Source organism: Astatotilapia calliptera, chromosome 16 (assembly GCF_900246225.1).
Source record: "Astatotilapia calliptera chromosome 16, fAstCal1.2, whole genome shotgun sequence".
NCBI lineage: Eukaryota > Metazoa > Chordata > Actinopteri > Cichliformes > Cichlidae > Astatotilapia > Astatotilapia calliptera.
The window spans coordinates 23,917,009-24,061,187 of record NC_039317.1 but is presented as its reverse complement, the minus strand read 5'-3'; the positions used below and the strand labels follow the sequence as shown (position 1 = coordinate 24,061,187).

The 144,179-nt window shown below is 38.5% G+C and overlaps 5 protein-coding genes across 6 annotated transcripts; 2 read left to right on the top strand and 3 right to left on the bottom strand.

Moving 5' to 3' along the window:
- The first annotated feature begins 19,314 nt into the window (after positions 1-19,314).
- On the top strand, positions 19,315-26,858 carry LOC113007942 (uncharacterized). Its single transcript, XM_026145014.1, has 3 exons — positions 19,315-19,639; positions 19,718-19,875; positions 26,225-26,858. Exons 1-3 carry the CDS (start codon positions 19,502-19,504, stop codon positions 26,544-26,546), a joined length of 618 nt encoding a protein of 205 aa, XP_026000799.1. The 5' UTR covers positions 19,315-19,501; the 3' UTR covers positions 26,547-26,858.
- Positions 26,859-49,565: 22,707 nt separating this feature from the next.
- On the bottom strand, positions 49,566-53,454 carry c16h3orf38 (chromosome 16 C3orf38 homolog). The gene is made up of 4 exons (XM_026145750.1): positions 53,211-53,454; positions 52,808-52,983; positions 51,468-51,670; positions 49,566-51,280 (listed from the first exon to the last, which is right to left on the bottom strand). The coding sequence occupies exons 1-4, from the start codon at positions 53,335-53,337 to the stop codon at positions 50,917-50,919; spliced, it is 870 nt and encodes a 289-aa protein (XP_026001535.1). The 5' UTR covers positions 53,338-53,454; the 3' UTR covers positions 49,566-50,916.
- A 425-nt stretch (positions 53,455-53,879) lies between these two features.
- Positions 53,880-65,164, top strand: LOC113007556 (uncharacterized). 2 transcript variants are annotated; one of them, XM_026144232.1, is made up of 11 exons: positions 53,880-54,052; positions 55,473-55,720; positions 55,854-55,971; positions 58,973-59,125; positions 59,247-59,435; positions 60,205-60,278; positions 60,589-60,786; positions 60,879-61,016; positions 61,099-61,188; positions 61,403-61,546; positions 61,679-65,164. In XM_026144232.1, the coding sequence occupies exons 2-11, from the start codon at positions 55,481-55,483 to the stop codon at positions 61,805-61,807; spliced, it is 1,473 nt and encodes a 490-aa protein (XP_026000017.1). In that variant the 5' UTR covers positions 53,880-54,052; positions 55,473-55,480; the 3' UTR covers positions 61,808-65,164. The 2 variants fall into 2 exon arrangements, with proteins under 2 accessions (XP_026000017.1, XP_026000018.1); XM_026144233.1 differs by lacking the exons at positions 58,973-59,125; positions 59,247-59,435 and having other exon boundaries at positions 53,881-54,052.
- Positions 65,162-81,138, bottom strand: LOC113007555 (uncharacterized). The gene is made up of 12 exons (XM_026144231.1): positions 80,861-81,138; positions 78,696-78,841; positions 78,085-78,166; positions 77,738-77,873; positions 76,821-77,023; positions 75,494-75,630; positions 74,482-74,623; positions 73,936-74,220; positions 72,454-73,791; positions 66,750-67,525; positions 65,506-66,581; positions 65,162-65,400 (listed from the first exon to the last, which is right to left on the bottom strand). The coding sequence occupies exons 1-12, from the start codon at positions 80,984-80,986 to the stop codon at positions 65,396-65,398; spliced, it is 4,452 nt and encodes a 1,483-aa protein (XP_026000016.1). The 5' UTR covers positions 80,987-81,138; the 3' UTR covers positions 65,162-65,395.
- A 1,981-nt stretch (positions 81,139-83,119) lies between these two features.
- Positions 83,120-112,558, bottom strand: htr1fa (5-hydroxytryptamine (serotonin) receptor 1Fa). Its single transcript, XM_026145076.1, has 3 exons — positions 112,414-112,558; positions 86,337-86,459; positions 83,120-85,933 (listed from the first exon to the last, which is right to left on the bottom strand). Exon 3 carries the CDS (start codon positions 85,930-85,932, stop codon positions 84,733-84,735), a length of 1,200 nt encoding a protein of 399 aa, XP_026000861.1. The 5' UTR covers position 85,933; positions 86,337-86,459; positions 112,414-112,558; the 3' UTR covers positions 83,120-84,732.
- Between the last annotated feature and the right edge of the window lie 31,621 nt (positions 112,559-144,179).

Below are 144,179 nucleotides of genomic sequence, written 5' to 3'. Positions count from 1 at the left end.
AGGTATAAACAAGTAAATCAAAGACGATAGGGTCTAATGGTCAAACACTCCAAGAGGTAATCATCTGTGTTCTGGTTATACAGATTTTAACCAGGAACAGAAGGATGTCAACAGCAAAAGATTCACAGAAAAGTTGATCAGCCTTAATAGTCTACGTCAGTCACAAAGAGGTATACAGTGCTACACCAAAAAAGTTTCTATAATTGCTTTGTTCATAAAGATTACCCCTAGTTTACACCAACTTGTCAGCAAACACTCACCAAGTACTCGCAGACCATTAATGAAACTGGGAAAGTGTGACGGAAAAACAGATCACCTTTTGAAGTGTGTGGGTTGCAGCAGTATGATCCAAGTTTTACTTTGAAGGAGAAAAGCAAACTCCAGTTCTCCAGTTTGAGCGATTGGTGAGTGTTTGTAGACACATCAGTGTTGCCCAGGCAAACAACGCACAACTGCTGCAATTTACTAGGTACCAAAGGAATTATTTTTTATCCTTTTTTTTATCATTCTCAGTTCTTGGTGAACTCTGCTATTGCTCCCTTCTCTGTACAAGCACGCTTGTCAACCAATAAGCATTCTGCAGTTGCTTTTGGCTACTTCTGCTTCCAGCGTTGCACAGTTAGAATCTTGGGTGACTGCACAGGTGTGCACCTCTCCCCCTTCTGTCCGACCGTTTGAAGTGTACGTCGGCAGAGACACATGCTGGACCATAAATTCTGCTTAAAAAAACATTCTTCCCCTGATCGTCTAGATGAGCCCAACAACCCGCATCTGTCTACCACTTATCAGCACAACACTTTAGTGTTTTCACAGTTGCTCCTCAATGCCCAATAGGTCTCTTTTTAAATGTCTCTCTCTGTGTTTGCCAACATAAAGCAGACAAAGAAAAAAAAACCATGTGGTAGAGCTTCCCTTGTGAGGTAATTTACTTTCCTTATATATCTCCTCAATTCAGTGAATGGCACTCCTCATGTGAGACACAGTAATGAATAGGGCTGCCAGCACAGATGTCTTCATAACCCGCAGCTACAGTCAGTCAAGATATCAAAGGAATACACACGTAAAATACCAGGGCTTGAATAGACTGAAGCATTTTGCAGCTGCTTGATTGCTGAGAAAATTGATATACAAATAAACATACTGGTTGAAAAGAAGTAGAGATATATTTCTATTAAGTGAAATATTCCAGAAGCTTCATATTCAAGTCCACCTGCATGAGAGCACCTTGAAAACTGACAGGATGACACGACAGTGAACTGTGTCACATCCTCTCACTGCTCATAATTGCTCTCCACTTGCCTTTAATTAAAAGACATAATCCCATTAACAAGCAGAAATAGGATTAATACTGCCTCAGACTCCAGCTGCTGCTCTGTAATGAGTGTGACCGTGTGTGTGTGTGTATGTGTGTGAGTGAGTGGAAGTGTCTGGTCCCCTGACTCAGAGATATCACCAATACCACATGGGTGATGTGGGTGAGAGGAAACGAGCGAGAAAGGGATGCTAAAGGATGTTCCAAGAAAAAGAAATGGAGATTGAAGATGGAGGGTCACATATATACAAAGAAATACAAAAGATTATTAAATGAAAACAAATATATGTGCACTATACAGTAGGTGTGTATCTTCTGCTATAAAATTCTATAATATCAGTTAGTGTTTAAAATTCTCAGTGATATGAGAGGAGTTTGGAGAGAAAAAAAGGATTGGAAGAAAAAGAATGAGCGAGAATGATTCAATGACAGAGGTCAGAGTCTTTTCCACTGAGACATCCTCCCTCGTCGCTGAGCTAAGGTGAGAAACAATGACCGTGAAAGGATGACATGCCAGCACAACGCCACTATTGTAGAAATAACAAAGGCTGCTGCTGAGCCACAAGGATAAGAGGACACGGTAACAGGGGAGCGTTCAATGTTTCTGAGTCGATTATGTTGTTGTTACCACACAGCAATGCCTCCCTGCATCTATGTCTTCTAATGTACCTTACACAAGCCGACACCATCCTTATTCCCCTGTCTGTTCTGTAATTGTTGCACTTTTTTTCATCTCTCTACAGCGGTCCCATTGTTGCTGCCAGTTGGAAATATTATATGACTCTTGCTGTGTCGTATTTTGCATTTTTCCTTCTAAACCGGTAGTTTGAAGATCATGTCCAATTTCATAAGCCTCATGTGGCCACATAAAAGCATGAAAAGTGAAGAAATTACAAATTGTGTTGCAAGAACTGTTGCTTAACTGAAGAAAAAGTATTTACTTGAGTGGTGAGCGATTGAGAATGAGCCAAATGTTTTATTTCTCGCCAAAGTGATATAGAGTTATGATGGAAATTATATGACAGCATGCAGCAGTTGATCATTGTGACACCTATGTTAATCAAGATCTGAAAAGAAATAAAAATGTTCTGGTTGTAAAAGCTTTCAGTGTCAAAAATATTTCTGAAAATAACAAATAAGTAAGTGACCTTGTATATCATTTTTTTCATGGACATCTACTGGTCGGTATTCCAGCAGCCAGCTCTGTTAGTTAAGTGTGTGAGTGTGTGTATGTGTGCTTGATGTGTCAGGGTTTGAACCAGCGAGTGGTAGAGTTCAGAGGGCTTGTCTGTGCTCTCTCTGTGGGCTTCTCTCTGACAAGACAGTGACGTGACAGCACCGAAGCACAGACACATTACTGACAACTAAGGTTAGACTGATAAATGAGGTCAAAAGTGGCCTTGTGCTTTAAAATTGGAAATACCTGTCACTGCCATTCTCCAATTATAACACGTATTGAATGAAGTTTCATCAGCTGTGTTGTATTATAGACTCTGTGAATGATACACCAGTCTTTTGGAAATTTAAGGCTTTATTTGCATTATGTAGCAACCACCATAGATAGATAGATAGGGAGAGAGAGAGAGCTATCGCCAGTTTCAGGGCAGGATTTTTTTGTATGAAACCTCAGGATTCAGGACATCAGTGAGCAAGCTGAACCCTGGACATCACAGGGTGATCAAACCTTGGTTACGTCTATCCCCATAGAGTCTTTAAGAAGAGAGATCAGCGGTAGCTGCACAAACTACATCTAATACCACCAAATACTTTATCTGAAGGTGCAGGTATATCAGAGCTGCTTGATGGATAAGTTGTATAACCTCTGAAACCTCCTATTTACAGATTTTTCCTGTGTCAGGTTTTTGGTGGAACATATCTAACTTTTTTTCAAACTTTCTTCAATTTCGATTGACATTTGCACCTACAGTACATCATGCAGTGAATGACCAGGTGTTTAGAGCTTCAAGCTTCTCTTTCTTCTCTCGCCCTCTTTTTTTTCTTATTTTGATGCTTCATGTACAGGACCATTCATATAACAGACACCTTTGTCTTTGCCTTACTTTATTTTTAAATACAAATTTGGTTACTTTCTTGGATGACTGCAAATGCAAGGTATGATTTTGCTAACTTCACATTGCCTTCTTAAACCCACTAAGACTTTCAAAATTCCACTTAGCTTTAAGTAGTTTTTACAATATTTAGAGAGTTTTCCCAGATTCTGAATGGTAAACACCTGTGTCAGTTAAGTCTCAGTACAGGTTGGATTGCCCTTCTTTCATACACTTAAGCTTACCTCTTTGCTGTGAGTGACATGATGGAATATATCAATGTGAATGTCAGTGCAAAGCCTGAAATAAGAAATAGGAAAAATGCCTGTGCTGTCGGAATAGAAATGCAGGCCAACTGTAAGGACTTGACATAGAGATTGCATAACACCTCATACATAAAACATTAAGCTTTGCATATGCAATGCACACACAGCTAGGCAGGCATATGGTGTAACCCCCATTCCCTTTATTTTTGTCCAGCCAAGGAAGCACGAGTTAATTGTGAAACCGCTTGTATGTACTGTTTATGGATTCTTGCCCTTATGTGGACATGTACATGTCTGACTTCTTAGAGAGCTGCTGCTGCTTAATTGTAAAGTTTCTCTCTCTTTCTCATTCCTTTGCTAAGTCTTTTTCCCTCCTCACACTTTCTCTCCTCACCTCATCCTCTCGTCAGACCAAAAGAGAAAACCCGCAGAGTCAGTTCAGCACATGTTCATCAAGCAGAGGTTTGCAGAAGACTCATAGGGGAGGGGATTAGGATTTAGCAGGCTACAGTCCGAAGGCGATGGCAGGCAGCTGAAGACGCAATCAGGATTGTGTTTGATTTTAGCACAGCACATGTGAGCTGATTAATAACGTAGGAGGGAAAGTAGGACATTAAAGACAGCTGCAGTTTCCTTCAAGTGTTTTTTTTTTATAAGTCACTTTGGTATCTTTTTCACAGATAATGATGGCAGACAAAAAGGCCATGAGAGGAGTTTAAAACTTCAGGCCATTTCAGATGAAGTTTATGTTGGGAGGAAGTTGAAAAAGCTTGACAATCGTTAAAAGTGGGGGGAAAAAAAGATCAAAGTGAAACTTTTAAAAAACTGAGTTAGTTTAATGGATAATTACGAAACTTAGAGCGCAAATTTGTCCCTTTTTTCCACGCACCTAAAACCCAGAGTATTTCTCCTCCGCCTCCCTGTCCTCGAGTTCACCTCGCTGCCTTGTTTTTCTCAAGCTGTCCTCCTCGTTACCTGGCTAATCCCAGCCACTGTCGAGATTTAAATGCTGCTTTCAACGTGAGTTATATTTTCAGCATTCAGCATTCAGCATCATTTCCCTGAGCCCGACAGACAAGGAGAGAGGAGAGGGAGGGGGACTGGAAAAAAGATAAAGAGACACACTCCGTGGATTACACACGCAAATACACACATAAATATGCGTATACACATGCAGGAACACATTGTATGACTCTGTTTAATTAGCCTGGCGGTTTATCAGGGTGATCAGGAGTTCAACGCAGTAAAGTTTCCTGCAGATAAAACAGTGTTTGGGGAAGTCGGGTCTAATGAATGCTGAGCAGCACAAAGGAGGAGGAGGAGGAGGGGAAAGAGGAAGTGAAGAAGATGAGAAAAGGATGACAAGAGGGCGCTTCAGTTTAATTGCTTACCTGATACTTTCACTTCCTCTTTATCATCCTTTTCTCATCTACTACAACAGCTTCGAAAATCGCCTCTAACAGATGGAGCTGACACTCTTTTATTTGTTAGAAAAGAGCTGAAAGTTTATGGTGACGGTTTAACTATTACTGAAACTGACAGGCTTTTAAGGACTTTGTTTACTGTGGCGCAATCAACCAATTGTTGTGAACGGAGTAGGACTGTTGAAATGTAATATTAAACGTAATATCTTTAACTTGACCTTATCAGCTAAAAAGTTCATTTTCACAGTCCAACTGGAGAACTTCACAGTATTTTCTCAAGTACTTACTTTCTGACTACATATATTAGTTGGTTTTCTTAACTGACCACTCCACTGTTGCTTTGTTTGCATATGGTGGAGCATATGTGGCAAATGACAAACAAATATAGTCCCTCTATCGAATGTCATATTCAGGAAGATGCACTAGGTGAGAAGAAAAGATAAAATGCAACTAACAAAGAGGATAGCCTATATTACAATTTGAGAATGGTCAAATTTTATCTTCTTTTCAATGTGTGTGTTTCATTCTAGCTCAAGGAAAGACCAAGACTCTCTATTATTGTTAAAACATGGACGAATAAATTGTGATGTTTTATAACCTTGATTTACAAAACAGGAGACGTTAGTGTGAGGCTGCAATCTAAAAAATGCGCTATTCAAAAGGGAACATTATGCCAAAGATTTAGTGATAATGCACTAATTTATGAACAATGCCTTGGCCGGTTCATTTTAATAATGACCAATGCATTTTTGGCATGAACGGCGTAAAATTACAGCACTGAAACATGATGAGGAAGTGAGTATTGTACTAATGAACTAACCAAAACAATTTCATGCAAGCGTAGGATTATATGTGTTTCCCTTGAAAAAAAGCATGGTAATCCAGATCAATGAGAGGGAACTGAAGAGAGTCGATATGTTATTGATATGAGGTTGATGTCTTGAAGGTGTTATGTATTGCTGTAAGAGGGCTGTAGGAGGTCTTGAAGGTCTTCAAGGTTGAGACAGCCATTTTTGGATAAATATGACAGGAAAGGTGAATCTGAAGACTTTCCAAGAGCAAAGCTGTTAATTACAAACTATCTTATAAATCTTAAGTCTGTGTGTTACAGCTGCCCTGGATGATGTGCTGAAAAAGAACATTATCTAAAAAAAAGTAAAAAAAAAAAATTCACCCAGCTACATGTTATTGAGCTTAGTGTTACAGTGTCAAAAGTACATAATGCAACAGAGGTTAACCTAGCACACCATATGTTTGTTTTGGACAGATAGTTTTATATGGCATATAAGCCATCCTTATACAGTATCTGGCTTGTGTTGGGTTTCCCAATCCCTTTGACGTTCAACATTAAGTTCAGTTGTGTTTTGTTTCATCACAATACCACTGGGGACTAGAAATATGTGAGACTTGGCTCTAAACACTTTGTGTGAGCAGTAACTGAGGAGCTACAGGACTCCTAGCTTTGAGCAATCCAGCCTTGCCAATTATGCAATTGTTCTAATAACACCTTCCACTGGATTTCTAAATAAATCAAAACTCCAGGTAGTAACTATCACAGCCACATCAGGCACAAAATGTTAAGTTAGCTTAAATATAGCACAGATTACCTCTCTCAAACCTGAGTAAATCACGTTTGTGTGATTATTTCAAATACGCTTCTCCCAAAGTTTTGTGCTTTAGAAGTTAAACTTGCGATGCAGCAAGGCCGGCTGCAAAAATAGCTGTGTTCATGCCTTTCAGTCACAACATTGATAATGCACTAAACTTGCTCAGACTAAATAAATTCAGCTGTTGGTCTGGCATCTTGGCTGTCACAATCATCTTTTTTAGAAGCCAGAATGATCATACTTGGTGCTAAATGATAACTTAACACACATCTGTCACTTAAATAGGCTATCCCCTTAATAATGCAGCTTGAACCCTCAATTCCTCAAAAGATTTCTATTAGAAGGTTACTGAGAACTTCAAAAGACTCTCCCATCTATGGACAGCTGGCAATGAGTTGGTATAAGCTATAAACGAAGCTATAATCAGGTAATGTTGGGTTCAAGTGTCCTAAAAATCACACTTTCCCTCTGATATAAAGATTACCTGCTCACATTGTATGAGAGTTTATTTGCTAATTTCCAGAAAAATGAAAACTTTAGTCTCACTGGCTAACACCAGCAAAAACGACAGAAGCTAGCTACAATAAAGGTCAAGATATCCTCAAAAACTCACCTCAGACACCAGACTCCTTACACAAAGGATTACAACCTCCTCAAGAGTATTTACATGTAGGTGCTTCACACTGGGACTTTTGACAGCTGAGATGAACAGCAGTTTGACAACAAACTGGGCAGAGCTTTTAGAGGTGACTTGGGGAAATGTAAAATGGTAAACTACTTAATTAACATATATATTTTTTTCTTTATACTTGATTTACTGTCAAGTGTTGATATTATTCAAATATGTTAAAATATACTCCATCCATTCTCTTCTCTTCCTATTCCAGCTACCATATCAGGAGAGGCAGGGTACTCCCTGGACAGGTCGCCAGTCTGTCAAAAATATAGTATGTACAAAAAATGTTTTTACGAACATCCAGTAGTAGAAACTTGCCAGCCCATCTATAGCTATTATGGGAAGATGCAAAGCAAGCCATGACCTTTATGGCTCATACACTGTTAACAGACATTAAACAGAAGAGAAAAAATTTCCTCCTGTACAGTTTACGTTTTTTGCAATGCAAAGCAATGGCTTTGCTTTTTGTAGCCAGCCTCAAATGGCCATTGGCATGAGTGCAATTTTTAGCACTTAGTGTTGGCTTCATTTTTCATCCTTAGAAGTCACAGTTTACTCATCACCATAAGCTAAAGTCTAAGGTGAAGGTAAGAACAATCAAAATCTGGAAACAACTAATGCAATATGTGTTATAGAAATAAGCTAGTCTTAAAAAAAAAAACAATCAGGTCTGACAATATTAGGCTTGACAATAGCTTATAGCTTTATTAGCTTATTTTACCTCTTAATGACTTTGTTATGCAGTTTTTCAGGAATTACTAATGACAACAGTCATTTTTACATTAATCTCAGAATACATGTTTGTTGTTTGTTGTTTTCATTGTCTGTATAGGTTCTGTACAGGCCCGTATGAAAATGTTTGGAAAATATTAGATGATTTAAAAAAAAAAAAGTTGCATCTTGGACATTTGTAATGGTATCAGTCTTTTTAGTGTTTGACATTTTTCAAAACATTTTCGACAGTCTCTATTGTTATGGAGCCTGACAGGACAACACGCTGCAGTAACTGGTATTATTTTCACCTTGTGGGTCTGCCTGTCATTGCGTGTTTGATCATAGCAGAATGTGGTCCTGGACACTTGTACGATTGTGGGAAATACCACAAAGGTCACTTTGAGTGATACAGCAGGTGTTTGTATGTTCAGATGTCTGTAAAGACATATTGTTAAAGCAGTAGTGTCACAACTGTGCAAGTAAACATCAGAATATATGACAGGTTCAAAGATGGTCATGGTCCAAGTATTCACTGAGTATTTATGGGTCAGAATCACAACACGATGACATCCATTGTAGTCGGTGTACATTTACAAATATGAAGAAACAGCAAGTCTGCCTATAGGCTCAGAGAGGCAAATACTGTGTACGGAGGGATGCTTCTTCCTTTAAAGTACAGCTACGCTTTTTTTTTTTGTTATATTCTGTTTGTGAGCAATGAATTATCCCACCCACTGTCACAGTTGTGTCCAAACAATGATGTGATGCTCTTTGATGATACATGGATTCTCTGCCAACTTTCAGTCAAAGAAAATTAATTCAATAAGAGGTAATTTGTGGTAGAACAAGCACCCAGATTCACCCCTGCCAGTGAGTGGAATCATTCCCTCCCAGTTATATTGTAATCACATCCAATTAGCGGAATGACAAAGCAGTCTTCATTGTTTCGGGGGGGAGGAGATGTGTCATCTTACCTTCTGTATGTTTTCTGGGGATAAGCTAGCTCCATCATCCCTATCGTCTTGCCAGTGTTTTCCTTTTCACCCCACCCCCTTTCCAAAATTTCTCTTTCCAGTTTTCCTCTGGCTGTCTGGCCAAATCTTCAGAGAGCAAAGCATGGGAGGAAAAACTCAACCATATTGACTACCCTCTCCTGGCAGGGATTGTGATCCAATAAAGGGTATACACAGTCATATTTTGGGGGATGGGGTGGTAGTAGAGGGTCTGCGGTTACGTCTTAATTTTTTTTATAGATTATGAATGTTACACAGTCACCAATGCACTGTATAAAAATATAGCCAACATTTATGTTTACTGGAATTTTGTCTTCCTTTATGAAACTATTTCTGGATTTTATGAGCTATAGCTTTTATGTTACAATTTCTAACCATCTTTAATGGGTCATGAAGATGACGCCAATTTTTACAAGAAGGTTTTTAGCGTAACTGAAAGGTAATGTGCAGATTTTAAAAACACTGGATGATGGGAGAGTATAAACATCAGGCTAAATTCTGTATAAACAATTTAAATCAATATTTCTTAGAAAAACAATGGACAAATTTACATATAACAAAACAAAATGAGGAGAGAGAACCACAGAACCTCAACAAACCAAGGTCTCATCTATGGTAAAAATGGCATATTGACTTCAAAACCAGCAGCATATCATTTTCAGGGTCTTTGATGAGCAGTTCACACACAAAAAAAAGCCTTGAAAGCTTGAGATTCCTTTCAGAAGAAGAACTGGCGCACGGAGAACGGAGCGAGAGCCAGCCAATATGCACTGTCTGGTTCCAGCATCGGGTAGGCAATGACACACGCACATGCATACACACCTACAATAACCCGCATACATGTCAGGCACACAAACTGAAAGGAATGTGGATATTTCACAAGTCCTACAGTATTACTGAACAGCTGTATTGAAATATATCGACTAGAACGCATACACACACTGCATTGGCCTGCTGTATTATTGATGTAAGTCATTGTTCTCCTCTCAGCACCGTTACTCCATAGACAACCCTGGCCAATAGGGGTGCTGTTGGTGAGACTTTAGTGACCCCATCTGGCAGAGGATTGGTTCAAACGTTCAACCAAAGAGAACAGAGTATAAAAACAGATAGACCACCCACCAACGACAACAGTTACGATTGGATAATCCACCCCTATGTCCAATTGTTAGTTATCTTCCTCACTCAAACAAGTTTGCCTTTGTTGTTGAAGGGTTTCTTGGTAGTGTGTGGGCTCAAGTGTGGAGCAAAGAGGAAATTGGAAACTGCTGATCTCTGTCTGGCAAATAAAGAGCAGCAGTCTACATCGGGCTGTCAGCTTGGTTATGCCACCCACTCTGATAGCACTGCCTCTTCAGTTAAGAGCAGACTTTCACTGAGACTGAATTTGAGGCCTTCGGCTGGATCAAATGTAAGATTTCTGAATGGTTTTTGTGTATACACGTGGTTGTGGATATTTATGAAGAAGACTGAAGTGTACACCATGTGCTTGTTTACATTCATATGCATATGGAAATGTGTGCTTATGTAAATTCATCATCTTCAGTGGTTCTTTGTTTAGGGTAGTGTCTTGATGACTTGCAAAATAAATTCAAATCAGAGCAACTCCAAATTAAGTAGTTGCCTTCCTGGAAAAGTTGGTAAAACTAATTTAAAACAATTCATACAAATCCTGCACTCCTTAAAGCCTACATAGTAACGTCTGAATTAGGACTCATCAAAATGTGACAAGATAAATGTTAAGATGAATAAAATAACAGGAAGGAAATGGAAAAATCTTTTTACTGCATTTCATGGTTAAAAAATAATACTGTATTCTGTTATTAAGATACAAATGAAATAGAATATAATATAGGCAAATGACTTGTACCAAAACAGAATTTTTCCATGAATATTGTCAAAGTACTTTTTAGTTTAAATACATACATTGGGGGGGGGGGGAAATAGACTAATCTCTGTGTTTGCATGGCTATGTGCTGTTCCATGCATTTTTCTTCTTGTGTATTTAGGAATTACAAGTACATTTAAAGAATACGCCTACTTTTATGAATGCACATATATCTGAGGGTAAATGCTATGGACAATCCTGCCAGTGCAGTTAGCTGGCACTGTGACTCTGCTGTGGATCAGGAAAGGTTGTCTGAAGGTAGAGGAAGGATTAGAGCACTTCAAAGCAATGCTCACTTCTAAGCTGGCTGATGCAAAATCCGCTTTGTGCAAATGGACAGCCGGCACTCCAAAAAGAAAAAAAAAAAATCCAAGCCCGAAGGAGTTGAGGACAACTCGGCTATATTCTCAATATAGCGTAATGCTGACGTTACTTGAAACAGATACTATTTGAAAACTTATGTGTGAGTATAAATTATTATTATTTTTTTTTTAATCATGAACTCAATAAGTTTTTTGGTTGGATATAATTTTGTACTACTATTAAAATGTTTCTGCAATTAAGGTTTAAAATGACCAAAATAATTTTGCAAGAATTTTAAATATCCTTAAAAATCAAAGTTTTTGTGTTTTTTATTTGGCAGCATTGGAGCACCACGTAAGAGTAACCAGACATTGTGCAATACAGTTTCAGCAGGTGATAGAAAGATCCTGGTCAGAATACAGTGGCCAGCAAGGCCGCTTCGGTAAGTCTTAAATCACTGGGAAACAAGACCGCCGCTCTGATGGATGTGCACAGCACACCCCGAATCAAAAAAACTCTTATCTGTCTCTAAGAAGAGATGCTTAAAAACAGACATGTGGGCTGAGTCATGCATACAAGAAGTGCACGTTTGCATGCATGCAAATAAACATTTGCACAAAACTACACAAAGAGTCACACGTGTAGTAAAAAGAGGAACAAAGCATAAGCAAAACAGTCCAGCAGATTTATGTGACTAAAGGTGCTGTGGTCAGGTGAATAAATTGGTTAGCTGGCAAAGTGGGTGGGTTCAGTAGCTTCAGTGGCCAAGACAAACCTTCTAATCATTCCAATAGACTGGCAGATTTATGCTGATAAATTATATCTGGGAATAAAATGCATGTGCAATAAGAGTCCTGCACAACTAGGCGAGATCAACAGTAAGGGTCCAAAGAAAAGCAGGAGGACGATGGTTCCAATGAAAGAAGCAGTTTACTCTTCTCCCAATAGAAATGCAATTAAAGCAAAGGTCTCTCAGCAAACTTTACCACATTCAGCAATTCCTGTTTTTCCCCTCTCTGTGTCTTTGTGAGTGCTAACAGAAATATTAATGTTGGGGACATAAAGATGAGAACGGTGGTGTTTAAGTTTTATGTTTTTTTGTATATTCACTGAATTTTTGTGGCTGTATCAGAAAATGCTTGGATACAAAATTAGATAATTGGTAATGATGTACAGAGGCTATAAAGTCAAATGTTGATTTACTCGTACACTTCAGCTGTAACACCCTGTATTAACCAAACCTTCAGTTCTGGTCCCAGTCAAATCCTGTAGGTAAATGGTATGTCACTAAAAACAAAATCAGTGACCAATTTACTTACGAGTTTTCCTTTTTCCCCACTATCCCCAAATCTGAGCACCTGCAATAACAAATAAGCAATATGTTAAACTATCTAGTGTTGGAGTACCTCATTCACATAACAGAATTACACTGTAAATGACTGAAAGTGAACTGTATCACAATAACTGTATTAAGTTTAAAGCGAAAATGTCAAAAAAAGAAGAAAAGTAATAGAAAAGTGCTAAAGTTCCATTTTTTAAAAAAAGAAAGAAAATATCAAAAACAAAAGGACTTTAAAACAAGCCAGGCCTGGGTTTTGTTTTTTGGTGTTTTTTTTCCAGGTGAAGATTTTTTTTCCTGTGCTTTTTTCCAGTGTGAACAAGCTGGATCCTTGCCAGGCCTTTACAGTGCTGTGGTATTTTGGACGAAGTCAATATGGAGTAGCGCTTATGCATGTTGTGTTTATCCAAACAGATCTGATTTCTGCCAGATTTTCCCTGCCAGCTCCTCTCTTTTTATTCTGTACTTTGTTTTTTCAGTCAGAATAAGTTAAAGCTTCTTTGTGGAGCAAACTATCCCATGCAGACCCAGGAAGCGTCTTATAATGAGCATAGAGCCACAACAAAAACCTTTTATTTAAAACAAATATTTCAGTCTGTTAATAATTATAGTAAACCTTTTAGTGTTTCTCCATAGTCCCAATTAAGTGTGTTTTATGATTAAAACATTCATGACTTTTCTGAAGTTGGATATTTATTATACTTTCAAACCCTTCCATGATTTGTTATTGTGGTGAACCCTGTGTATATTCCCTGTGGAACCATAATGGCTCGGTAACCCATTGATTAATTGTTAAAAAGGAGTATCTATAACACAATTTATTTATGTTTTTGTACTCACGTAAATCAAGCAGGGCAGAACCCAATAATTGGGTGAAATAATGTTGACGCTGCTGAGTTAACCCAAAACTCAGAAATAGCATCACATCAATAGAAATGGGCACACTAACTTACACAAACAGTAGACGTAGATTAAAAATGGTTCATGCATCGTTGTGATCTGCATGTTATATGTAATGGCACAGTTTAAATGAAAATTGACATTTTAGATATATATGCAAAACTATAACAGTAAAATTCTTCTGTATTCCATTAAGGCATATTTATTGACAGATCAATCTACAATCAAAGATGTAATAGCAACGAGTAAACCATTAAAGAGACAAATTATTTTATGCTGAAATATTTCATATAGGTTTTCACTCAGGATTCATAGACTTTGCATTAAAATACAACTGATTTTAGGTTCTTTAGTTTTCTTGAGTTTTTCTACTGATCAGTACCGAAAGCGTCTTAGATTAATTACATGTTAATTTTCCTCTGAACTCATGTGTGTATAGGAATACGATTTTTTTTTTCTCTGATTTGCTTTTCTAAAAATGTGCGTTGTGTTACAAAGCCTGACCAGTTTGAACTGTCTGAGACAGCTGGCCGCACCAAAGCAATCTCAGCGATCACTGGACATGTCGTCATCATTCTCCTTATGTCAGGCCCCAGAACGAAGAATCCGTGGGATTAGCGTGGTTTGTATTTGTTGACAGACCAACGACAGGCCAGATCAAGAGGCAGGGTTTTATACTCTTCCACACCCAACACTGCACTATATTTGGTCTTTGAAGGGTGAGTGATTCCATATTGACTGAATATACTATATTTTCTTGCCAAAAGTGAGTGGAAATCCCCAAATATTCTCAGTTACTGTGAGCTATTCATGGCTAGATGGGAACTACAGGCTGTTATGAGGAGTCAGTTGTTCATCCAACAAAGAAAAAAAAAGTTTTTTTTCAACTGTCCATCAATAAATTTTTTCTTTTTCATCCATTTCTTTTCTAAAATTATTATTTTTTGGCATTTTGGCCTTGACAAGGGATCATACTTATAGTTTGTGTCTTGTATTTTTTAGGGCACATAAATAGTGCTGCGACATGTAACAAAACCAGCATCCAGTTTAACCCTTAAGACTACAGAATATGACACGGAAAAATAAGTGGCTACACAATAAGCAGGGCTGTAAATATACAGTAACTACAGCACGCACTGCATTGTATGCAATAAAGACATATAACACACTTTCCCCGTGATTTATTTTGTCACTTTCAAAATCTTTAATGGAATTGGAACCACTTAAAATTTTTCAAATGCCACATGTCATGTTCATGACAACACATCAAAGAGCAATTATAGTAAATGTGATTTTAAACAGTTGCAGATGTCACTTTGTATGACACTGATCTATAGTCCTGCTCTGTGCTACCAGCAGGTAGGCAGCACCAACCTTTAACTGAGTCACCGTGTGCATGGCTGCATTGATTAGGTGTGACTACTCCGGTCAGGGGCCAATTTGGGGTCGCCAGAGGGTCAAGCGTGTTGTCCAATATAACAGCGGGATCTCTGGACTGGAATGGGCCAGTATCCTGGCAACAGGCACCTCCTCCCCACCCCGAACCACGAGAGTACCCATCCCGTGGTGATTGAGAATGCAGGGCTCCATTCTCTTTTCATCAGCTTCAGTTCATCTGTTCCTATAACTTGGCCCAGATGAATTAACCTGAACAATGGAGGCAGAGGGTCAGTAAAGTGTTCGACATTGTCAAAGAGCGCAATTAAAGTGAATGTTCAGTTTGTACCGTTTTTGTGTGAAAACACGTTTAATGCTTTCCCTTTGTAGTTGTACTGTGCAGAACAATGAAACAAAATCAAACTGACATTCATTTTTTTAATCAATGACTGTCTCCAAAAAAATCCGTTGTACAGATGCCTTGTGCCTAAACTCTATACAAAATGTACAGAATACTTTGATGCCATGTTTTCTTATTCCACAAAGAAATATAAACCTGACCTAGAATAAATCGTTCCACCATACATGTGTGTTTTGTTTGTGTCTGCTTTGTAAATTGTAACTCAAATCTCAGCGAACCAAACAGCCACATTGCATCACAGGCCTGTGCACTTATAGACAATCGCTAAGTAAACTCAATGCAGTGCCATCAAAATGTCCCACTGATTTGTTTTCAAGCTACTCAAATAAGTCATTATATTAGAATAACATATGTCTTGCTATCTAATAATGTCAAGTGAATTACAAAGTGATTTGAAATGAAGAGGAGTCAGCAATTCCAGGATTACATGCTCAGTTGAATTCAATAAGCCAGTGTGTACTGTAATAGGAAACCACAGAAAAATCCATACTTACCGCATCATCTGATAAAAATGTCTGCTTGCTGCTCTGCAGGCTTCTGTTAAAGCCATTAAATACCTTGGTTTTCCTGCTAATTCCAAAATAATATTCTGAATACAAAAGAGCATTAACAGACAACAGACGTAAATGATCTTGCAATAATCAAATATTTATTAAAAATGCAATTAACTACAGATCATTAACACTGTCTGCCTAGCTGGACAACAATATGAGAAACAGGAGGATAAAATGCATTCGTTTCAGTGATCTTTCCACACAAAAGGCTGTAAAAGTCAGAGGGAGAGAAATATGGGACTTCAAGGAAAACTCTATATAACCAGTATAACACCTATGACTATTTTTTAGCTTATTACTGTTAAACTAACAAAACTAAACCTTTTCCATTCTCTAAATTTGTTCTGTGAGGCACAACTTTTAATTTGAAAGTCTCCAATTCCAAAGTGCATTGTTTGGCTAGTAGTTAGCAAGTATTTGCAGACAAATCCAATGGGCAATTACTTCCATCCACTTCCATCCAAACGATGGACAATTATGGCACCCAGAATTAACAACAAAAGGACTCACAAGGAGGTTTTTGGCACAGCACTTTGTTTGCGACCAATTTCAACTGGTCACTAGCAGCAACCTCCAGAACCTGCTTAGCAACATTTCAAAGAATACATGTTTTCTTTCCTAGAGAGGATGATAAGATATCCTTGTGATAGAGTAGAAACTCCCACAACACGTACATGGACCCCTAGTGAGGGACTACACCAAGCACAAAGCCTGACCTCTTGGAACACTTGACCAGGAACAACCAGTCCCTAGTTCATGATACTAATAAAGCTAATGTCTGTCAGCTGGTTTACACAACCATAAGTGCAACCTATCTAGGCAACCCCTTGTTTCCAAACGTCTTTACAGCTGTACGGCTCTTTCTTTGGCATCCCCTTGAAGTCTGTGTATGAGTGTGTGTGTGCGTGCGCAGATAGACGAGTTGCTACATCTGTATAAAGACTGTGATTTGCACTTCTTTATTCCAAATATTTGCTCTCCCTGTATCTGATAATAATGACTATTTTCTCCCAGTTCCCTCAGATTGAAATCGGGTGTGTTTGACCGAGTGTGTAACTTGAATATGTGCGAGTGTGTGTCCAAGTTAGTCTCAGTAATTGGGCCGGCTCTGCTCTCCCGGGGAGCTCCCGAAGGTAGAAAAACTCAACGTTCCATTACATCCTCCTGTTCGCTCCTTTCATTCAATTCGTCACACACCTCCTCTTCACCCTGCAAGTGTTTGCACCTGCGGGTATGTAGTGTTTGTGTACGTGTGCCTGGTTATTGAGTGTGTGTATGGTTATGAGTTTGCTGAGAGTGGTATGTCCTTGTTTGTGCGTGTTTTTTGGGGGTTGGGGTGTCTCATAATGAAGCCATATGGCCTGTCTGTTAGCATGCGAGCTGCCAGCACTCAGAGCTGAGATGCTGGCAAAAAGCACTAAGATCAGACGTGAGTGGCATACTCCTGTCTTCTTCTCTTTCCCATCCCTGCTCTTCTTCTTTACCCTCCCCTCCCTTCTTCTTCTCCTCTCTGTGCTCCTCCTCTTTCCTTCTGTTGTTTGCTACCCATCTTTCTGTCCCTATCTCGTCTCGTGCCTACTCCCATCATTCTTCTCATCATCTCATATGTACTTTATTCATTTGTGCATATCCCCAGTTTTTTCCCCCCTCTATTTCCATTTACTCGCATCTTCCCTTATCTTTTTTGTGCTAACACCCACTACTTAGTTCTCCTCTTCCCTCCTTTGTTCTTCACATTAGACCCTGTTGTTTTCGCGTCTCCCTCTCTCTCTTCCAATCAGATTAACTGGTGTGAAACGATCCATTTCCACATTTTCCTCTGAAGCCTGGAGAGGAGACTGTGGTCTGACCTAAATTTACATGTAAGGGAGGGAATCTAGATGACAGCACATGAAGGAGGGAGAGAGAGAAAGACCAAGAGATGAGGAGTGGGTGTCTCTGTCCGTCAGGGACTTTCTCTGGACAGTAAGAAAAGTTTTATACTTCTGTTGAATACCTTCAATCAAAATGTCAAAATAATGAGTCAAAATAATGAGTCCAACACCTGCCAGTTGTTCTATTTTAATATGAGCTCGTTAACTGAGCCTAATGAATGTATCACATTTTAATTGTAGTAGGAGAAGAAATATGATTAGAAATTATTTTAAAAATAGGGTAGTATTATTTTAACTTTTTATGTCTAACTATGTCTAACTAAATGAAAGCATTAATATACTGTAACCTAAGTTAGAATCATTTTTTATTATTATTAAAATATGTATTTAGTACGTTTGGGATCAAAGGTGAGAAACAGCTTACATTTATTTACCTTTTGTAAATAAGAATCAGAAAATAATAATCCATAAAAACCCTCAATAATATTTATCATTACTTATTGTTACTTGTTGTAGGGTTTTACCTTACAAGATAAATCCCGTAAAACGACCGATGTTCTGATTTGACACTAAAAAAAATTGAAATTAATTAAATTGAATTGAACGGAATAATTTTCAGCCTGCATTTTCACATAAGTGGTCGTATTTATTTGCACAGAGTAGTTGTTTTAACTTAAATTAGAACTTTCATTTGAATATTTTTTTTCTTTTGATTTGACACGTTTAAATTGTGGCATGGAGGTGAAAAAAGAGAGAAGCAATTAAAAGAAATGTTACATCAAACAAGAATGAGGACCCTTAAGTTTAATTTTGAAGGAGGGCAACCTCTTTACAACCAAAATTGTTTGTGCATAAAGAATTTAAAAGAACAGAAGATATCGATTTAGGTTTTATACTTTAATAATCTTTTACCTGTAAATATTTTACTTTTTCTTCTGGGGGATGTAGTTTAGATTAATTATTATTAATTATTATTATATTAAGTGGTATAACTGTTATCAGTGTACATTGTGACCAACACATAACATTAAAAAGTTTGCAGTTTATTACTATTAAGATATAACTTTATTGTTATAAAATTTATTTTGACTGTACGGGTTAAGCTTCACTTTTGAATCCAAATTGCAGAAGAGCAACTGAACAGTTTTAGAAATGTATACGATATTTTTTGGTGGAGAGAAAATTTAACTCGTATAGTTAATTTAATTGTTTGCTTGTTTTTTCTAAGTCTGTACCAAACCTGTTGCAGTTGAACACTGCCTATAATTATGTTTAATATTAGTCAGGTAAATATCAGTTGATTGAATCACATAAATGTGAGTTGATCTGTTGAAAATATCTTTGAGTAAAGCTTTTAGTAAAAGAAAATACATATTTATGTATTTATTGGTGTAAGCTAGAATAACAGGATTTAATTCAATTCTTACTGACAGAAAAAATGTGAAAGTTAACCTAAACATCCATCCCATAAGACTGGAAAATATGTCCTGTCAATCCACAATGTATTTACAATAAAACACTTAAAATGTATGAGGTGTGATAAATGTATATGTTATGTACAGTGCAAGTTTTTTTGTGTTTGTGTGTTAGTGTGTGTTTTTAAGTGATGTACCTTGTGTGAAGTACTGTTGTACAAAGCAAGAGAGTTATTCAGAAGAAGAACTTTATCCAGGAACTATCTCTGTGTTTTCTTAATCTGTTCATCTCGGGCTCTCCCTCTTTCTCTATTTTTGTCTGCCATGTGTTCTCCACAGGGAGCAGGGGAGGTAGACTGCTTTCGCATGCATGGGTGTGAGAGGAAGATTCAACACCCCTTCACTTGCTGAGACACACATGGATGACTTAGTTTGTGTGAAAAACCCTCACGCAATGGAACGAGACAGTCTGTCCCAGAGTCAGAGGAGAGAGTGGGCCTTCCTCTCTGTACGTATGTTGACTATTTGTTAGCATAAGACTGCTACTGTATGTATGCATGTATGCGCCTGTGTGTTTCCTTTTCAGCTTCCTGGCACGAGCAAGGCCCGTGTTTGCCAGTGTTCCTGTATGTGGGATGACTGCAGCTTGCGTGATCAGAACAAAGCAAGAGAGCATGACAGAAAATCCCTCAATACCCGGCCTTTAAAAAATGCAGGAGGCCAACGCACGCAGAAGCAAGTAAGGTAAATGTATAAATTATGGACCAAAAAAGTCTGCTTCAAAAAGAGGGAGAGATCCCCCACATGAGGCAACAAACTTTATTGCATGTGAAGACAGAGCACCGACAGCTGCGGAGTGCTTGCTAGAGTTCCTTCACTCCGTCTTGCTAAATAATGAGCCAGCACCTTTCTAATAAATGGACCGTGTAGAGCTCCTCTTGCATATTGTTGGCATTCAGCCAGTACAGTTCACATACACACTGGCCTGCGAGAAAAAGTTGAAATTTTGAATGTAGTTTCACTTTTGGCTATTTATCTGCAAACTTATAAAAATATGTTGTTTATAGTATTAATAAATATAACTTTACATACAGAAATGAATCTAAACGGAATATTTTTTAAAGCTTTGAACTAAAAGAAAAGTACATTAAAAATATATATAAACCGATTAGAAAAATCAAAGCAAACGTTATAAATATATATGTGGGGCTCGGATGTTTTTTAAGCAAAAAATAAAAAGGTTCCTATTTTAGTCTTTTAATATTGGAGTTTTTAACAATAGTATATAACATTATATTGTGGTGTGTCAAAGAAAAGTGCTTTTGAGTATTTTGCTGGTAATTTGCTGCCTTACCAGTTTTTTTAGGTAAGTATTTAAGTATTTTATTTTTTTAAATTCTGTTTTTTTAATCTTAAAAAAAAGAAATATAAAAAAAAACACTGTTAGACCTGAAGAGAAGGATTACTAAAAATCTACCGATAAGAAAATTGTTGTTAATGTTAATTTTCTTTTTAAGACATTATAAGAAAATAACATCTATTTCTGTATTTTAGAGTAGTTGTTAGTAGTTGTTTGACTTTTTAACTGTTTCTCGCAGTGATGGTCGACTTCTACATTGCAGAGTTTCATATTAGAAGAGAAGAGACTGGCTTGTTGAAATCAAATTAAAAGTCATTTTGTTATAAAATATATTTCTAACTAAAATATCGTTTTCTGATGGTAAAAAGGTCCTTTGCTGTTACTGATCAATGTTCCTGTCTTTCCTTTAACAACTAATTATCCAAGAAATTATGATTGCTGTAAACCTTTTTTACTACATGCGCTGGACAATTTATTTTAGTAATTTTACCTTAGATGAAGAATTCTTAAATGTACATAAAACTGAAATGTGATCTTTAAAAAACGAACAATTTTGAAAAGCATTTTAGGGGAAGCCCTTAACTACATCACACACTATGTTGTAGCTTACACAGGGACTTACATTTACCCATTTCATTTGTACAGAAATGAATAAGGGGACTGCAGTATAATAAATGTATAACTATTATTATATTCGCTTTTATTAGCTTTTATTAAGAGCCCATAATTTTTCTTTTCTTTTGGGAGAAATTGTTTTTTGGGGCATTTCTTTTAAAAATTGTAAAATGACTATGTTTATGAATCAGTACACAAAAAACTGTTCTGAAATCACCTCATGAAAGCACATAACCAATGCTTCATGTCAGACTAGCAAATGATGCAGCCACTTTCCCTTTATGCTCTCAGAGTCTGTGTGTTATTTTGTGCAAACGTGCAGAAAATGTGGGTTTGTCCGTGTATGCGTAACGTGCACATGCGCATTGGACAGGCTTCCTGGAGTCCTCTTTAAACTGTGCATCAAAGCATGACTAACAAGTCAGCACACAAGTCGGTCCTTGCCTGCCATGACATTGTGGCGTCATCGCTGGGATTTAGATGTCACCTATCATCGTTCAGGCAGGGTCGGAAAATCTTCACCATACATTTGCATGGCAACATACTGTAGCAACTCACTTTACCATTATTACTTGTGGTAAAGAGATTCATCTCAAATAACATTCATCAACACAGTAAGTCAACCCAAATCTAACTGTATTTGTCTCATCCTCCATCACAACCTAACAAATAAAGAGCACATGAAACAAGAGAAGAAGAAAAAACCTATATGTATTGTAGGGATATAACTGAATTAAATAGACATTATTAACATAAATGATTGTAATGTGTATGCAAACCATTTATTAGGATATTTAGGAAATTTAACAGTAAAAACAGGGTATTTACAGTAAAGTGTTGCTTGGAGCTGGACACAGGGGTAAGGTTATAAACAATAACAATAACGATTTCACTCCTATGGTACTTAACATTGTGCAGAAGTTCTCTACTCACCTTTCTGAAGGTGCAAGTTGCAAAAATATTTGTTTGATACGTAGGGCTGTGAATTATTCAGGAATTATTTAATAATGCAGAGAAGTGAGGAGGAGACTCAAAACCATGGCAGTAAAAACTGCTCAGGCTGGCTGCCTGTAAGCTCTTGCCACAGATACAAAATGTATTGCCCTATCTCTTTCTAATTGGCAGCAATACCTACTCTTTGCAGACATGCAATTTTCACTCACACTTCATTTTGCACTTAAATAGTCTCTTACACATGCTCCATTACTAAGCAAAGTAGAAAAAATGCAAATTTGCTCATTTGCTTTTCCCATAAACTGGATGTCCCCTGAATGCACCAGGAATAACACATAACTCAGTAGCACTAAGTGCACAAATTGCATTTAAGTGTGTGTGTGCACTTGTGCGTGCGCGCGTGTGGGCATCTGCATTAATCTGGGGATCCTGCAGATACCGCTTTGCCGACAAGCGCTATCATTATACAACAGCTGTACTTGTCACCAAACAGAAAAGGCCCAAGAAAAGTAAAGCTAAGATGATAAAACATCCCCTCCCACATATACACACACGCATCACACATATATACACACGTACACACACACACACACACACACAACTGGGTTGATCTGTTTAGGTGAGTCACCACTTCTTAAAGCAGCAGTAGGTGGTTATGGCAGCAGCTTTAAATAGACAGCATAAAGCCCTGAGTCAATTGGTAAAGTAACAGAGAGTGACAGAGAGAGGGAGAGGGAAAGAGAGAGAGAGAGAATTAGACAGTGAACACAGGAAAATGAGAGATTGGGAGTGTATTTGAGTTGTGCTGAGTGTGTCGTGCTGAGCTCGAGGGCTAGGAATCATCTCACATCCGTCATGGAGGCTGGTTGTAGGGTCAAACTCAGTACTGTGGCGAATGGCCCTGTTATCACACAGCTTTACATTCGCTGCGCTGCCTTTTCTCAAAGGCAGCAAAACAGGGCTGGAAGAAAACCAAAAATAGAGACGCCCAATTAGAACTGTTCCCAAAGCTTTGATGGAATTAGCAGTGAAAGGAGGCTTGCATAACCCACCCTCCCAAAATGTGCAGACAGCATATGCAACACTTGTCCTATTTACTGGAAATGAGTCCTGGGTCAATTTTATGGTTCTGTGAAAAAAAATTACATAAACAAAATGTGCAGCAGGTAATGCCACGTTGTTGTCGTTTAGTTTTGTGAGACATATTTTGTCTATTGTAGCATTACCTTTGGCCTCATAAAATGCTGACCAGGAACTGGTGTAGCTTACAAATATAAAGATGTGAATCCTGGTGTAGATCCTGCTCATCAGCAGCAGCTTGCCTGGTTGCCTCAGGCAATATAGCCTCAGACTGCTGAAGAAAGAGGCTCACAGATATTTCATCAGATTCATTTATATATATAGCACTTTTAGCCAAGGACTAACACAAGTCTAGGCCCAGGCAGCAACACTTTATTCTACAGGGAAAAGCAGGAATCAGATTTATTAATATAAAAATGAATACTGAAATAGCATATTTGAAATCTGTGCATAACACCTTATAAATAAGCTTTCGCACACCGAAAAAATCTTTCAATTGAATGAAAATTTGCAGAATTAAATTTGTGATTATAAGGCATTTTTGAATGCAACATAAGTTGATGAATATTGAATGGCTGTTTACATTTTACAAGGTTCAACAAAAGATGTTCATCCACAAAGTGACACATTGTGCACAAGCACACAGACACCAATGCAAAGACCTTAGGGATTTGATCATAACTCAGAGGGCAGCAGATTGTATGATATATATATATTCCAGTGGGAGTTGTAAAAGAAATACTTTTTCAATCTATAATAAATAAAACTGATGATAATGATCAGCTGGAAGATGAAGGTTTTTCCCATGATGTATCGTTTTTATAGATTTTCAGTGGCTTGTATAGTTAAAAAACATGTAAATGTACATTTTTCTTTTTTTACAAGTGTAAGAAGTAACATGTATGTATCATGAAATGTATTAGTAATCAATGGGTGACCGCTGACAGGAAAATAAACACGACCATTTACAGTTGTGGTCAACAGTTTATCAATATCTGTTGACCTTTGGGAGTTTTAATTATTTCTTTGAACTCTTATTTTTCTGTGGTGGAATGATTGTACAACATGTTTATCTTTTAAAAACAGAGAATTGGATGTGCAGGTTTGAATTTATTCAGGATTTTTATAAGCTCAGAGTTCAGGTAATGTAATCTTTTTTTTTCTTTATTAAATGTTTCAGTTACTTGTATTTATTTTTTTATTTGAGACCATCCCCAACTTTCATGACAAGCTGGTAATAAAGGTAACGTGAAAGGGGCCAACTTGCTGGTGTAAAGATTGGACTTGATTAGCCCAGCAGAGGCCAAATATGGAGACATATAAAAATGGAAGGGTGAGGAAAAAATAGGGAAATATTACAGCAAATAACGGGTTAAGTTTGAAGGGGCAACTCCCCTCCTCTTCCCTACCCAAGCAGACAAAAAGAGCGTGAGGGAGCAAGAAAATGAAGATTTTTGGGGGGCATCCTCCTCCTTTTTCCAAGCAAGGAGTTGGATGTGGGTGGTGGAGGTGGAGCAAGTCAGGGGGTGGCGAAGAGTGCCGCCGAGCATGCCTAATCGGACAGGACAGTTCCTGCTTATTATAGAACCAAGCACAGATAATAAAATCTGAATCAAACTGCTAGCTGAGAGCCGCGAGAGAACCGCCTCCTCTTCAATTTTTAAAGTTATGGCAGCGCTTGACACTGGGGTGGATCGTATAACACCAGTTTGCGTGCAAATACTTACTTAGCGAGCCAACACGGCCCAAATCTGCAAGGCCGACATGCAGGTGAGCGGCACTACAGCTCTCTAATTACACCACAGCCCCAACAGCTCTCTTCTTCGTAGTTTGTCCCATCACTCCCCTGCCTCACCAACTCACCAACAGTCACGATTTGAGTGTTGACAGTTTATTACCTTCTATTACTTTTAGTGAGAGTAGTGAATCTGAGGATGAATTCATGTTTCGGTTGCTGGGAACTGGTAGCACTCGAATAAACACTGAAGTGCCCAAATATACAAGCAGACAGGGCAGAGGAGAGCAAGTAAGAACAGAGGCACAAACAGTCAAGAGGAAGCTGGCAGCTCTGTGTGAGTTGCAAGCCAACCTTTATCTTTTTTAAATTATGCTCATATGCAGCTGATTTAAATTAGCAAAACACATTTTCCGAAAAAATGTAAAGACGCCCGGATGAAGTTGTTCATCTGCATATCAAACCCAGCTAAATCTGCACTGCCAAAGCTTTTGAATAGTTTTTTTTTTTTGTATAAATTGGTTGTGGCAACTCTAGTATGTTAAAGATTAGTTTATACTGTAGGAAACCAGACACAAATTTGGATTGCTATGTAATGCAGACAAACAATTTGTACAGTCATCTACAGGCGCAATTTACACCCATCTCTTTTACTCCTTACTGCTTACGGGACAGTTAACATGCATATGCTCTGACTGTTATATATTGAAGAGTAAAAAAGCAACTGAATACATGAAGGGACGTTATAATTGGACTGTCCTGCAGAACTGATTTACTTCAGGGAATTTTATACATGACGAGTTAGGCATCATAACATCTTTAAGCTTAATAGTTCTGAAGTAATGTCTTATGTACATGAGTATGGGTTATGTAAATCCCTATAAATAGTAGTCTTTGCTAACCTGGACTAGATCCACTTTTTCCTTTGCTGTAGTGCTAAGTGTTATTACAGGTCTAATTTATGACATAACTCATCAGTGAAGCTCAGTGTATAGTTTAGAGGTATAGTAATTGTTTCCAGTTTGTGAATAGAATTTGCATAAAAATCAGACCTTTTATTTCAGTCTGTCCTTTATTCAAGGCAGTTAAGCCCAAACCTATGGAATATATTTTGTTTTTCTGTAAATGCACGTCTCATCAAAATCCTCATGCTGCAGCTCTCTTTGGTCTTCAGCTGGTGACTCATTCAAACTTCTCTTGCTTGTAGTGAATTAAATTTAAAAAGTAGATACCTTGTATTATTGTTCTGAGTGATGTTTAAGTGTTAACTTGAAATACAATAGAATGAAATAGAAAACGTGTCTATGAATTTATTATGAATCTTCTTTTTTTTTTCATTCCCATTACAGCTGCTATCATCCATTGTATTCAACAACGGCCAACTTTTTGCTCTCCTGGTGGTGGGTGGGTGTACCAACTGTGGATCTGCCATCAGCTGCAGTGCTTAGCCAGTCCCAAACTATACATTTTGTTTTTCATCATCTCTCTTCTGCATATCCGACTGTGTGTCTGTTGGTATATTGTACATTTAATGCCAGTAATAACTGCCAGAATCCACAGAAACTTTTGTTTTTGGTGCCAGATCTGAAGATGTGCCCCCATGCAGGGCTGTATGCATCTGGTGGTATAATAAAAGTTAGCTACAGTGAGGGTCGGAAGAACATTCAGTGACTCTTAGTGTGGCATCATAAAGGATACTTTGGATGTTTATAATTAAAATAATGACAAACTCCCGCTCATTTTCTTGTGCCATAGAAAAATCAATATCTGGTACGCGCTTCAAAGCACTCAAGGGTGGGGATTTGCAAGGGGTGAAAACTGGCAAACAAACACGGCATTTAAACTGGGTTGTGAAGATTAATCATGTGTTCAGTATGTATTGCACTGAAGACAAAAACTCTATTCATGAGTTACTGAAGAGACGGAAATTTCGGAGAGTACTTATTTCATAGTGGCCCAACTGGAAGTGTTATTGCTGTAAATTAGGACAATGTAGTCGAATACATATGCAAATAAAAGCTGTTTATTTGTTTGTTTGTTTTTCTTTGCAAACATAATAAAAAAAATGATGTATACACGATAAAGACACAGCTGAAAAATTCTATGCTAATACGTTACATCGATAATTTGTTGGACAAACTTTTGCAGTTTTGTAGTTTTCCTTCTGTACATCACCACAGCAGATTGCTGTCCCCCACAAAATTAATTGTATAATTGAGTGAAGGCCTGTTGCCTCAATATATTACTACTATATTACAGATATAACTTCTGGAGTTGATATCTGATGTCTTGAATTTGTATTTTATAGTTTTTTCCACTGTAATTTTTAAAAAGACACCCAAAGAGATGGCAGTGCAAGTGATTAGGCTAAAACAAAATAAACCTTACAGAGAGAGAGAGAAAACAATAATGAAAAACTGAATGCAGAAACACCCACAAATAAGCAGCCACTGAAGGTGGCTACAGTAAAGGTCTGGCAGTGCATTTGATGATAAATATCAATGGCTGCCTAACTAGGAATCATTGATTGCAATGATTCTCATCCAGGTATTAGAAACAATCCTTATATATACAATTATGTTAGTTTGAGTCTGAAAATATAAAAATTAAAGGTGAAAGCCTGCACTTCAGTTACACATTGATTGTCAGGTCTTAAAATCCATTGTGGTGGTATACAGAGGCAAAACTATAAACATCTGTCTTTGAGCAACAAATGGGCCCAACTTTCTGCAGACTTTGGAATTAATCAGCATTTACATAATACAGCTATTAGATTTAACAGAGCTTGAGATGAAATGCTACATATTCAAATTTAATTGAATCTGCTCTCAGCAGATTGCTACACAATGCACTACCATAACAATCCATGTAAGTCCCATGCATGCCAGTGCAATAATACACAAAAGCACCAAGGTATGTTATTTTACTTGCTCTATGATGAGATCAAATGGTCAAAATGTCAGGATAATGACAAGTATGAGCTGTACAAAACCCAGAGATGGATAAAAAAAAAGGAACTAAGATATAAGGAAATGAAAGAAACACACACTCCTTTTAGTGTCTTTTTCCATGTGCAAAGTGGCCAGGTTTTTGATTGCTATGATAAAAAAGTTACAATGACTTTTACAACAACATTGCATTGGGAACACTACTCTCACACTCTGGAAGACCTATAACACAAAATTCAGTTCACACAGACAAAAATGAGCATCCTCCGAGCTCGCAATTTTGAATTTCAAACTAAGTTTACATTTGCAAAATAAACATTTTTTAAAATGGTACTCTGAGCTGTTCTTTTTCACTGAAACTTACTCATCCGTGCAGATCCCAATCACTGCCACTTCCCAAACTAAATGAAGCACTTCACACTAATATAGCATTGCTGACAGATTACTTTGAAATGCCAAGAAAAGCCAGTGAGAGCAGAGGTGGCAAAAGCACAGTCATTTTTCACTTACATTAAGTAGAAGTACAGATCCTTGTTTTAGAAAAGCTCAAGTACTTATTTGACTTCTTTACATAAATAAAAGTCAAAGAGTACTACACTACACAAAACTTAAATTCTAATTCTGTTGAATGTACTCAACTTAAACATCTGTTATGTAGAACAAAAGCAAAGAAAAATAAAGTAAATTTTAAAAAATGCTCTATTTCTTGTTGCCTGCATTGTAACTGTTTAGGTGTCAGGGTTTACAGTTGGATTCAGCAGGTGTGGGAACCCTACATTTGGCTATAGTGGTGCAGCCTCTGGGTCACATTAATTTCTACTATGATCAGGTAAGCTGTGGATTTAGTCAGCTGGTTTAACAGATATTACAAGAGCATTACATGAGCTATCATGGCTGCTTTCTCTCCCCTAGACCATATAAATCTAATATAAATGTGAGTGAATCTAATCAGAATCATTACCTTAAATTTAATTTGATGTCTGCTACCCTTCACAAACACCATATCTGATCGGCACCAGTCCAACATACCACATTATTGTAAACTTTACAACAGTACTGTAAACTAACCAGCATAACCTACATTGAACTTCCTGGTTTCATCCAGTCCTTGAATAGCACAGAGTTAATATACTTAAGTTTGTTTTGCAAGACACAAAAGAAAACATAGTTCAATAACACATCATGTATAGTTCCAGTACCTGTTCAAAATAACTCTAAAGTAATTGAGGGGATTATATGTAGGCTTTATCTAACTTCCAGTATTAAATGTCACCGAGCAGTCCTAAACTTTAACAATAATCTCTCTTCTTCTTCTCCTGTACTGACTTTCTTACATTTTTCTGTATCACTGAGTGAAGTTATCTCTTGCTTATTTCTCCCTGGGAAATTCAGCAGCAGTACCTTTAGCTTGCAGACTCACTCTGTGACAAAGTGCACAAAAAACCCCTGCTTGCTGATATTTTTTGAGTTGTTTGAAAGGCTGCGTTTGAAATTATCTGACACTTAAAGTACGTTATTCCCTTTATGCTTGCTCCCTTTTTGTACCACTAGCTATACCCAAGTACTGTGACCACAACTTATGGACATATGTAGGAAAAAAGCCATTCTGGAAATTCTTGTGTTTAGTGCAACGTGATGCATGAATCATATATTTTTGCCTATTTCATCTTGTTGTTTGTGATAAGCTCTGGTGTTGGATACATCAATAGGATTGTCTTTTATGTTATTGTCCTTCTATTTAGGTTCAAATATTTCAAGGTACACAGTGACAGGATAAAAGTCATATCAGATGTCTTAAATATAACACAACAAGCCTATTCTGGAAAAAAAGGAGTAGCAAGTGTAGGTGTTTGTGTAAAGAGATTTTTTTTTTTTTAAAAAGTTGTCAGAAAAATAAGTGAGTATAAAAATCGTGATTCTCAGATTTCAGATAATCAAATCTCAATTCAGGTCATTAGTCCTGAAATGAATCAATAAGACAAAATAAATGTAAAACACAGGTTTATATAATAAGCACAAAGGAGTAGAAATTAAATGGGGATAATTAAAATGAGAAAGGAAATTTACTTGGCTTGGTTGGATAACGTGCCTAGAGTGTCTTACTATTTGCAAAATAAAACTAAATGAGGCAAAATGAGATGGGACAAAATTAAACACGGAGGCTGCAGCCCTGTTAAATTTTTTTTTTTTTTTTAAAGCTCACCGACAACTTGTAATCACATATACAAAATTGAGGAGTCAAAAAAAGGAATGAAGTCAGAATTAGACTAGATGAGAGGCGACAAATCAAGAAGAGTCAGAACAAGATGAAATGAGAGCAGATGAAAGAGCAAAAGAGGATGTAATCTCCTGCAGGCTCACTGATCCCTTAATAAGCGAGATGACAATAAATAAAACAAGATTAACCAAGGTGACATGAAAAGAGAGAGACACCAAAATGAGGACATGGCTCTGAGTGCCTTTGCAGTTACCTAATGACAGAAAACAGTCTCCAAGAAGCCAGCAGATCCTTATCAGTAAACTGCGTCCTGTCCCCCTAATCACCGCAGATGTGATAACTGAATTATCCGTCTCCTCTGATCTTTCCATCTGATAGAAAAACTACACTTCCTTCTCTCCGGGGCACAATTCAATTCAAGTGAACTGCCACCATTTCCCAGCCTCACATCTGCACCCCATCTCTGATCATATCTTCAGAGTTCAGCAGGAGGAAAAGAGAGATCACATAGAGTCAATTGCCTGTCATGATACATTGGTTAAGAGCCAGCTGTGAAGACCAATGGTTTAATGTATGTCATGGCTCATAAGCAGCACACATCTGAATCAGAGCGTCACAGTGGTAAGTGGTCAGAGGAGATCAAAGTAGTGAGCACGAAAGGCATAAATATGCCTCCAAGAAGAAACAGAAACAGATTTTACAAACGAGCTGAGGTTATCAGGTTAGCCAATAAGCACATTATTATCAAAAAATTCATCAGTGAGTAAATATATAATACATAGAATTAGAGGGCAGCACCTCTTCATTTTCTTAGGTTTTTATTGTACATAGACATCAGAGCAACTAGTGTTCATGTCTACTATTTTGACACCATGAGTGGTGTCAAACTTAATATCTGACCTCCATGATTGTCTGCTGGAGAAGCTACACAATCTTAGTGCATACAAGACTTCCAGGCCTCCAGATGTTGGAATCAGCTAATGCTGGAGGTCAGCAAATAGGACATCAGAATTGATGTTTAAGGGAATATAAATGCAATGAGCAGGTCAAGTTGGATTTACTGGATTTACTATTTCACTCACTGACTGTTTAAACTGTTTTTTTAAAGTAACAATTATGGATGCTTTCCCTTTAAAGCTCATTGAGCTGAGATTAAAACCAGATATAATCTATATAGCATTCTCTGTTGTCTAGTAGTGCTTTGCCTTTTAATCCAATTCACAGTCACAAGGTAACGCTGTCTGACACCCCTTAGTTGTCTAGGGCTTTTTGTGATTGAGAGTAAGCTATGCTCTGCGATGGATACATATTTGCCTAAATAAGCTCTAAGCCCTCATTTTTTGATCATCTTCACTTTTAAAACTAACAAAGGCTTCTTGAAAACACTATTAATAAGGCATTGATATTTGTTTGGCTTACTGTCAAAAAAATTTATTTTCTATCCCAGAAAACATCCAAGATTGTTGACAATAGGGCTGCCACAATTAGTCAACTAGTCACGATTACGTCGACTATCAAAATTATCGACGACTAATAGTCAACGCGTCATTTGAAGCTTTAAAAGAACCCAAAAGACGCAGGAATAAGTAGCAGGATTTAAGAGTGTAATAACGGACTGAAACAGAAGATGGCAGCACTGCATGTACAAGGATGCCAACTGCCATTAAACCCCGAAGAAGAAGAAGCAGTGTCGTAGCTGTGTCCAAATTCAGGAATCACATCCTCCTGTGCCCGCATCTGTAGCCCGATTACGTTACAGCAACACGACAAAGACTAACCAAATTCGAAGACTCCGATTTGAAGGATGGGTTGGGTGTATACTTCGGGGCCCAAACTATCCCAGAATTCATAGCGCAGCCCTGCTCAGTCGCCAACAATGGCGGCAGCTAGTTAGTTTTAATATTACTCTTATTATTCTTTCTGGGTCACAAAATAAACGTTTAACATATTTTCAGCTGTGTAAATTTCAAATATCTGCTCAGTTTATCAAAACACCACATATTTTCAAAAGTGCTCCGATGTTTTCAGAGACGTCTGTTACCCACCAGCTCGATAGCTAGCCGGGGTTCAAGGCTCAATAGAGCCAGTGAGAACACCGGACTCCCGGCACATCGTTTTCAAACCCACCGCCGTCTTTCGATACTCAGGTTAAACATGATATATAAGTCACTTAGATAACTTGAAAATGTTATTTTTGGCTTTTTTCAGTATTTTATTTGTTCCTGAGTAAATCGGTTTGGCTGAGATTAAAGTTATAGTTTTTACACCGCTGAAAAAACGTCGAGCAGACAACTGATTATCAGAAGTGTGAGATGCTCGAGAATATACTCCGGTGTCCTGTTATATTTTAGATAGCAAGGAGCAGACGGCTGAGTTTATTAAACTCCACTGAAACAATCTGCAAATTTCATTATCATCTTGTCTTTCTTTTTAGTTAGCACATACCTTAAACACTTCAAGCTGTTAGCTAATGATAGTTATATAAGAGCAGATACATGCTGGTACAATAAGCTGTACGTTTTATGTCCAATGGATGCATGATCTGATTAGTCGACTAATCGCAAAAATAATCGGTGACTAGTCGACTATCAAAATAATCGTTTGTGGCAGCCCTAGTTGACAATAAAGCACGATGAGGAATAGGGATGGTAAATGATAAGAATTTAGCAATTCCAATTGCATTATCTATATCAATTATTGATTTGATTCATAATCGATTCTCATTGGGTTTTTATTGGATCCGCTTTGAGAGTTACCATCATTGCTAAGGAGCATTTCAAAAACATTATATTCTGCAAATTAACTGCATGCTGTGTGGTCAACCATTTGTGCATGTTGGAGGTATTACCCCTCCTTGTTGTCATCAGTGTTGGGGTTGTTACTCAAAAAAAGTAATGTATTATAAATATTACACAGAACACTTTTCTTAAAAGCAATGCAGTAAGTTACTTAATTACTCCAAGCAGAAATTAATCTGTTAAACTACTGGTAACATTACTTTTTTCTGTACGCTTGACCTGAACGCTTTGTCTCACAATAACCATTTAACAGTATAAACCTATAGGCTACAGTCCCATACATCAATACATATTCCTATCCTAATGAGGACATATATATGATCTTTCCCTTAGTTTTAGGTATGAACATAAACCGAACAGCACAAAGCAAAGATGAAAACTAACAAACAGAGACTTCAAAGTAATTGCCACACTGATTCTATTTTAGAAACATAAACAGGTACAAAAGGAGGCGGCAAGCCTGACTGCTCATCAGTTTGTTACCTGTTGTTCAGGGTCTGGCTGCTGGGCTGTGGTCGACATTCACTCGGCTTTAACGTCACACTGGGTTCTTGGCTAACTTAGCGTTAGCATGGGTTAGCATGCCTGCAAAGAGTCAACATTGTTTCTGTTCTGGACGCAGTTTGTAGTTTACTATTGCGCTCTTGTCCTTTATGCAACATTAATAAACGTAATCTTCATATCCACGCTGTAGACTGTGCAACTATTTTCCTCCTGAAAACTAAAATCACGTGATTGTAACGCAAGTGCAAATGGAACTGAAAAGCTGAATCGACAGGCAAGGAGACTAACAATTCCAACTCCTGGGAACTGGTTCAAGAACCCACTCTCCATTCCCAGCCCTAGTGAGGACACAGAGGCAACAACTGCAGAGAAAACAAACTCTGTTGCAGTATGATGCTTTCCAGCTGCTAATTGAGCATCTAATCAGAAATTAGTTTACATTCACTGCAACTATGACTGTGGGGCCATTTCCAAATTATTTCTTTGTAAGTAACATCAGTAAAATGTGCTTATGTAATAAATTATATGTTATAATTAATTAGTGAGATACAGTAGTTACATGGCAAACTGTTCTGCATATTTAGTAGGTCACTTTCAAGAATTAAGACCACAAATATAACCTGCATAATTTTTACTTTTTGAATTTCTATTCATAATATATACATCATACCAACTAGCGTTATTAATTTTTACTACTCAAAATAATATCTGCAGATATCTCGGACTTCATTATGACTTGTCTGATTTGTTGTGTATGGTGGTCTTCTTGTGAAGCTTTCAATTGAATCTAAAGCAACGAGTCATTTGAACAGTGGTGTTATTAACAGAAGCAGCTGGGCCAAAGAAAGATCATTAGAAAATGCCATGAAATACAAAGAGCCTATTATTAAGGAATCTGTTGTGAGGGGGAACCTCATTCTGTTAAAAGCTTTTCCCCATTTGCTCCAGCTATGTCATTTAAATTCATCTAAACTCTAAATCATAATGTCTGTAATCACATTTAGACCAGGCAGGAGTACACTTAAACGGTAACACTCTATAACAGATAGCTTTGATTAGTCATAATTAAATCCAGGATATCTGTCTACATCACAATGACTTGTCAAAACTTAGCATGTGCTATCTAATTACTGCAGTGACAATATTACAAATTCACATCAGTTCAAGAGATCTTGAAGTAGAAGTGTGAGCAGTTAGAATTAAACTGAATGTAGCAAAACGACGAACTCCATGAACAGATATGGCAAAGGTGACGCCATTTCTCCTACAAAGGACGAAGCTCTGCGTGAAATCAGAGTGGTGGTTTCAATGACAATAATTAATCAGATCTAAAAATTCCACAATACATGTTTAAAAAGCTTCATAAACAGCTCAAGGATTGCTACGTTCTGACACGATATGGGCATTGTCACTAATGAAAACCTCCTTGGTTCAAGCGAAACATCACAATGATTTTTACTCTATAGTTTGAATTCTGTAATCAAAATCTAAAAACATGTTATTCAACTTGCTTATTTCTGAGCAACTTATTGCTAACAAACCTCAAAATCTTAGTAGAAATAAAAAATAATAATGACCATATAATTATTGACATCACTACCAATTATCTGCTTATGGATTTGCATCATAGCATAAAATAAATAAGTTAAAAGACCCAAAGATAGGGACCGTTGTCCGATCCTATCTTTGTCAACTTTACTTGCATGTGTAGAATGAACTGTGTTCCATCGAGCAGGCATAGCTAGTCCACCATCAAATATCACTGAATTATCTGCAACGTGCATGCCAGCAGAGCCAAGAAAAAACAGTTTCCCTCTCTGCTTGACAAGTTCCCTTATAGGGTTTGTCACAACATCTTCCTCCATCTCACCCAATCTCTGGCATCTTCTTCTGTCACAAAATTTTTCTGCATGTCCTCCTTCACTACATCCATGAATCATGGGAAAGAACTAAAGTAGATCTCTAAAGTGAAGCATGGCGTGAACTTTCTAGAAGCATTATTATTATTAAAGATCGTGTGTCTGTGAATGACAGGCATCCTTTAAAGTACTGGGACCCACTGACCTGCTTTGAAATCCAGAAGTTTGCCTTATTGAACCTCATTCTGCTTTGCTTGATAAAAATGCCACTGCTGTGGTACAGAAAATTGATTATTGCCACATAGCCCTCCACCTCTCTCATCCCCTTCAAAAGAAAGATGCAAAATGATAACAGATAGGCAGTTAATGAAGCATGAATGATTAAAGAGCCCCACAGGGAGAGGTTGTCAAACACTGCAGACAGTAAACCTTTTTTTTTTTTTTTTTTGAGTCATCCTCTGTTCACTTTCACTTTCAGCTGGGGGGCATCAGATACACAGAAAATACTAATACAAAAACAGAAAAGCAGGGTGCCACAGGGTGAACTTCAAGAATAGCAATCAAATTTGCAAAACAAGATGAATTAAAAGAATAAGAGGCAACATAAAATATTTTTTTCTCACTAGCAAGTGCCAAGTAGGAGGTTTAGACCAACTAAGTCCTTATTTATAGTGGTATACTCAAAAGGCCTTGGTAAATGACCTTTAATATGAGTTCAGAATGGCATGAAAAACCAAACCATTATAAGCTTTTCAGCTTAATGCGAGCAATTAGACCCCCACAATAAACTCCCCCACATGCGCTTACTCTATTAACCCTGCGGATCCTTAAACAGACACCTACAGTGACTCAGCTTTCCTAGTCTGCTACTTCCCCTTTATTTTACGTCTCTCCATGAGACCCTCGAACTCTCCCTCCTTCCTTTGATCAGGAAACCTTAGTAAACAGGGGCAGGATTTACATCAGTGGAGGCAAGCTGCTTTCATCACTTTGCACTTTGCTGCCAAAGCTTTTTCTATCAGCAAAGCATTTGAGGCACCCAACAAGGAGGAGAATTACATCAGCTCTTAGGGTGCAGCTTTTCTGTCAGCTAGACTATGACTGTTTCTCAGCACTAGTAAATAACTGCTCCTTATTTGACCTCAGATTGATTATAATAAATAAATCACATTGCTGTCCACATGAGAATTGAAACATTATAATGCACAAAAGCAGTCTGTTGTAGCTTAGTAGGTGTGTTTATGCCAAGAAATCAAAACATATGATCAATGAAACATAAATATAAATCAAACATGGAAACAATGAACAATAAAACTGGCTTTGCGATTTTTTTATTTATGTTTGCAGTCCCCAGTTATTAAACTAGGAGTTGTATTTCCCTTTTACACAGCATGTTATGTGGCCGTAATTTAAAGCCACTTTAATTTTCTTACCGTTCACTTAGGAAACTGTTTAACTATCAAGTTTTACAGGTCTGTTTTTTCTTTTTTGGAAAAAAAGCACTCCACATGACCTCGGGAAGTGTCTTGTCTTATCAAACAACAAAGATACTAGTGCAAGTCTGCATTTTCACTTCCAACTTGTCACATAATGACACATGAACAGTACCCCTTCTTGTCATGTTGCAACATTATGGATACTCATTTAGCTTCATTTCTGATGCACAGGTAGAGCTCTAGAATAGCATGTTGCTGAATGAAAAAGTGAATTAGGAGTCAGGGTTTGATTTAGGCACCAGAATTGTTTGGTTTAAGGAAAAGATTTGGAATTAAACGAAATTACACGCTTTCATAGCATTTGGTACATATTAAGGAAAACTTAATGTGCACTCAAAATGTACCATATCTTAATATCTGCAACACTGCCTTCTCGATGTTCTTTGTTAGTATGAAGAACCGTGACGGGGATAACATCAGCAAAGAACATTTCGCTACGGTTTCATGTAGACAGTTTCAGACATTGAGAGATTGTTAAAAAAATTATATTGAACATTCCAAGAAATGCTAAGTCATCCTACCCACACTACATGAGCTAAACGAAAGGTGATGCTCTACACCACCCCTGCTGGATGCCAGCTTGTTCCCACACTCACCCAGCTATCGACATAATGGAGAAGAAAATGCGATTCGTGAGACAAGCCCTTTTCTATTGCTTCCTCTCCAGTTCTGGCACTGGCATGCCCATTGTAGGCACATTCAGCAGCAAACAGGGCTCAGCATGGGCATCCTGACCAGTAAGCTGCTACACAGCTCAATACAAGCTATGATGCATTATGCGGTACTCTTTTTTTTGTCAAGATTAAAGTTTTTAACAGTTTGTGCTACGGTAACTCTTCTGTGGCACCACATGGGCAAGCTTTTCCGTTCACATGCACCATAAATCACTCTGTTTACTGATTATCCTGCGTTTGTTTCCTGCTTAAAATACACAACTTCAAGAACCTAATAAATTGCTGCGAAATTACCCAACCATATGAAAGGTGCCTTTACTATAGTATAATCTGTTTTTCTATATATTTTGCCTCTAAGGAGTTTTAAATCTCTGATCAGTGTATATGCACAGTATATGGGGAAATGCTGTAATTAAATTTATTAATTATTTCTAAAAGAGGACCTTTTGTTTATTTATCTATTTTTGGTTATTTAACATATTGGATGTCTCTTAATATAAGTACTGTATGTGCACTACATCTGTTCTATATTTTTAGCAGAGCAGATGGTTGCAATTCTGCTAGGGCTAACTAGCGCGGAGCGATTATGTGTGATGATAACTTGCTTCTCAGTTGAAAACCTATCATTAGGGCTTTAATTAAAGCAGTAGCCAGGGTGGGTGACACGTCTGCCGCAGATTCCTTGTACCCATGGGGGAGAGGGGCGTCTCACAGTCACTCGTTTTCTGTCAGAGCCACGTGGTGCACATGTGTGCCACATGAATCTCTTTTTCCTTTTGTGCGAGTAGCTTGATATACACAGACTCAGTAGCACACAGACACACATACACAGATGGCAGTGTCTAAGACTAGGGGGCAGCCAGTGTCGCCTTGTGTGGTCGAATGTCTAGACGTAGTGCATGCCCTGTGGCATTTATGAAGGGGATGGCTGCACAAGGACAGCAAAAATTCCTATGAATTAATGCAGCTTTTTACTGTTGTTTTCACACAAGTATTGGGAACTAACTGTAAATGTGTTTGTGCAATACTGTGTTGAAAACTCATATTGATAGAATGTGCATCCATATGGCAGATACTCAGCATCACAGCGCCCATCTGAAGGCCTTACTTCACTTCCCTCTTGTTCCCCGGATAGACAGTTCTCAAATAAGGCCATTTAACGAAAGTAGAAAAGCAGACAAAATCATAAACATGTAATACTATCCGTACAAAGGACAAGAGAATAGTCTGAGCTTTGTGTAACTGGCCTAGTTTTGGGGAATGCAGATGGATTAATAAAACATAGCTGGGAATAGATGTCACACCCTAGACCTGATTGGAGAGTCAGAGGAGGACAGAGTTGCCTTTCAGGATTTTTAATATTTTTGGCTAAAGGGCTTTGATCCCACAAAACATCAAATGTAGAAAAGATTTACTGATCAGTAAACATCTTTATAATATGTACTTTTTTTTACCTGCTCAACACCAGACTGAAAGCAAAATTAAAGATGTGAAGACCTGTCAAAGTGTCTATTGGTTGTAGGCTTCAGCTGGGACTGTATTCACTGCAGATGTTGTGAAGAATCCATCATAAAAATTTCTTCCAATTATGTCAGCAATATAAATTCCATGGGATTTAGATAAAACCATTTCACAATACAAGTAGCAGGAAGGACTTTATTTTCCAAGGTAAAAATAATAAATGTGTCACTGTCCAAACCCTGTGTCCCCAGTGAAAAGACAGTAAATTGTTTTAGAAATATCACATCATTTATTTCTGACCTTCTTTGTGCCTCTTTCCCTTTCTCTGCATCCGACTGTTAAGATGAGAGCCCTTTAAAAGCATGAGCCATTTGCCAGTATCCACGATAAAAGAATATGCAGTTAACTATAAAGCCATCAATACCACTATATAAAGTGTCAGCATTCTTGAGAGGCAGGGCATCGACTGGTGCTGGGATAAAGTGATTTGAAACCTCTGTAGTATTCAGTTGTTGTAGAAGTTACTACACAGATACTCTAAGAATACTAAGAAAAGGCATGTGAAGGAAAAGCTATGATTACATTTTATAATGCGAAAGAATGTGATCACTAAAGCTTCAATCACAGTAAGTGATAAACACAGGTTAACCTGATCCCTTATTGAAACAAAGTTTGACTGATGGATGCCATTTCCAAGCTCTGAGCTGTGTTTTGACTTGAATGGAGCGTTGTTATCCAAACACCTCAATCTGTTTGAATTAATGCTGTACTGCACAACAACCACCATGAGAAAATGAAGACGGATGAGTCAGCTATGAAAAACATTTCATGGTCAAAGGCCACAGAACACCCAACAAGGAGTTTCCACCACCGCCAAGACGCAATCCATTCTGACAGGCGCAATACGAATATAATTCTATCTGCGTGGACTCTGTAGTGCCTTGTTACATTTAAAGGGTTTCAACCAGTAATACAAGACTGTAGAAAACAAAAAGGCAATGTCAAAGATGATGTCATGTGTTTGTGCAGTTGAGGTTTCTCTTTTAACCCAAGCCACTGTAAACTTTTCTGTATCTGTATCTTGTGGGAAGTAAACAAAAGACATCTAAAATGTTTCAAATCTAATTGCATGTAGAGTAATTCAGTCAAGGTCATCATCTCTGCTATTGCCGCTGCAGCTTTTGAAATGAAATTTCAGATTCATCTTGTCCTCCATTAGTTAAATTCTAGGAAAGGCAACATGTGTAAACTTGTTTTACTCTCCTTCTTGTCATGCAGAATGAAGAGATGCACCTTTGTCCAAGATGCTGGGAAGTTAAACGTTGCTAGGGACTGTGCATGGAAGTTACCTGCTACTTATTCGGATTCTGCCTCTTCACTTTCCTCATTTGTCTGTTTTGCTCTCTGTCTTCCTTCCTGACTAATCCCCAACTGCAGTGTAGACAATTGATGTCTCCAGTTTGATGATATGAGGCCCAGAAATGTTTGGTTTTCCAAATGGCCATGATATTACTGTGATTTTCAGCTATTAGCAAAGTGTTTCGTGTTTACACTGCACTTTAATGCCTAAAGTGCATAAATATTGTTCACTTCTGTATTAATGTTACCGCCGTGGGCTATTATTGCAAACCACAGTGGCTTGGATAGCATCACTTAACAGAACCGTTACTGAGCAGCAAGCACAGCCACCACATATTTGAAAGACACACTGGCTTCCCTATGTAAGCACATGGGCTGTATACTTGAAACCTCAAAGGTTTTCATGAACCTCATATTTTCTGTAGAAAAGGGGAGACTTTTAAAGTATTTCTTTATTGTATAGTCAAAGCCTCACATTTTTCCCTTGAAGCTCCACAAAGATAAAACTAAATAATTCATACACTACATTTATATCGAAGGTGTATAATCCTATGAAACAGTCGCTTTGCTCTCCAAACTGGCTATAATTATTTTGTCAGCACAGCCAGGTTTGGACAGAAAATGCTTAGGTCTGCTTGCAGAGCTCCACCCTCCTAAGAGTTCTCCCTCTTAAAGAAAACAAGCACTTCCTCGAGTGTCTGTACATCATTGCAAGTACCTCTCTCTCACAACAATTGGGAAACACATCATGGTGTGCTTGAGTTATGGCTTAAAGTGTGAATACAGAAAAGACTGTATCCCGCAATGGATATTCATTGGAAAAAAACAGTAATAAAATGGAGATTGTTTTGCTGACACATCTGCAGCGGGTTACTGTGCTGCCAACTGGCAGCTATGATGATGATGACATATTGACAGAGGCTCCACAGAGATACTCCCAGCTCTATCACTTTCTGGGCTTGGGGCAGGAGATTTCTTCTTTAGGGTTTCATCTGGGGAAATTTTCGACGGGTCTGATGACGCCTGCAGGTCTCTTGGATGAGAATGGATGAGGACACTTGGCTGTCAGTACATTGAGGAGACCTATCTGGCTCTGTCAAGGGTCCGCAAGGGAATGAGAATACTCCAGGGTTTGTGGTCTCAATAGGGTAATGTAACCATCCTCCCAAGCATTTCTCAGGGTGGAGTTTGTGGTATGTCTCACATACCGCATACCCAGAATGTTTATTTTTTCAGAGGAATTCATTTTTCTTTGTCGCAGATAGCTACTTCAGTGCAGTGGGTGCTAGCTTGAAATGTCTTTAACAAATCACACTTTTTTTCACTGGAGCTAGGTGCAAATAGATGTGCCAAGGGAGCCACTTCAGATGATTGGGAAGAACTTATAAGAGCCCTTGGTGAGAAAGCCATTGATTTCACTGTCTTTCTCTGCCTGTCTGTGTTGTTCAGGGCCTTCAGGCAGCTGTCTGGTATCCCACAACAAACACACCATGGGGGTTGAGCAAGCCACAGCTCAATCCACAGGGTGCTTTATCAATCAATATGACCTTCTAGAGCACTGATTCTTTTGCCTCACCCTTCAGCATCTTCATCCCCATAGCATACTCTTTCCACTGGGTAGTGTAGATTTTTCAGCACCCACAGAGCTGATGCAATCTGTGCTCATTATCTTGGTGCCCTTTAGAAAGATAGCAGCCCATTAACAATGATGTAAAGTACTCAGGCTTGTCTGCAGGATTCTGAAAAGTCAGTAGTACAGTATATTTGTCAGCCCACTGCCATGATATTGAGTTGTTGAGTCATTCCTTGGTGAACCATTAAAGCCAGTCCTAGGAAATCTCAGGAAGCAGGTGAAACAAGAAATGTAATATACCAATACAGCCATCTTGGGAATTTGAGTCCGGAATGTTTTCATTTTCTCCTACTGAGGACTGGTTCACTAATTGGGTTACGTGGGCTCAGCAAGGATGTTGTCAAGCTTCAGAGGTTTTTATTTGTGCCTGGACACCAAATCACAGCCCAGTGCAGCGACTCTAGTTATGATGCCCCCACGAGGCCCTTTAAGGTACAGCTGTCTGATGAGTCAGTCCAGAAGCCCCACTTTCCCAGAAAATCCCAAGTTCTGGGGTGATAGGGTGACAGAAGGCAAAAGGCCACACAGCTTGGTATTATGAGAGCTTTATTGCTCCTTACAGATTAGTGGCTGCTGAGGAGTGGCATGGCATGTTAGTTTCCTTTTACAGGGGAAAAAAAACAAGCTGAGTGCTGTAGATTAAATACAGTTTGAAGATAATGTACACAGAAGGAAGCACCTGAATGGAGCCACAATGATTTTGATAACATTTCATCCAGGAAATAGCTGTGTTCTGTTTTTTTTAGAATGGGAGATTTTCTGTGGTTATTAGCAAAACTGGTTTTTTTTATAGAATGTATTTAGATCATATTTTTAAAAGGTGCTGGAAACCTAATTATGCAATAGTTATGTAATGGAACCTGATTGTGTATGGCCTTGAAAATCCAATGGTACATTTTCATAGCTGTTCTGATCCACGTCTGTGCAACTTACAAGGCCACCATATGACTCCAGATGTTGGGTTTTACTGGCTGTGCTCCACCTGCTTGAATGGGGACTTCAGCATATAAACAGCAGCACAGTAACTTTCTTCGTGAGGGGATGTATAAAACAAAGCTACTAATGATATAAAAATGAGAAGGGTGATGCTTGCATCTGTCCATATGACCATTGTGCATATTTGTAGATGAAAGCAACAGCAGTAACCATATTTAGCTTTTACTAATGTGGGAACTGATCAACTGTGCTCTCAAGAGCTCACCTGTGGGAGCTTCTAGTGTAGCCAGCCAATATCTAGATATTCAGATAACTGATTTATGGACAAAGAGATCATCTTCTTTTTTTTTTAATACTACGTGCACTACAAATACCAGAAACCTTTAGCATCAACAATATTCCCTCATCTACGGGTTCTTCATGTTCTAATATCGGATCATCGGATTATGAAGATAACACTCCATTCATTTTCTTCCACTTATCCAAGTCAGGGTCATGACAGGGCTGGAGTATAGCTACCATGGGGTAAGTGGTGAGGTACACCCTGGACAGGTCACTGCACTTTTGCAGGGTGAATATAAAAAACAAATAACCAGTCAAATCTATGGCCAGTTTAGATGTGCATGTCTCAGGACTGTAGCTAGAAGCTGGAGTACCTGAACAGAGCCTGAACCCAGGACCTTTGTCCTGTAAGGCTACAATGCTAACTCAAACATCACTGTGCTCCCCAAGGATAGACGCTGGCAGACTTAAACCTACACGCGGCGCACATCTGATCTAAAAAACCCTTTTATCACTTTTAATTGTGGATGTTTGGAGCGCTCCATAATCACACTTCTCCTCCCACTCAACTACAGTCACAGTATGACGACCTTCCCCTTGTATTGCAGTATAATTGCAGCATTAGGTATGTGTGCAGAATGAGAACATGCAGGTCTTAAATACAAATTCACACTTAAAACATAAATTTGTGTCCATCAGAATATGCTGACTGTCCACATTGGCTGTCCATAACCATATATACAGAAATATGAAACAGTGTTGGCAGGCTTGCACTAGTTTGAATAGCAAGGGCAGGATAAACACTATGTGAGCTTTGAAATGAAGAACACAGAAGATGAAGAGATCAGATTGACAGGTTTATTGCAGCGCTGAGCAGTAAGGATGATGACGACTGTTAGTTCACTGTTTTCTCTAAACAAAGGGATAAAAACATATGGCAGTACAGTTCTAAGTATATTACACAGAGTGCTGAAAAGCCATTATCAGCCACATACACTTGCACAAATGTTTAAAACATTTAAGCATGGAACATTAACACAGAGAACAAAAGAGCTCATATTTACACACTGAAGCAATCGACATTGAAGCATCAAGCTGCTGGTGATCAGGGAAAAAGAGGCCACACGTGAATCCCTTTCATATGCTGCTCATCAGCCATGCCTCCGGGGCTTTTCAAAGCAGCCATTTTGGCATGTCATCCCAGGGTAAACACAAGGGTAACTGATAAAATAAATTACGGTCTCATTCTATTTAGTGTGTCACAGTCATTCCGATGAGAAAGCATGTACAAACCATGCCCTCGCCCATCTAAATGGAACAAGGCCATAATTAATGTCATTAATTACACCTGTGTTTACGCTGCACTGACACGTCTGCTTTGAAAATGGCCTATTCCAGTCTCCTCCTCGTCCCTTCATTTGCAGGTGAAAGCTGACCCTTTCCTTGCCATGCTTCACAACAATACATGTAAGTGTGAATAAGTGCATAACTGTGTATGTGTGTGTGAGTCTGTCTGAAGGCAGCTACTGTAGTAGGGGCGTCCAGGGGAATTGAAATTAATGAGTGTAATCATAAGCAAACAGCGAGCCAGGCAAGGGCAATTAATACAAGCAAAGCGAGCAGGGCTGCTGGTTTGCTCGGCCAGGCATGGCTGGAGCTGAAGAGATGGAGGATTAAGATGCAACCACAGACAAACTCCACAGCTTTCCCACACACAGCAGATGTCCACAGAGAGAAGGCGCTGGGAGCCTGGCATCAACACGCATCCGCCAACAGGCCACTTGGTCAGCCTGGCCCAATACAAGCTGACAACCTCCTGGCAGCATTTAGATAACACCATCTTCTCTGTTTAGTTTGAGAGCCAAGGGAAGGAACTCATGGGGGCCCCTGCACTGCATACGAAAGGGACTCATTGCAAAGCAGCACATTGGAGCCACTATGTGTGAAAGAGAGAGATAGAGGAACACAAAAAGATAAAGTGAGAGAGAAGTGGGGAGGGCATTGTGTGCAAGCTCAGCTCAAGTACATCAAGTACAATCTGAGGGACATTTTTGTTGCCCCCACACTGCCTCCATGTTTTTCCGATTGAAACATCCTTGAATGCATGCATTCTTTCAAGTATGCATATTTGCTTAAGTATAAATAAACACATCAGATCCAGATGCCTTCAGGAACAGGTCTGCTTGTTGTTTCCTCTAATTGACGCTAAACGAGAGTGTCACGGCCCAGGATCTTTTCACTGAGCCCTCGCTTTGTTGCCTTGAATGACGTTCGTTCCCCCAGCGGTCTCTCATTTCCACTGTTTACATGAGATAATGATGCATGTGTAAGGATACACTGCCAGGCCAAGTGAGGGGTTTGTTATGAACTGTGACGGCTGCCTCGTCAGGTCCAAAGCAATTTGTGTTAAAACGGAGCAGTGATGTCAGTTCAAACATACCGTAATAAAGTCAGATCCTGCAGCGTTGTTCTATAATGCACGCAGAGAGCAATTAATCGCTCATGCACATTCCCAAGAAAGGCTAAAAGGCCACGAGGTCAAACATGACTCTACAGATGGGACGATGTTGTTGAACTTGTTCCTCGTTTGTGTAATGTACTTAAAATGTAAATGTTTCCAGGGGATTACAATTACACTGTAGCAAGAAGTAAGTGGATAAAATGGGATTTAATGACATTCTCATTAGCTTCATTTATTTGGATTTGCATTAGCCACAGCAGTTAGTTTGCTTGAAAATGAGCGAGGTGTACCTGCTTTCCTCTATAAGTTTAACTTCCACACCGAACCAATGCTGTCTGCTGTGGATTTCAGTGATGCTGCTGTTGTGTGGACAAGAAAACTAAACCTGACAGTTGTTATACCTTATTCTGCCTGAGTCTCTCTTAGGAGCGGCAGACCATATCGCTCAGCAATACTGCAGATGAGCTAATGGCATTCTTATAACAAAGGGAGCAAAACAATTAACATTGTTATACCTTTCGCAATTTTCTAAATGATGTTGTCAATATGCTCTGACCACGAAACCCAGTATGCAATTTCTATTCATTTGATCTTATTGACTTCTTTGTATTTTATATCACCAGATATACAGCTGCTGGCTAACCATAGTCCCCTCCCACCAATCACAGATTTTGATTTGAAGGTGTCCAAATCCTATTATTCATATTGACCCAGCATCCATCAATTCCTGCTTTAAGACGTTCGATGATTCAGTGCAGTTATCAGTGGGAGAAAACGTGCTGAATAATCAGCATAAATTGCACAGCTGTGTGTCAGCCCCGCAAAAAAAAAAAAAAAAAATGGAACCCTTCCACAGAACTGGATGAAATATGGCGTTGCAGAACGACAGAGTGAGACTTTAACACCAAACAATGTTGACCTCATTTCCTCAGCCTCAAGTTATGTAGCTGTTTCTGTGCAGTTTTAGTGTGTGCAGGTTTATGAAACACTGCTGGGTTGGAGGGCAAGTCCAACAAGATGATAAAATAACTGTCAACCTTTGATTGAATTCTCCTCTAATGTGTTTTGTCAGCAGGAGAAATGTCATTGGCCACTAGTTGATTTTTCTTTTTGCTTTCAATTCATAAATCCTGCTCTTTGTTGTCCAGAGAATGCAGACCGCAGAGAATATTGTGTCAAAGCTGTCTCTTAACACCTTCACCGGTCCAGATAAATTACTGCCTATGAAAGCCAACAGTTCTCTCTTTTAGAACCCCATTACTTTAATGGAGGACAATTCAAGCTTGAAATATTTACAGTTTTCCTCACGGATGCAGCCATATAGAAATTGCCCAGTAACATAAGCTCAGCTTAGATTGCTCTTATGAATTGATTAGTTTCCTCCGTGATCTTAAAAGTCCTATTTTTTTCCTCTGCTTTTTGTGACCTGTGGCTCAGCCTTGCCCTTTTTTTGTGGAGTTTGAGTGCCCCCTTCTGGCCTCATGTTGTCATGAGACTACAAGTGCACTGTAGTCTCTTCCAGTAAAGTAAAATATCAAGATCATTTTTATACATGTATAAAATGCCTGGAACCAATTCAAGGATTTGTTAAATGGTTTGAGAAGACACTGGGAGTCCGTGGGTTCAACTTTAAACATTACAGCTAAAGCCATTTAGGAAGGGAGGGGAAAACACCTGGGCATCAATAAATCTGTAAATCTATCAGCCTATCAGCATTCAGCAATAAATAAAGTCACCCCTAATGAGGTCTCTTCTAGGAGCACAACATATATCTCAACAGTTGTAAAAGAGAAAAAAAAATGTAATTACAATTAAAGAAGCAGTTTCTATGGTTCACCACCAATAAGCTATTTCAAATAACTGTGGGTCTGAGTTTTAGCATGTTTCCTTATAAGAAACACACTTCTCTATTAGAGGAGGGTAAAGCGAAAAGTGTGGGGGGGGGAAACTCTCTGGAGTCAAAACTCTAACCAGACGCCACTGCAGCGGTATTTTTGAACCCGTGCGTCAGAGCTGCGCCCGTGGCCAAACCGCTTATTAAAACGCAGAGAAGCCAAGTGCCATAAAGACAGAAGGCAAGCAGCTTGTTATTATTCTTTCTGAGAGGTGAACAGGCTGAGATCAATGGCTGCAGTGGTTTCGCCTCGCCACAACTATGGCCCTATAAAGCACAAAGACCCGTGTGGCTCCGACCCATACAGTCACAGATATTAAGTATTCCAGGGGCCTTTGAAAGAGGCTGCCAAGAATAATTTCCCACATGTAACATTTCCCACCAAAGCCACAGAGTCATACTGGCATATTCTGTGCCCCCACTAGACCCCACATGCCCTCGCTAGAGTGACGCAGGAGAATCGATGGAAAAACAGATCCACTTCATTAATAAGGAGTCACGTTTGTCTTTATTTTTATATACAGATGGCTGAAAAAAAAACATTTATGAGAAAAAAAGCAAGAACTGGATGCTGCTCGGGTGTTGCTCAAATGTGACCCAGTTTTTGTACCATGAGTATTAACGAGCTTTGCCAAACTATTTTCAAAAGTCACACTAGAACAAGCTTCAGAGACAAATGTAAAGAAGCATTGATACAGGTCACATGTTTAGCATATAGCACATATACCTGATAACATGATATCAGCACAGGTGAGTTTGAACGTGTAAAATGATCTTAGGCACGTTGTGTGGAAAAGCGATCTGCTTTCTTCATCCCATCCAGCAAAATTTCAAATCCGCAGCTGTCTGAAGCGGGTCTAGATGAATTCATGTCATGTGCCATTTGGTCCAATAAAAAAAAAGGCAAGACCAATAGCACTGAGTTTTCTTTTTTTCCTGACCACAGGTAGTAAATGTATATTTGTATATGAAATGTCTGACCAACCAGTAAAGCCCTTCTAGGGTGGTGTGGCAGCTTGTGTGCAATCAAACCTACTCAAAGAGTATGAAAGTGGCTAAATATGTGGACATTACCCGCTGACACAACATCTCAGACATTAACCCTGTGGAGATTTGAGTTTTAAAAGTTACGAGTGAACAGCAGCAATGGCAGGCTATAATATACTCTATGATAGCCGGCTCTGGCTAGCTGGCAGAGCAAGCCTACATGATTGCATCAATTTTCAACTCATCTTTTTACTCCTGATGCATTCATATAGTACTACTGCATGTCATCAACTTTTGTGTACTCTTTCAAATGCTTTGTTTGGTCAGGGTCTCTCTACATTCTCCTACTCTCTCCGAAACAGATGACTGTCCCTCCCTAAGACCTGTGCCAGAGGTCTCTTCCTTTTAACAGGGTCTTCCTTTCTGCCACTGCCAAGTGCTTGCTCATAGATGATCATTGAGGTTATCTCTCTAATATTCAAGGGCATCACCTGTTTGACTGTCACTGCGGTGGTTTAACCTGAGCTAAATTTGTCTTAGATTCATCAGGCAAACGTTGTGCTGACAAACACAATTCCTAGACAAAAGGGAGCATGTTTTTATTTTGCCCACAGCTGCACTGTTTGGTCACAATTTAAAAATGCCACAAAGCCAGTTTTTCTAAACAAGTGCTGGGAATAGTAGGATGACGAGTTTGGTACCAAAAAACCAGTCAACCTGCAAGTGATTCAGCGGTATATGCATTACACTGAGAGGTGGCAGAGTTGAAGATTTTCATTGGGGCAAGATTAGAAATGAGTACATCAGAGGGAGAGCTCAGGTTAAGCGGATTGGAGACAAAGTTAGAGAAGCGAGATTGAGAGGGTTTGGACATGTGCAGAGGGGAGAGAGTGGATAAGCTGGACAAAGGACATTGAATATGGGGCTAAAGAAGATGACCACAGAGAAGATTAATAGATGTAGGGAAGCAGGACATGCAGAGGGTTGATGTGACAGACACGGAGGAGGGTAGGGACAGGGTGAGATAAAAGCAGATGAGCTACTCTGATTGCCCCTAAAGGAAGCAGCAGAAAAAAAAGTATAACTGTCTGTTCTGGGAGATCCTTAAAACAGCAAAATTAAAAAGCACCATTTAGACTTGTAATTCAGTTCATTAAGGAGAGTCAGTTTCACAGCAATGTTTTCCAATCTCCAACTTCCAGCCATTTAATTAAACTACTTAACACCTGGCACTGAACAGGAACAAATTAGCTGAAATTATAATATTTTTATATGCACATTTGTCTAAATATTAGACTTTTTCTGAACTATGTTACTCTGTTGGTATTTCTAACAGACTGTTTATCTGTAAACATTGTGGGATGAAAAGCCATGAAAGCACACTGCTTGACTTTGTAGTGTCACATAAAGACAGATATTTATTTGTTAATAAATGGCTACGTTACATCTCAAAAGTTTGTTACTCATAAAACTCCTTTAAAAAAAAACATACATTCAAAATTTAATTTAATCCAACAGTAAATTATTGAGAAATGTTGTGAATGGCACCGATTAAAGGAATTGCGAACAACTTGAATAAAATGCCTACATATCACACAGGTGCCCATTTTCTACAACCATCTGTTGGGACATTGTGCTGCCTAATGCAAGTTTATGTTAAATCCTTTGCAGTTATGTTGGCACGGATAAAACTGCTGTGTTAGTTTGCTGTGTTCTGTGAGGGAAGATGCATTTTAACAACTGTCAGCATGAAAAAAGCATGAATTTGTTTAAACGAGAATAACCTGAAGAGTTTCAGAAGATATTTGGTTGCTTTTGTTCAGACAATAAAACATGCAAAGGCTGATACCTATTCTTGCTTACTGTTTTTTGAACAAGTATAACTGCTTTCAGTTGTGCCATCTCAGGAAAAAAAAAAAAGCCTATTAGCATTATAAACCTGCATTAGGCATCTCAATGTCCTGCTGTGACACTGAAATGCTGGCTGCTCTGCATGAACATAGTCAATTAAAAACCATAGTCACTTACAACTCTTTTCATTTTTACAGCTGAAATAAAATTTAATGTGCTTTTCTTTCCTAAAAAATACATTTCTAAGAGATCTTTTGAGTGACAGTATAACTGTTACTATACCACAAATGTATACATTGAACATATTTTACATAAGGCACAGGCTTCCAAAGCACTACATGCTTTGCAAAAAGGTACAGTATATTTAAAGCAGCCCATCCATTTACCTTCTAGGATAATCTTTGAGAATTCTGCTTTGCATGTTATGATGCAAATATTCAATTTAAATGCATCAGTTTGAGTCTACCTTTATATTATTGCATGACGGCCTATAAGTTAGAAGATAGGGTTGTATCAGATGAGTTATTAGATGCAATATGAGGTCCCAAATGCCCAGAAAATAAGTGTTCATGCAAATAAGATGAGTGTAGAGTAGAACCAAAAGGCCAAACCACCACTTTTGGATAAATAATGTGAAAGGAAATAAAACTAATAAATCTAAAACTAATCTATCTTGACTGTCAGCTACAGAGAAGCTGCAGTTCACTGGAATTGTAGGTCAAAGCAGGTGCTGGCACATCTGTCCCACTAAGAGCATCCTGCCCTCTGATTTTCAGGTTGACAAACTTTATCTTCCAGCTGTTGTTGTCCAGAGGAGAGCGGATAAGGCCAAATATTTGTTCAAAGATTCCCAGACAGACTGAATCTCTGTGAATAGTCCCAGCCACAGCCACCAACACCAAGCCATGACGAGAGGTCAAGGCTTTGAGGCCATGGGGATCCAAATTGGGACTAAAGAGGAGACGCTCATCCCTGGTCAGTGCCAAGAATCGACAACTAACCAGATCAGCACCCAGAAACTCCTCCATCTGCTCACTGCCAGCTCTGAGAAAGACATAACTCTGTTATTAGTGTTTTGGGGTTGTTTTACCTTCATCTCTATGCTTTGTAAGAAGAAAATCAGAAGGAATAATCTACCTGAAACAGAGGACTACTCTGAATAAGATTATAAACCAACAACATCAGTATTATTTAAATTCTCATTTGCTTTCACTACTAATGAGGTTCTTACTTGGAGAGGAGACGTAACTTCACATCAGGCCAGAAATGTTGTGGTCCCCAGTCTTGGGGCTGTTGGCCAAGTGAAAGGTTTTGACTGTTCAACAGCTGGAAGAACCACTGACAGAATTGCTGGCCGAGGACCAGCGGATCAAAGCCCATCCCACAGTTCACATCTGAGGAAGCCGCCTCTCCTTGAGGGTTTTCATCCACCACCTCCATAAAGAAATGAGAGGTTGTTGTTACATATGATCTTCAGTCTCTACAAGTCAGAGCACTACACCCATATTAGCTAGAAGGTCAGTTCTTTGATGGAATGGCAACAGGTTCTAAAATATAAAGTCTGAGTAAGGCTTGATTTTAGAGCTGGTGTTGACCCTGAATTTTGGGAAGTACAAATTCTAATATCAATATACAGTGCTGTAAAAAAAAAAAAAACAGCACTCTCTTCCTGATTTCTTATTTTTTTGCATATTTGTCACAGTTACATGCTTCAAATCATCAAACACATTTTAGTATTGGTCAAAGATAGCCAGAGTAAATACAAAAATGCTGTCTTTAAATGATGTTTGCATTTATTATGAGTAAAAAGCTATCCAACCCTACCTGGCCCTAAGTAAAAAACAAAAAACAGAAACATCTTTCTGATTGTCAAGACAATGGAAAATAGTCTGTGGACTGACAAAACAAAATATTAACTTTTTTGGAAAGTTTGCATCCTGTTACATCTGGTGTAGAACTACTACACAGCAGTTCATAAAAAACAAAACAAAAACAAAAAAAAACCCAGCAGCAGTCAAACACTGTGGTGGTAGTGTGATCATTTGGGACTGCTTTGGGATCTGGATGCCTTGCCCTGACTGATTGAACCATGAATTCTGCTCTCTACCAGAAAATCCAGAGAATGTCCAGCCATCAATTTGCACCCTGAAGCTCAAGAGCACTAGGGTTATGCACCAGTGCAGGGATCCAAAACACAACAGGAACTCCATCTCTAAATAGCTCAAAAAAATAAAATGAAGTTTTTGGAATGGCCTATTCAATATCAAAACTGCTTGATTGCAGTTCTTGTTGCCAAGGGTGGCACAGTCTGTTGTTCGGTGATTACTTTTTCAAAGCAATATATAAACTGTTATAAAGGTGTGTGAGGACACTGTGTGTGAATAACCCTAATTATGTCTTCTCTTTCCAGGCATACCAACATCAGTGCCATGTCTTCACTTCACTGAACTTCACTATTCAATAAACAATACTTTCCATCCTTTATAAAATAGATGGGTCGCCTTTGGCTTATCCCCAAATAAAACATTTACTGGCGGCAGTGGCTTCTGTTTCTCTCGTGTGTCAAGTTACCTTTACAGAGGACCACAGCTCCAGGGTCCTCTTTATAAGCATGTGTTTCTCGCTATTTGGGGGCATCGCCACACCTTCTGTAGCCAGGTACTTGAATATCAGGTCACGCTGAACCTTTTTCCTCCTCAGGAGCTCTTCGGCATTTTTAGTGAAGGCGAGAATGGTTTCTTTAGCTTCTGCAGTGGAAAAATGATCAGACAGAGTAGGATAAGCTAATCATTTATTTATCTATCCAGCAGAGGTGAGAAAACACTGAAATTGTTCATGCAATTTATTTGTTATTTCTTGGTAGGTATACAACAAATCTCTTGATTAAGGACATTATGTAACTCACTGGGCTCCAGTAAAGACTTAAGGTAAGCTGACTTCCTCTTTGCCATATGAAATTGAATAAAAGTCTTACCCGTAATGTTTTCCACGACTATCATCTTATTCGTGACCGTATCACTGAGTGACAGTAAGTCGCATTTTGTCATTAGGCTCAGTATCTTCGTAAATCCAGCACGCTCTGTTTCTGATAGTCCTGACATTTTTGGCAAAACGAAAACACTGGGGCGGTTTCGTCCATGCGAGTCCTGCAAGAAATCTCTCCGTACGGAAACAAGCAGTAGTGGGAACGGGATCCGTTCAAAACACTGGTTGCTATGTTACGTTGATGCGTTCGCAATATTTCGGAGGGCAGACAACTTAAGGTATTGTCAACACCGCAATTGTCACCGTAAGAGCTAGAAATTACGATAACAGAGTGAACACGAATGTAGTACAGAAGGGCTTTCGCTGCCTTTAGGTTTGTAAAAAATATGGGAATCTTGATATTTACTTACAGAAAGCAAAACAAACAAAAGACATTTTTTCCATTACTTTTTGCTCTCACTAATAAGTAGGAGCTAGAGAGTGCAGTGTCTTCTGCTGTATCATTCAGGGAAACTGGTGCTGTGTACTGACACGTTTTATGGTAATTATTACGTAAAAAAAGGGAAGTTTTCTCCATTTTTCTTTGAGTTATTAGAGGCTCATTAGAATAAATACCAAAATATCAATCGTTGAAATTTGAAGTGTACGGTGAGCTCCTGAAGGCATCATAAACCAAGCTAGCAGCTAGCCTGCGCAGTAGCGATGCTCGGACGGGAGAGCTGGTCAGCCTGTTTAGCTGGCGTCACGCTATCATATTAACATGCTTTAACGAGGCTAAGAGGATCCGTTCTCCAGTTTAATATCGTACTGTGAAGCTAGTGAACCCGAAAGGTAATGTACTGTTATCATTTGCTAATTTACCCTCAGCTAGTTATCCATTCGTTTAGCTTAGCTGGTATGTTGTTAGTGCAGTGCCGCTTATTTACATGTCACTTAAACATTTAGGCATTCTTGTTAGTTTTTTCAGTTAAACTGCTGGTCCACTTACAGTAATGTTTTAGGGTATGTAATATTATTTTCCCTTCTGTCGGGATTCACATTCAACCACACGTTGGTATTTACTGTTTATCTTTGGTCTTATTGAATTGAACTATCTTACATCTTACAGTTTGATACTTTTCTTGAAATCAGTGTATGATCGTGGTAACGCGATTAGATCTGGAGGTTTCTGTCGAGAGCAAATCGGGGGATTTGACATGTGTACGTTCAATGACACAGAAACGTACCTTAGACATTGACCTATTCCTGCTGGTTTTTATCTAGCATCTGGGTCGCATAGACAAATATTGATAGACTTCAAAGCTAAAGCTGTCAGAAGGAATGAGGAACTGTGTCATTGCAAAAAAAAAAAAATCATTTCGCAGGACATGCACATCACACTGGCCAGCTTTCAACACAAGGAAATATTAAGAAATGAGCAGGAGGAAGAAACTGCCAGTGTCTAGTGGTGGTAGTATCATGCTCTGGGGCTGGGAATAATGAACGAGGTTGCCTTCAAATTCTTCAACTTCACCTCAAATCAACAGCTAGATAGTTAAAACTTGAATATAACTGGATGTCCCAACACCACCATGGTCCCAAACAAACATCTACATTGTAGCTTGCCATCGCCAGTGTGTCAATGGGTGAATGACTGAATGTAGTGTGAAGCGCTTTGGGGTCCTTAGGGACTAGAAAAGCGCTATACAAATGCAGGCCATTTACCATTTACATTCAAACTAGTTTTGAAATGGATTAAGCATTAAACATTAAGCTTCTGGACTGACTTTCCTAAAGCCCTGACCTCAAACTTATTGAAAATGTGTGGACTACTTCTGCCAAGAATAGTGGTCTAATATCTAGGCACAGTTATGCCATAAGCATAATGGATATCAAAAGTGTCTTGTTGAGGTGCAACTTGCTAAGGGAAACTTAACTTAATATTAGCGGCGGTGTATCTATATATTTCAACCTGTGTATATATACTTTTCAATATATATACTTTTCTGTGTTGTTAGAGACAATCCATACATTTTCTTCTGGTTATCTGGGGCCGGGTCACAGGGGCAGGACATATAAACAGTATACACTAGATATATGTACACAAAGCCTAAAACTAGATAATTGTATTTCAAGGAGTTTATTACATTTTGTACAAATTGAGGAGGCCAAAAGTGTGCTTCATGTTGGGTATGTTTTCTGCTTAGGGATTATCTATTTTTGCATACATTCTTCAAATTGTATAAATCTTTCTCTCTTGATTTTCCATTAGTATTTCCGATGGGAGACTATGAGAGCAGTGCTCCTGGGCGAATAACTGTGTATTCAATCCAGGGTTGCCCACACTGCACGCAGGCCAAGACCACCCTTGCTGGCTTGGGAGTGCCTGTATGTGACATAGACCTCGGTAGTCATTCAGAGCTGAGAGCAAAGGTGAAGGAGCTGACAGGACGCAGCACAGTCCCTCAGATCTTCTTTAACAATATTCATGTTGGAGGTAACGACGACCTGCAGAAACTGGTGAGGAAAAGGAAAACATTTCTGACGATACCACTAGTTTACTGGTCCCTAATGACCAGTAAACTAAGAGGTCAAGCAATGTCCAAAAATGGGGGAGAAAAACTAATTTGAATTGATACTGTAATTTCTGTAGTCACCTGAAGAGCTTCAGAGGCTGGTAAGTCTGGTGAAGGAAGAGCCCCTTCCAGCAGATGCACCACCTCTGCCACAACAGAGTCAGTCAGAGCATACAGCTTCAGAGAACGAAGGAGGTAAGGAATTAATTCTTAAGAGTTTTTGCCTGCTTAAGATCATTACTTTCCTTTCCTTCCCTTTACAGTCAAAAATGCTCTTAAGGCACATTTTAATGCGGTTCTTAAATATATTTGTAAAATACCTTCTGATATTTTAGTATATTAACTGCCTATCTTTCAAGAAATAGACAAGCATGGTCTGAAGTCAGCTTGTCCGGTTATGCATAGTCATTGTTGGCTGAAGGTGAGCCAAGAGCAAAGAGTGGTTATGAAATAGCATTGGCTGATGTAGTGAAAAAGCCATTTTTAGGCAACATCAGGTGTGTGTGTGTGTGTGTGTGTGTGTGTGTGTGTGTGTGTGTGTGTGTGTGTGTGTGTGTGTGTGTGTGTGTGTGTGTGTGTGTGTGTGTGTGTGTGTGTGTGTGTGTGTGTGTCTTACATCCATGCTCCTCTACTCCTCCAAATGCCAACACGGACAGTTGATATAGGAAACCTGAAACTCTGGATAAGCCTAGTAGTGCTGGGCTGCCCCACAGCACCTCATATGTACAGTGTAAACAGTGTTTGTAGAAAAATATTGAAATTTAATGTTAGCTTTTGTGAAGTTTAATTAAAATCAACAGTACGTGGTACTACACATACAGTGGGGCAAAAAAGTATTTAGTCAGCCACCGATTGTGCAAGTTCCCCCACTTAAAATGATGACAGAGGTCAGTAATTTGCACCAGAGGTACACTTCAACTGTGAGAGACAGAATGTGAAAAAAAAATCCATGAATCCACATGGTAGGATTTGTAAAGAATTTATTCGTAAATTAGGGTGGAAAATAAGTATTTGGTCACCTCAAACAAGGAAAATCTCTGGCTCTTACAGACCTGTAACGTCTTCTGTAAGAAGCTTTTCTGTCCCCCACTCGTTACCTGTATGAATGGCACCTGTTTGAACTCATCATCTGTATAAAAGACACCTGTCCACAGCCTCAAACAGTCAGACTCCAAACTCCGCCATGGCCAAGACCAAAGAGCTTTCGAAGGACACCAGGAAAAGTATTGTAGACCTGCACCAGACTGGGAAGAGTGAATCTACAATAGGCAAGCAGCTTGGTGTGAAAAAATCAACTGTGGGAGCAATCATCAGAAAATGGAAGACATACAAGACCACTGATAATCTCCCTCGATCTGGGGCTCCACGCAAGATCTCATCCCGTGGGGTCAAAATGATCATGAGAACGGTGAGCAAAGATCCCAGAACCACACGGGGGGACCTGGTGAATGACCTGCAGAGAGCTGGGACCAAAGTAACAAAGGTCACCATCAGTAACACACTACAACGGCAGGGAATCAAATCCCGCAGTGCCAGACGTGTTCCGCTGCTGAAGCCAGTGCATGTCCAGGCCCGTCTGAAGTTTGCCAGAGAGCACATGGATGATACAGCAGAGGATTGGGAGAATGTCATGTGGTCAGATGAAACCAAAGTAGAACTTTTTGGTATAAACTCAACTCGTCGTGTTCGGAGGAAGAAGAATTATGAGTTGCATCCCAAGAACACCATACCTACTGTGAAGCATGGGGGTGGAAACATCATGCTATGGGGCTGTTTTTCTGCCAAGGGGACAGGAGGACTGATCTGTGTTAAGGACAGAATGAATGGGGCCATGTATCGTGAGATTTTGAGCCAAAACCTCCTTCCATCAGTGAGAACTTTGAAGATGAAACGAGGCTGGGTCTTCCAACATGACAATGATCCAAAACACACCGCCCGGGCAACAAAGGAGTGGCTCCGTAAGAAGCATTTGAAAGTCCTGGAGTGGCCTAGCCAGTCTCCAGACCTCAACCCCATAGAAAATCTGTGGCGGGAGTTGAAAGTCCGTGTTGCTCCGCGACAGCCCCAAAACATCACTGTTCTCGAGAAGATCTGCATGGAGGAATGGGCCAAAATACCAGCTACTGTGTGTGCAAACCTGGTAAAGACCTATAGTAAACGTTTGACCTCTGTTATTGCCAACAAAGGTTATGTTACAAAGTATTGAGTTGTATTTTTGTTATTGACCAAATACTTATTTTCCACCCTGATTTACGAATAAATTCTTTACAAATCCTACCATGTGGATTCATGGATTTTTTTTTTTCACATTCTGTCTCTCACAGTTGAAGTGTACCTCTGGTGCAAATTACTGACCTCTGTCATCATTTTAGGTGGGGGAACTTGCACAATCGGTGGCTGACTAAATACTTTTTTGCCCCACTGTACATCTCTGGCACCTAACGATAATGCACTGAAGAGCAGAACAAGTCATCAGATTGTAGTCGGTGTAATATAGGTGAGCTGCTTCTGATAGAGCAGTTTTATTTAGTGTTTGCACAGATGTATAGACTATTGGAGTACTTACAGTTTTGCCTTTTTAACAATGACACCCTTTACATATACAGTCAGAACCATATTATACAATACGTTCCTTATACCAGATTCTAACCATCCAAATGTTGCAGAAGCATGCCTAAAAGACTTGTGTTGCTGCCATGAGATTCACTGATTCCATATTTGCATCAATGAGCAGTTGAACTGGTGTACCTAATTAAGTGGCAGGTAAGTGTACAATATAATGGGGGGGGGAGAAGAAAGAATGAAATTGCCATTTGTGCGTGTAAATATTTCTTTGGAAACATGATTTGTCTCTGTGATCCCTGTCAGACTTTATATAATAGACAGGACTGAGGTCTGATGCTTAAAAAAAATCTTAGTAATGCTTGTGCCATATATACACAGTTACACATTTACTTAATTCCTCTTCAGTAGTGTATATTCCAAAAATCTCATTTACAAACCAAAGCAATGCTGCTGTGTTGAAATGAAAGAAGCCAGAAGTTTACCCAGCTCAGGCAATACCTTTTCTCACCAGCGAGACATTTTTTCACAGATGCAGAACTACATCGTTTATCAAATTCTTTCATACATGTGTGAACATGATTATATTTCTGTGTGTTTATACATGTGTGACCTGGAAATTCCACGCGTGTAGAATTTACGTGTGAGAGAGATGAGTTGGCAGACCTAGTGGAAGACCTCAAACATGCCAGCATGATTGGCAGTCATAGGAGGGGGCTGACTTTATACAAAAAGAGCTTCTCAGGAAGTCAGCTGGTTGACTGGCTGCAAAAAGAGAAGGGCATGGGTAAGTAAGGCTGTCAGTGATATGGGTAAAATCTCATGCAATTTTCCAAGCGCCCCTATCCTTACAAAACATAGTCAAATTCAGTTCTGTCAGCACTTGATTGTGGCTATGTGTACACTAGCCAGGGCTGCAGCCTGTAATACTGGACAGGCATTGTTGAAGAAGAAGTACATGATCAGAGTTCATGGCTGTGAGCAGCAGGATGGCAATTTTGGCGAAGGAAAAGACACCATGGATGCACTGTACAGGCTACTGGAGGATGATTCAGCTCTCAACGCAGGACAGACTTCAACCTGCAGTCCCATGCAGGGTACGTCAGGACCAGATAAGGCTTGGAGTGTGCACGTATCGCATTTCAGGTTCACTCTGAGCAGTGTCTTTCAGCACTCTACTAACCCATGTCCTTTCTTTGCTGCTAACTTAGCATATGATCCTTCTGGGTTTGTGGCTTTAAGAGCTGAAATATGGTGTATCCAATAAAAACATCATTCGCTCATTAGCTTGCAACGCCTGCGTGACTGAGCGCATTCTCTGTCTTGAAAATCTATGCAGTATTTTAAAAAAATACTTACACTCACTGTCTTCATCAGTGAATTAACATAACTTAGCAAATTTAGACTAAATAAATAAACTATATTTGATCATAAATAATGCTTTATGATGATATTATGCATAAAGTGTATCAGGCTGCAAAGAACCTAGCTGGATTTCAATGTCAGCTGCTGGCTGTTTCACAACAGTTTCCTGCTTTGCTGTGGGCTTGGGTCAAATTAATACTTGGTTTTAATTTCCTGTCAGATATTCCTTTACTTCTGCAATGGTGGTGGTGAGTCATATTGGCTGGCTCTGTGTTGGCGTGTTTATACCTGAAAGCTGCACACTTGTAGAACCTGTAGAGTCACACCATGATACCAGCAGGATTTTACCCAGCTTCCTTTTTTTCTATAGCGCCTGATAAAAAGCACAATTTGTTTTTTGTTTTTTCTTTGTTTTGTTTTTTCCCAGCTCTTGTTTAATATTTTGACTCTGAACTATGTTGATTTTTATTTCATGTTTTTCTCTCTTTGTCTTCCTGCCAGCCACTGAGCTCTCTTTGCTTTTACGGGAGATGATTCTGAAATTGTTCTCGGAGCATCTCTCTGCCGATGGCAAGGTAATGTTGTCCCTGATGCTCACTGAGTGCATGTTGCTATTTTGTAAAAGCAACAGTGCATTTGGATCTGTGCCACACAGTGTGTACTGTTGCACTGGGCAAGCTGTGTGTTCATATGAAGTTTCACTTTGGCAAACAGAAAAAACTTGTCTGCAAACATTTCTACTGTATTTTTCACTGCAGGTCTTTTTGTGACCTACATTCAAGGTTGTTTGTCAAGATATTTTGACAGAATAATGCTTCTCTGTTACTTTATCCCTGTACAAACGGTTAAATTAAATGCATGTACTTTGTGTCCATGCTCCCACAGTCTGTGGACTATAAAGGCATGTCAGCAAATCCTGTTTTTGAGCGTTACTGTGAGCTAGCTATTCAGCTGCAGAGGGTGGAGTTGCTGTCGCTTAGCCGGGAGGAGAAGCTGGCCTTCTTCATCAATATCTACAATGCCTTAGTCATCCATGGGTACCTACGCCTAGGGGCTCCCACCAACATGTGGCAAAGATACAGAGTAGGACTACACAGCTACACTGTCTCCCCCAGAATTCCTTTGTAATATCAATAAGACTTATGTGCTGAAATTAGGAATGTTTTGAATTGTAGTTCTTCAATTATGTGAGCTACCTGATTGGAGGAGAGGTATTCACGCTGCAGGACATTGAGAATGGCATTCTTAGAGGGAACAGAAAAGGTGTCGCACAGCTTCGAAGACCCTTCTCCAAAACGGACCCACGACTTCAAGTATTCACATTTTGATAGCTGAATTTATGTGGTGACAGTTTTCTTTAGTTAACTAAAGGTCATGTCTCTTGTTGTCCACTAGGTGGCACTTCCAGATGCTGAGCCACTGATTCACTTTGCCTTGAACTGTGGTGCAAAGGGCTGTCCACCTATTAAAACATACACACCACAAGTAAGTGATTTCGCTTTAGTTTTTTTGATTCTGAGAAGGCTTAGCTAAAATAAATACACTTGGAAACTCCCTCTTCTGTCACAGTTTTTACAGTTGTGAAATTGTCCCATAGATTTCATATCAGGTTTCCCAAGTCTTGCCTCTTATAATGTCTCCCATAATCGCGGCACCCTGAATGGTCAGAAATTAATTCTTATGTGCTCGCCCCTCTCAGGACATTGACAGCCAGCTCCGCACAGCAGCCGAGGCCTTCCTGGAGAATGATTACGCCTGTGTGGTAGATTCTGTAAAAAAAGAAGTGCACCTAAGTCAGATATTTAAGTGGTACAAAGCTGATTTTGGAGGCACGGATGAGAAGGTATTTTTAAGTTTAATAGCTGTATGTGTGCACATGTATGGATCCTGAATTTTTCTTGTAGGAAAAATAGATGAATTGTTTTTTTTTTAATGGGTTTTTTTTTTTTTTGTTGCATCCCCTTCTATCTCATAGCTGCTGGGATGGGTGCTGGATCACATGGGTGACTCACCAAAGAAGACCAGCCTGCAGGGCGTCGTTTCTGCTGGAAAGACCAAAGTCAGTTTTCTCCCTTATGACTGGAGCTCCAACAGCACCCACTGAACTCACACACAAATGCATTCACACCTACCTGTATGTACGTCTACATGTTTTACGTCCATTGTCTTCTGATTGAATCTGTACAAAATGGAAAAACACTTATTCTTAACCATGCGTATGTTTTATACAGAACATAATGTATGTCCCTGTGACATGAGGAGCACATTCTGCTCTCATTGTAAGCTCCTACACCCCATCTTTTGATGCTGTGTAAATACTAGAGAATTTGGTAAGATCATCTCAGTATTTTCTACACATGAATGGTGTACTCCAGCAGCTTGATAGCATCAAATGCACACTAAACATATTTTATTATCTGTAACCATAGTTGTGGCTCTCCTTTCCATGTCAGCCACTCAGGACTCATAGATGATCCCATTCCTCTCTGTCCAGTTCAACACTGGTTGAGCTATTCATGTGGTGCGTATATTTATAGCAGATGGAAACGATAACTTGGCTTATCAAACATACTGCTTTTATAAGCCATAAGAAAACCTTTTGAACTTTAAAGAAAAACACTCATTCATGTGCAGCAGACTGCACCTTCTTCTCTCTGGTCCTTCATTTAAGCATTTTGCAACCTACATATTTAAATGGTTTGGTTTTCCATTCTGTGGGGAAAGGAAGGATTAGCTGCTGCTCCTTTTATCTTTTAAATGAAATCGAATATAGGTGTGGATATTATATAGTCACAACTCAGCTTGTGGCTGTAGAATCTGAAATGCAAGGTGAAGATTTTGTAAATAATGATCCTTTTTGAGTTTGTTTGCGGTTAACAACCTCTGAGCTTTTTTTTTTAAAGGGGACAAATGAAATCTGGTTGTGCTGCTCTTATTGTCCTAGTTGGTCAGCATAGGATGCACTCAATGAGTAGTTGATTTACGTCAGCAAAGGGAGCAGCTTCTGTGTGCACTGTGTAGAACACACAGACATATCCAGTGTCTGCTGCTTAGACTTTATTTAAATGTATGGATCAGTTTGTCTTCCTATCAACCATAGGTAAACTTATTCTTCCTCTATGCATGTTAGCCTATGTGGCTTTTCAACCCTCTTTTTAATCCAGGTATTCCACTGTAAATTGCAGAAGTGCTATTACTGTGTTTTGGGTTTTTTAGCACAGTTATTTGTTTTAAAAAGAAAATTATGAAACATTTATCAAAACCAAACCCGTTCGGGATGCACTCTGACACTTTGCATGTTTTTTTTGCCTACTTATGCTACTGAGACATATTTGTACTTTTTCACAAGGTCGCTGTTCTGTTTGTCTGTATGTGAATAATGTGCTGTTGATCCAGCTTTTTATTTCAGCATGTCTACAGAAACTGGACAAAAAAGTCTTTAGAAGTGTACATTACGAAAATGTACCAAATGTACACTTGGTCATTAATTCAATAGGATATTAGTGTATTTAGTTTCACCTTGAACAAGTTTACAGAAACTATTCTTATTTAGGAGTTGAGCTTTTCTTTAAACTTAGCCTTTCATGGGGTTTTTTTTTTTTATTAATTTTTAGTATAGTGCTTCATTGTACATTGCATAGCAGTGCAATAACGTTCCATTAAGTTTCTATAATGTGTCACATCGTCTTAATTAAGATTTTCTTATCTCAGGTCAAAGCAAAATCTGACACCAGGTTGTTTGATGTCATCAGTGCATCGTATGCTGCATGTTGTTTTCTAGTCTTAGCATTTCTGTATAGTTTGTATTTGTTTGCAAAATCATTTTCAGCATTTGATTCCTGCACACTGCTGTGTTTTTGTTAAGGCTACAAGCAGCACCAAAGCAAATGGTTAAATTAGTCTCAGAGCTGGAACACATTTGCTGCATGAGTTAGAGGAATACCCTTCAGTCTTGAATAGTAACTATAACAGGACTGCCTCTGCTGGCTAGTGTTTTTTTTTTTCTTTCTTCCCCCAGCCTGTGTGCTTGGCTATAAGAACTGCTTGGACCTAAAATGTCAGATATCGAAGTACACAAAGTAAAAAACCACATCTGATAAAAGTCAGGCATACACTGATTACTGCGTATAGACTTGAGGACACCAGTCTATTTAACAGACTGTAGTTTTTCTTTGAATGCAGCCTTCAGCAACAAAGTGCACCTTTGGCTTTACTATATTAGTGTTAAGAGTGGGAGACACTTTGTGGACTAAATTAAACAACACAAGATTTTTGTTTATAGATGTTCCCCGTTTTTTTTTTTTGTTTTTTTTTCCCCCCAAAAGATAATAAACATACCTCATGTATCAGGAAGATGTGATGCAAAAAACTTTTTTAAACAATTCTAAGATCACTGTTCCTCTTTCCTAGGATTGACAACAAAAAAAATTTACATCCCTAAATAAATAAATATGCAATGTTGACCTATATGCGTATACTGAGTTTGTGTTTTCCTTTACTATACTACCTCACAGCACGCAACCTAAGCTTTAAAGCAGATCACACTAGAGGGCAGAGGTTTAGTTTGTTTATTCAAACAAATTTCATCACTTTTTTTCTTTAAGAAAAATAGATGGGGAATCAATACCTTTACAAATCCAATCTATTGACATTTGTACATATAAATAAGCAGGTTTAAGTGCATCGTCTTATATAAACATTACATCAAAAAGGTATTAAACAGATCAACCACCTGAAGGGTTCATATATGATAAATGTGAAATACTCTACATAAAGAAATGCACAATCATTGTTTAAACCAACTTAAAAGAATAAAAACTTTAAAGCAAGCTGGTACTGTATTAGTTACATGGTTTTTATCATCCTACAGTGTGAACACTGATTCAGTCTTGGCACTAACAGAATTGTGAGTAATGCATACGCTGTACAGAAAGTTTGACAAAATGAAGGCAGATTTACATTGTTTCAAATGTTTTGGCCACGGCCCTAATACATAATTGTATCGCAACTAGAGAAATTTAATAAAGGCAACCCCAGTCCCACCCAACTGCTACCCACATGATTTTCTTAGTTTAAAATGTGCATTTGTGACAGGGGTTTTAAGGACTTATTTAGAAAATAGATTTTACAGTGTACAAAAGTTACGATGATGCAGCCATCTGATATCCACCTTTACAGTCATGTCTAGTAAGTTCTCAAGTGCTCTACGATACAAACTAAGTGGTCTATGCCTCATTTGGAAGACCACAGAACATACATGTTGTTTGCACACTGCAATTCACACCTCCAATGATGAACTGTGTGTAGAATTCATTCTCTTATCCAGTCTCCAAAGACTCGTGAACACCACAGCAGAGGGAATGGGTCCATTATTCAGATTCCCGTTACCTGACAATTAGTGTATTTCCCAAATTTACATGGACTTGACAAAGTCAGCAGGTCAAATTAGCTTTAAAAAAAAAAAAAAAAAAAAAAAAAGGGTGAATAAATATTGTGTGTAGTTTCAACCCAAATTTGGTTTTTAGGTACTTTAGGTACTAGGTATTTTCTGGTTTACATCTCCTTTGCCTTAAGCACTATGACTGATCATTAAGAAAGGATTTTAGTGTTTAGTTGTCATGAAGGACCTTCCTGAGCCAAGTAACAGAAATAGCCATTCCAATTGCAGCAACTCTTCACACTCCTGCAAATATTAACCTAAAAAACAGCAAGGGGAAAAACAGTTACTGGTTGTTCAAGGTAATAAAAAAACAACAACAAAAAAACAACACAGGGTCAGAAAATGGAGTTAAGCAAACTTACTTTCATCATCTGAATCAAAGCCAAAGAGGGAAGAGCACGTGTTGAGGGCTTTGTGTTTCTGCAACTCCTCCAGACTGCTGTAAGAGGAAAGGCATTTATCACAGCGATGTCTGATCTTATGCTCGGGGGCCACATCCTCCACCTGCTGCTCCTTTTCTGGATCAGGGTCCTTCTTTTTCTTATGACTCCAATAAATGATTTTCTTGGGAGCATCATCAGTGGACCTCCTTTTGCGCATTGAAAGCACAGATTCATCCAGGTAGGTGGATGGAGGTGGCCGGATGAAAGGGGCCTTAACAAAAGTTGCGTAGGAGGGATCTTCGGGCTTGAAGGTTTTGTGCTCAGGAATGTGTGGCTCTGCTATATTCTGTTGGACTCCCTCGGCCAAAGTAGAAATATCTTCAAGATCTCTGACATTTAAAGGGTCTACCTCGACAGTAGTTGGTCTTTTTCGACATCTTTTGGTGGGAGTCGCTGAAGCAGCGTTAGTGTGAGAAGTGGACATGAACCCCTCTGAAACATTTCTTTTCACATCTTCATATCCATTGATGGTAGGTTTGGTATCATCTGTGTGCTGATCTGCAACAGTTTTCTCTGAATAGTTATCAGACTTAAGAAGATTATTGTTTTGCGCATTTATTCCACCAGTCTCACCATCAGTTTTGTTTATTAGTGTGAGATCCTCAACACGAGAGGCCTCACCATCAGGAATGGGACTCTCCTGCTGCCCCTTTTTACTCTGTAGCCATATCTCCTCGACCTTCACTCTCTGTTTCCATGGAGCTTCAGCGCTTTCCTTTATCAGTTTGCTGGGTCCCAATTCTAGCTCGTCTTTCTGCGGGACTGGGACATAGTGCCTCCATTCATGGTCATATAGACCCAGATAACTTGAGAAAAGTTTCTCACAGCCACTGAAAGGACACTGAGGTCGGAAGGGCTGGTGGGTATTTACGTGATCCTTTAATTCCTGCTGTGTCACAAAGCGCTGCTTACACTCTAGATGGTAGCAGAAGTGTGGAAGAGGACTACTGTGGCTCTTCATGTGGTCCTTATAATGCTGAAGAAACTGAATCTGCCTGTTGAGAGAGAAAAAAAACCGTGCGCAACATGCTGAATCAACTTCCCAAATTCAAACCCTTTAACTGTACATGTATGGAGTCTTTTAGTGTTTTACAATCAGTTAAGAGACCGGTTTTTTTTTGTTTGTTTTTTTAAATATCTGCAGTTATTTAAAGTTCTCTTACCTGAGGCAGAGGGTGCACTTGTGTTTGGCCCAAACAAAAGTCTTCTCTAGCACCTTGTCTTCAGTAATATGGCATTTGATAGCATGCTTTGTTAGTGTGTTGGTCATCCTCAAGAATACTCTATCGCAGGAGTCAGACGGGCACAAGTGGTATGTGATGTCTGCACCACAAGCATTTTCTCCCGCAGGCGTCTCCTGCCCCTCTTCTTCAATCACAGATGGATTACTTACAATTACCAGGCCTTCTTTAATGATTACCTGCTCATCCTTAAAGTCGATCTGTTTGAATATATTTGTGTTAGGTTTTTTGCATTTTTTGTGAAGCACAGATGTCTTCTTGATGAGGGTACGGAGGTTCCTGATGATTCGTTCTTCCCTCTTGAGATGTGACACTTTAGCTTTGCTTCCGGGTCTCTGTCCAAAAGTTTCGCCCTCAGAAATAGTCTGTTTTTTATCCCAAGGCTTACACTTATTTCCTGCATTGTCTATTACTCCATTAGCAGCTTGAGCATTTTCAATGGATGGCTCCTTATTAGAAGATTTTTGTTTGCACATTGTATCAATGTGCTCAAGAATGTGCTTTTTGGCAAAAGGAAGCTGTTTGAAGCGTTTTCCGCAGAGAATGCATTTTAGTTTCCTACTTTTGAGGTGCGAGAGAGCATGTCTCATAACATTCAAGCCTTTGTAGTCTTTGCCACAGAATGTGCAGTAGTGGGACAAATGAGAATATTGTTGAGTACGGAGAGCCCTGTCCTTCCATGTTCTCTTAACTTTTACCTGAAAAAGAGAAAAGTCAAATCAGAGCTGGAAGCAGCAGAGCATCAATTCACATTTCACTGCATGCAAAACTGCACTTCTCCTGAAGTGTATATGTGCAATCAAATGCAACCTAATATGAAGAAAAGAGAACATACTTCAAATATCTCCCTGTAATAATTGACTTTCATAACAACATTTCTTAAATTACAGTACTGTGCAAAAGTCTGTGGTCCCCAGTAGGGCTGCCACAAACGATTATTTTGATAGTCGACTAGTCACCGATTATTTATGCGATTAGTCGACTAATCAGATCATCATCCACTGGACGTAAAACTACAGCTTATTGCACCAGCAGCATCTGCTCTTATATAACTATCATTAGCTTACAGCTTTAAGCTTTTAAGGTGCTAACTAAAAATAAAGACAAGATGATAGTTTATTAATTTTTAATGAAATTTGCAGATTGTTTCGGTAAAGTTTAATAAACTCCTTGCTATCTAAAATATAACAGGACACCGGAGTATATTCTCCAGCATCTCACACTTCTGATAATCAGCTGTCTGCTTGACGTTTATTCAGCTGTGTAAAAACTATAACTTTAATCTCAGCCAAACCGATTTACTCAGGAACAAATAAAATACTAATAAAAAGCCAAACAATAACATTTTTAATTTATCTAAGTGACTCATATATATTTAACCTGAGTCGCGAAAGACGGCGGTGGGTTTGAAAACAATTTGCCGGGAGTCCGGTGTTCTCACGGCGCTAGTGACCTAGCCCCCGGCTAGCTATCGAGCTAGTGGGTAACAGACGTCTCCGAAAACGTCGGAGCGCTTTTGAAAATATGTGGTGTCCTGATAAACTGAGCCGATATTTGAGGTTTACACAGCTACATTCTCGCCTGAAAATATGTTAAACGTTTATTTTGTGACCCAGAAAGAATAATAAGAGTAATATTAAAACTAACTAGCTACCGCCATTGTTGGAAACTAAGCTGGGCCGCGCTATGAATTCTGGGACACAGCTGCTTCTTCTTCTTCGGGGTTTAACGGCAGCTGGCATCCTTGTACATGCTGTGCTGCCATCTTCTGTTTCAGTCCGTTATTACACTCTTAAATCCTGCTATTATTCCTGCGTCTTTTGCGATCTTACAAAGCTTCAAACGACACGTCGACTATTAAATCAGTCGTCGACGATTTTGATAGTCGACGTAATCGTGACTAGTCGACAAATCGTGGCAGCCCTAGTCCCCAGCAGTGATGGGATTAACGGCGTTACAAGCAACGGCGTTTCTAATGGTCATTAGAAAAGCCTACCAGATCGTCTACCAGAAAGTGATTGGTGCCCGCGGGAGCGCGCGCAGCTGCTTAAGATTACAAAGCAACAAGGTGATATGTACCAGTTTTTAAATTGTGTTGATAGGCCACACAAAAGTCTGAGTCATGATAAAGAATATATATGCATGTTTTTTCCTGAATAGTTTCGTCACGTTAACGTCTAAGGACAGCGCTAGCAAGCACTCTCTGCTTAAGACCAAAAAAACAAAAAAAACAAACAAACAAAACAGCCCGTTCGTGTTGGTGGAAAAATGCACCATGTCGACCAATCAAAAATGATATGGCAAAATGACATTTGGTTTAGGAAGATGGAAGTTTTAGGAGTGTGTTGGGATGAAATATTTTTTTACATTCATAATCTAGGTTACAAGTAGAGCTGGGCGATAGAACGATAACGATATGTATCGCGATATAACTTTTACTCGATAGAGAAATTAAGCTATCGCGATAGACCTCGCCGCTCTTGTCCTCTTAAAAAAAAAAAAAAAAAAAAAAAAAAAAAAGGTCAGCCAATCCAAATTAAGTAGCACAGAGCCGAACCAATCACAGCCGCAGCGTCACGTCGCGTGACTTGTTACTTACAGCACAAGTGCCAAGCCGCACATGTGTTTGTTTGGGAAGCAGCCAGCGGGTAATGGAGAGAGCGCGTAATGGAGGAAATGAGTGTGCCGACTAGAAAAATCAACCGAGCGTGACCGAAGAGAAAACAGATGATGGTTCCAATGCCGGAGAGATTGTCGAACGGAAGAGCCATAGAAGTTCCGTAGTGTGAAGGTATTTCGGCTATTTCAAGTCTGACAAAAAACAGAGTAGCGTGCACTGTAAATTGTGCCGAAAGCAAGTCTGGAAATACAATAAACTGGTGCATGCGTCACACTGTGCGCCACGTTATTGTTTCGGTGAAATGAATTTCTACAATACTGTTACTGTTAATTCTACTCTCTGCAGTGTTTAAATGCTTACATATACACACAGTTACTGTCCGTCCACACATACGACTCGGTTCTGCTTCTATGCCCCAGCTTTGTTTACTTTTTCCCACCGAGGCGTCTAGACTTCTGATTGGCCAACATTTCTGCACGGTTAGGAATCTAGCACCACCTGCTGCTTTGGCATGTTCATAGCAGCGTTTTCCTTCATTTCTGCCTTTATGTGTGGACGGGATTATTTTTTAAAACGAAAACGGAAAATCTCAGTTTTCAAAAATACCCGTGTACGTGTGGACGTAGCCTCAGTCTCTGACTGGAAGCGCTAATTCGTCATTCGGCTTTTGTCAGACTAAAGTAACTGTTAAAACTGTTTGAAAAGCTCAGCTATACAACAAGGAGAGATTGAGAATTTCCTTTTAGTTCTCAGTTTATTTGATATTGACAAAAGTTAGTCAGTTTTGTCTGTTCTTCTGTAAAACAAACTAAGATTTATTTTTAGAATTAATATTTTGTTTCTAAGTGGAATTGACAATTTAGTAGTCTGTTTCGTTTGTTCTATTTTGAAACTTAAACGCTTTAGTGGCTGCCTTTTGTGTAGTTTGCAATATTTGCCTTTATTTATCTGAAAAAGTCTCATGTTCCTTAAGTACATCTACCCTGTTGAACTTATTATGGGAAATAAATATTTAAATAAAAATAAGCTGCTGATTATTTCACATTTTACTTGTGAGCAACGGCACATTTAAATCTTACAAATATAGTTATTTGGCTTATATCGTGATAGATATCGTTATCGCCTGAAATGAAAAAAACATATCGTGATATGAAAAAAATCTCATATCGCCCAGCTCTAGTTACTAGTCATAATCCTTATTATTACTGTTGCATCACTTATGATTTATCATTATTATCATTTCATTGACACATTTAGTATAACTATATTATATTAATAAATAATAACACCTGAAATACCGACTTTAATATAACTACATTATATTAATAAATAATAACACCTGAAATACCGACTTTAATATAACTACATTATATTAATAAATAATAACACCTGAAATACCGACTTTAATATAACTACATTATATTAATAAATAATAAATGTGTCAATGAAATGATAATAATGATAAATCATAAGTGATGCAACAGTAATAATAAGGATTATGACTAGTAACCTAGATTATGAATGTAAAATAATATTTCATCCCGACAAGTGACGGCGAGAGAGACGGAGGGAGAGACAGACAGACAGCAGAAAAAGAGAGAGAGCGAGTTTTGAGATTTCTGACATTTAGCATGTTTGGAGTGTGTAGTTAATGTGTTGTCTTGTGTAGTTAGTGTGTAGTGTTGCGGATAGTTTTGTGTTGTGTGTCAGAACAACGAGGTGACCGCTATCTCCAGGTAGAAAACAGGAGTGATACACCTGCTGCTGTCAGACCTGCAGGTATCAGGCTGTATGTTCTCCTTTATAATGGACAGAAATTATTTTTTTGGAGTGGCACAAATAATTTGTGTGGCATCGTATTGAATGCAGAACAGCTGATTGTTCTGTCAATAGTTTGAAATGGTTATTTTAAAAAAAGAGAGTAAAAGGTAAAAAGCTGCAAATAACTTGTTTGCAAAACTTGTGCATAGGCTTTTAAAACTGACAATTTATATTTGCATTTAAAGTTATGAAATATGATTCAATAAACATGTTTGTGGTTGTTACAATAAAAAATATAACTTTTTCTACTCAGATTTTATGTTTTATGTCTGAATTTAGATCAATTGTGTTAATATAGTATCTCAAAATGAAAGCATAACTGTAAATTCAGACACGTGAGGTTGTGCTGGAAAGAATGATACAAAACAAGGCAAATAAATAGTTTTTAAAGGTGAAATGTAGAGGGAAAATCAAAAGTGGTTAAAATGGCTAATTATACCCTGGACCCCAGAGGATTAAACTTTTTTTTTTTCTAAAGTAGCAATAGTTACTTTTCAAGTAATTAATTACTTTTAGAATCTTGTAGCTCAGTTACTTTTTTGAAGAAGTAACTAGTAACTATAATTAATTACTTTTTAAAGTAACTTGCCCAACACTGGTCTCCAGTGATACTGGGTTAACTGTCAAAACTGATCCTATTATAAATGCAGAAAAGTCTGGTCATAGTTTGAGTCATCATACAATACCATGCAGAAAGTATCTGATTGGCAGTGGCTTAATTTTCAGCATGACAATGACCCCAAACACTCTGTCAGTGCAGAAAAGTGTACCTGACTAGAAAAAACACTCAGTGGAACACTATCAATCATGGATTGCCTTCTCCAGAACCTGGACCTCAACATTATTGAATGAAGTGTAGATCATCTTGACAAAGAATAGAACAAAAGGCAACCACCATCCAAAGAGGAGCTTTGAATGTCCTGGGAGAACTATTCCTGAAGACTACTTAAAGAAACCACAGGAAAACTTGCCTAAGAGAGTTCAAGAATAGAGGTGTTCATACCAAATATTGACTTTAATTGACTTGCTAGAATTGTACAAACTTTGTTTCTGCCTGTATTTCCATGGGTGTGCATGTTTAAATAAATCACTGCATCCCTTTCCTCTTTCGCATCCCAGCAAAAAACAAAATAAGGGAGGCTTGAGACACTTGCACAGTAATGTAAATATGGAGAAATAACTAACCTCAATGTTTGTTGTTTCTGTTTCAACTGACGGATGGGGTTCCTCTTCATTGCTGCCATTAAGGTCCTCAGATGCTGTAGATTCGGGCGGTTGAGGATTTTCACTGTCAGGTGATTTGGATTTAAAGGAGTAACTGTGAAAGAGTTCTACTGGACAATCCAATAACTCCAATAGTGGACCATCAAGGTCCACAGGATCAGCTTCAGCAATACCGATAGCAGCTTGATTCTCAATGGGTGGACCTTCACAAAGTTTGGATTCCACCTGTGTTTGAGATTCCTCTTGGGATGGTTCACTTAAAGTGTTATGACAATCAAGGCCATTATGTTCTCCATTTTCTTTCTTAGGGCCCATCATCTTCTCGAGTTGATACGCTCTCTGTTCGCTTTTGATTTCAAAGGCCAAATCAGGATGTTCTCCATTCTCCTTAAAGTCTGTCATCTGCTCAAATTCATTGTCTTTCAGGTCTTTCATCTGCCTATCATTCTTAATTTCATAAAACAAATCATTATGTTCTCCATTTTCTCTGTTCAAGTGCCCAAGTTGGTTCTCTTTCTGGTCACTCATTTCAAGCTCACAGTTCAGTTGAGGCATATTCTGCTCTTTGTCTTCTGTGTCCATTTTTTTCTCAAATCCATACTCCTCCTTGTTAAGGTATATTTCATTATCGGGATATGAGAGTTCCAGTTTTGATAATGGCTTCCTTCCCCGTTTTCTCCCTCTAACTTTGACCTTTTTCTCTGTCACTGCCTGTACCAGCTCCAGTCTTGGAAGACCTTGCAACCATCTTTTCTTTTGACCTTTTCTTTTCAAAATTTTGCTCTTAACACATCTAGACAAGTATTCCCTATTGCGGTTCAGAGGGAGACTTACAGAAGAATTTTCCTTGTTAGTGTGATTGCGCCTTAGTGAGTACACAGAGTTATTACCTAAAGAGGTTGATTTGACATTGTATTTGATCTCTGGATCATCACCTATTTCAAACTCATCATCAGACCGAGGACGTTTTCTCCGTCGTAGCCTTTTTCTCCATTTCCTCCTCTTCAGAGAATCATTATCCGACAGTGCAACACGTTTTCCAGCCTCTCCATCTACAGTTTGCTCTTCTGGAAGGTTCACAAATCCAGCTTCAGTGCAGTTGCAAGAGATGGAGTCTTGAGTGCATGACTCATTTACACAGTTACTTTTTAGTAGTTCTTCACTATATGCCTTCTCCTCTTCCATCTCGTCGAGAACAGCAGCAGTCACAACCTTATCATTCATTAACTCTAAACAATGTGTCCTAAGGGTCAGGAAGTTCCAAAATTCAGGGTCAAAACATAGGCGCTCCTTTAGCATCTGGGAAAAGAAAAAAAAAAAAAAAAAAAAAAAAAAAAACAACAATCATGCAAAACACAGTTGTAAACAAATCACACAGTTATAATATCGAAATATAGCCCATATCAGATAAAGTTCAACATATATCGCATCACCCCCTCTAACCTGAAGAATATGAAAGCGAACACAGGTCCGGACAGGGTTGCTGTGGGGATGCGGCTCCTGATCAGGATGCATGTAAAGCAGGGAGACAGTTCGGTATGCCTCCAAGCTTCGTTCCTGGCAAAACACAAGAAGGGCACACGCTCGACAGACCTCCAGGTCATGGGGCAGCAGGAAGGCAATTGTCTTGCAAACGAGTGACCGGGTTACAGTGTCAGCCTGCATGTCACACAGCTGCAGGGCCCTGGCGCAAAGCTCCACGCAAACTTGAATTCCATCACCACCCAGCTATTCAAAAGGAAATAAACACAGATGAATAAATCTGATTAAAACAGATATAAGAATCAAATCAAAAGGAAAAAAATATTCAATTGCCAATTGTAAATGTCTGCAGTACTTACATTTTTAACAGTTTAACCAAAGCATTTAACTAATATTTAACAGTATTAAAAACACAACTTTAAACTGTTTCTGTACACTATAGACAGTGTACAGAAACTGTTACGATTTAACAGGGCGACAAAAGATGATGCTGCAATGACATCTCACCTCTGTAGTGACCAATTTTATGAAGGGGAAGATGGCTCTGACATTGGTAGCAGAGGAGGCCAGCTGCAAGCACTCAGCTAAGAAGCCTTGTCTGGAGGGATGGGCCCTAAGATACAGTCTGCTCCAGATAAACACCAGGTCCCTGCATAAAGACATATACATCTAGTTCAGGTATGATTTTAATCAGGCAACAACTATGATATTAAGTCAACAAACAGAGAGATGCTAAAGCATTTAAAATAATTAAATAAAGTCATGCACTGTAATGGGGTTATCACTTCAACAACTCACATTACTGCCATATTCAAAGATATGCCCTATACCCAACCCTGCATAATCTGGCTGAAGAAACTGACAGGAGAGAGACACACCATTGTAGTAAAATTGCTATTTCTTTCACTCTATAGTCAATAACCTCCTGCCCAAAAAGTAAAAATATGTTTAAAATATTTCTACTTTTTGCTGTGGCACACCAAAATGTATAATCAAATCCCTTACATTTACTAAAAAAAAAAAAGTTCTGTCAAAGGAACTCTCTTAAGAACTCTAAGACTTCTATAACGGAGATGTTGAGAGGGACAGTCAATAAAAAGTTTTTAATAAATGTAAAGCTTTAAGATTTTCCCCCTCACAAGCGCTCCAGAGCTTTTTAGTGCCAGATACAAGGAGACTGGTCAAAAATAAGGAAAGAATAAACAAAGCTAAATTCAGAAAGGGGGCTGGAAAAAAAGACCTGCACAAGAGACCTTAAGCATGCAGTCAAGACAACAGTGCAAGCTTTACTTTCAGTACAAGTTTGATTGTCCTTGAGTGTAACAGAAACCTGAGACATGGTCCCATAGAACATATGTTAAAAGACCCAAAGATGGCAGTTTACAGATGGTACCCATCCAATCTGACAGATCATGGAAGGATCTGCAAAAAGGAATGGGATAAACTACTGAAATCTGGCCTGATAAGCCTATAGAGGGTCTGAATATTTGCTGAATCCTTTATATGAGGTCACACTTACCAGATGTAATACATGTCTCCATTGTGTAGCTGCTGTGTAAGAAAAGCTTTACACAGTGATAACAACAGCTCATCTTTTTCAACACTCTCTGTATTGCAGATTATCTCCACTGCATCACGACCATCTATCTCTGCCATCTAAGGAAGAAGTTAAGAAAATACACATATACATTTATTTATTATAAAACATGTATTATAGTTAATGTATGGCATTCACAAAGCTTTTCATTTGCAAAATGGTCACCTATTATATGTGATACAGTTACATCATATTTACTAATATACTATCCGGTTGTTCAGTCTGACGTCACTAGCCGTGTCTGGACCTAAACTCCGCTGCAGGTCCATATATCAAACGATCACTATGGCATTACTGAGAGTAGAAAAACTGTCTAAAGTCTTTCATCTTTAATAAAATGATCAGCGTTCTGCTCTACCAGGTGTAACAATTGAGTTTAACATCCAGGCATCCATGAAAACGGAATTTATGACATTTAACGGAGTTAGAAGTTAGCAGGGAGTTAGCTCGCTAGCTTCTATCTAAATACAATATAGCATGTCCTGACTGCGGGGTTTTGGAAACAAATTAAAATGTACAGCTCTGTTATCACTTCCAACATCAATGAAGACAGAAAACTAAACAGCAGTGACGTTTGTAGGGTTACTTGAAGTTGGGCTAGCTGGTATATAATGATGTGCTACGTGACCGCTAGCGACACAGCTATGTTAGCATAATATAAACAAGCTAACTTTTTTTTCCACTCGATAAAAGTTAACGTGAGTGTTCTCGGTGGACAGGAACAAATGTAATCGCATGGCAGGATGCTGTAAAAGGACCAACCTTCAGCCAGGAGAACAACTGAGATAATCCATCCACACTACGAGGTTAGTCATTCATATACTGCTGCATGGGCTGGGCTGTAGCTACATCCTAAGGTTTGAAAAACTGAGCTTAAATAAATGATTAGCGGTAATAAAAGCCGAGAGAGGTCAACAGTGATCACTGACTGTTTTAGGAGCTTTTTGAGATCAAATAGAAGAAAATACATAACATTAAACATGTTAACAACACAAAAGCCATATTAAACGCAGACTACTTTAGACCCGGAAGTAGGATCCGTCGCGTCATCACTGAACAACCGGATAGCCTTAACTATTTTCCTGTTTTGGGTTGATTTGAACATAGACTTTAAATACATAGTAGATCAACAAATAAATAAGACTAAATAATGCATTTTTCCCCCCCTTTCTTATTCATCCATGTCCATTTTTAGAAACGCCTATCACTAATTCTTTCAAGGTTACTTGTTCTGCTCTTCAATTCTCACCTCCTTGTAAAGGTTTTCATGCAGCGAGGCTTTGTAGAGGCAGGTCAAGTAGGCCTGATGGAAGTATAGATGCTTTCCAGCCTCACGATTTTCCAGGCAGCTTTTAGCAAGAGCCATTGCCTCCTGCATTCGTTCACAGGCCTGCAGATATCGCACTCGCAGCTCCAAGAACACTGGCAATTCTGAGCTCACGTAGTCCTCAACTGCATAGAAGGTAATTACATGTGTTAATGTAAATCTCATGGGATGGGTATTAATATGAACTACCTGCTGAAAATAAAGTCATTGCCTATATTTATATATAAGCAATGACAGTGCAATGTATTATTAAAAACGTGATGATAGATATAATGGTGTATTGAGAACGAAATGTGGTTGCTTTGGGGGGGGGGGGGGGGGGAGATGATCATGACAGAAGATGACTGAAACATTTGGTAGATTAGTAACAAAATTTGTTTAATAATGAGTGTATCAGGGTAAGAAGGGGTTGAAATGGGGTTTCTTCAAGAGGCCAGGTCAAGTTTCAGTGATATTACATGCCATTTTCTTATCGTATTCCAAGATGACATACCAAGATTCATCCCACTTAATTTCTTAAGAAGTGATTGCATGAAAAATGACTCCATGCATGAAAAATGATTTTTATACATGGAGTGGTCATCACAGAGCCAGAGAATAACCCTGATGTAATCTTTGGAAGATTTTATGCAGTGGTCCTTTACCATCAATACAAGATCTGGGCAAAAAACTTAATGCAACTCTGTAAATGTGGTGACATTGCCCAAGCTTATTTGAAACTTTATCACAACTTATGTGTGCCTCATCAAATCTAAAGGCAATGCAATGAAATATAAGCATGTATGACTTCTTATTTTGGACAGGCATTGTATTATTTCCTATATGTCACATATGCCTACCGTCGTTTGGTGGCAAATCATCCTCCTTCAGGATTCCCTGTAACACAGGATTTTCCCATGGGCCTCCTACTTTAATAATCTGCTTTACATGCTGAAGGTAGATGTTCCTGTGCCTCATGAGGCGAGTGTGGCAAATCTGCAGAGAAGACGTTCATTCAAAATCTTAATGTTATAGAAGGAAGCTGAGTTAGTCACTATTTTCAATCATAAAACATTGGTGCAAGAAGAAACTGGCAGCAGTTTTGAGACAAGTATTGTTACCTTTAGTTTAAAACTCAGCACCTGTAAAAACACCTGGCTTTTACAAAATTGTACTGTGAATTGACAGTAGGTCAGTTTTTAATCACCTGAAAAGAGTCAAGGATGTCTTTTAAAGGCTCTTCCACAAATTCTTCCTTGCTGAAAAACAGCATGAGTTCAAAGAAGCTCCTGCAAGACAATGACAGAGACATTAGAAAAATATCTCACACCAAGGTGACAACCACCAGAACATGAATGCCTTACAAGTGCTAGTTTTAAAGGAGAGGTGATCAACTCAAAATTGTGCTGCTCATTACCAAATGATTCAAGTTAAAACAATATGTGTCTTTTTCTATTTCAAAGACAGGCAGCAAATACAACTCTGCTATTCCTTTTGGACACGGAGCTCCAGCTCTTCCCAACAGATAAAAAAGGGTTCCATGAATTTATGGTTCACCTCTATTTAAGCTACAGCCTTTAAATTTTATCTGAAAGCATCAACAAACACTGATTTACAGAAAATGTTCTGTACTATTTTCAACACTGATTTTTCACAGTAACTGTCTCACAGTTTTGTTTTAGAAATAACATTTTATGTCGTGTCTCTGCTAGGCAATTAAGAATTTTCGAACCAAATACGTGGGTTCAGCTATTCAAATAAATTTATTTACAATCAATACAGCACATTAAAACAGCTTCCAGTGAACATTGCACTTACAAGGCCAAACTGCTGAGAACATACTGGATGTGCTGACAGTCATCTGTAAAGGCAGTGGTGGCTTTGGTAAAATTGTAGAGTGCGGTCCGCAGCACCTTCAGTTGCGGGAGAGGAACTTGCCATTGCCCTGTGTACTCCTCAACAAGCTGTCCAGGAATGAAACAGAAATGTGAAAGACTTAAATGAATCCTTTGCATGACAGCTAAAAGCTGTATGTTTTTCATCCCACATCTAACACAGTTTACAACAGAAAGGTTTACGCTGCCAAAAGTTAAAAACAAGTAATATATAGAAAATAGTGATTTGATATGAAATGGTGGAACTCATTATCCGTCCACACTGCACATCAGAGTACTAATGTTTTAACAATACACTACGATCAAAACCAAGAAGAATTCTAACTGAAATTGTTTGGATAATAAAGACAGCTGGTGGATGTGCTGTGTGAATATGAACACAAATTGGATCTTAGAACCAAAGTATAAGAACGTAAATAAGACACACTGTAACACAATCAAATAGAAATGTTCATTAGAATGCACATTTCTATTTGACATCTCCATTAGACATTTATTGTATGGATGTCTAACACATTTGTTAGACTATCACCCAATCTAAGGTTTGTGCCACAGCTCTCATAACTTAACAGTATTCATAATTATCAAAAAAAATAAATGTTTCTGTAATGGTTAATCCACAAGTATGGCCAAACTCTTTAATTGAAATGATATTTTGTAATGATAAAATATAACTACTGTTATCCTTGAATTTTCAAATTTAGCTTGTTGGTCCAGTGAACCACTAGTGCACCTGAATCAAACAGGCTCTCCTCCACACAGTGCTCATTTATAAAGCACAAGCCCAAACAGGTGGATTTTCCTGGTTCAGTGCAGCTAGCCAACAACAAAGAACCACTAAGTGGGAAATGGAGAGTGAAAATGAACAGTATATCCATGTTTTGTTTTTAAAATAAAAGTCATTGCTACAGACATAGGCAACAGGTGACCCTCATACACTGCTTTATAGTTTGTACAAGGTTATTAATTCTGTCTCTAGTTAGCTAACATATAGGCACAAGTGGTTCTACAGATGATCTAAAAACTGAAACTTTAAACACTTATTTCCTAAATCCGCTTTCAAAATAGTGTTAAATCTATGACCATTTGTAGAGTGAGATTCCATGGTGTAAATTAGCCTTAATACGTTTAGTGTTTCATGTCCACTTTAAAACACAGTTTTAGATTACTCATTTCGCAGACACTATAAACTTGTATTCCGTGTTTTTTTTTCTTTGTTTTAACCATGTGTATTAATTTCAGTTATACATCATACACCATACACCTTTGAGTATAGGTACCATGTGGTAGTTACAGTGTGCCATTTTATTGAGGGATGTTTCTTTTATCCTAAATGTGAAGCATTTTCGCAACTGCGTGTTTGTAAGTATAAGTGCTATAATAGTAAAGTTAATCAACTTTATTAAATTGTAAACTTTAAGTACAGCTACTGGTGGAACTTATGGATTAATTTACGCAATTAAAGCTCCATGCTCTAGGATAGTTAAAAGCCAATTCATCCGACTAGCTATCCAAACGTTTGGCTCCCAGATAAACGCATTCCAAGTGTGTATATGTAAAACAGAGTACTGTTATTCTGGATAGTGAAACAATTCAGTTGCGATTTGGCAGTCAGCTATGGTATTTTTTTCACTTCGAGGGCACCTTGCATTGTGAAAGGAAACCACGCTCCTGCTTTTCCCTAAAAATAACTTACCATTTGTCAGTACGTACGTCTTTTTGCATTTTTATCAACTGATGTCAACTCTAGGCAGCAAGGGTAGAAACTGCTCCATTTCCCTCGTTCATCAAACCTTGTTAAGCCCACAACGTTAATTAGCTTAGCTTTACTATCTAGCTATAAAGCTAACGCCAAACAAAAAAAACAAACACTAATACAAAAATAAGACACCCAAAAGTCCAGTTCGTACCTGTAAACTCTGACTAACTAATTCTGCTCTGTCTCTGATGTGCTATGCCTCCGCCTTAAACACATAACTGCATTAAAAGAGCTGCTCAGGGGCTAGCATTAGCTCTCAAAGCTAGCATCGTTAGCGATAAACAAACGCCGACTCCGTAAATCACAGGATATAAATTCACCCGACATACCTCACAAAACTCAGAGCAATACTCTTTGCTCTTCAGTGACGATTCGCCGCTGCAGTGTTTAGCACACAACGTGTCCAGAGCTAATTCAAGCCCGTCTGTTTCCAAATCACTTTCGTTGTCCGCCATACTGTCTGCCGTATCCAGCGCATACTCAAAGTTGCCAGGTTGGTAAGAAAGCGTCCTCCGATTCCTCACGACAGGATACTAACTACTTGGCAACCGCGCAATTATCCTTGTCACTAACCCTTGTACGTTCCTTGTACGGCTGTTGCCAATAGGAAATCCGGTATGAAAGATGGTACCCACTATGACTTAAAATAGTATTAAATAGCTATTCACTTGTAATAGGGGACTTTGCATAAATCAGTATTTCTTATATAATATATATTACATGTCAGACTCATCCAAAAAAAAAAAATTGTAAAACGTGGCTTAAATAATAACAATTACCCACATTTATGACAATAATCTTTCTTTTTTTTTTTAGAATTCCTAATCTAATCCTTAGCATGCTGCATCATCAGACAATACATTTTTACAGCTTATTAAGTGAATCTTTAATCACAAAGAGGAATTCGGTTAGAAATTCATAATTAAAAGAGAAGTGAGAAATGTCATTAATTAAAATAATACCTGTTATTTCAATAGGAAGAATGCAGAATGGGACTTAGTCCTACTGCACAGGTGTTATTCACATATAGGTAAATATTACTTCTTCTTTTTGCGGCTGTTCCCTTTAGGGGTCGCCACAGGGCATCATCTGCCTTCACTTCACCCTTTTCCATACCACCTTTCTCCGTCCAGTATATCCAGTATCCCTCTTCTGCACATGTCCAAATCATTGCAGCCTTGCCTCTCAAACTTTTCCTCCAAACCACTTCACCTGAGCTGCCCCTCTGATATACTCATTTCAAATTCTGTCCATCACAATCAACCCCATTGAAAATCTTAACATATTTAGCTGTGCCACCTCCAGCTTGTCCTCCTGTCTTTTTGTCAGTGTAACAGTCTTCAAACTATACCTCACATGGTGCAGCTGCTTGGGAAGCACAAGTCAGTGTACTCCTTGCTCCTGTCCCAAGCCCAGATGAATTATCCAGATGGAGATTGCATGAGAAAGGGCATCTGGCATAAAATATGCACAGTACCAAAATACTAGAAGTAAAGTAACTAAACTTAATTCAGCCTTTATGGTGTATACTCGTGCTTTTTGTACTACAACATGCCAAATTTACTTGTACTTTTGAAATTAAAAGAACTCTCAAAAAAGATATTTTATGTAGTATAAGATAAATGGTCCCTACTTAACACCTTTTAACAACTTAGTGTTCCATAAAGCCCTATCAATGTTGCTCTCACACACACAGACAGGCGGGCAATGTTTCTTGTATTGCTGTTCAATAAAATACTGCTAATAACATTAACATCAGAAAAGCCCATAGAGGGTCAGGCGCAGTATGTTGATATCCTTATTAGTGGGCAAATTCACTAATCCAAAGCCCCTGATAATAGTTCTTTTTTTGCTTAGGTATAGGATATGAAAGTAGAGTATATTATACCTTGTCTCTGCCTTATTCCTGCACTGGTATTCCCTATTTAATGAAGCAGCTGTTATGCTGCAGCTATAGTTAGAAGAAGCTCTGTTCATAACCAACAGATGTGGCCTTTGTCTTTTTGTGAAAAGCACTTCAAATGCCTTTGTCTGTATGGACATGGGGTACGTTATTGCAGCCTACAAGTCTACAAGTTTAATGTGGAAACTGTTGAAATAAATTGGGCAAACCTGCGACAGGTTCTGTTTGAGGAAAATGCTATAGTGCTTGTAAGTGAATACAACTGGCGGGACTGACAATTGGAATGCCCTGATGTTCTACTGGGACACCCACTTGCAGTGTAACGTAGTCCATCTGGCAGGAATTCTAGCTTTATCAGCTCTCCCAGTGAGACAGTGCAACTCCTCACTGACTGACACACACACACACACACACACACACACACACACACACACACACACACACACACACACACACACACACGCACACACACACACCGGAACATAAATGCATGTAATTTTGAAGAAACAAGTGCGAAAAGATGCCATTTAAACATGTTCTTTCCTATGCTTAGGCAACATTTAAACATGGTCTTCATCATGACATGAACAGTGTTTATGATGTAAGTAAAAACATTATCCACAAACATTTGACACAGAGAGAACTTGCACAGCAATGCTTATTTCTAATTACTTTTATTTGTTTGACCGATGAGAGTAAGTGAGCAGTATTTTCAGATTCATGAATCTTGTTGCTGTAGCATTGAAAGACAGTACTAACCAATCAGAGTGTCTTTCTTCTTGCCACAAGGGGGCACCATCAAATCAAAATATGGAAAATATCCACTCTATTCACATTAAACAGTAAGCAGACTGATGTAATATAGCATAATAACATTAATTTACACATACAGCTTATCATTGGTATTCCTGCTACCATTTTCTCCATACATACAGGGAATATGGTGGTACTCTCTCCTTAAACAATTACTTAACTCGGAGAAGAACAGGAACAAATATTTCAGCTGTGGACCATTTATTATTGATTATTTAGGCAGTGAAAAACAAAGGAAGAAACAGCAGACTGGTCATACTGTCAGAGATCTATATACGTTTATGGAATGCCTTATATTATCTCATTGGTATACAGTACACCCTCACACTTGACTCATCCACATCCATCAACATATCATGTGCCCTCTTGAAACCAATAAAGAAATAGTAGTTCTATTCCAAGTACTTGAGTGGGAGTAGTGTAATGAGGATTTCTCCACCAGTGACTCTCACCTTCAATTAATCTAATGCTAGCTATGGTGTGGGAGTGAAGCTAGATGGGGTGTTGGTTCCACTAGATAAATAATATATAAATACCATAGGAAATAATCAAATGATGTTGAAAAAAAATCAATAAAAGTGGCAGTGCTTTGTATAACTTGTAACAGTAGACCTTTTCAAAAGTCTTAGGGTCAAGTTTATGTTGGTACCCCAGTATTTTGTTGTTATTTATGGTATGACTTAGCCCTAGATGTTAAAATTTTTTTCTTTATATTAATTACATTTTACGCTGTTAATTGTAAACATTTAAAATATTATTTGTTAAGTTCAGGCATTGACATCTTATGAAAGTTAGACCATATCTTCCCATGTCTTTTTAGACTGTCAAGTAAATGAAGCCAGTACCTGTACCATTAACTTACAAGAAGGTCAAATCATCAATCAATGGAGGTTTAATATTTTTGGAATGTTTTGCAGGGCTAAATATATACTAGTTCTGCTAACAATCATTGCAACAGTCAGAAAACAAGTCACCTTTCATAACATCACAGCCACAAAAAGCAACAACTTGGTATACTGTGGTATTTTACACATGTCCAATATTTAAGCCAGCAGCGTGGACTCGGCAGAAGGGAGGTCATTAGATGAAACAGACATAATGGTCAGCTATTTCAAGACGTATAAATGGGGCTGATCACTAATGCTCAGAACTCAGGCCTCAAAAAAGGTCAGTGATGGCACATTTTCTCAGTGTCCCTTTACATACTCCAATTAACATCAATGAGGTCTCAGGCTCTTCTATAAATAGCAGGACTTGATTTTCAATTGGGAACTCGCACCATCTCATTGCTGAGTCGGTGCCATTTAGGCTGCTGAAGTGGCTGATGAAGTTTCTTTTCCAGTATCAATCCTTTTGCTCTTTTAAATTATTCTTTTTCAGACATAATAACTCAGTTATTCAGTCAGTATTTTTGACCTGAAGCCATTAATTTTGTTTCCTCTCATATATAGATGGTGTACAGGTTTGATCATGCATAAATAATCATCAGAGGTAATGACTGCACCTCACAAGTTTTTGGAAGGCTTTTTTGAAGTCTTCATTGAAGATGGTGTAGATCAGAGGGTTGATCAGAGAATTAAGGTAGCCCAACCATGTCAGGAAGTCAGCCATTTCCCCTGAAGTACTGCAAGAACCGCAGGTGTTGACAATCAATTCCTTGACAAAAAACGGCAACCAACAGACGACAAAGGCCCCTATTATCAACCCCAGCGTGGATGCCGCTTTGCGCTCTCGTGAGCCCGAGATTCGAGGTCCTTGGTATAACTGACTACGACGTGATTCACTGCGTGACTCATGCCGTCGTGACTTGCACTTAAAGGCCTTTACAGACACACGGACCCGTTCACGTGGAGTTTCCTCTGTTGAGGGTTCAGAGAAAGACTTTTCCGGTGGGCTTACAGGCTCAGGACTTCGAGGCCCGCCATCGGCATCACCATCTCCAGCAGGATAGGTAGAGGGGATCATGCTGCCATTGGTCATGCATGAGTGACGGCTAGCCCGGCTAGCCTCCCTCCGCATATATAGGGTCTGAGCGGCCAGGTAGATTTTATAGTAGAGGATGAGGATGAGCAGCAGTGGAATATAAAATGCTCCGAGTGTTGAATAAAGGGTGAAGGCCATGTGAGGATGGATGATGATGCACTCATTTTCATGGTCATTATTGCCACTGTAGTGTTGCCACAGTAGAGGAGGGAGTGAGATGAGGATGGACAGGAGCCACACCACTGCCACCATTGCACCAGCTCTGGCTCCTGTACGTTTGCGAGAGTACTCCACTGCGTCTGTGATAGCCCGGTAACGGTCAATGGCGATTGCAGCAAGATGCAGAATGGAGCATGTGCAGCAGGTGACATCCACACTTAACCAGAAGGTACACACCACCTGACCCATGACCCAGCTCTTCTTTTGGATGTAGATGATACTGAAGGGCATGACCAGCACAGCCACCAGTAAGTCGGTCACTGCTAATGAGCAGATGAGGTAGTTGGCTGGGTGGTGCAACTTGCGAGTGACTGCAATAGCTGTTATCACCAGGCAGTTGAAAAATGTGGTGAGGATGGCCAGCACAGACAGAGTTATAGTAAGCAGGATTTCACTAGGGGGAAGTTCAGTGGTCTCCAGTGAGTCATTCCTGCTAACGTTGCTTGTGGCAAACACCCCTTCAGTGTAATTGGGGAAATCCATTCTGCAAGCAAAGAGAAAATGAAGAGAGTGAGACATCAAAGGGGCTTAGGGGAAATTGTATTTTACTAAATTCCTTTTCAAGAAAGGCTGCGCAAGTCTAAATTTATTTTTTGCCTGCATGTATTAATTGTTATTAAGCGATAGGGCTACAATCTCTGACGGAGTTTAAAGACTTGCACTATTATTTTTCTTTTGAACTATCAGTCAATTTTCTCGCTTTTTGGACTTCATAAATTAAAGATGTCAAAATGAATTAAGTCAGTTTTCTTTTAATTAAAAATATGCTTTTAAAGTCTGCTAGGGTCTTGAAACATTACTTGGCTGAGAAAGCTTGGAGAAACAGCTGCCTTGCCCACAAAAGTCTGGCCAAATCTTTCATTACATATATATTACTCCAGTCCTACCTGTCTATGCTGTAACGTGTTGCATCCAGGTGGTTCACTGTGCAGCAGACAGTCTGCTCTGATCTGTCTAACCTGGCAGACCTGCTATCACATCACTTCTGTCAGTCATCAACTCATCAACACCTGGGACACAAAGAGAGGGAGATGGAAATGTGAAAAAGGTGAATATTGAGAGAGAGAGAGAGAGAAAAAGACCCCAAAACAGTAGAGATGCATTTCAAGACACTGCACTTTTTTGCACTTTTTAAAAGTACAGTGAATTACACTTTAATATAATCATGTACAAAATATCTGTAGGTTCTCAGTCATCCAGGATACAGTAGTTCTCAGTACCTAACAATCAATTCCTAAGCATTTCAACCCCCCATTTACATCTTTCCTATCTTAATAGCTCACATGATGGTGGACTGGAACAATAATGATGATGGGAATGACCCAAATTTTTTTTCACACCTTAGCTCATGTGGCAATTCACGCGATTAATACTAGGTCAGAAACTCTCAGGACCCCCTCTAGGGGAACACCCCCGACTAGGGTTTAAATACCTGCGACTCTAGGCTATTTGTTTTAAAACTGAACAAGCCTCATGGATAATAAGCGAACCTTCACAAACCTAAAAAAATTAAGTTGCCTTCTTATCAAGCACTCATAATCATGTACAAACATGCAACAACAGTACCACCAATGATTACTACAGTAATATGGTTCAGTTCATTGGTTGTTAATATGATTAATTTATGTTTCATGTTATGATTTGTTAGTGTATATGTTGTTATCAAGGCTTTTTAAAATTAATGTGATTAAAAAGTTTTATAAAACATAAAAAAGCACCAGCAGCATGATCAGAGAGTTGTAACCACGATCAGCAACTTCAGTCCAAATGGAGGCCTATTTGCAGGTATGACCATTACACCCAATGTGTAATGGTCTGCCATTAATTTAGCAACAGCCACTGTGATTAAATTAAAAAGCATAGATTTGGCTGCCATTGCAGCTCTCCTCCACCAATTGCTCAGTATCCCAAAGACGAGAGTGGAAACTGTTGCTATAGAAACACAAGAAGTACAGTACTTTCACTTAATGTGGTAATCAGCAGAGGCAGCCAAACTCTGACTGTCAGGTCTCTATTGAGACTGTTCGATTCCCAGGCGGTATGTCCGGGGCTCTGTGGGTGGGTGAGTGGGGTGGCAAGACTATATAATGAGTAAATGAGATAAGAGATTTCAGTTCACAATACCTCAGTCTTACTGACTTAGCACAAAATATTTTCAAATGTGTCTTTACCTTGTCCATAGTTAGCTCTTACTGGTGCCATACTGTAATGTAATCTAGGTGAAATCCCCATAAAGATATAATATGTAGGTGAAATTCACTAAGAACAGTGCAGAGGCAGGCTTGTGCGATGAGTATTCTTCAACTGCAGCATCCTCCAAGGTGTGGGCACTGGCCATCCCTTAGTCAGACTGTGCCACTGCTGCTTAGTGTTATTGTTTTACTGCATAAGATAAGTACAGATTTCTATTGATAAAGCACACTGACACAAACCCCTTGTGAACTATAGTTATTTTATGACAAATTGTGTACACCTCATTTTTGGTGGAACAGAGTTTGAGAAAACAAATTTTGCCACACTGACTGAAAGTAAATCCTGATTAACTATGGACAGATTTTGTCCAACGAAACTGTCACAACTGTGTAAGACACAGTCATGAAACTTTACAGGTGTGTAGCTGATATCAAAAATGATGGGTGGGCGATTTGACTCCTTAATATAGAGTAGCTAATACCCCCAGGCACTAGTACGAACCTTAATTCATCCTCTGTCCTCTTGATACTTTTCCTATAAACTAGATTTGTCTATTCCGGATATACCCAACAGTAATTTAATAATTGGAGGTGACTTTAACCTAGTATTAGACCCATATTTGGATAAATCCTTGACCAAAAAAATCACACCGTGTAAAAGCAGTAACTTTATTAAAACATATATGAAGAATATGAATATCTGTGATGCGTGGAGAATTTTAAATCCATCAGGTAGAGAGTATTCTTTCCACTCCCACGTACACAATAGTTATTCAAGGATTGATTATTTTTTGGTGGATGGAAAAATGCTCCCCCTAATTCGAAATGCAACCTATCATAATATTATTATCTCTGATCACTGCCCCGTTACTTGCTCCTTTGCACTTAGTAACCCCATTAAAACATACAGAAATTGGAGATTTGACCCACAATTACTGAACGATTTAGAATTTAAACAATATATAAACTCTCAGATGTCTTTATTCTTTGATATAAACGATAATGCTGAGACCTCTCCAGATATACTATGGGAAACGTTTAAAGCTTATATCAGGGGGTTTATAATATCATATCAAGCGTCACGGAACAAAAGGAATAAATTAGAACAGCTAAATTTAGAAAAAAGAATCCACGAACTGGACGTCAATAATGCAATGGCTCCTTCTTTAGATAAGTATAATACTATTTGTGCACTAAAATATAAACTAAACCAAATATTATCTATTAATATTAATAGAACTCTCACTTTTGTGAGACAGAACTATTTTGAATTTGGGGATAAACCCCATAAGTTGCTAGCCAGACAACTAAAGAAACTAGAAAATGATAGAGCGATTCATAAAATCAGAACAAGTAACGGAAATCTGGTCACATCACACAAAGATATTAACGATAACTTTAGACAGTTTTATGAATCCCTCTATACTTCTCATCCCACTGCAGGGCCTAATGAAATGCAGGAATTTTTAGATAAATGTGATCTTCCTGTGTTAGACCAGACAAATGCCAATATTTTGAACGCTAAGATCACAATTGAAGAAATTACAAAATCTATCGGATTACTAAAAAACAACAAGAGTCCAGGCCCTGATGGGTTAGGGAATGAGTTTTATAAATACTTTAAGATCAAATTAAGTCCATATCTATTTAAATTATATAACCATGCATACAAAATGAGCACCCTACCTCCAACATTGAATGAAGCAACTATTATAGTACTTCCAAAAAAAGGCAAAGCATTGGAGGAAGTGGGATCATATAGACCTATTTCTCTATTAAATTCTGATCAAAAAATTCTGGCTAAAATACTAGCAAGTAGACTTAATACAGTAATAGATAAATTGGTGCATTCAGACCAAACAGGTTTCATTCCAAACAGGAGTTCTTTTAATAATCTTCGACGTCTATTTAATATAATCTATTCCCCCAAGGTACAACAGGACCTACTTATACTTAGCTTGGATGCCGAAAAGGCATTCGATCATGTGGAGTGGTCCTACCTCTTTGCAGTCCTAGAAAAATTTCAACTGGGACAAGATTTCATCTCTTGGATAAAACTACTTTACAATAATCCCACAGCCAGAATTCTTACAAATCAGACATTATCAACTCAGTTTAAACTCAGCAGAGGTACAAGACAAGGATGCGCTCTTAGTCCATTATTATTTGCCCTGGCTTTGGAACCCTTAGCACAGACAATTCGAACCCATATGGATATACACGGTTATGATACAACATACACTTCTAATTCTATATCGCTTTATGCTGACGACATATTATTATACATAACAAAACCATTAATATCCCTCCCAGCAATTCTCTCCGTGATTGATAAATTCAGTACTTTCGCAGGCTACAAGATTAACTGGGGAAAAAGCGAAATACTGCCCATTAAATTAGAGAATAAACAATGGCTTACATCTTTCCCATTTAAAATAACCTATGAAAAAATCACTTACTTGGGCATTACAATACCAAAAAAACACAGCTCCCTAATGAAAGAGAATTTTCTTCCCTTACTGGAGAAACTTAAAAATAACATTCAGTACTGGAGGACACTTCCTATTTCTTTAATAGGGAGAGTGAATTCAATAAGAATGGTATTCCTCCCGCAGTATTTGTATCTGGTTCAAAACATCCCAATTTTCTTGCCCAAATCTTTTTTTAAAAAGATGGACGCCATCATTATGCCATTTATATGGAATTATAAAACACATAGAATAAAAAAAGACCACTTATGCAAACATAGATCCCTTGGTGGACTTACACTACCTAACTTTATGTACTACTACTGGGCATCAAATTTAAGAATAATTTCCCTTCTATTGGATGACACAGCAATACTCCCTAACGGCTTACAGATGGAGCGGGAGGATTGCCTTCCTTACTGTGTTGGTGGAATACTACTCTCTCCTATTCTTTTGACAAACTCATATTACAATTCGAATCCAGTGATTTATAATACCGTACAAATTTGGAGACAAATAATTAAGCACTTCAAATTGAAAAAACTATCAATGTGTACATCCATTACAGCTAACCCCTCTTTCCTTCCATCATGTGTAGACGGAGCTTTCAATATATGGCAGGAATTGGGAATTTGTAAATTAAAAGATTTATACCTAAATGATACTTTTATGTCATTCCAACATTTAAAAGATAGATTTGGATTGCCTCACAGTCATTTTTTTAGATATCTTCAACTAAGAGACTATATCCGTACATACCTGCCACAATTTGAAAACATATCGTCCGATCCTTTGGACAGATGTCTTAGTGATGGAAGGGGGTTTGAACAGAGAATTTCATTATTTTATAATTCAATACAGGAGATGAGTATACCTTCAACTACTTCAATCAAAGAGGAGTGGGAAAAAGATTTTGGGACTCTCCTATCAGAAGATTTCTGGCAGGAGGCCTTACACAACATAAATACGCCTTTTATTAATTCCCGTCACTGTTTAATTCAGTACAAAATTATACACAGACTACACTATTCAAGGGAAAAACTTCACAAAATGTATCCAGAGTGTTCCCCCCTCTGTGAAAAATGCAAGATACACTATGGAAATCTGTTACATTGTTTTGCACTATGTCCAAGGCTTCAGGGTTTTTGGTATGATATTTTTACTTATATGTCTAATATTTTTAAAAGTAAGATTGAACCAAATCCGACAGTAATCATCTTTGGGATTTCCAACGAAACACAAAATTTACAACACTCTCAAAAAAGGTTTATGGCATATGCTTTGATTATTGCAAAGAAATTGATCCTGCAGCTTTGGAAAGGCAATGAGACTCCTGTATTAAAAATGTGGCTTACTGAACTTATAAACACTCTTCACCTTGAAAAAATAAGATATAGTATGAATGACAATGTAAAAGATTTTGAATTAATCTGGCACCCTTTACTTATATACCTTGGGAAAATATAAAACTTTGTTTACTTGTTTCTCTTCCCTTTTGCCGACAGCCGGGGTATTGGGACCCCTTATGGGTGACTGCGGGTTTTTTTTTTATTTTTATTTTTATTTTTAGTTTTATTTTTTATTTTTTTTGTTGGTGTTGTTTAATTATTTGCCTTGTTAGTTTAGAAAAAAAGGAGCATAAGTTATGTTATGTCAATTTGTAAAAACTACAATCATGATACTTGCTCTCAATAAAAATATTTGAAACAACAAACTAGATTTGTCTAGTAAATCAACATACAGTGATGAGAAAAACAACATTTTCGCAGGAATCTATGCAGTCAAGAGGTTATACCATACCATAACGTGAAGTAGTCTTTTAATCAATCATTGTGGAAGAATTTTGGCTCACTCCCCTTTGCTAATTAATTAATTAATCATTTGATTGTCAGTCTGGCTGCTACTTCTCTTCTTAATTCCTATGGAAGCATTAAGAGTATTCTTAATTTTTCACAGGACTGCGTAGGGTCTTGTGGAAACATTCTTATTCACATGACTGTATATTTTATTTAATGGTGGTCTAAAAACTCACTTGCATCGCAGCTGGTATAATCCCATTACAAGATGGTCTCTACTTCCTTCACACCTTTGATATCAGTCTTTAATGGCAATGAAATTTCCTTCCTCTGCTTAATGATGCAATTGTACACTCCTTCCCATTTACCCACGGATGAGTTTGCAAGAAACCCTAACAGTACTTAATATGCAGATTACTCAGTTAGATAAATGATAATTACCGCTGCACTTCTGTCGCACTCTGTGTTACAGCACTGCCATATTTTCAGCTGTGCATCTGAAAATAGTTTATTTTTTTCAGTGTCTTTGCAAAAATGTATATTTAGACATAGAGTATGGGCATTTCTGTGTGCATGCACAATGGTTGACGTATGCAAAAACAGTGTCAGCCAGTTATTATATGCAACAAAGAAAACATCTGCTTTTGCCTTGAAATGTTCTATAAGACAGGCTTTCAGTCCGAGGTCATCTGAAGATAAGCTCCAGTGAGCCAGCATGAATCTAGTCTGATCTGCTTTGTTAAAAAAAAAAAAAAATACCAGTCCCTTTGCTTGAATTTGGCAAACTGTAGAAATAGCAAACTGCAGAAAGAACTTAATTTACTGTATCACAGCCACATTGTTTCAAAATTACATAGTAACTTTTTAATCCATTGTTTGCCCTGTTGCTCCATTATTTTCGTTATTTACTTTCAGTCTATATATTATGAATAAGTTGCGATAAGATATAAGAGACCCAAACACTGCAAAGTTACTTTTAATGATCTTTACATTTGCTAATATTGGACGATTTACACAGCACCCAATTATTATATAAAACTGTGCTCCAAGATTATTGTACTCTTGCAGTCTACTACATTCAGGATGTAGATTGCTTTGTCACCTCGAGGCTGACAAAGCAGAAACGCGCTAAAATCGTTCTCCAACTTTCACAGATGATGTCATAGAGATCAGTATAATCCAATCTTAACCAGAGTCTTTCAGTAATACTTAAAGACATACGGTAAAAGCATTTACAAACCAAAACAGTCAGTGCAGTATACTATATGTATACACACAAACATCAACTTTTAAGGATGGCAATCAGTGAAAAAGGTGTCATTCCCCTGACATTCAATCCTTCTCTTCTCACTCTCTCTCTGTTTTCTTCTTACAGCTTCATGGAAGCTGCATTTACCATGTGGATTACAATCTCTAAAACACAGTTTGGCCCAGGCTGGACATCAAGCTGCCAAGTGTTGTTGTGAAGGATGAGAGTTGTGAAAAACCAGATTGTGTGACTGACAGCTCAGGAAAGATGCTAAATAAATCACTATGAGGGCAGAGCAGTATCTGTCTGTTTATTTATTTTCTTGTTCTGTATCTGTTTAATTCTGGGGTTGAGGTAAATGACAGAGTTAGCCAGAAGTAACGCTGCAAAGGAAACTGTTTAAGGAGGTTAATTACTGCTTTTATTGCTGTTTGTTTATTTGTTTCTAAGTTGAATAAAAGTACAATTAAAAGATTAATTCTGCATTCTGGGACAGAAAAATACTTTCCACTACAATATTATAATGATAAAGTAACTTACTAAGGTGTGGGACGGGGCTATTCCGGCAGACTTTGGACAGCATTGCTGGGCACAGCCTGTATAGCTTAGGGCATTGAACTAAACTAAACAGCTCTAGCCTTATTTTTAATCAAGTGACGAGACTTTTTCATTTAGATAAAGAATACCAGTAAAAAAAGTGTAACATTCAGGATAACAGTGACAAAGACTAAAGGACATTTTGTGCCAGCTACTAATGTGATCTAATTCATTGATTTTATTTTATTTATTTTTTTGAGTACACTAAATTACTGTCATCTCTATTTTACAGCAGTGTTCTCGCTCACTGACCTGTGTCCTCCACGTGTCTCGTGGGTTTCTGTACACAAGCGGATACACACCATGTCACCGGCAGCTCTCCCTACCTGCTTCATGGAGATAGATGTATTACCTGGCAAGATGCCCACTGAGGACTTAATTTGATGGAACTGGTTCAGCACTCACCAGAGGCAAATATAGCTGCTGTAGTGCATTTGTTGCTGTTGTTTTCATTTCATTTGGCAGGTAATGCAGTATTGGTTATTTGGTGTTCACTGTTACAGATCACCTCCACACATTTTTTTTTAGAAACACAAACAAAATACACCGATAGGTACAATAATTTGTGATATTACCATCTTAAAGTGCCTCATATATCTACTCCTTCTCCTTCATTGGACAATTCATGAACATATGACCTTGCAAATATAATTCACACACTCACGTCTAAGTGTATGTGTGAATATATATGTGATATGTGAAATATATTATGTGATCAGGTTCAACTTCTGAAGTGTTGGCTTGGAAGTTAAAGTGTATATTATGGACTTCCTTTTATATATACATTTTAGAATAACCCTGAAATACTTTGTTGAGCATCCATATCAAGTAAACATGGCAGCTTGGGGCCCATGTGGGGCCACTCGGTCTGCACACAGATGGTTAAATGTACTGCACATTCTAGCCCTACAATGGGGGGCACAGGCATGCTCCAAATTTCACAATTTGTTACCTACAGACTTTCCTTATAGGAACCCAAACAGGCAAAACTAGTTGTAGACTAGCCCCTACTTAAGCCATATACACTCTCTGCCCTAAAGGGCAAGATTGCTACCTAATCATAGGAACCTGAAGAAGTATTTGTAGCAATAAATGCCAACATTGTCTGCACTTAGTTAAAAATGAATGGGTCATTTCTACCTGTATCTGTCAGTTACAGTTTATTGTGAATGAAGGTAATCCATTTCAGGAGATTCAGTCCCTTTGAAGAACACATGGCTAGTAGCACGTTTTATTGGGGGTGACGAAAGTGCACAACAAATGTTTAAAATGTTTCTAGTATCTTCCGCTCACAAAGATACTACAAAACAACTACACAAACATCTGAGCGTGGGGGAGCGACACAAGGCCTCATGACAATTTACAGCATTTTCCTGTCAGCATCACTGAACATCCTGGCAACACAACCTTGTCTGCCCAACCCTCCTCTTTGGTGTCCTTATCCGAATTAGAACGCTACTGAAGGAGACAATTAGGTGAGTCTGTCACTGTTATTAGTTTATGAGGTAAAGCAAATACAGTGTATGACATACCTAAATTGAGCACTTCATTAATACAATGACAGGAAGTAAACAGGAGAGCAAGTGGGGGATAATACTTCTTTTCCTAGATTTAATGTCAGAAACTGAAGACTGACACTAGTATTTACTTCAGAGAAATCTAAACTTAATGGCGGCTTTGTTAGGTACGCCTGTTCAACTGCTCATTGATCAACTAATCATATGGCATCAACATTTTGGTATGTAGATATGCTCAAGACGACCTGCAGAAGGTCAAATTGAGAATCAAAATGAGGAAGAATGGGGATTTTGAACATGGCATGGTTGTTGGTGTTAGTGCCAGTAGCGCTGCTCTGAGCATTTCAGAAAGTGCTAATCCACTAGGATTTTTTCCACACAACCATCTCTACAGTTCGCAGAGAATGGTGCAAAAAAAGAGATAATGTCCTGTGAGCTGCAGGCCAAAATGCCTTATTGACACCAGAGGTCGGAGAAGAATGGCCAGTCTGCTCCAAGATGACAGGAAGGCAACTGTAGCTCATTGTTAAAACCAAAATATGCAGAACATACAACACATCCACCCTCAAAGCAGATTTAATTCAGACGACACTGGGTGGCACGCTGTCAGGGGTAGACATTTGTTCAAACACAAGTAAGAGAAATGAGACAACTGCAGACCGACTCAGAGTGTAATTAGAAAACGTGCGCACGGGTGAATGTCTCTGAGAAGACACCCACACGGGTGAATGTCTCTGAGAAGACAAAACACACCGAGCACAGGCTCGCTTGCTTTATTATAAGGCAAAAATGGGTTACATAGTACTTCCTCTTTTAACTGTCAGGGAAGAGGTTAAACATTAAATCAACTTATCTGATCTTTCACACACTGGGATAAGAATACAGAAGTATATCATGCTTTATCTGACATCACAGACACTAAAGGAAAAGAATGCATCATTATATCATGCTGTCAAACATCTCAGACACTGAGGTAAGGAATGCATCAGTTTTCCTTTAACAATAGACTTGGTTAGGTGATTCTTCAACAATAGGCTTGGTTATGTGAAAATATATGAACACACAAAATATAAGGCATACTTGGTTAAAATATAAGGCTTACTTGATTATATTGTATTATAGAGATTTGGTTATAATGTATAATGTAGAAAATCTCTAACACACGCATTACTATTGAGAACACAAAGCCTGAGGCTAAAATTTACATAGATTTACTAAAAATTTACAATGTAAGACAGAAAAAATGTTGTCTGTTCTAATGTATCATGTGAAATTTGAATCTTAGAGTCAGAATTTAAGACACAAGCATGGATCCATCCTTCCTTGAATCAGTGGTTTAGGTTTGTGGTGGTGGAACAATGTGGGGAACATTTTCTTGCCACACTTCCTTCATACCAGCTGAGTATCAGTTAAATGCTACAGTCTACAGTTTTGTTGCTGACTGACGATATGCATGCCTTATTCTCCACATCATACCCATCTTCCAATGGCTGCTCTCAGCAGGAAAACTTGTGCAATTTCACAAAACTTGAATAAACTCAAAAGTTTTTTTTGGCCCACCATCAACAGATCAGAAATCTAAAAGAGCAACTTTGGGATGTGGTAGAACAGATTTGCATCGTGGATGTGGAGCCAATAAATCTGCAGCAACCGTGTGATGCTATGATGTCAATATGGACCAAAATCTTTGAGGAAAGTTTCCAGCACCTTGTTGAATATGTGCCCCAAAGGATTAATGCATTTCTGAAGACAAACAGGCATCCAGCACAGTGCTGGTGAGGTTCTAATGAAGTGGCCAGTGAGTGGATTTGCCTACAGCTACTGCCAGGAAACAAGAGTGCTTATCTCTCATCAATTTACAGCTGAAGAGCCAAATGTTATTTGAGCTGATGAGAGCATTGATTGAAAAAGTAAACATTACTGGTGAGTAGTTACGACAAAAAAGGAAAAAAGTTATTCTTATTTCACTTATCACGCTGTGGAGAAAAGCAAGATTAGAAAACTCTCAAAGAATATGCAAGCAGTTAAACATTTTTTTTTCTGGTTTAATTGCATTTAGAGTGGAAAGTACAGCACTGTGATTGTTAATGTTTAACTGATAACTGTGTGATAACTTTCGTCTCACCAGCTCTTGATCCTAAACATGATATGTGCTGATTATATTTACAAACTGCAGAAGACTTAGTACTACTTGGCTTCTTTGTACATTTAAAAAATACATATTATTATGATATTTTATTGCAGTACACAATTTTAAAATTTATGTGACTTAAATGACTTTTTTTTTTAGTTATTTAAGCCTTGAAAAAAATATTTTAAATGAAAGGCCAGATAAATTTAAAGTTAGTCAGCATGGTTAATAGGGCTGATTGATATAACGATATATATCGGATGACGATATAAAAACATCTATCATTTCATATTACGCTACCGTTTGTTTTGTGGTGTTGCAAAATAAACTGTTTACGGCAATATTTTTTCATCGTTTTGATGGTCACTGTAGAATTTCTTGAAGTTCTCTCTTTTTCTTATATTTAATATAACCACACTACGGACGGACAAGCGACTGTTTTTATGCGTTGTCGTTAGCAACAATGACAGTAAATCCATTGCGTGGCTCCGCCGTCCGCATCTTTATTTTCCACATAAACCTTTCACAATAGATTCTGTTGAGATTTTTCAAAATAAACTTAATCACGTGAAATAGTATGCAGAGTGTTTACGGATGAGAAGCTAAAAAGAGCCATCAGGTGCTAACCCCCGTAGAACAGGCTTTTTTCCGCAGCACGCCATGAAATAAATACTCACAAAGAAAATTTTTGCTGTTTCAATGTATGTAACACTAAACTCCAGGTACAAGATGCCCAGCTGAAAACACTTCACGCAAGTCAAGTTGCCCAAGATTCACCGAATTTACAGAAAATGTGGGGGTTTTTTGTCATTATATATCGTTGTCGGGACGATCAATGTTGCGCAGTCCTAATGGTTAAAGAGGTTAAACACATTTTGTTTGTGTTTAAGTTTACAGCCACAGTTAATCAGTCTACAATTTCACCACCTCAGTTCCTGCCTATACCCTTGAGTAAAACACCATGTAAGGCTTTTTTTTTTAATCCTGGTGGGGGTGAGCCTTTTCTAAGATCTCTCATGCCATTTTCTGCACTGCACAGCTAATTTGGTGAGAAATTCAGCATAGAGCTTTTAAAGAGTGCTTATGAATTTGTGAACACTTTGCCACATATGCATACTGAATCTATAACTATATTTAGATAATTAATAAGTAGCTGTAATACTGCATAATCAGCCAAATGAAATGAATCCAAGTGCATTCATAGTTCCTCAAACCAGCAGGAGCTAATATCCTCCGCCGGTGTTCATTAATTCTGCAAGAGTTACCTTCTAACACGACACAGTTTAAATGGACCGGGTGGGAGATTGGAAGCAAATGGCTAAAGTGATGGGAAGTCTTTGAGAAAAAAGTGTTCATGTGGAAGTAAGTTATTTAAAGATATGTTGTCCTTTTTCTAACAATGGCAGTCTTGACTTGTTTCATACTGATTATTAAATTTTTTTTTTTAATTTAAGGCATTGACTTTTTAATTTCAAATGTACATTAATACAACAGCACAACTAAAAATATGGAAACCACATTTTTGACAACATGAGAATTGGTTTGAAAACTGACCAATCATTTCAATAAGATTATTGTTTTTCCTATAGATCATGAATTAACTCCTAATTAAAGAGATCTATTACAATCTATTACTGAAGTACCAGAAGTGGATAAATCAATGTAAAATTATTTGTACACTTTATACATGACTATTATAGACACATTTCTTGAGAGATTGATGTGTGTATTAGTAATATACTGTCAGAAACACATGAAATTACTGAAACTTCCATCCTGCTGACTCAAACTGCATGTTCTTCACTGTTGAAAACAGACAAGTGATTTGAGACTGCAAGGTGAAAAAAAGCTTTGAATTCTTTTGTATGCAGCTTTAAAATCTGAATACAGTATCAAAAGGCTGACATAACTGTAGGGGGTTCAAAAATTACTATGATTAATAATATAACTCTAAGGTGTTAAGCTTTCAAAACAAATTTTCAAGCAAGTCAGGGAAAAAAACTACAATATTTAATCACATATTCTTGCCGTCTCCAGAGTTTTGAGTGGTGAATTACTAGGGTTAATTTCTGCTGAGTACTAAGTAAATTGGGTGTAATTTGAGGAGACTTTTGCTCATTTTTAATTTGATTACTTTTGGAGTTTTAAGTATTGCTTTTGCTGGAAATGGCACTTGTATAAAAAACAGTGTTAAATTTGTAATATGGGAAATCAATTGTGGATATGTACTTGTGTAAAATATACAATGAAATTTAAATGTATTGTATAATGGCTCTTCTATTTACATACATTAGTAAAAACCTCAACAAATGAATATTTATTGTGACCCCGCTTTGCCTTTAAAATCGCAATAGTTTCTCTCAATACTTGACAACACAATTAACACAGTTCTTCTGTGGATTTATCCTGCCTCAGTTTCTTTTAATTTAATGCCATACTGACTAGGTAATGTGGAGATCAGGGCCCTGTGGGAGTCACACCATCTGGTACAGGACTCCTCACTCTTCCTCTGCTTGTTCTCCGTGGCTCTGGCTGTATTTTTGTCATGCTGCAAAGTGAATCTGTGAAAATACTCCATATATGGCTCTGTGTAAATGTATTTGACCCTTTTCTTATCACTCTCTTTCTTTTTGCAGTTTTTGAAAAATATTTTTACACATGACACACTTATGTTTCTGATGATCAAACAAGTTTCAATATTATACAGAGATAACACAGGCAAATACAAAATGCAGTTTCTAAATGTTGATTTAATTAAATCTATCCAAACTTAAATCGCCCTATGTGGGGGGGGGGAAAGGGTTTGCCCCCTAAACCTAACAACTGGTTCTTCCCACCTTGGCAGCAAAAACGTAAAATCAGGCGTTTGCAGTAGCTGGCAATGAGTGTTTTATATCTCTGTGGAGGAATTTTTGCCCACTCTCCTTTTGCAGAATTGTTTTAATTCAGCCATACTTCAGGGTTTTCAAACATGAATGGCCTGTTTAAGTTATGCCAAAGAATCTCAAAGGCATTTATGCCACTTTTGACTAGGCCACTCCAAAACCTCTATTTTGTTTGGTGGACTGGTGTACTCTGGATCATTGTCTTGCTGCATAACTGGGGGATTTTCTTTTTGGAATTTCAGAATTTCCCCATACCATCACACTACCTCCATGTTTGACCATTGGTATGATGCTGTTTTTATAAAATGATGTGTTAGTTTAATGTCAGATGTAATGGGACTCACAAAGTTTTGTCCCATGGAATATTTTCACAAAAGTTTTGGGAATAATCAAGATGTTTTTTGGCAAGTGTGAGATAAGCCTTTCTGCTCTTTTTGGTTAAACAGTGCCTTTTCCCTTTGAGCTCTCCTATGGGTTTTTGCCAAGTCTCTTTTTTATTGGTGAAATAAACAGACCGTAACTTAGAGAAGTGAGTCCTTAATTTCTGTAGTTCTTTTGTGACCTTGATAAGTTGTTGATTTGCTCTTGGAGTAATCTTGGTCTAGCCAATCTTGGGAAGGTTAATCACTGTTTCAAGTTTTCTCCACTTGTGGAAAATGGCTCTCACAGTTGTTTGCTGGTGTACCAAAGCCTTAGAAACCCTTTGTAACCCTTTTCAGACTGATAGCCAATAACCTTGTTTTCTCAGTTGTTTCTTTAGAGTGTTGATTGTTCCTATTTGAGATCTTTTAGTCTATTTCACTTTGTCAGAACAACTTGTTTTTAAGTGATTTCGTTATCCACATGTCTAGCAGTAATCAGGCCTGGGTGTAGCTAGTGAAACTGAACCCAGCTTTCCAAAGAATGTGTCTCATCATAGCTGATTCATGAATTAACAAGGGCAGAGATTTACTTTTCCCCCCAAATACTGACAAAGTTCTATTGCGAGACTATCACTGTGCTCTAAACTGCTTTAGTGGGAGGAGGCTTTCCTGCAGACTGAAGGGTGTCATATCAAATGTAGGAACGTAATAAGATTAAGTAACAATATTTCTAAGAGTGCAATAGAATCTTTTTATTTGTCTTGTTTTCAACTAAATGCTAAAATATTTAAAAGAATGTGATGAATCTCACGTCTACTCACAGCAGCAAGCAATTGGTTTATAGACACACATGCACTTCCTGCTGTATTTAATCAGTTCATGATGCGTAGGCAAACTTTGAAGTTACAGAAAACAAAGCTTATCAGAATACATTTTATATCCCTGTCTTTTATTACTTCTTTTACTGCTTATTAAAGTCTACTTTGGATTTACCAGAGAGCACATCACTGGTAATTGTTTCTGGGCTTCTACATTCAAAGCTACACAGAAATAAGAAGTTTACACCAGTACTACAGTACACTGTGCTTCACGCCACACTCAGACGTAATATAAAAAACAATTCTGGATACAGCTTAAACTTTTGTGACACAAGATTAGATTACTTTTGCCTTTAATGATTTTCACCAGTGTAATGATGGATACGGATATTAAAAAAGATGAAGATTCAAATACAGAGATTAGTCAGTCCCTTGTAAAGCCTAAAGCCTACCCCCCAGAGTGATCTAAATGCCCTTTTTATTTTACTTTATTTTGATCTGTGATCACACCCACCTGTTATTCAAACAATTTTCTAACAAAACAACCAGTTAGAAGAACACTGGCTTGAAGGGAGGGTGGCCTTAAACACATAGCAGCTAAAATAGCTTCTTTAATACAGTGGGTGAACTGAGGGGGCCGCACAGAGGCCCAGAATGAGATAAATCAGGACTTCTTGAACAGCTATACTCTAGTAGACACCAGGAACAAACATAAGATGTTGGCTACGTTTCTATTTTAAACTCATACTAACGCCAAAAGTCAACACAAGTTTTACATCTACAGTATTTTATCCAGTGCAATGCAAACTGAATTTAAAGATTTCTGTTCTCAGTGAAAATGACTAATTTGATAGTTGCTGTTAGTAAAAACAAAATGTTTGGGGTCAGGAAAAAAGGAAGCTTTAATAAGGTCAGAAAGTCATTTTCTTATATCAGTTTTCAGTATCATCAGTTTTGAATAACTGTGACCTGCAGTTCAACATTAATGGCTCAGTGTCACTGCTTCTTTTTTGTTTCTAATTATCTCTGATCTTCCAATCAAAAATGAAAAAAGGACTACACTCCTGTTCTGCACCTCAGATGTCACATGATTATGCCATATTGAAAATCAGTTTGTTTTTCCATCCGTACATTTCCACAAATTTCCCTGCTCTGACCAGCCCTTTAGAGGCATTACAACCAAGCAAACACTTGCATCAGTGGACATGCAGAGAAGAGTTACACCAACTTGTATACACCAGAACCTGAAGATCTAGTTCAAACATTTTCTTTCAGGGCGAGCTGGAGCCCTTTTCCAGTTTTCATGGGGCAAGACGAAGGGTACATTGGGCAAGTCACAAATTTGTCATAGGGCTAACACAGAGACGCAGACAACCATTCATGCAGCCAAATGAGAATAGCCAATTACCTAAAATGCTTCTCTTTAAACTGCAGGAGGAAGTCAGAATACCCAGAGAGAACCCACGCAGAGCCATCTCATCTACAACACCTCTGTGGTAAAACCTTTTAATGTGTGTGTGGACTGAAACCTTTGATGGAAACATCCCTACAGACAAATATGGTAATTTTAGATGCAGTTACAATTTTGTTACCTTATTTGGAAAAAGTGACTTAACAGACATTTATGTAAATTAAACTTTTTGAGATTGTCACATCAGTCACTGTGGGCTGCAGAATTTGCAGTAGAGAGTTGCAAAAACAGAAATATCATGTATTTTAAAAAAGTGTCTTGCCATTACAGTCCTACCAATACATTATGTTTAAGCTTTCATGTCATAACAAATGAATTGCCGAGATAAATTCTCTGACCAATTTTGACATCAGGATGCTCGAGTACATTGGTACAGAGCAATCAAAATAAAAGCTTAGCAAATCTTGGTATGCATGTTTTGAGCCTGAGACGCACCGACAGCACACAAATCCATTGTGCTTTTTGATCCTTACTCTGAAGTATGCACATTTCACAAGCAACAATACTCACAGTTACAGTGTAACTCACAAACACCTAAACACACAAATAATAATGCAACATTATTTTACTTTCCTGCATCTACAACCCTCCCACACATACAAAGTTAACAGCTCTGGAAGTTGCTAGAACGAATCGATGAGGTCACTGCCAATTCTCACTGGAAGAGTAAAGGACAAAAGCTGCACAATCGGATCACAATCAAAATCATTTCAAACACCCTTGCATCAGTGATCTGTCCAGGGTGTACCCCTCCTCGCCACATAACAACTGGGATATGCTCCAGAGGCTCTGTAACCATGTAAACTGAACGAGCAGTTAAGGGATTGGATGGATGAATTTAGTTTGAAAACAATCTCACCAATGTGACTCAGCTGGATACTAATTTAAGCCACATTGTTTTGGTAACATCACAGAAAACACTCCTGTTTTTCTTTTTTAATAAATCAAAACTTCGTGATTTATTTAACAGGTTTGTCCTCAATGAAGAAATCCTGAACTGACACACAACTTGTGTTCCCAGTGGTGAAAATGAGCTGAAATTGAACTACAAGCAGAGGGAATTATTTGACCTTTTAAGTGGAGGATGTTTCAACCTGAACTGAAGAAAACCGCTAGGGAAAAGCCAATTAGAAATTTGTATTCAGACTGCTGGTGCCTGGATGAACAGCACTGAAAATCCCTTTAAGCTGCATAACTTGCAGTACATACCATTCAAGGCTCTACTAAAATGCTGTACCCCTTTACTCCTGTCTGGGTCCCCAATTCACAAAGCAATAAACTTTTAATGAAGATTGTTCAATTCTGCAGGACAGTGTGGCTAAAACCACTAAAAACCAGGACTAAATGTCTTTGCAATGTTTTTCTTCCGAGGACGGATGCTGTCGGCTGTCTTAGACAGAAGCGTTTCTGACCCGAGCACTTACAGTTATTGAATGCATCATAAAAGAAATCTAAAGATTGAATTTGATGCTATCAATAACATTGTTTCATCACCCCACTCTTCTCTACAATGCTTCTCTGTCCATGGCGATAATAAGTTTTTTACTCTTTTCTTGATAAGGTTATGGTTATGAGGAGCAGTATTCGTCGTGTGACGTATCAGCTTCATCTCTGACTGTTCAGAACTTATTTCAACTTATCAGCTTTCAAGCTCTGATGCCATTGATTAGCAAAATGAAGTCATCTTCTACTAATACTGTCCTCTGTTAAAAGTTTTGTCAGTGTTGGCCCTACTAGAGTAGCAGTAATTAAGCCCTCATTGTCAGGATTTACCTACCCCTATTTTACTTAAGTAGTAGCCTTGCTTAGACCCTGCTGTGTCCTTGAACTATAGCCAGCTACAGACAGGCACAATATTTATGATGATATTCAGCCTGGCTTTTGGAAAAAAGATACTTTTCCTCATGAGAGATCTGTAGCTGCTCTTCTGAGAATTTAAATGATCATTTAATATCCTCTTATCCGCGTGATTGTTCTGTGTTAATGCTACCTGACCTCTGCATTTCACTCCTGATTATGAAGTTTGCAACTGGTTAGCGTGTCAGGCAAAGGTATATACTGGTTTATTTCTTATCTTAAAAATCTGGGGTTTGCTATGCATTTTTTAAACTTCACACCTCCTAATTATCTCATAATGTCTAGCAGAGCTCAGTTATTGTCTTTATGTTTGCTGGCCTTGAGACATGTTGTAGAGAGTTTTACAATATGATACCACTTTGATTATATTTACCTTTTCCTTAAGGGGAAAACCTTATAAAGCTTAGAGTTCATAAAGGCTCAAGTTCTTTAATGCTGTCAATAAACAGGTGCCACACAATTTCTTAGAGCTCGCAACAGATAATACAGAGGTTTGCCAGTTTAAAATTCTCATCCTTATGTGCAAATACTGCATCAGCTCCTGTGTATGTGGTCACACAGTTTGCCTAAGGACCCTGGGTAATCAAGCTTTTGAGGCTGTGGGATCTGAACAGTGGAATGCGCTGCCTGCATCTCCAAGGTTTACAGTTCATAAATACATAAAACCAGAACTGGTACACAAACATTACCCAAATGCCTGTTTGAGCAGACATGTATTTAGGAAGGATGTTTACGTTTTAGCTTTTGATTTACTTTCATCACTAGTTTTATTCATTCTTTGAATAGCTTTTAATCTTGGGTTAGATTTTTTTTTAATTTCTCTACTGTTTTTTAATTTCAGTATTGTGTAATGGCTCTTATTGGATCTCTCTGACTTTTATCTGTCTTCCTAGATTTTTACATTATTGTGTAATTTTAACTATGTAAAAATTGTAAGCTCATGGACCGTGAAATCATCACAATTATTTGACCTTAGCTATAAAGAGTCATAAAAGTCTCTGTATTTTGGGTCCTTAAACATGTTTGCATTATATGCTTTTCAAAATAACATGCTTGTGTGTTGGTGTTGCATCTTCTCCCTCCCTGTGTGTGTCAGTGTGGCACAAACACAAGAGCGGAGTAGACACATGGAATGGATGCCTTGAGAGACAGGTAAAGTAAAGATAACGCTGCTGAATCTGACTCTTTACATTTGAGTAAAAGCAATAAAGGCTTTCAGTATTTGTTAAGCTGGTTATGACAGTTCTGTTTAGGTTCAACAGCTACCATCTAGGGATGTTCCTGGAGACTAATTTATTGAAGTTAAACAAGAAAATAAATAGACTAGTCGACTAGCCTAAAAGACAGAAAAAACGACAGAAAACATTTAAAACTGAGCCCAGTCTAATCACTCGAGTTAAACAATGGTTTCTTAGTTATATTCTTACACAGACTATATGCAGCCACATAAAAGTACTACAGAAGCATGCCAGTTGGCAACTTGAATTTCTGGTGTCAAACAGCAACATTTTAATGTAGAGTTAATTAGTCGCACTCATCCCTACTATATCTAGGTGTTATCCAAAAAACCTGTGGCACTGTCGGTGCTTTGACGCTTCCCATGATTTCTTTTCTCACTTGACCCACTAGAACAACACCCTCACTGTGTACCGGAACTCCCGATTTCCAAAGAAAGATACTTGGCCAAGCATTGTGTCTTTTCATCCTGTTAGTGAAGTGCTCAACATGGTTGTGTGTTGGTACTATGCAGAGCTTAGCACAGCATTGTCTACATGCTGTAGCTGTGTACTGTCCGTCCATCCATCCATCCATCCATCCATCCATCCATCCATCCATCCATCCATCCATCCATCCATCCATCCATCCATCCATCTGTCATCCATCCATCCATCCATCCATCCGTCAATCCATCCATCCGTCCATCCATCCATCCGTCTGTCATCCATCCGTCCATCCGTCCATCCATCTGTCTGTCCATCCATCCGTCCGTCCGTCCATCCATCCGTCCATCCGTCCATCCATCCATCCATCCGTCCATCCATCCATCCGTCTGTCATCCATCCGTCCATCCGTCCGTCTGTCCGTCCGTCCATCCATCCATGTCTAGCTCACAAAGGCAGTAGTCTAAGCAGAGAACCCCAAACCTCCTTCTGCCAGGCCATGTCCTCATCCCATCTCAGAGGATACTGACGCAAGCCTGCTAAGAATTATTAAATTCTCTCTTAGAAAACCTCCCCCAGCTTCCCAAATGACCAAACTCCTTATCCTATTGATAAGGGACAGCTCATCCACTCTTAGGAGGAAACTCATTTCTGCCACTCAAATCTGTGATCGAATTCTTTCCATCAGTACCTAGAGTTCATGGCCATAGATGAAGGTGGGACCATAGACTGACCATAAACCTTAACACTCAGCTCCTCTTCACCTTAACAGACTACTACAGCATCCACATCACTACAGACGGCACCAATCCATCTATCAATCTCCCACTTCACTCTCCCCTCACTACTGAGTAAGATCCTGATGTATTTAAACTCCTCCACTTGGGCAGAAACTTGTCCCTGACCCAGATTCAAAGTAATATTTTTTCAGAGTTTCTTCCTCTTCACTTTTAATTTTGCTGTCATTACCTTACCCGTACATGACAACTTTTCAACAGTACAGCATTCTACCTACATAAAGCATCAACGCTGTGGGCTTACATGTTGTATTTGAGTTGGAAGACTACATGCAAGAACATCTGTATTTACATAGACAAACACCTTTGCAAACGTATACTAAGGTGTAAAGCCTGCGGGAGGCTTATAGATAGGGAATGTTTTCACAGATAGCTGTCAGAGTCAAATTTAAGCAATTTTAGGCTTTGAAAGGCATCAGCAGTTATCTACAGGCCACTTTGCCCTTTGTTTCTAATGGTGATCCACTTTTAATAAACCTATTAGAGCAGATGAAAAGGGAACAGCAGAATGCAAATGCAGCGTGAATTTCTTTATTATATGGTACTTCCAACAAACAATCACCCCCACTTCAATAAAAACATGTCTACCACCATCACTGTTTCATAGTGTATCATCAAATGTGTTTAAGAAAATGAACCAAATAGTGCTGTTTGCTTGCCTTCACCTTTTTCATAGCATGTCCACATCATAAATCTGTTTTTTTAACATTATCAATAATATTATTGACAGGAATGTTATATAATTTATATAAATGATACAAAAATAACTGCACCTTTTGGAAGGATAAGTTAGTGACGCTTTGAGTTTTCAAAGGGAAGAACTGGCAGAAAAAGGGGGAACTGTGCTACACTATTCCCTTTGGGATGAATGCAAGGATTCTGTGAGACTTTCAGGTCTCCAAAAGACTTTTTGGGCTGTCTCTTTGATGCAGCCCCCAGAAGATATGCAGGCATAGAAAGAGACATAGAATAGAATTGAATACATGGATGGACATATGAGATCCTGTGGTCTTTACTGCATTGCTCTCAGAAAACAAACCTAACCAAGTGATATTGTTACATAAGCTTTCAAGATGAGCATATAAGTATGATGAGTTGTTTATTCCTTAAAACACTCTGTGTAATGGACATTACAGCCTCTAGGTGCCGCTAATGGGTCTTTATGGGTCCTCCCCCCCTGTTCCATTAGGAGTCAATTTCATATAAGATGCCATAGGGGAGACCATCTTTCAAGGTCCAGGGCAGAGTCCACTCAGTTAGATATGACCAGATGATGGACTCTTCAGGGCTAATAACAAACCCCTGTTTTTCTTTTCATTTTGTATTTTTCTTTTAGAGTGTGCATTCATCACCCTTGCAAAGTCATTTAATGTCTAATGGCTTCAATTAATTTTTAAGAATAAAACAAGTAAATAGGTGGCTATTTTATTGTTTCTGCACACTTATCTATCTCTCTCTCACACACAAAAATGAGAGTGTGCAATATTGCTATGTTTGTTCTCTGCTGTCATGGTTTTGAGCATCGCCTTCAAAAATCCATGAAAAAAACAATAAGAGCTGTCAAGATTTCGGTTTCTTTTGGCGGTTAATGTAGGCATAAGAACCCTTAATTTGAATTTTCATCTGCCATGTACTGGTGACAATTAATTAAACATTGATTCGGGGAGGCCTTGGACTTTTTAAGGTAGCTGGAAAGCAGTAATGCACATCTTTTTAGGACAGGCAGAGCTATGAGACAGAGAATTCAACAAGATATATTTTCATTGTCTGGTAGCAATTGGTCAGATGTGTCTAGACAGGTTTTGATTGAGGCTCTTGATTCTGTGACATGTGTCAGTGAAAAGATGTACATCAGCTATGTGGCTGGGCTTTGTTAAGAGCCAGAGGGAAATGGAAAGAAGACAAGATAATGCTTGTCCCAGAAGTCTTTCTTTAAAACGATTTAAGCCATTACATTTATGAAAAATGTGCCAGCCCTCATCTGATTTACTTGGATCAGCTGAAAGAGAAATCTTAAAAGCTTCATTTCTCTAATAAAATTATGTTTTGAGGTAAAAGACTGGCCACAGGTAAAGGATAACATGTGTATTTAAGAGTAAAGACAGCAAACAAATACCCCTTCAGGACAAACAATATAAGATGTTCTATTTTGCTGATATACTGTCTTTTGCACTGCTGATACTATCAAATAATTCAAAGTGTAAACAGAAACAGCAGGTCTTATCTGCATACCAATCACAAAACTACAGATATTACATACTTTTAAATATTTAAAGAGTCTTATGTTAGATGAAGAACTCTCAGCTAAGCACTGAAATCCACTGTGATGCAAAGAAAACAAGTTTATCGGAGCATGACATAAACAGAAGGGGAACACAAGGTAAATATCATTTTTGTAGTGAGCAAACACATCCGCTACACCTTTTGGTTTAGTTCATCTACTCAGTGCTGTTTGCTAGTTTCCTTTGAGGGGCTGCAAAAACTCAAACTGTAAAATATTCAGAGCACAATGCATCAACGCACAGGTTATTCAGTATTGCCATAGAGCTTTGCTCTTTACTGCTCATCCCTTATGGAGTAATTATAATAATAATCCTGCAGCCCAAGCTTACAGCCTAAAGTTTACCAACATTGCCTCTCAGAACTTCTCAGAGGCATATTTTTCAGCTACCTTTCAGCGTAAGGGAAATATTAATGTTACATTCACATTTACATAAAGTTGCAGGGATGCTTTTATCATTTCTTACACAGAATACCGTGATGCACTCTGGGTGAATTAGCAGAATGTGTGACATGGGTGTCTGTTTTATTGTTGAACCCTTGTCATTTTGTGTTTTGTTTGCTTTTTCTGTTGCTAAATGTTTATATATATATATTCTGCTCATTTTCCATGTTTTGTTTGCTTTTAATGTTTCTCTTTTTATTGAAGTCTTTGTAAGTCTCTCCAACCCCACCCACCTCCTTCCCCGAAGGTCCCTAAACCCTCGTTAAGAAACACAGAAGTAGTGTAGTACCATTGCTATTAAAACTGTGACTATTAAAATGGGATCTCATAAATTTCCTATCTGTAAATTTGACCTTTGACCAAAATCAAATGTGTCAGCTAAAGATGTATGAAGCTTTAATAATTTAATGAGGTAAATATGTTCTTGCAGAATCAAGCATGATCACAAGTAAGGATGAGGTAGGACAAACTGTCAATAAAAACTAGCCTCAGGCAAAATTGATTCTATTGCTGTACTACTGCTCTTATTGATATTTAAAAAATAAAATCCTACTCTGTCTTGCAGTATATGTTGCAACATAAATTTTAGAATGGATTTTGCAATGACTTGGATCTTTTTGTTAAGCATGAAATGGATAAAGCATCACTCTGGTATGTGATATTGTATCTATGGGAATCAGTTAGCATGAGCTACACTAAATACTTGCTACTCCGGGGCCCTCAGACCATCACGAGCCACGACGTGTCCTTGGTCTGACTCTGCTACTCATCACTGAGGTCCATTATTTTTCTTTCCAAGATAACTTCGCAGCTGTAATTAAGTTCCATAAGTAAATGTGTCACCTTGACCAGAAAAAGAGCCCAGCGTGGAGACCTTCTCAAATATTTCATGTCATTTAAATGAAAGAGTCCTTAATACTGTCCTCAAGCTTCTGAAGGATGGTGTGGCACTTTGCTGTGCGTGCACATGGACCACTCTAGTATCCTGGGAGTTATATCCATATGTACATCTTATCTCAATATTAATGTCAGTGGAGCAAGATGTATATCCTTTATAACGAGGCAGGAAGTCAGGGGTGGATGAACATTTACTGTGTCCAACTGACATGTAGCCAGGACAAGCCCTGCGATTAGCATTGATATTTCCATATCCTGAAAACACAGACTTTCACCATTAGCCAAGTCATTGTATAACCTTACTATAAACTAACCTTGCCATATTTTCCATAAAAAGACTCAGCCATGTGCACACATCAGGGAAGAAATACTCTTTTTTTCAAATGTTGTTAGTAGATATAAATGTTGCCAAATTGGCCCATTAGGATATTGACATTCACATCTGCAGATGTGCATGAACATGCATGCAGTCAGATATGTGACCATGCTTGGTTCTCACAACTATATGAAAAAGCAAAGCCTCTCCTTTGATGCCATCACTGTTTCTCACTCTCTCTTTATCATACCAGCACATAATCCTACACATATGCTGTAATACGCACACAAACACATCCACACTCCCTTCACATACAAGGCTCTGCCTGTCTCTACCACACATCATCCTCCTCCTTGAGCACACTTGATGTAATGCTGTAGGTTTGATCTTCCATGGGTTGGTCCAGGAACACCAGTGAACCTGCTGATGCTGCTGGTCAAAGAACTATTTCATTGCAGCAAAAAAGCCTTGTAGCTGAATTCCACCAGGTATTTGGAAACCTGATTGCCTGCTATAAAATGTCCTTCTGATGTGAAGCACATTATGAGCAGCCAGAGAATACGGCTGTATTATATATTCACAAACACACATGTAGCAACTCGAAAGCCTTTGCTTTCAGAAGAACATTTCAAGACAAGATGATTTTTTTTCCTCATCCTTTTTCACTCTTGATAAGCCATGAAGATCCAAACAATACTCAGTCAATGCAAAAACAGCCTGTACCAGGAGCAGGTACATTAATTTGTTGCTGTCTCTTATATAATTAAAACCGCACGCTCATTATGAAGTCACTGTGTTAGATCTGAGAGGAGGGTAAACTGAATAAAAGAAAAGAAAACGAAGGACTGTAACTTTATCAAAAAATAGAAAGGTACAAGTGTAAAGATGGTGCATCGTTCCTGAGTCTTTTTGAACATCCAGTTCAGACTTTATCGAATTATAAGCGTGGAAATAGTTGTGCTTTGCACAAAGGTGGAGGCAAAGTGGGAGCTCTGCTTTGATTTATACATGTACAAAGACAACGTTGCAATATCTGAGTGACATTTCAAAAAACAATTAGGGTACCAAGACTATATTGATGCCACATTAATTAAGCTTAATATGCACTTGGCACATAGAGATCTGTCTCTGTCTAGAAAGTACTTCCTAATTTCGGTCCATGAATTCAAAAGCTGAACACAGTCTGTCTCTCAATAAATGCACAACCTGCAGAAAATAAACTTACCCACTCTTCCGCTGCAGCGATTAAATAACAGACGAAACCAGTCACTGAGAGAAGTGTATTACATTCCCCATTAATGTCCATTCACAGCTCAACGACGCTCACGCCGACACCCGTCCGTGTGCCGACGGAAGGGGACGCGCAAGCGAGAGCGCGCCTCTTGGCCAGCATAGACAGAGCTCTGAGAGATGCGTCAGTAAGGAGGAGGTGTGAAGACAAGATAAGAGTAATAACAGCCCTCCAGTAATGAAGAAAACGAGTATTATTGTGGCATTTTGTATATAACTTTGCCAGATGCGCAAGAACGTCGCCTAGCCTGCTACTGGTTCGCTATGACCTTAGTGTAATGCAGCGTAATTGGGTATCTTATACGATGGAAACGGGGTAGTGGATACAAAACAAGGATGTTTGACTGCTTAAATGTGTTGGAGCCACACGCAAGTTGTGAACATGCATGCATCAGGTGGAGTACAGAATGGTTATAACTTCTGTAACTTGAGTTTTGCACCAACATTTGTGCTGAACATAAATAGTTAACATTAACATGGGGAATTTGTAGCAGCAGTACACAGTGCCTAGAATATGCATCATTGGTCACATTAGCAAGAAAACTCGCTGTATTGCAGAAACACACTTATTTTACAGAGAAAGTGTGAAATCTGTGCAGGTTTCATGAGGAGGCGATGAAAGCCTTCATTAAAGAATGCAAACAAGTATGAAGCCACTAGAAAAAAATAATGGAAAAAGTAGATGTCATTTTGGTTGTGTTGGTGGTTGAGATGTTGGTCATTACTAGGGAATTGGAAAACACTGATTATAAAATGAGCTGGCTTGTGATCTAGAGCTGGAGGTGTGTGTTATCAATCTCTCAACTCACCTCCCTCTGAGCACTGCAGCTCTCTGCTGTTTATTTAGCCGGGTGTTATGTAAATGTGTAGTCACTATGTTTCCTGTAAGAAACCATTGGTTGATGTTTAGTCTCTTATGATTGACTGGTGGATGTAGATTGGCTTTATAGCTGTTATGGCAGGGTGTGGAAATAAAATATGGCCACTTTGTGATGTGTTGCGTAGGCTGATCATGCACTGTGGACTTGCATTTGCTTCATTTGATTTAATAAGAAAACATAAGACTGGAAAATGAAAATAAATTGGTCTTAAATTTTCTGCACTGCAGTCTACTCGGCTTGGCCACAGTGATAAAGAATTATCATTGCTGCTGCCTACAACAACACCTGTGAGAAGCTGAAGCTCCTGTTAGTCACTGAGAATAAAGTATTGGTTGCCAAATGATACAAAACCTTTACTGAATCACATATAGACAGAGTGAAAAATTTGGTTCTTGTAAGTGTTGACTTTTGGATAAATGTTCCATTTCCTTAGAGATAAATCTGTGGACAGCCTTAATCTCTACAATATCTACATCAGGTGATTCTATGCTCCTCAAAACAAACACTGGCCACATGTAACAAACCTCCTTTATCTATTTAAAAAAGCTCATTTGTGAAACTGACATTTTATTTGATATGCTGGCTCTTGGGTTTCTCCAGTGGGGCGATCGTGGCTCAAGAGTTTGCACTTCGTCTTGTAATCGGAAGGTTGCCTGTTCGAGCCCCGACTCCAGCAGTCTCAGTCGTTGTGTGCTTGGGCAAGATACTTCACCCATTGCTTGCTGGTGGTGGTCAGAGGGACTAGTGGCACCAGTGTCTGGCAGCCTCGCCTCTGTCAGTGCGCCCCAGGGCAGCTGTGGCTACAATGTAGCTTGCCATCAACGGTGTGTGAATGGGTGGATGACTGAATGTAGTGTGAAACGCTTTGGGGTCCATAGGGACTAAGTAAAGCGCTATACAAATACAGGCCATTTAGTCTATGCATAACAAGTGGCCTTGTTCTGTGGGAAAGGAGAAATACAATTAAGTAATTCTGGGAAACCACAAGCCTATTAAAGTGGAAATGTCCCTTCTTTTAATAAACCCTCCGGAAAGTAAACCAATTTGATCAAAGTGTTGAACCTTTGGGGGAAGCCATCTATGTTGTTATGTTTAGGTAGTACAACCTGCAATGAATCTGCAGTGAATTAAGGCAATTCAGAGGCCAAAAGAGGGTCCAACACTCATACTGTTAAGGTGTACCACTAAAATACAATTGAGTGTATATTATGCTGTTTTAATGCTAAAACAATTAATGGATCTATGAGAATGCAACCTTAAGTGGATATAATTTATTGGAATTTATTGGCCTGGGAGCTGCTGCCATTCCCCTTTGAGACATTCTACAAACCGCAGCCTCAATTCATGCTCAAGACATCTGCCATTATCTACTAGAAATGGTGTCAAACCTAAAATGAGGATCTCATCCCAGGTAGTGAACTAAAAACAAAAACAAAACCTTAACTTAGCGATCCATTTCAAAGTGTTCAGCTTAGATGTTCAAAATGCAGGGTCAATTCCCTAATTTGTGCACTCAAATATTCTTAAAACAAGTGCGTACACAAAATTATCAATCGGCGAAACGTGTTTATGAGCCAAATCAATTTCAGTTATTCAGTGTAGTGAATTAGAATGATTCTAAATCAAGAGCAACATGCTCACTCTTTGCAATCAAAGGCTCGGGCTGCAATAATTAAGGTGTTGAATCATGTGTCCCCTAAGGCAAGAACTGTCGCCGAGGAAGGAAGCAGGTGGAGGACAAGAACCGCCTGATCTGTCAAACCAAGATCAGAGACTCAGTGCAATAATTTGACAAACCTCCATAACCTAGGTCTTACAAAGAAATGAGAGTGAAAGTGATGAAATCCAAGGATGGAAACTGAATAAATTTTATGGTTATTTAACACATTTGAAAGCTGATACAAGCAGTAAGGGAACTAATGGTATTAAATGTTGTTTTCAGTCAAATCACTTTCAGTCATTGTTTTAATATGCTTTATATACATTCATTTAAAATATATGTTTTACTATTTGGGGATTCGGTATTTGTCCATATTACACAATGTGAAAAATTTCACACAAGAAAATATTGAGTAATCCCGGATAGTAAACCACAGATTTGTGCGTACACAGGTTTGTAAAAAAATAAAAAAATAAAAAGATATGGGCAACATTTTCTTTACCATTACATCTACATGCACATATGTGTCCATTTCATTAGGGTTTAATGATATAAGCTGGTAATTCTGTGCTTTCATATGCAAGCAGAGTGCATGAACGATTTACATTTGAGCAGGCTGCTCTTAAGGGTAAACACCAATAAACTGCTTTCTAATTAAATCAATTTCTAGGGAAAAATGTAGGAGTCCAGTTTCAGGTACCTGCAAGCGGAGGCTCGGGAAGTCTATATTTTACGTCTATTGCTGTTGTCTATCTATCGAAACCTAATCTTCCATCATCTTTTTTTATCTGCTTTAAATAACTAAAGCTTCATATTTAAACCAGCTCAGGCTCCTATTTTTATTCCGCATTATAGAGAGACTTTATAAGGAGCTCTCAGTAGAGAAATTACAATCACAGTTGTTGTTTTTAATTAGCAGTGACTTTTTTGCCATCTTATCAGTGTGAAGATTAAACTGAAAATTTAATGAACCTTCATCATGCTTTAGTCATGTGTGTCTGCTTATTGCTGTCTTCGACTGCAAAATCTGCCACTTTTAATGTTGTCTTGCTTGTTAACGATCATACACAGCAAGTTAAACAGAATAACGTTTCTGAACAATTAATATTTTAAGTCTTCACTGAATTTAATATAGTATCTGCTGCATTGTCTAATCTTTTATCTTTCTTTTATAAAAAGCAGATATCCATTTAAAAAAAAATAACACTGGCAATTATTACAAGCTTGCCACACTTTAAAAACACCACAACATCCCAGTGTGCTTGCTTGTCTACGCCTACTACTGTACAACCTATTTTACTCATTCTTTTATGTCGTCATGAATGTTATGTAACAAGGTCAACAGATTTGACACACAAATTCGGCAGGTATTCTGAAGGACTATAGAACTGGTATGTTGTCTGCCATTTATTTAGTCACGATGGGATATCTAGAAAGCTCAGAATAAGCGGAGGTTACATCAGTATGGCCTTCTCACTGGGAAAACTTGTGTTTTATTCAGTGTTGTTTTTGTGGCCATACAATGTATTTGTATATTGTTACACATATTTAAAGCAAGAAGGTAGGAAAAACTGAAAAACTGTCTCAAATGGCACATGTAGCACATTTTTGGTAATTGGGTATCACAAAAAATAAGTTGTGCGTAAGATTTTTTTTAAAATCCAAATGGCCACATTTACTGTATTCTTGTACTCCTGCAATCTTATCTGCTCACATTTGTAGTAAAATTACTAAAATGGGGAAAAAAGTTTGCATTTAAAATTCAGCCTTGTTTGAAGGGGGGGGGGGGGGGGGGGAGCCAAATTAGAGCACATGTGTTGGATAGTGTGTTTATTCTCTCTTTTTTAGAAAAAGACGCAACCTGTTCTTCAAATGCACGACTCATCTCTGGCTTTGCTTAACACCTGTTCCAATTTTCTGAATTATAATCACTCCAACTGACTTCCATGTCTTCAAATTAAGGAAAAAAGGCTTAGAGTAAGAACATAATGTTTGCAGAGTAGGGACAAAGGTTTGAAATTTGCACTGTTCTAACAGATATACACTCCCCCAAATTTTTTTTTTTTGTTGTTTTCTCTTTTTTTGGTTTACTTAAAAAAAGTTATGCCAAGCGGTTTCATACAGCTGTGTTAAGTAACTCCCAAAAAACATTTATTTTAGTAATTTTCATTATTTCAATATAATACAGTGTTTTGGCAGTATCTCAATGGCTTTTTTATTGAGTCAGTTCAACATATTTGAATAAAACATAACCAGTTTATTAAGAGTTATGTAACACAGTCGCCTGAAACCTCTTGACATAACTTTTTAAAATAATTCAAAAAATAAATACTTTATTCATGGAATCCAACTAAAGATGATTCTTTAAAATCACCAGTCGTGAGGTTACTTTTTGTGTTTTGAGTGTAACCGAGTCAAATTTTTAGTGGCTTTGCAAAAGCTTACATTATTGTTGTTTGCTGTCTCTTTCAGTTTAGTGTTGATATCACACTCGCTCCTTGGGTTTCAGAGATACTTCAGGCAAAGATCAGTAGAAGATACTCCAGATTTGATGGCACCCCTGCAGAGATATAAACCTTTGCTGTGTCACAACATAGATCCACTGGTGATTGCAGCTCATTGGAATCATCAGAGTGTGTCGCGTATTCTATCTAACATATCTTTTAATTTAAAAAAGAGAGAAAAAAAAACAGACAGAGGAACATCTGTTCTCTGAACTTAAAGTTATTTTTTTCTTTTTCTTTGTGCACACTTGAATACTCCCACTGCCTGCTTTCGACGAGATGCAGTGCTCTTCCACTACAAGAGCAATAAATTGGAGGTTTAAGGATGAAGGAGCACTTGGTAAAAGAGCGTTCAAATATAATTTTTCCTGCTTTACTGAACTGCAGTCCATTATTTCCAAAACAAATCAGCTATTTCACCACCCACACAATTGAATATCAAGAGCAACACAAATAATTTGAACCAAATGTTCTGTGCACAGCGTGGGAACTGTAGTGAAGGTAGACAGTGCGAAACAACCCCGGGTCACACTTGTATAACATGCCAATACTCTATTCTCCACCATCGGCTATTAGTCATTTAAGAGAGACAGATGGATGGCACGGCTTCTTTAATGTCATCACGACACAAGCATTACCTAATGATTTCCTGCCCTCGAGTTTACAGTAAACAGGCACAATTAGGGCTGGCAGGGGCAGCGATAAGTGAGAGCAACCTGGAACAGTCGTATTATATTATTGCCTGAGAATATTATGGGAATGATTTTGACACTCATGTTTCAAGATTCTTAAACAATAACAAGCACGGTGTTATTCTAAACCACCTTTTAATTTTCCATTCACAACAAATGTTCTCATATTTTCCATCTTCCTTCCGAATCACCAAGCCCTCTAATCACTGTGGAGAGGATGCAACAAATAGCCTAACAAAGTTGTTTCAGTCTTACATCTGGCATCCTGCATGCTCTGACAGAACAGCATTGTAGCACAATTCAAAGGAAATGTAAACTAGTTGTGGGAGTAAACTGTCACAACACAAAGTATATTGTACCCTGCTGTGCATGAGGCTGCGTAGCCACAGATCAGTCAGAGTACCCATGTCAATAAACGTCTACTGTGCCTTCACAGGGCATTTCTACCTTGGAGCCAAACAAGCTGTTTTTGACAGCTGGGTATGTTTACACAAAATAAGCCCAGCTACAGCCAAGTGTTTGCCAATGGGGAATACAAAATTTTCTCTAGTGACCACTGGTTACCAGGGGTCTCTGTGGCAGTATCGCTGGTGCCTTGCCTCAACAGGAAGTAGACAAGTGTCACGACAAGTTGATGTAGAAACAGATGGAAATGTTCCTGTATCAGTTGACCCTTAAACATGTTGTCCTATTTAGCACAGTAATGCTGAAGACGTTTAAGATTATTTTTTCTCAAATGGCAGATGCTGCTTTGAAGTAATTGTAAAACTGAATTAAAGGGATTGAAATTTAAGAGATGTATCTACAAGCATTTCCCTGGTACATGTTTTATACAAACATTTGTGGTGAACACAAGTTACAAGCTAGCAACCTTTTCTGTTTCATAAGTTTCTGCTTTCTGTTGCTACAGCTGCTTAAAAAGACCTTAAATTATAAGCATAAAAAAATATAAAACTGCAGTTCAGTTATGTTTGTTAAATTGCACTCTTTGTTGGAAAATGGAGGTTTTCACTGCTTAGTCACCTTGGTTGGTTCCTGCATTGTGTTAGTGCTTTCAGATACAAGTTTATTAACCTTCTTTTTTATTAGCGATACTTAAGCTGTGGGAATATTGACATAAACATACACACACATAGAGAGAATCTGATACAAGCATATTCTTTTTTAAATTTTTAATGACAACAATCTTCCCAAATATACTGACACTTTTGCCTCAAGATCCAACAGAATTTGTAAAGAAGAAGTGGAGGCAGGTTCTAGCCAAAAGTGCCGCCGCTGAAAGAGCTTTTAGTCATTATCACAAATATGTGTGTGTCTCAAGGATTTTAGCTATGAATATAATGTGTAATGTTCAGGAGATTTCTTTTCTCTAGCAGCCTTCATTCTCAGGAACACCTTACACATCAACACCACCACCACAAGCTTTGAAAATGACCAGCAAGCTGAATCACCATCACTCTGGCACAATCTCAAGTGACAATAAAAGATTCATGAAGCAGAAAAAAATTGGTTTGACAGCATTTGATTTTGGTGATATCACGTGTTTGTGTTTAGATATTTGGTACAGTATTTGGCTGATGAGAGTATTTTAATTGTTTTTAATGTGTTTGGTGAAATGACCATTATTTGCATTCTTTTGCTCAGACTTGTAACCATTGTTTGGTGAGCGTTTTAAATCATATCCATGGACTAAGCATTTTTTTTAAGTCACCAGGCAGTAAACTAATCCATAAATACCCCAGTTTAAACAAGAAGTGGAAGTTGTTCAAACACTGTAACAGCAGGGTTGTCAACGCTATCAGCTGTTGTGCTTTGAAGCATGCTAAAACCCTCCCATTAACAACATAACACCACCAAAATAACAATTGTAAGTGCTAAATTGTACATTTAGGAAAACGTACATTCCTTTTATTGTTGACGGTATTAATTGATGCTTTAAAAGATTAGATTTATGGCTGGTGGATTATATAAGTTTTTACAAGTATGCCTTAATGCTACCAACCTAACATACACCTACCATTATGATCAATGAAACAGGACATCTCAAACTATTATATTCTAAATCTGAAGAGGAATATGTCAGAGGCTAGTCTTAGCAATCAATTTGACTTAAATGCCATCTTATTTTAATGAAATTAGTGGAAAATATTCCAGCTACTCCATATATGGAACACGAGCTGGTAAATAAATAACATCAGCTGGCACTGAATTAATAAACTACGTACTCGGGCAAACCTGGCAGACATCTGGGATCCATCAAAGAGGGTCTGCAGGTCGGAGTGGTTGGCTGAGGAGGAAAACTTTAGTCCTTCAGTATGTCACCAGTAACAAGGTAGCATCTGCTACATCTTTCAGCTTTCTGAGACATTTTAATGTCATTATTTCTTACAACATGTTCACACAACATGCACTGCCAACACTAACGTGGTCGAGATATTTCAGTCTGGACTAAAGTAGTCGACCAACTGTCACTGCCATCCGTCATCCCTAGAGGCATGCTGCTTTAGCTGAAAACATTTTTTTAAATACATAAGACTGGGCTCCAAACATAAATAGTGGAAATTCTCCAAGCTAAGCCAGTTTCTCATTGCCAGTTGTGAGAAAGGTTGTTCTGAACATTTTATCCCACAATAGTACCAAAGCTCACTCTGGATGTATGGAACTGTGTGTGCAGCCTCTGGGTCACACTGGTCTTTGAATGCAACTTAACCACTGCAAACAAAAGTTTTTCACAATGTGAAATTTTTCACATTGTGTAATATGGACAAATACCGAATCCCCAAATAGTAAACAAAATCTGTCTTTTACTGGCATGTCTAAGTGTCCTGTGATGCTCCAAAAGCTGTTTCACATCTTGGCCATGAATCCTTGTATTTTTGGAGTATAAAAAGTAAAATCCAAGTTTATTGTCTGTCAGTGCAAAAATTCTGGCAGTCGCAATCTAAAAATTGACATGGGTATCAGACATCTGAAAGCACTTGCCAGTCTACACATTACCGCAGATTGAAGTGGGTTTGGCCTCCGCCCAGTGTTCCCTTGGTCCAGCTGAACAGCGTAAGTGATGGAAAGTGCCATCTGAGGGCGAGCTCACAAACAGGATAATGGAGGATCCTGGCACACGCTAAAAAGATCATACACATGTAAACACGTGCGCACAAGCCCACTTGAACACAAGCAAAAATATGTGTCTGGTTCAACTAATATAGCCAAGGGAAGATGTGTCACTCTCAGAAAAGCAGTCACTCTCACATCTTAGCGACAACTGAGGCGGCGCTAAAAAAGACAAGCAGATACAGATAATACCAGTCCTATCTGATAAACAGCAATGACAATGCACGCTGCTATTAAACACACTCGCATAGGCTAACTCACTGAATGGGAAAATGAGGGCATCTTTGCTGATACGTTATAATGGGCAGAGGAACACACAGTACTGATATGAGACAATAGATCCTGAGAGAGATGGTTGGGGTTTTTTTCTGCTCTGCAGGAGAAATAATTATTGTATAAGCCCAAGTCAAAACCTGGCACTCTTTGTTTCTAAATCTGGTCATTGGCTCAAGTGACTTCTACCTCTCAAGCTTGATGTCCTTGAGGTCTTAGCCAAACTGTCCATCTTGTCATTGAATTAATAGAAGTGAGGTTTCTTTTATTATTATTTTTTTAATTTTGTTTTTACAGTGCCTACATAATTTAGAGCCTGTTTGGCTTTTAGTTCACTGCTTGTCTATGCAACCTCTATGCAATGTTATCTTGAATTAATGCTCTTAAAGAAAGAGGGTCACAGCATTGTGGCATGATTGTTTGCATTTAAAATAGCACATCGCACTAAGTGTACAGCAGTGATTTCTTTTAAAACAATGTGTTATTTCAAGGTGGAATAATATAAAAGAACAAAAAAGTGTGGTGAACTTGCAGTTTGTGGATTGTTTTTCCAGTCTGTGTCTCGCAGCCAAAACTGGTCAGTAAGTTCCCTGATTGGGATTTGTTGTGCCAACAAGCATCAGTTCTGTTTGTGGCAGCTTGGGCAGATTAATCCCCAAACTTGCCAGCAACTCTGTGTTCTCTTATTTTCCTCCAGAAATTCACTTTCCCAGCCTAATCTCTGTTCATTCATAGAGTCTTACAACAGCAGAGCTCTAGTGGAAATTGAAATATTTTGGATGTTCACGGTGTTGTTAATGTCTCTTTTTCAGAGCTTTTCAGATTTATTGGTGGGTTTAGATGAATTGCTCCCTAGGCTTGGTTTCAACAGCAGCATTTAGGTCTTATTCATGAAAAAAAAAGCTTTAAAAATCAGCTGTATGCTGCCTGCTCATAGACAAAAATCAGACAAAGATAGCAGCCAGCTGTGGTGACCATAAGGGTCCAATTAATAGCCAGATATTTTTCTCAGAGTTGGTGGAGATCAACAAATAATAAGAGCCACGCTGGACTAAGCCAGTCATGTCCTTAGATGCTGAATGATTGCCCAAAAGGTTTAAAAAAAAAAAAAGTGATTGCGGGTGTAAAAGAGATTTGGGGATATTTAAAAAAGACATACAGGGAGTGCAGAATTATTAGGCAAATAAGTATTTTGTCCACATCATCCTCTTCATGCATGTTGTCTTACTCCAAGCTGTATAGGCTCGAAAGCCTACTACCAATTAAGCATATTAGGTGATGTGCATCTCTGTATTGAGAAGGGGTGTGGTCTAATGACATCAACACCCTATATCAGGTGTGCATAATTATTAAGCAACTTCGTTTCCTTTGGCAAAATGGGTCAAAAGAAGGACTTGGCAGGCTCAGAAAAGTCAAAAATAGTGAGATATCTTGCAGAGGGATGCAGCAGTCTCAAAATTGCAAAGCTTCTGAAGCGTGATCATCGAACAATCAAGCGTTTCATTCAAAATAGTCAACAGGGTCGCAAGAAGCGTGTGGAAAAATCAAGGCGCAAAATAACTGCCCATGAACTGAGAAAAGTCAAGCGTGCACCTGCCAAGATGCCACTTGCCACCAGTTTGGCCATATTTCAGAGCTGCAACATCACTGGAGTGCCCAAAAGCACAAGGTGTGCAATACTCAGAGACATGGCCAAGGTAAGAAAGGCTGAAAGACGACCACCACTGAACAAGACACACAAGCTGAAACGTCAAGACTGGGCCAAGAAATATCTCAAGACTGGTTTTTCTAAGGTTTTATGGACTGATGAAATGAGAGTGAGTCTTGATGGGCCAGATGGATGGGCCCGTGGCTGGATTGGTAAAGGGCAGAGAACTCCAGTCCGACTCAGACGCCAGCAAGGTGGAGTACTGGTTTGGGCTGGTATCATCAAAGATGAGCTTGTGGGGCCTTTTCGGGTTGAGGATGGAGTCAAGCTCAACTCCCAGTCCTACTGCCAGTTTCTGGAAGACACCTTCTTCCTGTACCACTGCTTGAAGAAGTCTGCATCCTTCAAGAACTGAACCCCATTGAGAACCTGTGGTCAATCATCAAATGTGAGATTTACAAGGAGGGAAAACAGTACACCTCTCTGAACAGTGTCTGGGAGGCTGTGGTTGCTGCTGCACGCAATGTTGATGGTGAACAGATCAAAACACTGACAGAATCCATGGATGGCAGGCTTTTGAGTGTCCTTGCAAAGAAAGGTGGCTATATTGGTCGCTGATTTGTTTTTGTTTTGTTTTTGAATGTCAGAAATGTATATTTGTGAATGTGGAGATGTTATATTGGTTTCACTGGTGAAAATAAATAATTGAAATGGGTATATATTTGTTTTTTGTTAAGTTGCCTAATAATTATGCACAGTAATAGTCACCTGCACACACAGATATCCCCCTAAAATAGCTAAAACTAAAAACAAACTAAAAACTACTTCCAAAAACATTCAGCTTTGATATTAATGAGTTTTTTGGGTTAATTGAGAACATGGTTGTTGTTCAATAATAAAATTATTCCTCAAAAATACAACTTGCCTAATAATTCTGCACTCCCTGTATTATTAGTTATTATCAATCTCTGGTTCTCTTCTACACAATGTCTTTGTGCATCCTTCCTCTGCTCATCCTTAACTTTTTGCTGCAGACGGCTGCCCCTCTCTGAGCCTGGTTCTGCTGGAGGTTTCCTCCTGTTAAAAGGGAGTTTTTCCTTCCCACAGTCGCCAATGCACTTGCTCACAGGGAGTCATATAATTGCTGGGAATTTCTGTTTTCTCTGTATTATTGTAGGGTCTTTACCTTACAATATAAAGTGCCTTGAGGCAATCTGATTGAATTGAATTGAACTGATTGTTAGATTCTATATTAAAAGAAAACCCCTCAGTATAACATAACAATGTGTAGTTTTAAATCTATCTGTCACCTACCTGTTGTAAATGTACTGCTTGTCCCCGAGAGGTTGCCAGGCTATTCTATCAAACTAACATATGAGGGTGAGCTAATGCTTTAAGGTTCACCTGAATAAAGAAGGAAAAACAACATTTTGTTTGCTTTTTCACAGTCGTGTCACTCATTAAATGCTCAGTTTACAGATGGGATCAAATGCCATTGTCCCACCATGGTTTTAATTCTCTAAATAGGCCTCTGCTTATCTTGTACCCTTGCCTACCTTCTGCCTGCACAGATCTGTAAACAAATATTGGGTCATGCAAGAAGAAAAAAAAACTGCACCAAAATAATTTTCTCTGTCCAGTTTCATTTAGCTCATATGCTATGAAATAATGGAGGCACAGATAATGCCTGGTGAAGAGCAGACAGGATTCTGGCAGGTAATTTGTTTGCTTTGTTCATCTGACACTGCCTTCCTTTTGTCTGATGCAGGGTAAATAATCATTTTCAACTGTAGCAGAAATCTGTATGAAAAATACAAAGACTACTGTATATGGCACGTTTTTCACGTCACTGACCCCGTGTAAGATTTAACCTACTCGATACCCCGGAGAAACGCTTTGCCACCCATTCAAGTGTTCTCTTTTGGTTTCTACCATGTGGACACTGAATAGCATGGCTCTAATTCCCCTGATCAGGCCAAATCAGGAGTAGCAGCTGCAGTAGGCTTTTATCACAGGCATAATTATTGAGGGATTGCTGCTAGGTTTGTGAAATAATTGGTTTTTGAAGAACACAACAACCTAAGGCCAAGGGAGAGAGTGACTCAAGTTTGGAATGTGAAAATGTGAAAACCTTTTTGAAACCTGGTGAGCTGCCAATGTGTTTTTTACCATCAACCACTTTTTTTTTGTCTCAGCAACATTGAATGAATGTTAGGTGAGTGTCAGTAATGGTAATGCCTCAGTTACTGTTACGAGACAGAGAAGTAACAAAGGCAGGATTCAGGTATGATTTGCAGAATATTGAAACTGGAGAAATTTTACCAATCCAATTTTGCAGTTTTGTGTTACTTTTAAATTTGTATAAGGAAACTGACAACACAAAGACTAAGATGTTGCATGAGACAGACATGTAAATACACTAACAGATATGGTACTATTAGCATTATTTCTTAATGCAAATGTTTATGTGACCACTAAGGGCAAACATGACCAGACAGAATAACTGTGGCTTCTCATGGTTTTCAAATCTATCGCCCAATTTATGTTCCGCAGAAACAAGATTGAGACGCTTTACTGAGTCCTGTAACACTTATTCAAGGATGTGCATTGTACAGCTGCTGAGTGCGTGGTCAAGGCTTCCTGTATTATTCATTACAAACCCACTGCAGTTCAGAAAATTGCAGGAATATTGTAACTCATTTTGTTCGAGCACAAGTAAGTCTGATTGAGGCTTCAGTATACATGTAGGTGTATGCGTTTGGGCTGTTCATCCCTTAAACGAATGCTATTGTATAACATGTCCTGTTGTCAAAAAAAACCCCACAAAACCCTAACTTTAATTACCAACAGATGCAAACATGTCAGACTGAAATGTAATACTTGTTTTACGGTTAATTGAGAATGAAAAATTTAAAATAAGTCCCCATTATTCTTCTCAGCGACATGAAAAAGAACTCCAGCAAGTATTCACAGTTTTAGTTTCTTACTTTGCTGCCTAGAGCTGTACTTTTGAGAGCAAATAATACCTTTGTAACAATGAGCCATTAAACAATGATGTTCTTGAACCTGTCCCAATTCGATGTGACAGACCTGAAAGCAACCCATCCACTCATCCATCCATCAATTCATCCATGAGGAACATATAGATATATATATGTGAGTGAGCTCCTATGAGATGCCCAGAAGGCATCCTAGTCACATGCCTCGTCAGTGAAAATTTTCCATGGTGCCAGATTCAGCCACCATGTACCGCCATCTAACACTAGCATTAGAGAAAGACGAACCCTTAATCCTTAAACTTTGACCAAGCAAAGTACTGAGAACCTTATTACTTCTAAAAGACTCCATTCTTATAGCAAATCACTGTCAGCTCTGTGAACGACTTACATGGTATCCCAACTTTTCAGAAATAGGCAGTCATGCTAGCTTAACCAGTATTATAATCTCCTTGCAAGCATATGTTCATTGCTAAGACAGAAGAAGAGTAATTCTGCAAGTCAGATTGAATAGTTTTGAATAAAATTTAATTTAGACCTATCAAACAGATAAATCACTTTACTGGTTTTCAGAGGTGGGAAGTAACAAAGTACAAATACTTCAGAAAAACTGTGTACTATAGTCAGGGGTTAAGGTGATGTGAAACAAGTGAAACATGCTGCTAAACAAACTGAGGTAGACTTACTGTGTTATTTAAAGGTTGCATGAGCATAGTTTGCTGTACTGTGACAGATATAAAGTAAATAACAGTGTGTGGCTGTGGTTTCATGGTCAGAGTTTGGTCACAGAGCCTCATAGCAGAGATTCATGTGCATTTTAACCGATGATGCTTAGCTCCATTGGCTGAACTCAGCTTTATGCCATCTAGAAAAAAGATAGCTAAACAGAGTACTGTCAGTGTGGAGGATGGAAATCAGCCAGGACAACTCGTGAAACATCTGCTGACATCTGCTTGAATTCGGTTGTGTAAATCCACAGAGAGTAGCACGTCAGCTGATCACAGCCTGTACACGAAGAACATCTACTGAAGCACTCAGTGGTGACTGTGAGTCACACTGAGCCATTACAGCTGATTTTAGGGGTCCCCTACCTGCTGAATTGAAGACCTGCTATTAGCACAAGGTTCACTTTTACTTTTTCACCTTGAGTACATTTCAGAGCCTGTACTTTTTTACTTTTACTTGAGTAAAGAAGTTGATTTAGAACTTCAACTTTTCCTTGAGTATTTTTTAACAATAGTATTTGTACTTCTACTTACGTATAGAATGCCTGTACTTTTGTCAACTCTGCTGGTGTTGAAATGCTTAAATAAAAATCAAAGCAAGTACTGTCAGAATAAGATGTTGCTTCCAGTGTACTGATTAAAAAAAAAACTCACAAAAATCCATCCAAGTTGAAATATTTCAATTTGAACGCCAAATGTCAAAAATGCGGTTGCACATGATGAAAAGTCAAGGCATCTCCAAATACTCTAGAGCATTAGTGTACGGGCATCTGTAGTTCGAAGGTTCCATTTTTCATTATCTTTAAAGGGAAAGTGTCTACTGGAGTTTTGAGTGAGCAGCTGCACATGAAAGAGGTGTCTTGCCAGAAAAATGAGTCTGTAGATCCTGTTAAATCAGCCAAGGGTGTGAAAGAGTACCTGAAGATGTGATAAAAAAAAATGTCCCACATTCTCCCACAAAACATGTCACCAAGTGACAGCATGAACAAGTGAAATTATCCATTGTGGATAAATTAGTCATTAAGATGATAATGATGGCATACAGAAGAGAAAAACATATATTCTTCCAGATTTAGGTCCAATTAAAGTTGTTCGCCGAGGTCTCTGTCTGACACTAGTTCGGTGGTGAGGATCTTAAATATTCTTTGTTATTTCTACTGTAATTCACTTAACTGATCTCTCACTCTGTGTGAATTGTAGCAATTTTCCTTGTATTTGATTTATTCTTTTCTCATCCATGATTAATTCATCAAGCACTCGGGTTGTTGTCCATGCAGGGTTGTGTGGATCTGTCAGAATTTATGGCCACGTTGGACAGTGTCTGTCCTTCCTCAGTGGACTATGACTGTGAGCCAAAAACATACTGCCAGATTAACCTCCTCAAAAGAAACAGAAAAGACAGCCTCTTTATGGAAGAGCAGACAAATGCTTTTGTAGAGGAGCTTACAGTGGAAAAGCAACAAATACACACAGGTGAAACGCTAGGATAAAAGAAAACTTGCTGCCTTGGATATTGACATAACACTCTTTTATTGTTGGAGGGTTAGGCAACCAAAATGGGCAGGTGATGAAAACAATGATCATCCTATACTATAAGATGTCTGGGGATATAGCGAGCCCTGATTATCAGCACACAGAGTGTGTATTTTGTCATTTCCACCAGTGCAGGATTATGTCTGCTTGGGTGACTTTCTGCTCCAGTCTCATTCCAAAAGAACCTGTATTAATTTCCACAGTGCCTATTACCCAGAGAAAGGGAATGACACAACCTAGCAATTACAGAAAAAAATCTTCAAAGCCCAGAGGAGTAACTTTCTGAAACTGAACATTTCTTTTAAATTTAATTTATCCATGGCAATCCAGCCCTGGATCATTACTGTTTTTCATCACAAGTGGTTACAGCCTTTCCCTGTGCATTTTTAGTTTTTACAGTGCAACGTTCTGCCCAAAATATTGCCCTATTACCTCAGTACTGATAGTAGTAGTTGTTACAAGGCACTGCTTTTCGCAGAAAGCTAGATGTTGAGAAAGAGCTGAGAAAAAGTGTGTGTGTTTTTGTTTGCTTGTTTGTATGTGAGTCTGTGGGCCAGAGGGAGTTATTAGAGTCAGGCCATCCTTTTTACAATCAGATGCTATCAGCTCTCCAACAACAAAAGCAGACTCACATGTACACTTTCCCACCTTCAGTTGGTCTAAATGTCAACTAAGGGCGCAGACGTAGAATGGTATTTCATGATGTCAGGAAGAGGCTGGAAGGAAATGAGGTGCACATACAAATGTCCATTGCTGGATTAGTCAAGCTACTTTTCCATGCACAGTACGGAAAAATAAACCCCCACCAAACGGTTTATTGCATTATGGCTATGAAAATTGCATTATCTTTAAGTATCTTTAATGTTCAATAATAGGGCAAACTGAAAATATTTGTCTCTCGCTCCCTGTTTTGTCTCAGAGCAGCAACAAGAAACAAAAAGCAGAACGCATTTCATTTCTACACAGAAAACACTCTAATTGGCCGAACATGCTGTGTGTTGTAACATAACAGTGAGCATGAGCTAGAGCTGTGGTAACTCGTTGTTAGTTGCACTGGTCTGCTGTGCTCATTAGAAAGCCCACAGTGAAGAATATGCCAGACAGCCTAAACCATATACCAAGAGTTTCCTCACGGCTGAACATGTCCAGATTCAGTCACCCAAAACCGGCTTCTTTAATCTAAACCTGGCAACAAAAGCAACTTCATGAACTGCAACTAAAAGTATTTGATTTTTAATTGGTAAAATTTAAATAAAGCAAACTTCAATGCATGAACTGACAAACTGCCTGTAGCAGATTCCTGTTTGTAGTTAAAAAGTCTAAATTCCTGTTGTGCACTGCCTGCTCAGCACCATGCAATGGGCAGGCGGTCTTCAGGGGACAATCTTGTGAACATAGCGGAACATTTAACAGCTTAATAGCTAGAGTGAACACAGACAGGTGCTTTAAGGAGCAGAATAAATTCATCGCATCTCCTTCTGTTTGAATTTACTTAAAAAGAAGTTTGTGATGGACACAAAGTCTTTGTAAGTGAGTCCTGACTTCCAGTGGATGACAACATCTCTTGGAAGTCACTGTCGTCTTCACAGAATCAAACGAGGCTTAGCCATCTTATTTAACTTTAAAAGTAGCCCCTTTCCTCACTGATGCTTAATTGATTGATCTCAATATTAAACCTTGTGTCTTGATCATTTAATAAATATGTTCATCCACAGAAATATTTGAAACATTTCAGTCTGGTTTACAATCATTGAAGGTATACAACAATCTCCTCCGTGTTGATTCATGGTCTGGTGGCGTTTTAGTCATGCCCCATGTTAGCACAAAGTTTGATAGTGTTGACAATATTTTGTGACTCTGCTTTGTTGGTTGGCAGAGACCAATTTCACACTGGTTTCCTTCCTGTCAGAGATAGAAGCATCTCTGTCAGAATACAAAACTGTTCTCCATCCCCTGCTTTCATTAAAGGTGGCATCCCTCACGCTTTAATTTTAGCCCCTCTTATTTCCTTTATACATTTTTCCTCTTTGATTCTTTCAGAAACAATGTTCACTGTTGCAGAAGATGCTTAACTTAATCTACTCAATTCACCTAAAGTCTGGACTTACAGTGCTTAACAAATTCATTAGACAACTCGTCATAAAAACAAGAAAACAGAAATATTTAGAAATCTGACAAATATAGATTTAATGCAAATATAAGATTTTCTGTTGGAAATGCCAGTTTCTAAATGTAAAATGTGCTTTATTTTGTCTGTTTTCTGTAAAACTTCATGAATAACCACAATAATTAGTTTTTAGCATTAAATATTTGATCAAAGGGTTAGCACATGCTGGTGTATTAACCTTTACAGAAATATAAAAATGGATTTTGGTAATATCCAGTACTGTTAATTTAGTGCAGCTGTGGCATAAACCTGAGATTAGGTGCTAGTCAGATGTAGATGTTAAGTACTGTATTTCAACAAAATGAAAACAAAACTTAACCAAATTACTCCGCCTCCATTCTGTCATTAAGCTAAAAAACTGGTCCTCGGTCCCCTGTCCACATATCCACAAATACAGTCATTAAAAATCTTGGAGTTTGCCTGACATTCAATGAGAAAAAGCTATGTTTTTAAAGAGCAGCTTTTCACCAACCTGTAAAAAGGAGACAAATTATAGATATTTTCATCTAATAAGTGCTCAGAGACAGTTTCCCATATGTTTATCACCTCTCAGCTGGACTCCCACAGTTTCCTCACTGAAAGGTTACTCGATTCTACACTTTCTAGAGCCTGGTTCACAATGTAGCCATCAGATTTTTAATCACTCCATGCTTTAGAGCCTGCTGATCTGAGTCAAGGTGTTATTTGCTATAGAAACAGCATGTTCCCAGCAAGTTTTATTATCATAGCACATTGACTAAAGAATCATTACACTACTATGACAAAAACAGATGTGGCATTATTAAGCATCATTTCTGCTGCATCAAACCTGGTGCAGTTTAGAACTTAGCCAACACCGAAGTGAGTTAAATTTTTTTAGACCTTTTAAAAGGTCTTAAAGTGTACAAAAAAGAGCACCACTCAGTCTTACTTAGTCATAATTCAAAGGCAGAACTGACTTAAAAATGTTCCCATGCCTTAGCTGCCAGGTCACTTAGGTCATCCTGTTACCTGGGTTAAATGGTAAATGGCCTGTATTTATATAGCACTTTACTAGTCCCTAAGGACCCCAAAGCGCTTTACATATCCAGTCACCCACCCATTCGCACACTGGTGATGGCAAGCTACATTGTAACCACAGCCACCCTGGGGCGCACTGACAGAGGTGAGGCTGCCGGACACTGGCGCCACCGGGCCCTCTGACCACCACCAGTAGGCAACAGGTGAAGTGTCTTGCCCAAGGACACAACGACCGAGACTGTCTAAGCCGGGGCTCGAACCGGCAACCTTCCAATTACAAGGCGAACTCCTAACTCTTGAGCCACGATCGGGTTAATAAGTCTCTGTTTACTATTGTAACACTTACATGATTTTTTTTAAGGGGGTGGTCTGGTCATAATCACCTCTGAACTCTGGAGCAAACAAGCCTAATGAAACTGCTGAAATTTGTCAAAATAAACAAAAAAATATAAAATTACAAAATTAAAACTTAAGAATGGATGCTTAAAAAAAGAAATATAAAGCATGGGAAAAAATACTTACCCCTTGCAGTAGAACAACAGACAACTCTTGTGCATCCTTTTTACATCCCACTCAGTCTATACTCTGAATTACCTTCACCCAGGTCACCACTAGGATTCCCCTCTGCATACAAGAAAAACAACTGACTGAAACAAACTGTACTAGCAGGTGTAAAAATGTAAATGCAGTATATCTCAAATGCCTGCTTCATTCACAGCCCAGTACACTGGAATCATTGAGGAATAACAGCTAGAGGGAATGTCAGCGTCAATCACCTTCAGCTGCCTCCTTCCTCCACCCATTAGCCTCAAGGTGAAATAGCCTTTAAGGTGAGACACCTCACCAAACTCATCTCAGTCTTCCACTCTTGCCTTCAAGCCAGAGACTCCAGACTCCATATTATCTGAGTCTCCCCTTGTCCTTGGTCATGTCATCCTTCATCCCTCATAGTTGTGTGTCCTCTTGCCAAATGTTTTCCAGACTTCTGTTAGTAAAATAATCAATTCTCTGCAGTGAGAAGTCCCACCATAAATACAACCTGGTGTTAACACTAAATCCAATTAAACATTGAATGTTGCTCAAATCCAACAACAAAACAAAAATCTGCCATTACTTTTGCTTTAGTTTCTTATTTTTTCACAACTGTTGGAGAAGTGTTCAGCAGAGAGCGTCACCGGCACTCTCGCTAGCACTCTGACCTGATGTGGCGTTCTGATCCAATACTCAGTGAACTGATTACTATTTCTAACTGCACCAAGGGAAGATGCAGTAGATGACATCTGGACAAAAGAAGCACTAAGCAAGCAGTTGTGAACCCCGTGGAAGCTTGTTGCCATGGATTTGTAGCCTCACGCACCATCAGTTTACTCTGTGAGTTTTAGGATTGCAACTTCTAAAGCACCCAGTAAAACTCTGGATTTAAAGAAAAGACACACAGGTTGGAAAACTTGCAAATACACCTAATGGTAAAAAAAATCCTAAAGTCAGACATTGTGAAACACAAGGGGGAAGTTATCCTATTTACTGTGTATACACAACTGTGCTTTTCACAACTCAAGTTACCACCTGCCATCTGTTGCAGACTCTGTGAAAGTGTCAAATAAACAGAGTCTCCCAGTAGATGAGTGAAGACTCTATTTTAATACTTGGGTAGTTTCCCAACCTTTCCAGGCTCATGACCTATTTTGTGTTCCCCAAATTCTCTTTGCCCCAGCAATGAGAGTTTCCAAGCTGTCATGTGAACTAAAAGTATGACCAAAATAGATCAAGAGCAGATTGCATGGATACATTTCATCTGATTTATTCATTTTATAATAAACATAAATCAGTTCTATATTAAATGTCTGTGATAGAACAGATACCATGTGGGCCCTGACTCTGAGTAAGAATATATAAATATATGCATCGCATATGACAAACACAAATCCCAATGCAATAAATACATTTGATGGTCCATATGTTATAAGAGTATGTGTTAAAGACAGACCAGATGCCAGTTATTGCATTTTATATATAAATAATATTTAACTCAAGTGAAAAATTGGCTGTATAATATTTACAATACAACCCCAATAGGAACAAAATATCAGACATTATCCGACTTAAATCACTAATCACACTTTATTAGCAACATTAACTTGATACGGCAAAAGCAGGTAATCATTTTAAAAACATGATTCATTTTTTTTCCCATAGCTGTTGTGGGAGGTTTCTGTTTAGGTGGACCAAAAAAACCCCTTGCTCTAACACTGGTTAAATAAGGCACCACAATAGGACAGTCACCAGGCAGATGGTTATGTAATTAGCTTTAAAAGTGTGTGTGTGATGTTCATTTTCTAAAAAAAACGAAAGCCCTCACTGTCACATTAAAGGGGTCTTTTTAAAAGGTTCATAAAGCAAGTATTAAAAAGAAATATTGTTAGTGTTACAACAAGAAGATTAAGCTTATGTCTGAGATGCTGTCACGTAGTTTGAAAAGATTAGGTTTTTTTCCAAGTTAAAATAAAGTTGAGACATATTAGATTGAACTCTGTGGGGCAGAGTATGTGCTTTGTTACCCCTGTGTGATTGAGATATATTGCCTTTCTTACATAGACAGATTCATGCTGATGGTGGAAGCTTTCAGTCATGTGAAATAATGAGAAACGGTTGCACGAAACGATCCCACAAGGAGCTGCATTTGAAATTTGTCAGTCATGGTGGAGGAGAGTATAGACGTACTGGAGCGTTCCCATGCTCATTTTCACATTGTGTTTTCTGACAAAGCAGCAAACACCACAGTAACTGTGTGTTTGTGCATGTGTGAGTGACTGTGCATCATCCAGCTGAGCTGGGAATGGAGGCGATTTGCCTAACAGTGTACCTGCACTGTTGGAGCTCAGCCCCAATTGACTTTATTTCTAACACTGACTGTGATCATTTTCTGTGTGTGCCACTTGCAGGAGGTTGAACAACCAGGAAAAGAGATTTTGCTTCTTTCTTTTTTTCAGTTTCATCCCAATTACCTAATTTGTGGAATTAAAAGTTCCCTGCTGAGTTTTTTTTGACCACTAGTAGCACAAATGAGCAAAACTTTCTAATTTTGTTTGAATTAAAGATATAAACGGAAACTCCTGCTGCTATTTCACTGCTTTTTTCAAATTGACAGTTGTCTGATGTGACAACAGTGTTAAAGAAGAAGACTTCAAGCTAAAAAGCACAGGAAAAGAGGAACAAACTTTATAAATACTTGTGGGTAAATTATCAAGAACCAGTAATTGGCCCTAAGTATGCTCTTCTGTTGCTATAGCACATCTGCTTCAGTGTTTGATGTGTTGTGCATTCAGATATGTTCTTCTGCACACCTTGGCTGTAATAAGGGGTTATTTGAATAACTGTTGCATTCCTATTGGCTAAAAGTAGTCAACAATCATCAACACAGCATTTTCACTCAGAGAACTACCACTGGCTGAATGTTATCTCTTTTTCAGATCATTTTCTGTCTGAGAGTTTGTTTTAATGTCACTATTAGGCTGTAGACAAGGGTTTCTTTGAGCTTACTGCTAAAGTCTGACATCAGCATAATAATCTTTAGCAGGTACCAGCTATGGCCAGCATATATTTAATGTGTAAGCACCCTATTTCTTAACAGTGAACTATTTGAAGTAAATGTTTATCTGCCAGTGGTGTCAGTTAAACAGGGGGAAATAACTTGTTTCAACAAAATAAACAAGATCAGTTTATCAGTTAAATGGATTCGTCAGTTTGTGATTTCCTCTCAAGTCCCACAAACCCAGTGAGAACTCTGGAAATTTGAACAGAAAAGGACAAAGGAAATGCATTGTGCATCGGTCTGAGTCTGTTCACAAAGCGCAAGGTATGAAATCAAGCCGGATGAAATAATGCGTAAGAAATTCTCAGGGAGGAGTGTTTGGTATTGCCACAGGAAAAGGAAAGAAGAACATCTTTCAGTATATTTCTGTTTTTAACTGAAGGCATTTTGCTCCACCACCAGATAAAGGAAAGTGTTGATTCATCTCAATCCCTGTCAGTCCACCCCCATGCGTCCTTTTTACTTCTTTTTCACCATTGTACCAGGAACACCCCAGGAAATATAACAGTTGTCATGCACATTACTGCAGAGGCTGCTGTGGTGTGAGTCCTAAAGTACTTGATGATTCTCAAGCTTTGCTTTATTTAAATGTTTTCTTCGAGCTGTTAAATTTACTTTCTTGAGGCAGTTATAATGGCTTTTTTTTGTGTGTTTTTTTCTGTTTGTTTTACAAAGCTACTTCCAGCATGTTACCTACAGTACCATGCATTACAATATTTCAGTAAGTATATTAAAGTTACAGGTAATACATTAAATGATTCCCATTACCTCAACATGAATGCAAGTTGTCCTTTCACACATGTATGCTTCCAATCCAGAAACATTTAGTTTTACTAGGATTCTCTTTTGGTTTAGTTGATGGTGTCTCCTGGGTCGAGCATACTCTCTGACTACAGATCACCTTGACAATTACCGCCTCTATCCTTACATGCCAGCAACTGGGCATCATACAGACTTGGTACAAGAAACTTGGGAGCAGCTGGTGGAGACCAAGGACACTGATAATAAGGTGAAAATTAGACTTACATTCACCACACCACCACTATATTACCAGAAGTATTCAGTCCACTCCAAATCACTGCATTCAGGTGTTCCAATTACTTCCATGGCTACAGGTGTATATAATCAAGCACCCTAGGCATGAAGACTGCTTCAAACATTCGCGAAAGAATGTGTTGTTCTCAGGAGCTCTGTGAATTCCAGCGCGGTACCTGTGCAACAACTCCAGCTGTGAAATGTCCTCTCCGCTAAATATCCATCAGTCCATCCATCGATTCTTTCACGGGGGCAGCAGCCTAAGCAGAGGAGCCCAGACCTCCCTCTTCTCAGCCAACTCCTCTACCTTTTCTGGGATGCTAACAAAGGCATTATTTCACAGTTATTGGGATTATAACAAAATGGAAGTGATTGGCTCCCATTTTTGTGGAACACTTTGATGATGGCCCCTTCCAGGGCACATCAGTTCCCAAAGCAAGGTCCATAGTGACAAGGATGAGTAAATTTGGGGTAGAAGCACTAGACTGGCCTGCACAGAGTCCTAATGTCAACCTGATAAAACACCTTCGGGATGAATTAGTGTGAAGACTGCAAGCCAGGCTTTCTTGCCCAAGATCAGTCTTATCTCAGAAATGTGCTTTTGGAAGAATGATCAAAAATTCCCATGAGCACACTCCTAAACTGTGTGGAAAGCCTTCCCCCATATCAAACCCTGTGGATTAAGAATGGGATGTCACTCAAGTTTAAATGTTCAAAAGTTCAAAAAGTTGTAAATGAGACATTGAGTCTCAATGGGACTGGCTGTATAAATAAAGGTTAAATAAAAATAAAATATGGGTTTGAAGACAGACGAGCAAATACTTTTGGCAATAGCGTGTCTAGAAACCAAATTACAATTAGCATTAAGGGGATAACATCATATGTCTACAGCTATGGTAATATGCAGGCATTTCCTTTATTTCTTTATTTATTTGCAAATGGATTCATTACAATTAAATATCTTGGGGGAATTGTTTATATAGGAATTGATTTAACAAGGCCCGAATTTATATGCACCGAGGCACTTAGAGGGTGTGACATGCAAAATATTGATGAAAATGTTGTGCATTCATCTTTGTCAGAAGCTATCTCTTTGGTGCATTTTTGATCAGCTCTCTGACGAGGGATGTCTATCATCTGTTCAACACAGTGTTTGCTGTTATTTTCTTTCTCTAGTTTCTTCCAGTTTTTATTAAAAATACAATCGTCACAAAAGAACAGTTCAGCTTGGAAGTTGCCACGTATAGAATAATTAGAAGCATACATGCTTATATGTTCATGTAATGATGCAGGCCATTTGCTGGAAGGACACAGGCAGAAAGTAATCTTGTTAAATACTTTACATTGCTATATTTTCCTTCCGATTGGTTTATAAAAGGTTTTAGTATCGATCAGTTCAGGTCTGTTCCAATCATGATGTTTACACTGTGTGAAGCATTTTTATCTTTTGGTGCTTTTTAACTGATTACACTGCGAATGCAAACATTTGTTCTGCTCACTCTGTGGGAAAAATATCTGTTATCGATTGTGTAAGTAAAAGAAAGTAAATGCATGCTATAAAAACATTAATTGCCAGACATTTCGGTCTATTTGACCTTGACTTGTAATAGAGAAACTCTCCGATGTACAGCAGCTTAGAGAGAGAAACACAGAGAAGGAGAGAGAGAGAGATTATTTAGGGGGAAAATGCCTTTTTTATAATTGCATATTACCGTGAAAGATAGAAATGCAGCTGAATGAAAGGGAAGCTTTGCAGCTGGCACAGAAACACAATTAAGTTATATTATTGTAAACATGGAGAGGGAACAATCCAGATTTATTAAATACAGATGTTTGGTCTACACTGAGTCTGAATGTGCCATGTTCACCACCTCCATTAGGCTGCAACTGCAGTGGCAACTGCTTAGTCGCATTAGTCGCAGTCACCAGACATTCAGAGTTCTCTCAGGCTTGTTAGATTGTGGGTCTCTGACAGGCAGCTGACAAATAATGATGAACCAAGTGAAGTGGGACTTAGGCAGTTGCTGAAGCACACACGCGCGCACAAAAAACATTGAGCCTCTGAAGCAGGTGGCCTTGAAAAGATTATACATTGAGGAAAATAAGAGACTTGCTGACCTCAAATGCAGAAAAAAAGTTGTACACCAAAAGGAATACTTTGAGGATGTCCTGAAATCCAGTGACAGTCTGTCTGTAGATGAAGCAGTGTATGGGAACGAAAGGGGCGACTGGATAAAAACTCCAGAGTTCTTTTATTTGTCATTCTGTGTTTCACTGGGTGCTTCATTACAGTTCTTTTTCCTGCCACTAAAATATTCTGAAGTATAAGAAAGTTCCTTTTTCTTTCATCCAAAATATATCAACATCAGTTGCAGTCTTCCTGTGACATTTCTTCTTCCACTTTCATCAGTGCATTGTTCTCATTATCTGCTCCTAGATTTGTTTTCTGGCTCACTTCCTCTCGGCGTTACATTTCCAATTTTCCTTCCAACTTCAAAATATGTCTTCCGCTCCTCTCCTATTCCTCTCACAGTCCTCTTTTACACTTCAAAGTCTCCTGTGCTCTTAACTATTCTCATTTTGTAAATCAAGTGCTCTAACAATTTCCTTCGTTGTCATAGCTGCAGATTTGCGAGAAACAATGATGCCTCGACAGGGACCCGTGTCACTTCACATGAATGGACAGGCTAATCAAAGAGACATTTTCTTTGACTTGCGCTCAACGTGTTTATATGCTTAGGATGCAAAATCATTTTATGCAAATTACAGCAAGACCATTCTTTTGTTAGCGGGCAATTCTAATTCTGCTGACACCGATCTCAGAAGAACTGCGGGTGTGAAAACTGTTGCAAGAAAAATGCGAAGATTTTGAAATTATACACAATATATGGTGTTTAAACACAGGCGCAGGTTCGTAATGGAAACGATTTAACAAAAACTTGTAGTTGCAAGAATATCATCAGGATATGTGATTCTATTGATCAAATGCAGAGAGAACAAAACTGCAGGGCCTTTCTTGGTTTTCTCTTAAGAGTTTTATTTTAATGCAAATTGTTTTCCTTGTTGCACTTCCTTAGATGTTTGGCGATCTTACTCCCTCTCTGTTCTTTTTCCTCAAAGATTCTCTTCTAATTTATTCCATTATCTTCCTGAGCTGAATCACCCATATAATTTAAGTACTCAGTAGGAGCAGATACAGATACTTTTACACAAAACTGTTTTTTTTTTAATCTTTTAATATTTTTTCTAACATGTAAAAATTATGTTCGTGAGTGGAAAACAATCAAAATTACATTTATAGATTGGACAGCCCTATTTTGACAACTTGTAGGCTCTTTCACCACAAAGATGCAGCTTGCTAAGAGAGCAAAGTTGCATGTGGAGGATCATTGATGAGAGCTGCATTTCTGGCTACAACTGAACAGTTCTCAGCAGTTTCCAGTGGAAAAGCCCATATTTTGCAAGCCTGAAGGAAGCGGATGGGGTTCTGTGCTGTGAAATGGTCCCCCAGGGTGAGACTGTCAACGTGGAGCTCTGCTGTAACATTGTGGGGTGTCTGAGGGAGAACATTGAAAGGATACAATCAGAACTGTGGCGCGCGCCAGCTCAGAGAGCATTGAGAATGCAGGAGGTTTGTGGCCAGACAAACAGTATTCCCTTACTTCTTCATTCACAAAATATGTCTCCCTGCAATTTCATCCACTTCCTGAAAGTTAAAGAAAAGTAGAGCGATTGCTGCTGAGAGATTGATAGCTGGAAGAGATATTGCTAAAGCACAACTGACATAAGAGGACTTTCACTGAGATCTAAACGCAGCAGCCATTCTGAACACAGTCCAGGGACCAAAGAGACGGTCAACATTTAAATCAGGCCAGTTGTTTTCAGAGCTTTTTGATCATTTTTATCATGACATCCACCCATCCATATATCATCTTGATCTCTTATCAAACCAGATTCTCAATGGAATGGAGGCAACTCATAGCTGACATTGGATGAGGAGAAGGATAAGCCATGCAAGAGTCAATTACAGGGTTAACAGAGAGAGATACACAACCATTTACATCCATAATCACACCTACACTCAATTTAGGACCTCAAATTATCACTACAACCACTAAGGCAAAGGCACTCTAGAAAAGCCAGCCAGCCACATAAAGTATGCAAACAACAAATAGAGAGGTCAACACTCAAAGGCAGATTTGACCTGAAACCTTCTTATGAGGGATTTATGGTACCACATTTGTGTCTGTTTGCTCAGGTATTTGCCTACGCAGCTCAAAGGATTATGGGCATGCAACCTACACAGATGGGCTCGCACACAGTCCTTTAAAAGACCAACTGAACTGTGAACTGTCTAATGCTGGCTGGTTGAAAACTGTTGACGAAAAAACATTTAAAAAAAACCATCAAAGAGCAAAAAAAGTGCACAAAAAGTACAGACAGTGTGGCCGCAGTGCACAGCTTTAACTGGTTTAACATTAGATTTCACTTCAGCTCTTTGTAATTAATTAGAGCACTAGCTGGTTGCTTGTGACACTGCCCCCTGGTGACAGTAAATGGCTACATGTACATGTGAGTCTGCATAGGTGTGGCAGTCTCTGTGTGGGACCAACACACAGCCATTTTTAAGCCTTTACTGTGAAGTGGCAGAACTAACAGAACTCGCCTCTGTCAGTGCGCCCCAGGGCAGCTGTAGCTACAATGTAGCTTGCCATCGCCAGTGTGTGAATGTGTGTGTGAATGGGTGAATGACTGAATGTAGTGTGAAGCGCTTTGGGGTCCTTAGGGACTAGAAAAGCGCTATACAAATGCAGGCCATTTTACTTTTGTTCTCTGGAAAAAAAGAAAAATGTTGAAATTTCCCACAAAAATGGCTCAAATAGTGGATTAGTGGTTCCCATTTTGGGGCGGATTTAGCCGATATGCAGTAACTTACATTCTCACATGAAAAAACAAGAAAATATGACTTCTGCATATGTAAAGTGAAACAGTAATTCAGTCGGCAGTCTTATCAAGCTACCAGGACCATTAGGATTTCTGCATTTCTTAAAGAGAAGAATTACTATTGGCAACATTTTGCAATGTCAACAATTCCATCTATTTATTTAATTTATTTCCCACAATGTTTTCCAGCTCTTTGATGGAATAGTTTAATACAATTTACCTACTTATTGATTACATCAATAGATAGCTTAAAAAATGGGTAATCTGTGGAATATTAACTCGTAACCCATCCAAATACTAAGAAGCAATATTAATCTACTTTGAAAACAAATGTTTTATTATGTTTGTTTGTTTGTTTTTAAAAATTGCCTGTTGCTTACAGTTCTTGTTTCCAGAGGACCTGCTGTATTATGCTAGACTGTTCTCTGTCCCCACGCCAGCAGAGTGCAGCTCACACCACACACTGATCTTTGCAGTCCTGGGTCAGGTCTTGACTGCACTGTAACATGACACACTTCCTAAGCCCATTGCTTCAATATTCAACAGGCCTTGGTCAAAGGTGTGGGAGCATTAAAAGCACTGTGAACTGATAGTAAGGTCCTAACCATGTTTCTCATTCATCTTGTCCCTTTTTGCAATTTTTATCATACACACTCTTACAGCTTTCTCCTAGATCGATAAGCTCTTTCTTCATGAGATGGTTTGATTGACAAGCGTTCTGCTACTGCGCTATCTGCTGTTGCCATGGTGACGCCAGCATAGTCCATCGAATCTGTGGTTTTGGTTGCTTCCTTATTTCTCAAGGCCAGCAAGTCGTATTTCACCCTCTTAAATTATTTCATTTGTAAATCAGGAGATGTTATGAAACTTCATGGGCGCGTGCACAGAGGTGATAGCACAACAGCAGCTGCAACCCCATAGCAACTGGTCAAACTCACATTTTAAACATGGTTTAGCCACGAATACCACGCAGTGTTTCACACACAGTGCAGGTGACTGCTATTCATAAACAAAGCTAAAGATTGCCCTGACCAGAAAATCTATAAAAGTGTTATTGCTCAAAGGCTTAAAACAGCTTATGGTTATGTTTCCCTGACTACTGACCTTTCACTGGAAAACCTTTTAAAGAAGGGGTCTAGATGAATGAGTGTTGAGAGTGTGACCATGGCATGTGGCACTGCTTGCTTCTCTCCTCCTACACACATTTTCTCATTGGTTTCTTTTAAACATGATCACGACCTCTAAATCGGTGGTTTCAGTTTTCTAACATCTCACATTTGAGCACTTATTGCAGATCAGAACATAACTGTATTCATAATAGTGGCATAATATCAACTTAAAAAAAATGATGCTATGTATTCGAAAATGGATTTCCACTTCCAGCCTCCAAAGAGCAAACAACTGCAAAACAAGCATTTAACATAGTCAAACTGCATTTAATTAATAGTATATTTAGAATAAATAATAACATAAAGAAGAATAAAATAAATAATGTTTATTTTATATAAAAAAATGTTTTTATATAGTCCTGTGCAAAAAAATATTTAGCCTCATCTCATGTATTTATATTTTGTCTCCAAGAAAGTTATTATATTTTTTAAGTGATCTTGAGAAATAGTTCTTCAGGCTTTGGATGATTTTTTTTTAAAGTTTTTCTTTGGCTACTTTTTCTTTACCAAGAACATAAATTGTACTTTTTAAGGGCTTTAATGCTAGCAGCCTTGTCACAGAAACACATAATTCGTTCCAGTTGATTTAGCTGAATCAATGAAAAAAAAGGCCAAAGATAACACAGGTTAAAAGCTTAAAATATTATTTTTGCACTGTAAGAAGTTTCCCAAGAGCCATTAACCAAAAACCTAACATATCTCAGAAACAGGACCTGAAAGATGCATCTCCCCCCACAGTCGATCAATTTAAGCATCAGAAATGGTCTCAGTGGAAGGGAAACAGGGAGAAGAGCAAGAGGTATGCCAAATTACATAAAAAATGGACTGAAAATCATTGGCCACAGGTCTCATGGAGTGATAAATACAAATGTAAAATTTATGGTTCAGATCAACACCGACATGTACAGAAATATCAGGAGAAAGGTACTACAGTGAGTGTTTGAAACCGTCTGCAAAACACGGTGACGGCTCTGTCATGGTTTTGGGCTGCATTCCAACCAGTGGTGTGGAGATCTTGTCAAAACTGACGGAAGTATGAATGTAGAAAATCTACAATGCAGTACCATCTGGAATGTGTCTGACAGGCTTCATTTTTCAGCATGACAGTGATCCTAGACACACTGTCAATACAGTGAACGCATACCTGAATAGAAAAACACACAATAGAACAGTATCAATCATGGATTGGCCACTCCACAGCCTGGACCATGTTATAAAGCATTATTATTGAAGCAAGGTGGGATCATCTCGAAAGAGAAAGCAATGAAAGGCAGTCAACATCCAAAGAAGAGCTTTGAAATTCTTCCAGGAAGCCTGGAGAACTATTCCTGAAGACTACTGAAAGAAGAAAGCTTCCCCTAGAGAGTTCAGGTTGTGTTGGCCTTACTAACAATTGACTTTCAAGCTCATTGGAATTGTACAACCCTCTTTCTTCTTTATATACTGTTCCATGTATGTTTGTAAATGTTTCAATAAATTGCTGCATTTATTTCCTATTTTGTATTAACGAAAAAAGACAAAACCATCACTAACATTCTTGTGAAAACAACTTCATTGAAAACGTTTTTTTAAAACAATAAACAAACTGCCCCTTTCGCCGTCAGTACAAAGCAATTCAACTGTGAAAACAACCAAAAAACTTCTTATGTTTGTAAAATACCACAACTGGAAAATACAATGGGATTTGTTTGAAAATAAATATGCAAATTATTTCCATATTTCTTTTGTGCCTGCAAAAACAAAGAAAAAGAAAAAAATCCTGAACAATTCTG

Coding starts and splice junctions, on each gene's coding strand:
- LOC113007555 (XM_026144231.1), bottom strand. CDS start 80,986: ATGGCGGACAACGAAAGTGATTTGGAAACAGACGGGCTTGAATTAGCT. Junction 78,842..80,860: donor ATTGCTCTGAGTTTTGTGAG/GTATGTCGGGTG, acceptor ATTCCTGGACAG/CTTGTTGAGGAGTACACAGG. Junction 66,582..66,749: donor AAGTGCACCCTCTGCCTCAG/GTAAGAGAACTT, acceptor CTCTCTCAACAG/GCAGATTCAGTTTCTTCAGC.
- htr1fa (XM_026145076.1), bottom strand. CDS start 85,932: ATGGATTTCCCCAATTACACTGAAGGGGTGTTTGCCACAAGCAACGTT.
- LOC113007942 (XM_026145014.1), top strand. CDS start 19,502: ATGGGTGTGAGAGGAAGATTCAACACCCCTTCACTTGCTGAGACACAC. Junction 19,640..19,717: donor GAGAGTGGGCCTTCCTCTCT/GTACGTATGTTG, acceptor TTTCCTTTTCAG/CTTCCTGGCACGAGCAAGGC. Junction 19,876..26,224: donor CGCACGCAGAAGCAAGTAAG/GTAAATGTATAA, acceptor TTCCCATTACAG/CTGCTATCATCCATTGTATT.
- LOC113007556 (XM_026144232.1), top strand. CDS start 55,481: ATGGGAGACTATGAGAGCAGTGCTCCTGGGCGAATAACTGTGTATTCA. Junction 59,436..60,204: donor AACCTGCAGTCCCATGCAGG/GTACGTCAGGAC, acceptor TCTTCCTGCCAG/CCACTGAGCTCTCTTTGCTT. Junction 60,787..60,878: donor ACATGTGGCAAAGATACAGA/GTAGGACTACAC, acceptor TTTGAATTGTAG/TTCTTCAATTATGTGAGCTA.
- c16h3orf38 (XM_026145750.1), bottom strand. CDS start 53,337: ATGTCAGGACTATCAGAAACAGAGCGTGCTGGATTTACGAAGATACTG. Junction 51,671..52,807: donor AGCTGTGGTCCTCTGTAAAG/GTAACTTGACAC, acceptor TTCTTTATGGAG/GTGGTGGATGAAAACCCTCA. Junction 51,281..51,467: donor AAGTTACGTCTCCTCTCCAA/GTAAGAACCTCA, acceptor TGTCTTTCTCAG/AGCTGGCAGTGAGCAGATGG.